The sequence below is a fragment of the Polypterus senegalus genome, chromosome 15 (assembly GCF_016835505.1).
Source record: "Polypterus senegalus isolate Bchr_013 chromosome 15, ASM1683550v1, whole genome shotgun sequence".
Taxonomy (NCBI): Eukaryota; Metazoa; Chordata; class Cladistia; order Polypteriformes; family Polypteridae; genus Polypterus; species Polypterus senegalus.
The window spans coordinates 124,176,215-124,320,393 of record NC_053168.1 but is presented as its reverse complement, the minus strand read 5'-3'; the positions used below and the strand labels follow the sequence as shown (position 1 = coordinate 124,320,393).

At 40.6% G+C, this 144,179-nt stretch overlaps 2 protein-coding genes and 1 non-coding gene across 8 annotated transcripts; 2 read left to right on the top strand and 1 right to left on the bottom strand.

Moving 5' to 3' along the window:
• The first annotated feature begins 4,302 nt into the window (after positions 1-4,302).
• Positions 4,303-4,384, top strand: trnas-aga. Its single transcript has one exon. It is a non-coding gene; the product is annotated as a tRNA-Ser (tRNA).
• Positions 4,385-5,033: 649 nt separating this feature from the next.
• c15h8orf37 (chromosome 15 C8orf37 homolog) lies at positions 5,034-20,879 on the top strand. The gene is made up of 6 exons (XM_039737437.1): positions 5,034-5,278; positions 9,586-9,667; positions 13,785-13,843; positions 19,204-19,269; positions 19,896-19,991; positions 20,340-20,879. The coding sequence occupies exons 1-6, from the start codon at positions 5,127-5,129 to the stop codon at positions 20,497-20,499; spliced, it is 615 nt and encodes a 204-aa protein (XP_039593371.1). The 5' UTR covers positions 5,034-5,126; the 3' UTR covers positions 20,500-20,879.
• A 5,260-nt stretch (positions 20,880-26,139) lies between these two features.
• LOC120515556 (T-cell differentiation antigen CD6-like) lies at positions 26,140-121,273 on the bottom strand. Of its 6 annotated transcripts, XM_039736634.1 has the most exons (14): positions 120,946-121,272; positions 100,312-100,389; positions 55,706-56,002; positions 51,134-51,448; positions 50,023-50,331; positions 45,187-45,246; positions 42,592-42,729; positions 41,211-41,333; positions 38,231-38,347; positions 32,643-32,717; positions 31,675-31,779; positions 28,271-28,411; positions 27,975-28,058; positions 26,140-27,102 (listed from the first exon to the last, which is right to left on the bottom strand). In XM_039736634.1, the coding sequence occupies exons 1-14, from the start codon at positions 120,989-120,991 to the stop codon at positions 27,017-27,019; spliced, it is 1,974 nt and encodes a 657-aa protein (XP_039592568.1). In that variant the 5' UTR covers positions 120,992-121,272; the 3' UTR covers positions 26,140-27,016. The 6 variants fall into 6 exon arrangements, with proteins under 6 accessions (XP_039592568.1, XP_039592571.1, XP_039592572.1 ...); XM_039736637.1 differs by lacking the exon at positions 27,975-28,058 and having other exon boundaries at positions 120,946-121,273; XM_039736638.1 differs by lacking the exon at positions 31,675-31,779 and having other exon boundaries at positions 120,946-121,273.
• Positions 121,274-144,179: the final 22,906 nt, after the last annotated feature.

The following is a 144,179-nucleotide window of genomic DNA, read 5'->3' as shown; positions in this document are numbered from 1 at the left end:
TGTTGCATAACAATACAATGTGAAAACTTCCAAGGGGATGAATACTCTTTTTTGCTTGTTTGTTTGTTTGTTTGTTTGTTTTTAACTGACAGTGTAATACATCGCTCACTCCTCTGAAGCCCTGTTTCTTGATCGGAAGATTCAGTGCCTTGTCTTCCTTGTATTTGTGTGTCTGTTAATGATGGCCCTGGCAGCTTCCAAAGACATGATGTAGCATGAAGAGCAATGCCAGGGAGCGTGTGTATGTGTGTGCCCTGAGACAGACTGGCGTCAGGATGTAGTGTAATGTTGCCTTGTGCCTATTGCCACCAGGGGAAGCTTCATGCTTCCAGAATTCTTTGAGTTGGAAAAACAAATTAAGAAGATAATGAGTGTCTTATTTATTTATTTATTTATTTATTTATTTTTAAAATGATGACACTAACTAAAAACAAAGGCCACTGAGATGTGCCCTCAAGTCCACAGTGACAGACTGTGATAGATGGGAAGCCATATAAGAGTCTACTATAAGACACTGGATATATAACGTAATGAAATGAAATAGGCTTTGCACGGTTTGTTATTTCAGAATAATTGTGTTTAAAATAACAGAAGCTACACACACAGGACAGCTTAGGGGCTGTGATAGAAAACATGTCTGTTTCTTGCTCTCTCATCCTGCTCTCCATTGCCACTCGCACCATACTGAATGAAACTGCGGTAATGTACTTTTTTTTTTAAACTTTGTCTGCTTATGTAGCTCAGGGCAACCTTTTGGAATGCTTATAAAAACCCACTAACCCCAACCATTAAAAAAAAGAAGGAGCTCATGTGGGAGACAGAGATTCCGGGGAAAAATAATGAGAAAAGTTTTAACAACAAATTAACTGTGAATCAAATTTAGTGACAATACTACTTTTCTTTACTTAGTCCATCTGATTCTTATTACTTACTAAAAGAAGCACTTTCATGTTGATGTGTTCCATATTCGAAGTATCCTTTGATATTTCAAGACCTGAGCTCCCTCTGCTGGCCAAAGGTATTAATCAGAACGGCTCCTTGAATTTTTCTTTTTGCAAACAATATCAGATTTGCTTATTATTAAGTTGCTTTTACAAGGACTACTGAGTTCTTCCACAGATGTGCATACACTTGGTGAAATAAATAGCTGCCATTACTACTAATAATAGTAACAATAATAATAATTAAGAAGAAGAAGAAATTACATTTATATAGTGCCTTTCACCTAGACAAGGAGGAACCACTAATATACAGCACCTATCTGGATGATGCGACGGCAGCCATTTTTGTGCCAGTACATTTACCACACATTAGCTGTTAGGTGCTGAAGTGGTCAGCAAGATAAAATGCTTATGAAGGGTTAGGGTATACATCACTCCAAAGCGACTGAATTGAAGTTCATAACATTTTGCATGCATATTATTGTTGTTACAACTTCAAATCTAGACTTTAAGGCCTTTCCAAAGTTCTATCGAGAAATAGCTTCTTTCGAGAATTAGTTCGGAGGGAGCATGTGCTGATTTTACAGCATGTTGCAGCACCCACCACATAATGAAACACCCAGAATGAAACCTGAGTGCAACCGTGCAGCGGGTGACACTTTAGTACCACACCGGAACAGTGCCAGGTTTTTTTTTTTACGGTGGCTGGAGTGCCAGTCCTGGCACCAACTCCCAGGTTTTCCCCTGTAAATTGGAGGACCAACTTGCAGGGTTGGTGCAGATTAACGTCATACGCAGGACGAAGCAATTGCAGGTTAAGGCAGCATTTCTCAGCCTTTAAGTATTTTAGACCCGAGTTTTCATAACAGTTTTAATCGCCCCCCCCCCATAACATTTTTTTGAAATATAGATGTATATTTTATTATACCTACTTAACTTTTATCAACATTTATCTAACTCTATATTTATTTTTTTAGTATCAGAATGTAGTTTAAGTTTGTTTTGTTCATATTTTTGATTCTTGTTTTCTTTTTTTCACATCTTCGCACAACCCCTTTTTGTTACTTTGCGCCCCCATAGGGGCCCGCCCCACAGGTTGAGAACCACTGGGTTAAGGGCCTTGCTCAAGGTCCCAATGGAGTAGAGTCACTTCTGACTTTTACTGGATTCGAACCGGCAACCTTCCGATTGCTGGTACATATCTTCTATCAGGTTATAACTTGGGGAGGGAGTGGGGGGGCAAAACCAAACTTGCATTATCACCCCAAAACAGTTCAGCTGATGGTAATGAATTTGGCATATCATTTAGGTTTGAATTTACTTAGCCTGAAAGCTACACTCCATGACAGTCGTTCAATGGAAACAACAGCGACTTTGGTGTGATGAGGGACCAACACAAAAATGATGCCTCATGTTAAAATGGCTTTGTAAATTGCAGGCCTAATGGGGTTTCAAGATTTTCTTTGAGAATGCATAATCAGAAGGCAAACACCACAAAAAACATGAGTTACTCCAACACAGCAGACTAGAAGTTCACAAAATCATGCATATATATTACATGCAACCTAACCTAACATACAGAGTTGATGGAGTTTCAAAGGTTTCCTCATGAATAGAAGTTTTTCTAAGGGAACAACGCAAAAAAATGGAAGTTTTGCACAGCTTACACGCCACATCGATTCAAGCAGTAATCCGGCAGATTAATTTGGGTTTAAACATCTATTCATGGGACCACAGTGAACCAAGAAATACAAAGAATTAATTGTTACAAGTCAGCAAAGGAGTTACCATAAGTATGGAATCCAATCAGATACTAAAAAAGAGCAAATTCTGGACTCATGACAGGAGGGGAATTAATAGAGAGATAGTGAAGATGATGGATGGGACACCAGCACTTCAGCCAGTAAACATTTATAAAACACAAACTGTAAATATATATATATATATATATATATATATATATATATATATATATATATATATATATATATATATATTTTTTTTACCTTAACCTATTATAGAAATATACTTAGGCAATGACGGGCACTTTGGTTATTCAAACAATAGGAGCTTTTATTGGCTAACTAGAAAGATTACAATATGCAAGCTTTCGAGGCAACTCAGGCCCCTTCTTCAGGCAAGATGTAATCAAAGCTTGCATATTGTAATCTTTTTAGTTAGCCAATAAAAGGTGTCATTTTGCTTGGCTTTTCTCTACATTCATAATGGCTAGCACGGTACAATACCCTAGTACTACAAACAATACGATCAACTGAAGGTAAAATAACTCACTAAATGGGATTTCAGAACAAAAACTTACATGCACAGGCATCCCCAGGTTTAAAGTACTGAAAATGACTGACAGGTGAGCGAACCAATAAATGCTGACTTTATGGCACACAGGTGTTCTTTCGAAACACCGCAGCCTATCGAAATGTGAAGTATACATTTATTGTAAAACAGCCGTCAATAAATACGTTTACCTTAAATAAATAAATAAATAAATAAATAAAAACAGACCCTACTAAAATTATTTTGCCGTTTAAGCCATCAGGAGCAAACGTATCCAATGTCTTTCCCATTTTAGTCCGTTTTTTTTTTTGGTCCAGCATTGTTGTGACTGTAAGCCGAACATGATTGGCATGTGCAACCTTAGAAAACAAAATCGGTTGATGGTAATACCATAAAATGTGTAAATTATTTGCTTGTGTAGCTTACTTCGGCAAGACAACGCAAATCGATAGAACACCAGCCAAGAGCCCAGAGAGCGACACACGTGCAATACATAGAAACACCGACTAAGAAGGATGTGCAAATGTTGACCTGTTCTTGAGAATGTTAATCGGAATAAATATTTTTAAATCACACTGGAATACGTCTACCTCCATTTCATATGTAACCAGCGCCTATGACACTCCAGAGTGAACTTAATAATCGCTACGAGTTCGCTCCTTAATATAGTTGATGGAACATTCACAGACGTGCCAGATGAAACTGTCAGATGATTTTAAAGTACGTTTCATTAGGTGCTTATATCTAAGGTGAACAGAATTTTTTAGGCCTATTCCGGGGGGTGGAGGTTGGGGGTGCTAGAGGAACGTAGAACCTACAGATCACGAGTAGGGACTCAACACTACAGAGAACAGTGAGAAAAAGTGAACCAGCTTAAACCGGGGACAAGACGGGGACATGTTTCTGAGTGGGGACAGTTGTCCGAAAAAGGGGACTGTCCCCGGAAAACGGGGACGAATGGTCACCTTATTATATCAGTGTATTTTAGTCTTCTATTTATTATCATACATAATCTATTACAAAAAAAATTATATACTACACAAATCTACAAGGTACAAAATATACGGAAGTAGTCGTGGCCGAGTGGTTAAGGCGATGGACTAGAAATCCATTGGGGTATCCCCGCGCAGGTTCGAATCCTGCCGACTACGGTAGTTTCTTTTCCATAAAAAGGTACAACAAACTAAAATTTATTTAATCTAATCTGAGATGAACAAAATATGCTTAACCGTGTTTTTTTTTATCTACATTCAGAGCACTGTATATGATCAGAATATTTCGTTTGACGTAACATGTGCAAGCATTTGTCTTTGTCCATTTAAAAGGGCACACTGGAATACGTCTGCCTGTAAATATTCACGGAGTGTTGTTTCATACGTACGGTCAATTGCAGGCTTTCTTCGTTGCGTTTAATACGCTTAAAATCTGCGACCACAGACATAGAATTACTAGACGCCGCATGACCAGCAGCATTGTACGTCAACGCCGCCGCCATATTGCGAGTGGCACTGCTGTGGAGTGAAGTAATGAATAATGTGCTGCTTGGGATTGTACAAGCCTCTGTACGCTCCAAACCAGATCCCGGGGGATTACATTTCATAGGTAAGGCTGAACAATTGTTTTGGTTATATTTGGCCATTAGAAAATCCCGTTTTATAATCTTAGCACTCAAGGTCACCTTACAATAAAACAACATTAGTAAAATTAAAACAAGAGAACGATAAATCTAAAAGCAATAATTAGCAAACAAACAAAGATAACTGGCAGTAACAGTGCAAAATTCACAATTGGTCTGCGACTGTCCGACGCGTACGTATTCCAAGCTTTACGTGCGCGTTCTCGTGGACTCTAGGCAACGGCGACCCGTGGCTCGCCCGCGCACTCAGCGCAGTCATGGCCGACGACTTGGATGATTTGTTGGATGAGGTGGAAAAGAAATTCTGCAAAAATGTTCTGCTGACGTCTCCCTGCGATAGGAAGGACGATGCCAACAACCTGGCAAAGGTGAAAGAGACCAGATGTGAGCGAGGAAAAGAAAAATCCAGGTCTCCCTTTTTTCTGTTTCATTACCTAAACCAAAGTTGTCTACGTTTGCCTGCGTGTCCGCTTTAATACTCAAGAACATTTAGCTTAACGTTGTTGTCATTTGTTATTCCGTGGTTTAGAGCCAATTTTTAATTTGTTTTTATTGGTGCTATTAAGTAATCGCGTGTTTCTAAGAGTTAAAATGTGTTTACGCTCCGTTGGGTTTACGTTTAACACTTGAAAACGCGATTTATATTTTTGCAGCCACTGTGTCCAGCTTTAATTTAGCAGAAATTGCCCGGTCCGACTCGCCTTTGTGCGGTTGGAGTCATTAGCAGGATTAGAAGAATTAGCACAGGGCACCCGACGTCACATAAAAAATAGACTGATTATTTCCATGCATTTTTTTTATTACACTGCTCTTTTTATTTTCTTTAAGAAATCTTTTTATATGAAATCATTGAGCTTAGATTTACTGAGCCGGTCAAAATTAGCATCATTAAAGTTAAGTGAAAAGAGCTTTTCAGTATTGTATTTAACTTTATTATACAGTAATGGCAGAAAAGTAAAACAACAAAAGTAGCATTTTAAAATAGCAGTCATTCGTATAATTTTAGAAAAAGTGTAAAGAATTTTGTAGGTGCATTCACTTGCCTTTGGGGTCATCCAGAAACTGTCACGTTTTTGGTAAAATTATTATCAAGATACCATTTAAATTGATTTAAAATATATAGCCAAGGCTTTATTAGTGTTTGTAATGGCAATTGCTGCTTGAAATGAGTAATTTTAATTTATTATTCACATAATGTATGACTGATGAATAGGGAGGGTTACGTCAGGAAGGCATAATCAGAAGGCAAACGCCACAAAAAACATGAGTTACTCCAACACAGCAGACTAGAAGTTCACAAAATCATGCATATATATTACATGCAACCTAACATACAGAGATGATGGAGTTTCAAAGGTTTCCTCATGAATAGAAGTTTTTCTAAGGGAACAACGCAAAAAAATGGAAGTTTTGCACAACTTGCATGCCACATCGATTCAAGCAGTAATCCGGCAGATTAATGTGGGCTTAAACATCTATTCACGGGACCACAGTAAACCAAGAAATACAAAGAATTAATTGTTACAAGTCAGCAAAGGAGTTACCGTAAGTATGGAATCCAATCAGATACTAAAAAAGAGCAAATTCTGGACTCATGACAGGAGGGGAATTAATAGAGAGATAGTGAAGATGATGGATGGGACACCAGCACTTCAGCCAGTAAACATTTATAAAACACAAACTGTAAATATATATATATATATATATTTTTTACCTTAACCTATTATAGAAATATACTTAGGCAATGACGGGCACTTTGGTTATTCAAACAATAAAAGCTTTTATTGGCTAACTAGAAAGATTACAATATGCAAGCTTTCGAGGCAACTCAGGCCCCTTTTACATCCAGTGTAAAATTTTGCCAGATCAACAAGACGGATTTCCATACCGGAACGGTCGAGCCCTGGGTTAACAACGACCACCACCACCAGTACTGTTAGTCAACAGGGTGGAAATTGGGCTACTGTTGGCCAAAGAAGGAGAAGAAGAGTGGGGAGACATGTCTGGAGGAAAGAGGAGAGGAGGAAGATGAAGAGAGTGGAGCTATGGGTTGGAGACGGTGGCACTGACCAGAAAGCAAAAGACCGAGCTGGAGGTGGCAGAGTTAAAGATGTTAAGATTTGCATTGGGTGTGACGAGGATGGACAGGATTAGAAATGAGGACATTAGAGGGTCACCTCAGGTGGGATGGTTGGGAGACAAAGTCAGAGAGGCGAGATTGTGTTGGTTTGGACATGTGCAGAGGAGAGATGCTGGGTATCTTGGGAGAAGGATGCTAAGGATAGAGCTGCCAGGGAGGAGGAAAAGAGGAGGTTTGTAAATGTGGTGAGAGTGGACATGCAGGTGATGGGGGTGACAGAGCAAGATAATGAGGATAGGAAGATATGGAAGAAGATGATCTGCTGTGGTGACCCCTAACGGGAGCAGCCGAATGAAGAAGATTCACATAAGTATGACTGCAAAGCGCCATTTTCAGTAGCAATTCCTTGAGAGTCCTAATGATTAAACTCCCTTATCATATCTTTAATTGGTCATGCTTACATGCTAATTTGTTGCTAGAGAAACCTTTTGAAATGACATTACCACTGCTGAAACCTCATATTCAATTCATTTGGGTTGTAAGGTACTGGCTTTCCTAAAGTTCTGTTCTTGGTTCAAAAAATGGTTAAACTGAAACCGCTTTCTCAAGAAAACATGCCACTCTGTTGTTGTTTTTTGTTTTTTTGTAGAATGAAGGTTATTCCACGTGACAGATTTCCAAGAAACTGAAGATTTCATATAAAGGTGTCTTCTACTGTCTTTGAGAGATGAGAGCAAACTGGATAAGGCCCAGCTGGGAAACTGCATACAGGGATAAGGACACCAGAGTGAGCAGCTTGAGAAACAGCTGCCTTACTGGTCTTCGGTTATCTCCTTCTCTAAATACACAACAAATCCCAGTGTCATGTGCAACCGAGGGGGAAAAAATTACTCCAGGAGGCGGAGCATATTACACTTTTCCAGTCATCTTCTGCCCAATGTCAGTGTTCTTTTGCCCATTTTAACCCTTTCTTTTAATTTACTAGGTTCACATATAGTTTTTTCTTTGAAACCCATCCTCTTAAGGCCAACATCCCAGTATCGTCTTTTCTCAGTTGTAGATGACACTGGCATTTGGCGTGTATTCACAGAAGAAGTCAACTGAGGACCAGTAAGGCGTTTTGTTTCTCAAACTGCAGATTTTGACGCATTTCTCCTATTATGCAGTTGTGCACCTGGGCCTTCCCCACCTTTATCCCCAATTCCTGTTAGATTGATTTCGCCCTTTTCCTTGAAAACCATTATCAGACAACTTTGTATGAAATCTTCAGTTACATTGGCAATCGGTAACATAGGATAGCCTTCATTCTGCAAAAAACAGACTGACATTTTTCTTGAGAAAGCTCTTTTGTTTTGGCCATTTTTGATCCCAGAACTGAACTTTATGAATGTGAGTTAACCTTGCAACTAAAATGAAGAGGGTAACCGATTTCAATGATCCTAATGCAATTACAAAGGTTTCTCTAATAACCAATTAGTGTGTACACATGACTAATTAAGGATAAGCTAAGGGAGTTGGCTATTAGGGCGCGGAAGGGATTGCTGCTGAAAATGGAGCTTTGCAGCCATATGTGAATAATCTCTCTATTATAAAAAAAAATTCCAGCATGAGCAGGAAGCTAGCAGATGATCCTACCGCATCTTCTTGGCGTGCGTTCAAAACCCCCTCCACCTTTCACAACGCAAGTGGCAGAGACGCGAAGTGGCAAAAGGACAGCTGCTGTACAGGCTTTGAAAAGATCGACGCAAAGCGCGACAAGCAGAAAACGCAGCTCGCCAGAAGCAACAAGTCAGCAGATGATCTGGCAGCATCTCCTTAGTGTGCGTTCAGCCCCATCCCCCTTTACAACGCGAGCGGCTGAGAAACACAGAGTGGCAAATGTACAGCTGCTATACAGGCTTTTAAATGATCGGTGTGCAGCGTGACAAAAAGAACACACAGCTCGTTGGTAGCAGCAGCAGAAAGACAGCAGATGATCCGATGGCATCTCCTTAGTGTGTGTTCAGCCGCCCACGACGTGAGCAGCGTTATACGTCATGCGAGAAAGATTTAACCACGCCCGGGACCGGAAATAAAGGACAAGCATTGTTTTTACTAAAGATTTCAAGTAAAACTGAAAATAATGCACATGTAACAGTTCCCATGAAAATAACAAACTCTTTAAATTGAATATCCGTTAAACCAAACCCGGGTTTGGGCGAGCAAAGCCAGCAGGGGGCGGAGACCACTAGTAAATTAAAGAAAAACATTCATTTCAAGCAGTAATAGCTGTTGTGAAGATTAGCAATACCTTGGCTGTACAGTATTTTAAAATCAATTTGTAAGCAAGGTTTGGTTTATAAGAAGCTTGTTTTCTGCGGCGAGGGTAACTGTGGCCTTTTTTGGAGGCCCACTCATCTTTTTGCCCTTTGTGCTGTCGGAAATTTACAACACTTTTCAGTCGCATCTGCCGTTTGTCCCGATATCTGAATGGGTGTTCTTTCTGCTTCAACCAAAAGCACGAGTGTCAGGTTGACTAGCAATTCTGTGTCAACTCCGTGTGTATGGGTGCAAGATATTTACATGTCTCCCAAATAGTAAATGTGGACAAATGGTTAAGGACTGCAGGATAAGTGTATTCTCCTTTTCTCTTCTAGACTAACTCAAGAAAATGACTACGGTGATATCGATGATTTCATTGAAGAAATATTTGCAGACTGTGATGAGGTTCAGATGTCTGTAAGTATTTTGCTTGTGTTACAGTAGTGTTGAGTGTATTTCTTTTTATTTTCCTTTACAGCTTATTTAATGTACACATTTATAGCATAGTATGATAAATAATAATTTCTAATTTGATGAAGAGTTAGGGCTAAATTCAGCTTTATACAAGAAATTTAGTATATGAGGTGAGACACGAAAATAACCGGATTGGTTAAAAGAAAAAGTATTTATTGATGAATTACACCATTGTAAACATTGTCACCTTCTATTTACTCCCCTTCTCTCCCGATCTCTACACCGCTCCATTCGTATCTTCCATTGATTGAAACAGTGCTGGAAGACTTCTTACTTGAGGCTCTTCAACAGGCTTGCAGTTTCTGTCTTCACTTCATACACTGAAGAAAAATGTGTTCCCTTTAGGTCACTTTTGATTTTTGGGAACAAGTTAAAAAAAAAAAAAATCACAGGGAGCTAAATCAGGCAAATAGGGAGGATGATCGAGGACAGGAATGTTTTTGTCAGTCAAAAACCGCTTTACGGAAAAAGAGAAAATTCGTGAGAAATTTGATGTTGATTTGCTGTTCGATTTCTTTCACCCGACCTTATTACAGCAACTTGTGTAGCGATTGTTGTTCGAATACTGACTGGGCTATTCACAGGATATACCAGAACGGTCAGAGGTTTGAGAGGGCGTGTAGGAGGGGGTATAGTTCTATGATTCACTTCCGGCCGATCTCCAGATGGTTTTTCAGGAAAGCCCCAAGCCCAGTCCGGTAATTTTTGTGTCTCACCTCGTACATTTGTATATTGTAAGGATATCATGTAGCAGTGGTTACTTGTGATGATTATAGTAGGTGGTTTTGCATTGCTGGATTTTTGGATTTTTCCCTATACCGCCTTAGGAATTTGTTTTGTTCAACTCCAGACTTGTCATTCTTGTTTGAAATTCTGGACTAGTTTTAAATGGCACAATTCCATTGAAATATTTTAATCAGAGTTTGCCACTTAACAAAATGTGGGTGATTTTTGTTTTGCATCAATAAATTAGTAGTTTAATTTGGCTCGGTTTCACAATTGCGAAAATGTAAAGTCATTGCTTAAACTGAAATGAGCGATTTTAAAAATTTAAAATGAGTGGGATGTCCTTTGCAGGTTTCTTTAGGCAAATCAGCAGATCTGGAGGATCCTAAAAAGTAATGTTTAGAAAATTAGTACTTACAGCCATTATAAGCTGATCCTCTTCATGACTGGTTTCACAATTTTGTCAAAAATTCCCTGGAATTTCTATTTTGGCAGTTCTTCATTTCCCGAAAAATTCACCACAGTGTTGAATTCCTTGTTTAATGTATCATTTGTGGATTTCTCCGAGTTTATTTGTATAAGTGAATATTGGCACTTCAGTGTTCTTAAACAGTCATGACCCCTGAATAGATTTTATTTTATGTCCAATTTATTGTCTTCAGACTATGTTTGGAATTTCTCCATTATTCCTCTCACACTTTGAGAATTTTGTATTCATTTTATTGTTATATCTAAGATGATTTTTCTGGAGTTGCCTCCTTGAGTGAAGTGTCCAGCATGACATTTTTAATTGCAGTCGATGCCCATGAAGTCGCGGTTCAGAGTTCGTGGCCTTAATTGTTTACGGATTTTTCCTTAGAACCTAACTAATAATTGTTCACGGAAACCACAAATATCCTCCACAATTTTTTTATAGCATTGTTTTGCGGCAATATGTAATTTTTCATGCGTTTTAATGCTAAATTATTAAGAATAATATAATTTACTAATACATGTCAAAGTCAAAGCGAGCTTTATTGTCATCTCAACCATATACAAGTATACAGATAGACGAAATTGCAAAGCTCAGGGTCCACAGTGTAACAACATGAAGTGCAAATAAAAAAAATAAAAATTTAAATTAAGATTATAATTAAAATTTAAATAAAAAATTAAAATTAAAACAAGCAGGACAAGACATTGTGCAAAGACAAGACAAATAAGTAGTAGCAATATTGACATGTAGTAAACAATATGAACATTGATGCAGTGTATGGTATTATGCAATCTACTGTAGATACATAATATAGTCAATAAATATGTCATATAATAAATAAATAATAGATATAGATAATACAACACAGTGTGAGGTAGTACAGAAATAGCAGCATGACTCAGTGTATGATAATAGTAGTTTAAGACGTGTAAACAACGACAGGTCAGAATGTTTCACAGCAGAAGGACATCAAAGAATGTCAAAAGTGCATTCATCTAAATTTCTGCATAAATATTTTTGTTCTGTAGAGAGAACACAAAGCAACCGTAGAGGAAAACACAGCTGGGGATGGTGAAATACCCCTGTACTCAGAGGCGGGAAGTTTGAAAGTAGCCAATCCGAGAGCGTTATTCATTTCTTTTGCTGCTGATTGGCTGCTGCCCTTTGATGCATCTCCGGCCGATGCAGCCCAGCATTCCCCGCATCATAACAGTTTGTTGCGTGTAGCTATCTTGAGTGTTTCGCTGAGCATTCTCGTGTTTTTCGTTTTGTTCTTCTTAAATCCCTAAGATGCTGATCAAACGGCCTGCAAATTTTTTAGACTTTTGGCAATGAACCTAAGCGCCAGAAGAAGTTTAAGATCATCCAGGAGAAGGTTGAACTACTGGATTTTCTCCGGAAACTAAAAAGTTACAGCGCAGTAGCGTGCCACTATGGCATCAACAAAAGCAGCATATGTATGGCGTTATTTCAGTGCCACTATTCTGAGCGCACGTAAAAAAATATTGCAAGTGCAAGTGTTGCATTTTGAGGAGAAATTTATTTTGAGCGTACAAAAGCTGAATTTGAGTGAACAAAAATTCTGATTGGCTCTTACGGTCTCCAATCAGCTCGCTAGCTGCTGCATTCCGGAAACAGTCCGAAATGTAGCTAAATCCAGCTAAACTCAATTAAACCCCAATTTGCAGATAATATCTTTAATTATTTTATTTTAAAATATATTATTTGTTAAGACTATCGTTGGTGTAGTATAATGTAGTTGCATTATACAACCATGCCAACTGACTGTTTCCGGAATGCAGCAGCTAGCGAGCTGATTGGAGACCGTAAGAGCCAATCAGAATTTTTGAAACCAAGTCTGTGATTGGTTGGTTTTGTGGCACACTTATAACGGTGTACAGAGAGTTGAGCGCTTGCAGCAGAGAATGTTGTGAGCGCAAGCAACACATTGCGAGCAAGCGCAAATGAAAAAACTGAGCGAGAGGGGGTGCTATTGTGTGTGTGTATATGGATAAGCGCAAACACTGAAATACATTTTTGCACGCAGCAATGAATTTTGTTCACTCAAATTCAGCTTTTGTACGCTCAAAATAAATTTCTCTTCAAAATGCAACACTTGCACTTGCAATCTTTTTACGTGCGCTCAATATTTTTTTACGTGTGCTCAGAATAGTGGCACTGAAATAACGCCATACATATGCTACATAAAGAAGAACAAGGCAGCGATCAAGAGTACCGTATCAGTAAGTTTCTGTGATAATGCCAAAAAGGTAACGACCGTAAAAAATAAGAATATTGTCCAGATATATATATATTTTTAGGGTAATGTATTAAGCTGAGTTTGAAATGAAATCAAAGTGTTGATTGGGGGCATATTTAGGGTTTAAACTATAAAACATTTTTTTGACCACATCCAAAATTTGCGTTTTTTCACAATTTGCAGGTGGTCTAGGAACGTAACCCCTGTGAATTTCGGGGGTCGACTATAATGTGCAATTGGCATTCATCAAGCAAGTTTACATTTTTTTTGCTGTGCCTTGGTCATTGCTCAGTTTTGTAGCTGGCCTGAAGGCTAAACTACAGTAGTACATGCAGCAAGCATACACTGGTGTAAGCGCATTTGACTCCAGTCATGTATGATATAAAAAATACTTTCTCCAGAAACCGCCTGGGACATCAGATGGATTCTGTCAAGTTTAAATTATTTTTTTTTCTTCTTCTGCCCAGGATAACTAAAACAATGATAACAGTAATTCTTTGTATTGAAAATGGGAAACCAATATTAAAAAATGATTATGTGAATTAGTTGTGTTTAAGACAATAAGCTAAAAATTAAAGTAATATGTTCTTCTTTTTCAGAAAGTCAAAACAACAAGCAGTTCAAATACCAAGGTACCTTGTCCTGCAGTTGGCAGAAAGTAAGTTAAGCAAACAGTTAACCACTTAGTAAATGAACCACCATCAGTGAATGTAAGAACACCTTAGTCTATGTTTATATCCTAGATTTTGAAATATTATGAACTTTACTCTTTAGTATATTGTTGGTTTTCCAGACTGTAGCCTTATTCTTAAATCACAGGGTGGTGCAAATGACAGTAGAATTCATCTTTGTTTACACTCGGACCTCAAGTGTAAATCGTGAAAGAATTTGTTCTTCAGAGTCAGATGCAGTGTACTTCTTGATTTTGAATCCAGCACTCAGTGTGGCTGTTAACAGACCTGGACACACAGACCTGTACCAACAACAGAAAGAGAGGGTAAAAAAAGAAAATGTCAAGATATTTGGATGACACTTTCATCAGAAATGCGTTCAGAAATCCCTGTATTGGGGTTATTTGTGGCAGAGAAGTATTTCTGAAAGCAAACTAATATTTAATTATAACATACAGGCTACATACCGTTTTACATTAAACCTTTGTAGAAAATGTGATTCAGTGACTAATACTCAAAGTTGGAAGATTTATTGTAAATGCTTAATTCACTGTGTATTTAATCTGCAGATACAGAAACAATTATATTTTGAATATGTAACACTTGCCTAAGAGCCTTGCAACACATCAACAGTTCTTTATATATTTTACATCTGGAATTTCCCAACTGTCCTGTATAAGAACTTGGGAATTTTAAAAGGATGTTAAAATTGTTGATTGTTTATTTTGTGCTTTTAAGATTCTTTAAATTATTCATTTTAATAATAAGGCTAACAGTCCTTTTGTATTACTTAAATGAGAAATGATGAATGGGTCCAAGTTTTAAATGTGACTATTGTCTATTTTGTGTTTAATGATCAAAGTCAAGTCAGAGGACATTCACTGCATGGAAACAAACATTGAAACTGGGCTAGGGTTGTATTAAAAATAATGGATTTTAATGGGGGAAAGAATTGGTAGGGACCCACAATATTGTATGCAGTATCATCATCTGATCCTTGGTCCACAATATGAAAATATGGCAATTTTTTTTTGCTGATTTTATTACGTAATGGATTTCACTAGATAGAGAGAGATAGATAGATAGATACTTTATTAATCCCAAGGGGAATTCACATAATCCAGCAGCAGTATACTGATACAAAGAAACAATATTAAATTAAGTAGTAATAAAAATGAAAAAATGAAAAAATAAAAATAAAAAAAAGCAGACAATAACTGAGTAATGTTAGCATTTACTCCCCCGGGTGGAATTGAAGAGTCGCATAGTGTGGGGGAGGAACGATCTCCTCAGTCTGTCAGTGGAGCAGGACGGTGACAAAAGTCTGTCACTGAAGCTACTCCTGTGCCTGGAGATGACACTGTTCAGTGGATGCAGTGGATTCTCCATGATTGACAGGAGTTTGCTTAATGCCCGTCGCTCTGCCACAGATGTTAAACTGTCCAACTTTACTCCTACAATAGAGCCTGCCTTCTTAACAAGTTTGTCCAGGCGTGAGGCGTCTTTCATCTTTATGCTGCCACCCCAGCACACCACGCGTAGAAGAGGGCACTCGCCACAACCGTCTGGTAGAACATCTGCAGCATCTTACTGCAGATGTTGAAGGATGCCAACCTTCTCAGAAAGTATAGTCTGCTCTGACCTTTCTTACATAGAGCATCAGTATTGGCAGTCCAGTCCAATTTGTCATCCAGCTGCACTCCCAGATATTTATAGGTCTGCACCCTCTGCACACAGTCACCTCTGATGATCACAGGGTCCATGAGGGGCCTGGGCCTCCTAAAATCCACCACCAGCTCCTTGGTCTTGCTGGTGTTAAGGTGTAAGTGGTTTGAGTCGCACCATTTAACAAAGTCTTTGATTAACTTTCTGTACTCCTCCTCCTGCCCACTCCTGATGCAGCCCACAATAGCAGTGTCATCAGCGAACTTTTGCACGTGGCAGGAGTCATATTGGAAGTCTGATGTATATAGATTGAACAGGACCGGAGAAAGTACAGTCCCCTGCGGCGCCCCTGTATTGCTGAACACAATGTCAGACCTGCAGTTCCCAAGGCGCACATATTGAGGTCTGTCTGTAAGATAGTCCACAATCCATGCCACCAGGTGTGAGTCTACTCCCATCTCAGTCAGCTTGTCTCTAAGGAGCAGAGGTTGGATGGTGTTGAAGGCTAGAGAAGTCCAAAACATAATTCTTACAGCACCACTGCCTCTGTCCAGGTGGGAGAGGGATCGGTGTAGCATATAGATGATGGCATCCTCTGCTCCCACCTTCTCCTGGTATGTGAACTGCAGAGGGTCGAGGGCGTGGCGGACCTGTGGCCTCAGGTGGTGAAGCAGCAGCCGCTCCATGGTCTTCATCAGATGTGACGTCAGAGCAACAGGCCGGAAGTCATTCAGCTCACTAGGACGTGATACCTTTGGGACAGGGTGATACAAGATGTTTTCCAAAGCCTTGGGACTCTCCCTGTTCCAGGCTCAGGTTGAAGATGCGCTGTAGAGGACTCCCCAGTTCCAACGCACAGGCCTTCAGCAATGTGGCGATACACCATCTGGACCCGCTGCTTTGCTGGCACAAAGTCTTTTCAGCTCTCTGCTCACCTGGGCTGCTGTAATTGTGGGTGGGGATGTCTCACCTATGCTGGTATCAGCAGAAGGATGGTTGGAGGATGCAGTACTCCAAGGTGAGAGTGGGTTACTGTGATCAAACCTATTAAAGAAGTTGTTCATTTGGTTTGCTTTCTCCACGTCTGTCTCGATGGCGGCACCCGCTTGAGCTGCAGCCAGTGATAATCTTCATCCCATCCCACACTTCCTTCATGCTGTTGTTCTGCAACTTCTGCTCCAGCTTTCTCCTGTACTGCTCTTTCGCCGCCCTGAGCTGGACTCAGAGTTCCTTCTGCACACGCTTGAGCTCATGCTGATCACCACCTTTAAAAGCCCTTTTCTTCTGGTTCAAAAGGCCCTTGATGTCACTTGTAATCCATGGCTTGTTGTTAGCATAGCAGCGTACTGTTCTTACTGGAACTACAATGTCCATACAGAAGTTGATGTAATCAGTTGTGCATTCAACAGCCTCTTCAATGTTCTCACTATGTGACCCAGCAATATATCCCAGTCTGTAGTTCCAAAGCAGTCTCTCAGAGCCTGCTCTGCCTCAGGGACCACTTCCTGAATGAGCGTGTGGTTGTAGGTAGCGCCCTCACTCTTGGTTTGTATTGAGGCTGAAGCAGAACCAGGTTATGATCTGCTTTCCCAAGCGCAGGCAGCGGGATGGCGCTGTATGCGTCTTTAACGTTTGCATACAGTTGGTCGATAGTCCTGTTTCCCGGGTGTTACAATCCACATACTGGGAGAAGGCAGGTAATGTTTTGTCCAGCGTTACATGGTTAAAGTCTTCAGCGATTAGCACAAGTGCCTCAGGGTGCTGTTTTTTTTTTTTTAACTTAGCAACTGCGAAATGGATGATGTCACTCGCCATCTCGCGTTAAGCTTGAGGGGATGTAAACAATAACAGCAATCACGTGTCCAAACTCTCTGGGCAAGTAATAGGGACGCAGACTTACGGCCAACAGTTCGATGTCCCTGCAGCAATTGGAGATTTTAACGTTTACATGTCCTGAGTTGCACCACTTTGTATTGACATAGAGAGCGAGTCCTCCTCCTTTCTTCTTCCACAGGTACTTGCGTCTCTGTCCGCTCTAACTGTGCTAAACCCGGGTAGCTCCACGTTAGCATCTGGGATGGTAGTTGTTAGCCACGTTTCACTAAAACACAGCAAGCTGCATTCTCTGTAGGTTCTGACATTTCTCACCAGCACAGCCAGTTCGTCGATCTTATTTGGTAGTGAGTTCACATTTCCCAGGATCACAGAAGGCACCGACGGTTTATAACGCCATTTTCTCTCAAGTTGTCTCGATTTAATCTTATCTTTTATCTTTGCGTAGGCTCGGCTGCCCCGATATCGTCTTCTTACCTCGTCAGGTAAATAAGGAGCCACACAAGCATAAGCATTTCTTCTCAGTGCTTTAAGCTGATTAGTTGAATAGGCGATTCTCGGAGTGTAAAAATCCATGTGAAGTAGTAAAATAGTAAAAAGTGTCCAGGGAGCAATTCCACATAAAAGAAAGTGGTAGAAGTGATCAGTGAAATACAGAAAAATAGAGATAAAAAGGTAAAAAGATAAAGTCATATACAGAGCTGCTGGAAAGGCTACCACTCGGATGTGGCGCCGGAAATGAAATTTAGCTAGTACTACTACTGTTATTCAGTAAATTGCAACTCTTTCTTTTTATATGTCTGAAGTTAAAACTGAAGTCTTATTCCTGCAAGCAATAGTTACTGTAAGTTTAAACTTACTTTGTGCTTTCCCAGTTGGCATTTTCTGTATTTGTGAAAAATTGGTTGAAAATATAAATATTTAGAAAAACAGTCAAATATATGAAAAATGTTTTGTCATGAGTCCAATTTATTTTTTTTTTTTTGCTGATTCGAATATTTTTGTTCCAATGGAGCTTAATTTTTCCAAGTAACCTTCTGTAAGTAAGCCTTGAGCACACGTTTCCCTTCCAGATGCCCTTTTTTTCCTCACAACACCAAGACTAAGTTAATTTTATAGTTGTGTATTCCTGTAACACAGAAGACCATGTTTGCTTGCTGCTTGTATTGAAGGCCTATAACCACATGCGTTTTAGATATTGTTACTCTCCTTTTAATGCACATTTACCAAAATTATCAACTTACAGTATAGCAGAAGAAACAAAAGGCATACATGTTAATTTGATGCATGCCAAGATTATGTTGCTTTTCTGTTACTTCTCAAATTACAATTTAAATAAAAGTTTATTAGAACGTATAATGATCATTGAGCAAACGTTAATGTCGGTTTTATATTTGTAAAAATCTCCCTGACCTACAAAAAGAGGAAAAGTTATCAATATTTTAAACAAAGCTCCTTGTAAGCCACTGTTGCGTTAATGTCTCTTTAAAGCTGGTAGCATGGCATCTCATTAGCCTTATTTTGTAAATGTTTACTTGGAAATGCTCAAAAACTCTTAAAATGCCAATTGTTGGTGCATGAGCAAAAGTGAAGATCTGGCACATTTTGACAAAATGATCTGCAACTCCACTCACTTTCATAACACGTAGGGTTGCAGGCCCAAGTCAGATTTAAAAGTACTTTATATTCTGGAATGGAGTACTTCTGGGAAAGGGAAATATTTAGTTGCCTCATCTTTTCAGAAGTATGTTTCCTGTATAGCATCTTTATTTAATAAAACATTTTCTAAACACTTTTTTAGATTTTTAAATGCATATATATTTTAATATACTGTATCTTTCATTTATAGGTGTTCTCCAGTGTTCTTGGGTGGGAGTGCTATGCCATGTGGAATAGCAACAAGCATTTCCCAAAGGTGAGACTTAAGTTTCATTATGTATCTTTACTTGCGCTTTATGGTCATTAGGTTATACACACAAATGTATCCAATTTTCATTTTGATATAAGAAAACTTGGTTTATTCATTTTTGTTAGTTAATGTATAAATAATCATACACACATTGGTGGCTGAAGGTATGTAAATCCCTGTATAATTTGTTTCTTGTTGCTTGTTTCTATATTTAGAATTGAATATTTTTTTTCTTAACTGATTTTTGTGGATTTGTGTGTGTAAATGTTTTAATCTGATTTTTCAAGAATAAATGTATTTAGTTTTCAGATCTCTTGCATCTGACAATATCAATATCTGTGTGAAAATGACAACAGTTCTTTGTCTTTCTTTGTAATGTAAAACCTTTGAGTATCCTGCTGTGTATAAAATGTTGATTTGTTTACTTGTCAAGTACTGCACAACAAAGGAGACAAAAGCTAATTTTACCTAATTAAATGAAAAATAGGTCTGTCTTGATCTTAGAAAGGAACATTTTAATCCTGTTAAATTACGTAATAGTTGAAAATAATTTAACTCTTGTGTTATATTGATCATCATTTTCAAGTTGTGCAGTCTGATTTTTTTTTTACAAAGATTTTATTCCTCTTCAGGTCTTGCAATCGCTTACGATGCACTGCCTGTGATTTCCGTGTAACGTCGTTTGATGATTTTGAATGGCACCCATCCTGTGACTCCTTATTTTTCAGGTAAGAGTAAGCACTTTAAATATAAATCCTATTACATGTAACCAATAAAACAGAACTAAATGGACAGATAAAGGAAATAAAAAATATTTAATGTATTTACATAGACAAGTTTAAAATCCATTGCTCAAAACTGCAGAGTGAATACACAAAATAGCTACTGCTTGTAATGTTATACTTTCATGTACCTTCTTCTGTACAAAATCTAGTGAGGGGCAGGTTTATATTTCAGACATTTTTGTTTGAAAATATTATGTTGGCAATACTTTGAGAAATCTTTAAAGTAGGAACATTTTGCCTGTCGATAATTTCATGTAACGTTTTTGATATTGTTGTCTCATTTCTCTTTAGGAACAACATGCCAGATCCTAATAAGCTAAAAGCTAAACTAGTGAAAAAAAGAGGTGCACGAGCCTACTCTTGTCAGTGTAGTTGGCGAACAATAGTGAATATGACAGACCTGAGAACAGAACAGGAGCTTAGGTGGGTTTGTGGTAAACATGAAACATAGTTGTTTTTTCCCCAAATAATTACTGTCTGTTACTCTGTTTTTATATAGACCTGTGTTAAGAGTATCACTTTATATTTTTAAATGACTACCCCAAGTGCATACTGTATATGTGTATATAGAGTCTACAATACCTAGTAATGATTCTTCCAGTGATTTGAATGAAGTAATCAGCAAAATGTAATAAATGGCAAAACACATTGTATGTGCATATTTTGTAAATATTTGTATAATTATATTTAAAGTTTATATTTAATGATTTATTACATACGTTTTTTTGAGATATGAAATCAGTTATTGAAAATTAGTTCTGTTGGGATTTTTCTGTAAAATTATGTATTTGGAAAGGTATCACTGTAAATAAACGCATTTTTAAATCTGCATTTTTTTTTAACCTTTCTTAGCATTTGGGTGCATGGTAAAGGAGAGTTCAATTTAAATTTTTAGATGACAGTGCTCTCTGAAATGAAAAGAAGATTGAAGTCCCTAATCCTAATGCTGTAGAGTATAACTTAATGAAAATTTCATATTTCTGAGTGTCATTGTTGTTCCCCAAGAGCTACCATAAATGTGTAATCCTTCTATATAAAAGCGGTCGGGATTGTCCTTCCGTCCCGTGAGTGCTACGCAGGCGCGGAGTTTCACACACGCCCCGTCCATTTTGCAATGCACGATGGGATTTATAGTTTCGTTTTTCCAGGTAAAAGATAATTTTCTACTCCAGACTGTGCGATACCTTCTTCTTCTTTCTTACTATATAAAAGCGGTCGGGATTGTCCTTCCGTCCCGTGAGTGGAAAGCATAGCGGTATTCCGCTTATCACAGACTTACTACTTGCAGTTTGCGGTACGAAGCAACATGATGTGAGCAGAGTTCTGGTGCTCCCATCGTTCCCTTGCTTTTGTGTGTGATGCGCTGGAAAAATAGACAAAGTTATGTCTCTGGAAATAATTAATGTTGATGGAGTACAAATGCCTCACCGCATAGTAAATATCAGGGGGGTTCAAAAGGGCGACCTCAATATAGAAAAAAAGTTTCAATTTCATCACAAAAATAACAAACTACGAGTATTAAAGTAATACCGCTCAAATGCAATATAACCAAATTAATGAGTTTGTATAAAATATCAAATTGATCTACATATTGAATTGCCTTAAGAAGTGGTCAACTTAAAAGTCAGTTGCCTTAAAACTGCGGGTCAGCCTAGTATGTTACTAAAGTGTGAGTCTTTGAAACCGGCTATTAAGAAACCAAATGCTTTTACACTGGCATTGCACAACATGAGAAGGTAGCGAGTAAGATGGTACGTATGAAAATATATATTTTTTTCACCTTAAGACTTTATTATTACTGCGGTGGGCTGGCACCCTGCCCAGGGATTTTTCCCTGCCTTTCACCCTGTGTTGGCTGGGATTGGCTCCAGCAGACCCCCATAACCATGTAGTTAGGATATAACGAGTTGGAAAATGACTGACTGACTGTATTATTATTTTTTAATCCACAAACAAAATGTTTTTGTGAAATTATGTAGTAATTGGTCTAGGGCAAGGGGTTCCAAATTCAGCCCTGAGGTACCCCAGAGGCTGTCTGTTTTCAAGTTCAAAGTGTATATTGTCATGTGCACAGTAAGGAAACATGTTTCCCTGTACAGTGAAATTTTCTTTGCTGTCCACACCAAATGTCAATGGCTAACAAACCAACGTATAAAGGTAAACATAAATAATAAGTAGCAAAGGCAGCATAAAGTATACAAGCAAAAGTATAAAGTGTAATGTGCAGGTAGGTGTGTGATGGACAAGTCAAATACAGTTGTGTGAGGTAGATCAAATGAGGTGGACCATGGTAATAAACTCCAGTCAGTTATTTAGGAGTCTAAAGTGTTCTTTAGTCTGGAAGTCCTGCATTTCATACTTCTGTACCTCCTGCCTGAGGGTTCGAAGTATGAACAGTTTGTGTTGGGGGTGGGTGAGGATCGAGGCAGTTCTCCTTCAGACTCTGCAGTTGTAGATGCTCTGCAGAGAGGGCAGTGGGGTCCTGGTGATCTCAGCAGTCTTGACCACTCTCTGCAGGCGTTTGCGGTCAATAGCAGCAGTATTGCCGTACCACACGGTGATGCAGCTGGTCAAGATGTTCTCAACCATGCAACTGTAAAAGTTGCCGAGGATCTCGGTTGACTTACCAAACTTCCTCAGCCTCCTCATAAAGTACAGCCGCTGTTGAGCCCTCTTGACCAGCTTTGTGGTGTTAAGTGTCCACGTAAGGCGAGATTGCGTTCGTTTGGACATGTGCAGAGGAGAGATGATTGGTATATGAGGGAGAAGGGTTCTAAGGATAGAGCTGCATGGAAAAAAGAAAAGAGGAAGGCCTAAGAGAAGGTTTATGGATGTGGTGAGAGAGGAGATGCAGGTGATGGGTGTTACAGAGCAAGATGAAGAGGACAGGAAGAGATGGAACAAGATGATCCACTGTGGCGACCCCTAACGGGAGCAGCCAAAAGAGGAAGAAGATATTTTAAATGCCATTTATTTTCTATCTCATTTTCTCCCCATTATCAAGTATTACAGTAATTCTTCTTGCCTGTATATACATGTATATTTATCAATTAAAAATTCATCTTTGTTTCTGTGACCAGTAGGGCTGAGTATTTTGAGGTGGATTCTTAAAAACAGATAGTACTGTATGTACTGTAAAGAGAAAACTTAAGAACTGTTAACCTTTTCCAAATTTAAAAATCACTTCCATGACTTACTATAAGTTTTCAAAATCTTTATTATATTTTAGATAAAGCAAAGGCTTTTTTTTACATACTTAAATAACCAGTCTGTCTTGAATAATGTAAATGGATTCAGCATCTTGAAAACCTCAACCAGCCATACACAGGTTAATAATACATCTTTAATGAATGCTTCCACGTATTCAAGATCAGCTATTGATAAACTCCAGTTCAGTTATGAACTTTGTCACTGATATCTTAACCATTATTTTAATATACAGCCACTAAAAAAAAAATATTTACAAGTATCTCATGAAAAAGTTAAGATGAAAAGTATTATATTTGCACCCTCAAGCTCTCACTTGACAATAATGACATCAAAATGTGTACATTACGTTTTTTCATTGTGAAGTAAATTATGGTTGAGCTAGTCGTTGTGTTTTCTCATTTAAAAAATGCTTAGAATAGGTACATACATTCTGAAGCTGACTTTAATTCAGGGTTACTAGGTGTTGGCGCTGATTCCAGTTGTATAAGGTGCAAGTTCAGGAATTGGCCCTGCACAGAACAGCAGATCTTGCATGGCGCCATCCTGCACACACTTAGTTTGATTCAGAATTGCCAGTAAACCTCACCTTTGTGTATTTCGGGGATGTTGGAGGAAAATATCCGACAAAAATGTATGCAGACAGGGAGAGAGAATGTGAAAACGGCACACAGACAACCACCAAATGCGAGATTTACACAATGAAGCCGAAGTACCCTACTACTTGCTGTACTGCGATGCTTCTACACTGCAGAATTCTAGAAATCATAATACTCCTTTTAACTTGGACATTTTTCAGGTGTGAAAAGAAACAAAAATGTACCAAAAGAAAACCCCTTCAGATGTGGAGAAAACCGAGGAACTCCACACAGGCAGTGAGTGCTAGGGTCAGAATCAAGGACTCTTACATTAAATAATTATGGAGATGCATATTTTATAATATGATTGAAATGACTATTGAGTTGAGTGGATAATTCTGAAAACTGTCTTTTTGAAAAGTTTGTTAAATCCTCAATGTGAGCAACATACAGTAGTTTCAGTTCCTTTATGTGTAAAGGAGAGGATTTTCTGTACTTTAATGGCAATGCTGTCCAGTTATTTTATTAAAGTTGTTGTCATTTCACTAATTCCCAACAGTGTGCAGTATGTATTACTTTTCTCAGGAAATACCGCAGTAAAAGTGTGGTTTGTATGTTTGAATATGTCAGTTTCCTGTTTTACCTGTTTATAAATTTGTAGATTTTTAACAGCTGTAATATTAAATATGAATAATAGCAGGCTATTACAGTGGGTACCCCAGTGTAGGATATATTACTGGAAACCATTCAATCAAACAATAATTGTATACGTCATAATCTTAAGTCTGGGGTCCTCGGTCACAGTCCTGGAGGGCTGCAGTGGCTGCAGGTTTTTGCTTCAACCCATTTGCTTAATAAGAAGCACTTATTGCCCAAATATCACTTCTGCTTCACTTTTGTTGTCTCGCTCGTTAAGATTTTGAATGCTTATTGCTTATTTCAGTCTTAAACAGCTGTAGTCTTGGTTTTTAATTAGCAATAACATGCAAATGACAAAAGAGACCAGCATTTCTCCATTTAGCTTGCTACCATTTACACCTCTGTGTGTATTTATTGTGTACTATTGGGTTTAATTAAATACTTGGAAGTAAAGTGAAGAGAAAAAAGGTGAAGGACTGAGAACTACTCCTCCATTTTAGCCATCAAATCAAAGGGGAAGAAAATCTAGCATATGAGTATGACTTGACATAGCAGAGTTAAAGCACTAACAAGCCGTGAAATTAAATAATTGGCAAGAAGTGCTTTTTAATTAAGCATCCAGGTTAGAACAAAAACCTGCAGCCACTGCGGCCCTCCAGGACTGTGATTGCGGACTCCTGGTCTAAGTTATTACAAGAAAAACAATAATACATTTCATTAAATGCACACGTCAGTAGTTACAAATAAGCTGAATTTGACCTCTGTGAGTGTATTAGAGCAGGAGGCACGGTTTAAATACACAAAAGCTAGTTGTGAAAATTTAACAAGAGAAAATGTTAAGTTTTCAGTTGCGTCTCAATTCAGTTAAATCTTCAATTTGACTTTAAACATAAGATCCAAAGCATCTTCAGTCGAAGAGAGACGACCACCTGTACTAAAAGAGCATTAGCCAGAAGATGTCGTTTTGGGCTATGGAGTAACAAGTCGGCCAGTGTTGCGTCATTGCTGGTGTCTTACATGTCGATGTGGACTGCACAGCACACATTGGTATTCAAAGGGTTTATGTTTAGAATTTTGACAGGGAGAACTAAAGTCATCATCACAGTGCCCAACACTTGCATGTTTTTCTGACAGTCATTTCAGCATTTCTATGGTAAAGGGACAGATACTGCTGACTTGTTTCTCTTCATAGCACAGGTCTTGAAGCAAAATGTTCAACATTTGGTACTTTGCTGCAACTGTAATTTTTAACAAGTCTTTAAAATAATTTCAAGTAGCATATTTTTAATGAACAAGTTAATAGTACTAGGGTGTTGTACCGTGTTAGCCATTATGGATGTGGTGAGAAGTCCTGCAAAACGACCCCTTTTATTGGCTAACTAGAACGATTACAATATGCAGGCTTTCGAGGCAACTCAGGCCCCTTCTTCAAGTTAGTTTGTAATCTTTATCTTGCCTGAAGAAGGGGCCCGAGTTGCCTCGAAAGCTAGTTGGCCAATTAAAGGTGTCATTTTGTGTAACTTTTAATGAACAAGTAAAAAAAAAAAAGTGATTGATAAGTAAATGCAGCAAAAGCTTTAACAAAAGTAAACTGATTCCACCTAATCCAATTATATGGTGACAGAGAGCTGAAGTCTATCCTGGCAGTATTGGTGGTAGGCAGCAGATTAAACAGAGCCATCTTTTATTCTTTCTGAAAGTACATGCAGGTTATCAGCATTTAATTGTTGTAACTGTCCTCCATTTAAGATAGTGAAAAACCCTATAAAAGCATGCTTTACATTATAGATAAACGTAATCATCAGTATATACTGTACATGATAACCAACAAACGTTCTTTTGGCATTGCAGAGTAGTGTGCATTCTTCTTTCTCTACTTGATGTAGTGTTCCCGAGTTGATTTTCATTTGGCGTCTGGACTGTTGCAAACGTGATTCAGTGTGTCATTAATCTTTCACCAAGTGAAAAGTCATATCCTCTTTTGTTTGGCATGCATTGTATACTGTAGTAGTTATGGCAGATGGTCAGGACCAAGATCCTTTGTTTACAGGCCGTTAATAAGCAGCATGTTTATCAAGAGAGCTCTACAGACTGCACCTGTAGCCCAGGACCATATTGTCAGGGTTGACTGGAAACACCTGAATCCCCACAACAGACCACAGTCCTACTATCCATTAGAGCACAGACAAGGAAGGAGCAGAAATAGGGATGGATGGGAATTTTTTAATGTTCATGTGCCCATCTACAGAAATTCTTCCACTTAAAACGAATTCCATTTAATGAACTCTATTGTCTTCTTGGTTCATCTTTCTTTACCTTGTAAATATTTGTCTCAAATGTGACAATTCATATGTCAATATACACAAAACCTTCATTTATAATGGATCAGATGGCTTTTGAATCGGTTCTTAAATTATGTGTGCTCATTTTCTTTGGTCAGTTAGTGATTTCTTGGGGGAAGAGGCAGAAAGGTAAAGAGGATGTTTAACTTTTATTCCTGGAATGCACAGCCACATGGTGGAAGAAACACTGATGGTGTCCTATTCAGTGAACGTAGTTTGCAATGTCGTCATAATCATCCTCTGATGACGAATCTTCACAAATATTATTTGGTTGGCCTGTAGAGAAACCTTTTTAAAAAGAAGAAAAGAGTTTTTAAAAATTTTATTAAACGTCAGTGTCTAATTAGGATTAAGTTAATTAGATTAAATGTCGCCTATAGCACCACATATACAATTGACAATAAAATGGATGTATGTCTTTGTTGTAATAGTAGTCAGAAATAATTTGTTCTTATTTTTGACTCTTCCATAATCCCAGGACTATTGTGTGATTTTTTTTTTTTATTATTATTTATTTATTTTTATTTATTTATGACATCACTTCCGGTCCCTGCCTCTGATTATGTCACTTCGACTTCCTGCCCCGATAACATCAGTTTCTACACTGGCCCTAAAAGCTGTGATTTTGTCTATAGTTCTGTTTTGGACTCTGTCTTCTAAACAACTCACAATCTCTAACTACCTTTTTTGCAGCCAAGGCATATTATATGGATGGCTGCCCCAAACCTTTATGATATTCTTGTGATAATATATAATTAATATTGTTTTTATCAGTATGTGAATTTCCCCTTGGGGATTAATAAAGTATCTATCCATCCATCCATCCATCCATTTTTTACAATTTAAACAAATGAGAGTAAAGGGGCATTGCTGGTAATTGTAGCTTACGTTTCAGTATTGTAGCCACAATTCCTAAATGGGCTCATTGAGAAACCTTTTCACTTTACTATTTGCATATATTTGTTTAGTCATAGTTTTATTTAAGAATACAATATATACCTCGGAACAAAAGTTTAAACAAAACTCTTAGCATTCAATAGTTTGTCCACCAGGTGGCAACACTACACTTCAGTCTGTAGGATTTCACTGCTCTAAGAACTGCATACTTGAGCGAGCCAGCAAACAAACAAAAACTGCAACTGATGCAAAAAAAATCAGACCTCGTATTTCTTTCTTAAAATTGCTATTTCCAATGTTTTCATAATTTTCCCCTGATGAGGTGCTAGATGAATCTGAACAATGCTCTGTGAAGGACATAAACATGCAAACGTTAGTACAAGTAGAAGCTGACAAAGCCTGTGCCATTGACCGTGCATATTTAGCTAATTTAGTTTCAGATTTTCTTTTCCTGTGAATGTTAGTATAAAGAGAGACAGTTATTAATATACTGGAGTAGTAAGAAATTTAGACATTTATGAAAGAAATTGAAAATTAAAATAACATCAAATTATATTACCAGGTATAGAATTGTAGGATGGGTTCTTATTGTTTGTAATGCACTGATTCCAGGCTGGCTGGGGTGCAGTTTGGGGCACAGCTTTGACCACAGGTAACTGCACTAAAGGGATGTTCTCTTCTGTAACCCATGATTTAGGAGCTGCAGAAAAAGAAAATGATCTGTTACATTATTTTTTTTTTTTTTCCAGATTTTAAAATGCACTGTAATGATTTTGTCTAGATAGTTTGTTTGCCACTATTACACTATTACAGCAAAAAGCAGTGATCTGTCAGTTTATCTCTTTTATAGATAGCTGGAGGAAATATGTGGTTTTCAGAGGAGAGTAAACAGTACACTAAGATGTGGGTTCTGCTTTTGATATAAACATTTAACTTTTTAGAGACCTCATAATTGCGGATTAGTTTTTTTTTTTTTTTTTTACATCTTTAAGGAAAATCTGAACTGGTCAAAAATTGACAAAAATAGGATTGCTATTCTGTTTAAAAAAAATAATAAATAGTGACCTGTAAGGTACATCTCACACACCTGAACCCTAGACACGACTACACCAAACACTCCTGGTTTATTTAAAGAGGTGCCTTTTTCACTCAACTTCTCAGAAAAGAAGTGGAAGGTAGCAATGCAGAGAATCCACTCGAGCTCCATATGCGCAGAACATACAATTATTCAACTCAAAGTTATCTATCGAGGGCATCTCTCTTGCTTAAACTTGTCCAAAATGTTTCCAGGGCGGGATCCAACCTGCGAACATTGCAATCGAGTTCCAGCCTCACTGGGTCACATGTTTTGGGTGCCATGCACCAAATTAATATCATTTTGGACCAAAATCTTTAAATGCCTTTCAGACAGCCTTGGTGTCTCAATCCCTCCTAATCCATTAACAGCTATGTTTGATGGGCTCCCAGAGGGGACAAACAAACTGTAATGGCCTTTACTACACTACTGGCACACAGACTTGTTTTGCTCAACTGGAAGAATCCTTACTCTCCTCTGTTAAGTCATCAGGTAACTGATGTCATATACTATATTTGAAATTGGAGAAAATCTAATTCTCACTTAGAGGATCTGTGCAGAACTTTTTCAAAACCTGGCAGGATCTGATAAATAACATTTTAGAATAAGCTTTTAAATTGAGGAAGCATGCCTCGCAGTTAGGAGACCCGGGTTCGCTTCCTGGGTCCTCCCTGCGTGGAGTTTGCATGTTCTCCCCGTGTCTACGTGGGTTTCCTCCAGGCGCTCCGGTTTCCTCCCACAATCCAAAGACATGCAGGTTAGGTGCATTGGCGATTCTACATTGGCCCTAGTCTGTGCTTGGTGTGTTTGTGTGTCCTGCAGTGGCTGGGATTGGCTCCAGCAGACCCCCGTGACCCTGTATTCGGATTCAGCGGGTTAGAAAATGGATGGATGGATGGATGGATTGAGGAAGCAGATTCTCTCCCCTTTTTTTAACTCTATTTTTATTGATTTATTAATTCATCTATTTACTTATTTTTACTAGCTTAAAGTTTTACTCTGCTGGCCTAGCTCTCTTTCTCATGGGTGGGGGTTGATTTGTTTTAAACTTAGTTTTGTAAAACTTGAGTTATTTGTATGGAACGTTATTTGATTTCAATAAAATCCAAAAAAAATTGCCTTTTTATAGTTTTTTTTTTCCCTTTAAATCAGCACAATTATTTTTTCCTCTAATCCATTTCTCCCAGCTGAGATTTGCTGTACTCCACTCGCAACTCTGAGCCACCTGTTTGAGGCCAACGGTTCCTTTTTCACCTTTTGACTTTTATGATCCTTCTAAGACATAATAAAATTTCTTCTGTCATAAAATACAATTATTATAAAAAGTTAATATATAAATATTTCATGAATCAAAAAGTTATCTAATTTCTGATATATTTATTGAGGTGTCATGAAATTATAGTAGAGTCGTTACAGACAGCAGCTCGGTGGTCACCGTGCCATGTGCAGAAGTGTTGTTTGGAACCGATTCCTGTCTTGTATCCAGAGTTGTTGAGAAGGCATCGGTCCCAAGTGACTGTAAATTTGGATTAGGAGGTTAAAAAAAAGAGAGGGTGGTCAGATTCTTCCATGTGCCAAAGAGCTTCTCAGAGAAATCGAATACAATTAAATTAAAAGAACTCCGATCAAATATAGAAATACATCTTAAATATAGGCAGGAGTGGCAAGACAGGATTCCACTGTGGTGTGCTGGCTCTGTGGCGAAGGTTCTGCGTTGGTGTCTGGCAGTTTGCTGGTTCAAATCCTGTTACTGCCAGAAAGGATCCTACTCCATTGGGCAATTGTGCAAGGCCCATAACCTGAAAATTGCACCAGGGGTGCTGTACAGTGGCTGCCCCTGCACCCGGGCCCTCCAACATCATATGAAAAGACAATCTCCTCTCAGGGATTAACAGAACAATATCAAAAAAAATTGGCAGTGGTCTCCCCTGGACTTTCTCGTATACTCAAATATGAGTTAGATATTTGATTTTGTAAACCGCAAGCCAATGATTATATTTTTATATTATTTACATTAAAGAACCATCAACAACAAAACAAATCAAATTAATATACTGAACAAAAAGTAAAGTTGAATAAATCGGACCCTGCAGCTGCAAGAATAAAAAAGTACCACTTCCGGTTAGCAGAAATAGCTTGAAAGGTGATAGAAATCTATGTTTTCTACCTAATACTTGTATGCAAAATTTGATTGACCTAAGTGGACGCGTACTCAAGTTATTGTGTTTACATACATATACACACACACAAACATATTTCCAAAAATAATATTTTTGGACACTGGGTGGACTAAAATGTCGAGATTAATAAAAAATCTTGAGGTTGAATTTTTGGACGATTGCAATACTTCGTATACGAGAAAGTAAAAAAACTTTAGTCCTCAACTGCAGGTCGATGAAGGCACCATGCTGCACCCTGCATTTGTGGATTGAATGGCGGGTGACCCAAGTGTTCACATGACCATCATCGTCGTATTTTTCCACGTAAACCATGAGGACTGATTTAGACCCTCTGTGTTAAGTAGAAGGCCCAGTGGGAGCTGGGCAGTCTTTTGACCGTGGAGCCCCAGCAGATTTTGGTTTTATTTCTCCAGCCTAACTTTTTTTTTGTTTTGTTTTTGCTATCCTCCTGGCCATCCATCCTTACCTTTTTTCTTTGTTACATACTGTATAATCTTCTTGCCTAATCTTTTTTATGTTTTATATATGAATTACTTTTCATTTAATCTTGTAATCTTGTTTGTATGAAAATGTGCCGTATAAACAAATGTTGTTGTACGTAAGAATAGCAAAGAGTCATATTCTAATTTCACAGATCAAAGATACTTTGTATGTAATCATAAAAATATTGAACATAATGTGCCCCCATATTGGACTGTGTTTTATTACTTGATGTAACTTCATTCTGGTAGTCTTCCCCTGAAGATGTACTAGAAGTTTCATCATCTGCCTGAGATGCAGTTTGCTGATTCCTACTAGGTGGAAATGCGGCACCTGCAAAAAGATGAAATGTGTAGGCTGTCAAAGAAAACAGAATTTTATTTAAATTCTACCCTTGAAGTTTTACAGTCTGTAGCTGAGTAATTTAGGAACTCTTAATATTTTTTTTTACCATGGAAATTCTCAGTGATTGAAAACAGAAGACTCTTGAAGTCTGAGCCTGTGGCCTACAATCCTGATTCAGAGATGCGTGGCTAGATTGATACTAAGTACTTTATTCGTTGCCAAGGGGAAATCCACTTGCTTCAGCAGCAATGCCATTTTGTATAAAACTCTTTTGTAATTTGCCCTTTTTTTTCTATTATATAAATTCAAGACCCAGTAGCCAGCATAGAGCAAGCCAGCGTTATATATCACGCTTTATGGAGTAATAATTACATATAGGTGCTTAGATATGCAGCTACTTAGTGTACTTAGCACCAGCACCTTTGTTAGATTTTAGTCTTGCACTTGATTATAAATTAATTACTATAGAGTTGCCCTGTAATTAAAGATGATGGATTTTTGCAAAAATTGTGCATTTGCATATTTAGTTTTGAGCGTTACAAAGTTCACAATCTGAGTGTGCTTTAAGATTGCAAATAGATGCTATAGATTTGCAGGAAATAACAACGTAGCTAAATCGAGTTCACAGTATAAAAAGTGAAAAGGTAGAATGGCATGTTTTCTTCAATCCGCAAATGCTTCTCTATAAAAATAACTGCTGATTTGTTTCCCCCCCATGTTCATACAATAATGTCGCTAATTAAAGTGAATCCTGTCTGTGCAGTTTGCGAAGCTGTCAGACAATATTATTATCCCACATTTTGATTATTCGACAGATCGCTTGCCTCTGTCTCTCCCTCTTACTCTCTCACCTTCCTCCATCACCGTCTCAAGTAGCAGTGTGTTAGGCACCGGATTTCTAGTCTCTGTTCTGTTTTTAAGAGAATCTGCAACACAGGAAATGTACAACACAAAATGAGCCAAGATGACAATGTGATTGGTAGCTCTTTAAGTTTGTTTAAAACAAACCCTAAGGTCTGTGTGTCCAGCCCTTCTAAGCATTGTGATTGGTCAGTTTGGCTTTGGTGACACAGGGTTAGAGGAATTGCCAGTGTGAGACGCGTGAGAAGGAGTAAATGCATATGAAGCATGCGGAGAGTGTCACCTTCGAGAAAATGGAGTCTGAGAAGCAGGCTTTACAGGAACATGTGGGGAGCGTGGGAGCGCCGGTGAAGAGACCTTCACACACATGCAAATACGGAGGAAAGGCGCTGAGGGTAAACGTAGGGCAAGAGGTAGCAAATATTTTTTTTTTTATTCTATTATCTGTCTTTGACAGGTGCCGTGGCTAGTGTGTGTGTATAAATAAAATATAAATAAATGCATGTTTAAATGCTAGTATGTTAGAATAATGGCAATTCAGAGTGTAAGTAATTGAAAAGTTTTGTGAAAAATGTGTAACACTTTAGTGCAGGGGTCCCAAACTCCAGTCCAGAAGGGCAACAGTGGCTGCAGGTTTTCATCCTAACCCTTTTCTTAATTAGTGACCTGTTTTTGCTGCTTATTAACTTCATTTGAATTCATTTTATTTGACTTGCTGTTGAAGACTAAGACCCCTCAATTCTTTCTTTCTCTCTAATTAGCAGCCAAACAATAATGAGATCTGCGGTGTGTTGGCACCCTGCCCAGGATTGGTTCCTGCCTTGTGCCCTGTGTTGGCTAGGATTGGCTCCAGCAGACCCCCGTACACTGTATTCGGATTCAGCGGGTTAGAAAATGGATGGATGGACAATAATGAGATACAAATTGAGCCAAACCATGACCAGCAAACTGTGACCATCATACAGTATCTTTACATATAATTTGATACTATCCGTATGTGTGGTGTTCGCGTCAATACCTCGACTCAATACAAGTTAGAACTATGCAATTTGGCATCCGTCCTTCTGACATCTATTGGCAGACTGAGTAATGACGGCTGTGTATTAACAACAGTCGTCGTTTAAATTTTAACCGATCTCAGATCTAAAATGAGTGACGATCTCAACGCAGCCAGAAGACCAGCGGCCGCTGCAAGGCTTCATAGGAAACGAAGTCACATGACTGACGAGGAACGTAGACTTGCTAATGCGACCAGACGAACACAACATGCACAACAAACGGATGAGCACCGTGCGGCTACAAATGCTACTAACACTGAAACAAATCGTGCAAATCGGACACAATGGACAGATGAAGAATGTACGCTACAGAATGCTACTAATACTGAAAGAAATCGTACCAGCCGTGCACAAGCAACTGAAGAAGCTCAAGCAGCCGCAAATGCAGCACGGGTTGAAAGCAATCGAGCAGCCTGTGCCTTGGGGTGTGAAAATGCTCAGCGGCACGGCATTGCCATGTGCAATCACACAGATATTATTGAGGACGAATTGTGGTTGACGTTAATCAACCATGCACCAGTCCGGGACTGGCAGGACATGATCCGCCACACCAACATAACTATTACTCCGACTCGTAAAATGCGGTTTGTTTTGAAAATTTGGTTGGCCGAAAAAAAACAAATGAGGTGCGCCAAAGACATGAGTTCAAGTCTCGCAGCCCCATTTAAACAGGAAGCTCTTCATTACATCGGTCAAAAAGGTCAATTTTAAGCACAAATCAGTGCCATGATAACAAAATAATTTCAAGGACTTAAATAATTTGCAGAGAAAATATTGATTTCACAAACGTAGAATTTGTAGCGCGATTCGATCGGCCTCCCAGTCGCTAGTCTGAAAATAAAGAAAGGTGATCAGGAATGCTGATCTGCTCTTAGAAAAGAGAAAATCGACAAATTCAGAAATGTCTGCTATTGCACCATGTGAACAGCAACAAGCCATGGAATTAAAGAACGAGTTTAATTAACGACAAGACTCGGCACCTCATTAAGCAACTGGTTGGAGTTTGAGGCCCTGACTTAGTTGGTCTTCTGTTGGCTCACTCACTTTTCACATTTCACTTGCCATTTAAGGAAAGAAACGAAGCAATTCAGAGGAATAATGAAGAAATTCGAGGAAACATTTCTTAAATCCAAGTCAATTAAAATTAATTCAAAAGAATTTAATTAGCAGCAAAAACACATCACTCATTAAGAAAAGGGTTAGATTGAAAACCTGCAGCCACTGCGGCCCTCCAGGATTGGAGTTGGGCACCCCTGCTTTAGTGGCTGCAATAATAGGCATTTATTAATACACTTATGCTTATTTATAGTTTACTGTCAGGCATTGTATATTAGCATTCTAGTGTGTGTGTTATTGAGTAAACATGCCATAAACCAGAGGTCTCAAACTCCAGTCCTGGAGGGCCGCAGTGGCTGCAGGTTTTCATTTTAACCCTTTTCTTAATTGGTGACCAATTTGTGCTGCTAATTAATTCCTTTTTCTTTCATTTGAATTGACTTGTTTTTTTTTTAGGATTTGTTTCTCTGAATTTCTTCATTGTTTCTCTGCATTGCTTCATTTCTTTCCTTAAATGGCACCCAAACAGAAATGAAACCAACAGCAAGCCGGATCACCCTCTGAGAAATGCGCCACATGGCCCAGGTGCCGTAACTCATGTGCCCTCACAATGTATGCACATTCGGGACTTTATGAGCAACCGCCCATTCAACATAAACTCAAGCAAGTGGTACCCAAGGATTCTCAGAAGAGACACGGTACCAAAGAAGTCCTTTCCAGGAGGGCAGATGACTTTTAGCATTGAGTGAGCCAGCTAAAGACCAACTAAGTCAGGGCCTCAAACTCCAACCAATTTCACTCCAAGCAGTTGCTTACTTAGGTGCAGATTCTTGTTGTTCATTAAACCCATTCTTTAATTCTATGGCTTGTTGCTGCTCTCACTGTGCAGTAGTATACATTTCCAAAATTGTTGATTTTCTCTTTTCTAAGAGCACTGGTGAAATGTTTTGTGGACCTGAGCAGATCAGCTTGTGACCTTCATCTTTCTTTATTTTCAGATATTGTATGATGGACACAGTTTGCTGGTCTTGTTTTGGTTAATTTTATATCTTAGTATTGTCAGTCAGTCATTATCCAACCCGCTATATCCTAACACAGAGTCACGGGGGGTCTGCTGGAGCCTATCCCAGCCAACACGGTGCAAGGCAGGAACAAATCCCTGGGCAGGGCACCAACCTAACCACAGTATCTTATTATTTGGCTGCTAATTATAGAAAAGGAAACTTTCATGTTTCTTTATTTTTAGATATTGTATGATGGACACCAGTTGTTTTGGCTCATTTTGTATCTCATTATTGTTTGGCTGCTAATTAAGGAAAAAGAAACAATTAAGTGGCCTGAGTCTTCAAGAGCAAGTCAATTAAAAATTAATTCAAAAAAGTTAATTAGCAGCAAAAACAGGTCACTAATTAAGAAAAGGGTTAGAATGAAAACCTGCAGCCACTGAGGCCCTCCAGGACCGGAGTTTGAGTCCACTGCCATACACATTTTTCCAACATGCTGTCTTAAAATATAATAAAATGAAATGTAAATATTATATTAAGTTTGAATGGATGTGTTGCATGGACTGTTTAGTTAATTTGAGATATCAATACATTTTATTGTAATACTAATTCACACAGTACAGGTTGACATTCAAAAATCCAGCCATTGATAATCCGGTTTGTTCAGATTTCCGGCACGGACTTCGGAGTGCATTTTCAAATTTACCACATTGGCGCGCCACTGTTTTCTGGAGGCACCGTTTATGTTTTGATGACGCTGTATTCGATAATCTTGTAGTTGTTGGGTCTTGCTTGCACCAATGCATTCCTGCTCATCCCTTCCCATTTTATCATTTATTTGCTGCTGTATAGCCCCGTTATGGATTCAGCAAAGAAAAATGGTGGCGTAAAACGTAAACATCGTGCGTTGTCGATTGCAGAGAAAGTGGAAAAAAAAAAACTTGATAGCGGCGTATCTGTGCGAACCATTTGTGAAACATCTGAATTTGCTTTTCATGTATCCATCCATCCATCCATCCATTAGCCAAGTCGCTGTATCCTAACTACAGGGTCACGGGGGTCTGGTGGAGCCCATCCCAGCCAACACAGGGAGCAAGGCAGGAAACAAATCCTGGGCAGGGCGCCAGGCATACACTAGGGACAATTTAGAATTGCCCAGCCACCGCAGGGCACACACACACACACACACACACACCAAGCACACACTTGGGAGAATTTAGGATCGCCAATGCACCTAACCTGCATGTCTCTGGACTGTGGGAGGAAACCAGAGTACCTGGAGGAAACCCACGCAGACACAGGGATAACATACAAACTCCATGCAGGGAGGACCCGGGAAGCGAAGCTTTTCATTTAGTGTTTAATTTTCTTTCTTTAAAGGACTGTACAGGTAGTCATTTTCTGTTAAATATATACAGCATACATAACCATCCATAATCCGGTACTCCTCAGGTCCGGAGGTTGCTGGATTTTTGAATGTCAACCTGTATATTCATTCAATCAACCTTTGCTCTATCTTTTTAGTTCAATTCTGGGTAGTGGGATTTTGTAAAATAATCACCCATCTGTCCACTGTTTGAATTTGTCTAATATGGCAGCATTGGGTGCAAGTCATGAAGGAATTTTAAGGTGCCAAATGTATTATTTTTCAGTGTCTGGAGCTGGTTCTTGCCTTCTTGAAATGCTGCCAGGTTAGGCTCCGGCTTCCATGCAATGTTGCAATTGAATTAATCCAAGTAAGTAAATGGGTGGATGAATACTTAAAAATGACATAAAAAGACAGATCTTGGTGGTAATTCAGTGCGTAATGATTTTTATGAAGATTTCTTATGAATACGTCAAGAAATAATGGAAAACAGTAAAGAGTACAGTACCTGTTCTGGCTAATAGGTGCATCTGTATTAGTCAGTTAATACTGTGTAACAAGAGACATTTAGTCCAGAGCTGTAGTCTTATTAAGATCAAACAATGGTAACACTTCAGAATGGAGGCTAACTACAGCGCATCTGTTAGTCAGTTACTGCTGTGCGGCGAGACTTTGTGTTATGTAATAAAAAAGTGACTAATAGATTACACAACAGCAAGCCCTTAAAACCTCCATTCTATATTGATGTGGCAATGATGTGTTTGCCACTCTGAAGTATTATGCAAAATTGTCCTCCATCATGCAGTACATCCTTTAGAAAGAGATTGCTATCATTTAGTGCAAAAAGATTTTTTTTTTTGCATTAAAGGTCAAGTTCATAATAAAATAATTACTCCACAATGGAAAATTCATTCTGTCAAGTACTACATATAAATGACTTAAGTACAATAAAAAGGTAAAACCCATATTTTTATAAAATATAGAAAGGAAAGGATGCTCCTTCATTTTTATCTAGTTAACTCCTGGTAGTTTTGCTGAAGGCACAATGCAAAGTACAGCAGTTAGTTATGTCAGTTTTGTGCAGCGTAACTCACTTTGGAAAGTGGACATGGAGACGGCAGGTTCTGCACTGAAGTCATACTCATCATAATCCGACTCGAACGAGGAATCGGTGGCATTCAGAGGTTGAGTAATTTCAGGTGCAGTGGCAGCTAAAATAAATTGAGAGAAATGGAAATTTCAATTCTTTATTGTCATGTGCACAAGTACCACGTACAATGAAATGCTTGCTTGCATGTCCCCCTGCAGACCAAAAAAAACCCCACACACAATAAATAAATGAATATAAATAAGTAAATAAATAAAACCAGAATCCTAGGAATAAATAGAGACAGTGGCAGAGGTATATGTGCGGGTAGCAGTGGAGGTGACACAAGGTTACTGATTGTTCGTGAGTCTGACTGCAGTTGGGTAGAAACTTTTCCTGATCCTGGAGGTGTGCGTCCGAATGGACCTTAGTCGCTTCCCAGATGGGAGGAGGGTGAAAAGTGACAGGGCAGGGTGGTTGATGTCCCACCTGATACAGTTTACTTTCCTGAGACAGCGTGTAGTGTGGATGTCATGGATCGCAGGGAGCTGTGTGCCCGTGATCTGCTGTGCTGTGTTCACCACATATTAACACAAATTAACCACACATCTAGTTTACACTTCAAATAAAATTGTCTCATAAATACAAAACAAATATGATTTGAACTTGCAGTTTCTGGCTCTGACATGTACCTTTGGAGAAGTGTTGTGTGAATGGATCTTCTAAAAGGTTCTGCTTGGGCAGGTAACTGAGCATCCAATAGGACATCTTCCATTACTCCAATGCTTATTAGGAACTCATTTGTCCTTTGGGAGCTAAGGGCTCTTACGCTGGTTTCATTGCAAGCGTTTATACAACCTGTCCATATAAGCTGCCCTCAAGCTGCTTTGCAGTCATTGGTTTTGAGCTGGCAAATTGTAATCAGCAATGAGTTGGGCAGTCTTTGGAAACCAGTAAACCCCCAATTCTGTAAAGATCGTTCTGATGCACGTCATCCAACCCCAGGAGCGCTTCCGGGTAGGCTGTAAAGGGAGCCAGCAGCCGCCACTCCGTGAGCCAGAGTCGGGAGGAAGGAGACAACGCTTGCCGAGAAGAGTGCATTTGTGCTTTGTGTTTGAGTTTTGTGCTTAGTTTGGGACTGTGTCGTGCCTGAGGAAGACATGGCCCCCAGGTGAAGAAAAATAAAAGTTTATTTATTTTACGTATGCCTTCCGGTGTCAGTCTGTGTTCATATAGCGCCTTGTCACTAATATATATGTTTGCAGCTGGAGATCCACAAAGGGAGAAAATGAATCACGTATCATAAAGTAGTTTTTATACCCGAGTTTTCAGCCCCTGCTAGGGACCTTCATCAGAGGTTTAGTGCTTAGACTTACAAGAATCAAAGGCAATATATAGCAAAAATTACTTTGTGGGGGGGGACATGGCTAAGTCAGTGAGATGGGTATTGGTTGTAAAGTTTTAAAAACTACTTTATGATACGTGATTCATTTTCTCCCTTTGTGAATCTCCAGCTGCAAATATGCAAACCGTATCACAGACCTTTATATATATTTATATATATAAATATATAATATATATATATATATATATATATATACAGTATATACACAGTATATATATTCAGTGTGTATACAGACAGTATATATATTCTTAATTGAGACCTTCCTTATCTTTTACTGAAGTTTTTTCTTATACTAAATTTGAGTGAGTACCCAAGTTAGTTCCCAAGTGTTTAGTAATGAACTAGCGACCCATCAAAGGGCTGCTTCTCATTTTGCACTTGAATTCATGGCTATATGAAAATCAGAGTCCCTTGTACTTTCTACACATTTCTTGGGGCTCTAAATGTTTCTCTACACCCAGTATCAGCTCCTAGTGGTGAAATGGAAAAAGTGGTGACCAAAGATAAGTGGAGATTCATTATGAATGTGTGTGATTCATGTATACAGAGTTTACGTTCTAAATAACACACGAGTACAGTTCGCTATTTAGTAAAATGTAATTGTATCACAAATGTACTTTTTGTGTCAGTTCTCTGTCCTTTAAACATCCTTCAGCCCCTCTGGAAATTTGAGAAATGATCCATCCATCCATCCAGTTTCTAACCCGCTGAATCCGAAGACAGGGTCACGGGGGTCTGCTGGAGCCAATCCCAGCCAACACAGGGCACAAGGCAGGAACCAATCCTGGGCAGGGTGCCAACCCACCGCAGGACACACACAAACACACCCACACACCAAGCACACACTAGGGCCAATTTAGAATCGCCAATCCACCTAACCTGCATGTCTTTGGATTATGGGAGGAAACCGGAGCGCCCGGAGGAAACCCACGCAGACACGGGGAGAACATGCAAACTCCACGCAGGGAGGACCCGAGAAGCAAACCCGGGCCTCCTAACTGCGAGGCAGAAGCGCCACCCACTGCGCCACCGTGCCGCCGAGAAATGATCTTAAAATCAAAATGTTTTGATGTCAAACATTTAATCTCTTTATTAGGTAATGGAATTTAGTTTTTTCTTTTTTTCCAGTCTTCTAATTGTGTGCTGTGGTCGCGACCGATCAGAATTGAGGTTCTTTTCTTTGTGAGGGAAGTTGAGAGTGGGTTGAGACCCCTTAATAAGCAGATGAGAGCAAGCTTAAAAGGACCAGACCCTGTAAATACATTTGATTGATCAACAACAGGAATGTCCATCAGTAAATTTTCATTGTAGATATTATGGATAATGTCCAATAATGATTTGTGTTCCAAAATCATTACAAATGGAAGGATAGACAAAACGTTCAGCACACTTTTTTCAAATGCCCAGTTCATATGAATAACCCAATAGACCACCAGCTCCCTTTTTTTGCCCTTTTCTCTTTCCTGTGTTCTCCGGCCTATTTGGTCTTCAAAATGTTGTCATGGCAGTTGATGGTACATTGGAGTGCCATGGACAGACCTGTAATCCCATACACCATGTCAAGGGAAATAGATTGACTGACCTGTGTTATTGTTTGCTGGCTCTGTGGTCGTCTTCATGCAGTCTGCTATGTATCTGTAGTCATTTTTTTCATTTGTGACAGAGACTCCCTGTAGACTGGAACCAATCTGCTGTACAGTCAACTCTGAAAACACAATAGACAAAAACTCCTTCCTGACCATACTCCCTTCCAGAATTTGTCAGCCATGTTTCATCCTTTCAAAGTTCAAAAACTGTTAATTGAAACCTGTCCAGATTTATTGGAAAATGTATGATAAGGAATACTGTGTATGTATTGGTTGTGAAGAATCTTCTGTTTATTCTGATAGCTCGGTAATGCTGTGACTCCACATAGTAAAAAAGAGGATATAGTTTACTGTACCTTAGTATCAGGGTACAAGGTTAAACATTGTGCTTACAAATTTTAAGTTTGGACAGCACAGTGGTTAACATGGCTGCCTTAACTCCGGCATTTGAGTTTCTAATTTCTGTGTATGTCAAGCTGGCATTTTCTCCCTCTCACTGCTTGACCTTTCCTCTTGTACTCCAGGTTTCCTCCCACATCTCAAAAACGTGCATTTGTTTGATTGATTGATACAAAAACATGGTAGTGTGGAAGGAGCCTGATTAGGGTAAGGAGTTGCAATTAAAGTAACAAATTTAAGAATACAAACTCAAGCAACGTCGGCAGCAAGAATCCTCAAGGTGTTACGCACAACACATGTTGGTGACTGTTTGAGGTCAGCGGGCAGCAGAATGTCCATGTTGTGCTGTCCTGACATTTAGGACAAGTCAGACGCATTGTGATGAAGAAACACCTTTGGGGCAGCGATCCGCATCAGTGCCAGAGCCTATGATTGTCACTATCTCGATCATCGTTATTATCAGCAAAATATCGATCTTGCAACAAATCTAGTTGTTCCAAAACATCAGCCGTTTTATACCTTTTCATTAATACATTTTGTAAAAATGTCTACAGTCCCGCTTTCTCAGTCCTGTGGTATTGAGTGTTGCTGATGGTGCCATCCATTCTCTAATCCAAGCACTTCAGCAACAATTACATTTTCATCCTTAAAACACCCTGCATTGTTCATTGTGAGTCAAACTTCTTCTGCTGTTTTGAAGGGATATCTGTAATTGCTCACAATTCTAAATACATTTTACTTCTAATTGCGGTATTACTTAAACACTCCACCCATCCAAAATCCTTTCAATTTTCTTGTGTCATATAAATAAGCCCAAATGTCTGGTTTTGTTGTTGTATCAACTCTAACCCAAAAACGTACAGTAGCTAGCATAGCACAGCCATGTCAGAGAGAAGAATTAAAGGACTAAAGTGTAAAGGCTGTTAAATGACTTGGTGATGCGTCTCAGTCACGTGCACCATTATTATTGTCACTTACTGTTTCTTTTCTTGACACAGCAGCACAACACAGTAAAGAGCACAATCATTAGAAATAGCAAGAATGAAAGCACAAAGCATCCAATCACTGGAGGAGTGAGGAAATCGTCCAGAGTTTTAACGACTTCAGTTGTTGGCACTGAAAGAAAAACAAATGAAGACTTTAATTGTGGTTATTATATAATAAATTACCTGTAGTATATATGTTACGGCCAAAATACAAAGTTCTGCCAGTTCCCAAATTGGCCGGCCATTTTGCATTTTGGCTGAGAGGTGTGGCCAGAGTCCGATTACTAGAAATGACCAGTGTATATTCTACTTTGGCTGGCCATTTTGCGAAGTGGCAGGAAATCCCTGGCCAAAATGCGATGTGCTGATGTAGGACTGTCCGGTAGGCGGCACATCTTTCACTTCCGGTGTATATACCAGATGTTGACAGAGGTCGCGGTGATCCAAGAAGCTTTCTTGCAATGGTCATGAACATCGAGGGTGCTTTCTACAAGCTGGGAACAGAACATGGTGTTCTCAAACAACTGTATTCCAGATGTGAGTTTTCCATTCTGCACGAGAAACTGCTCACACTGGAATCCGTAGACACAAAAGAAAAATCACTACGAACCGTCGCGTCTTCCCAATCACTGACCGGCGGCCAAGGCTACACTCGATGCAGATGCACTACTAAGTTTGTAACAAATGGCTGCAAATGTAGAAATAAGAAACTGTTGTGTAATTCGAAATGTCATAAAAGTTTATCTTGTTGTAAGAAGTGATGATGGATATTTATAAAGTAAAGAGATTGTATAAAGTATGAAATTATACAAACCCACCAAAATCTGCTCATGCCTTTTTTCTTCCAACTTTAGCCGATCGCTCCATGCTGTTTCGCAAACTGGCTGGCCAAATCCCGAAATCAAGGAAAGATTGGACATTGGCTGGTCAATTTACAGCGACATTGGCCATTTCCCGATTTGGCCGGACACTTCCCACTTTGGCCGATTTCGGGCATTGGCCGTAACATATACACCAATCAGGCACAACATTGAAGCCACTGACAGGTGACGTGAATCACACTGATTATCTCATTACAGTGTCACTTGTCAAGGGGTGGAATACTTTAGGCAGCAAGTGAACAGTCAGTTCTTGAAGGTGATGTGTTGGAAGCAGGAAAAATGGACTTTTGGCAAGGGCCAAATTGTTATGGCTAGACAGCTGGTTCGGAACCTCTCCAAAATGGCAGGTCTTGTGGGGTGTTCCCAGGATGCAGTGGTTAGTACCTACCAAAACTTGTCAATGGATGGAGAACTGGTGAATAGGTGATAGGGCCATAGGTGTTCACGGTTCATTGATGTGAAATGGGAGCAAACGCTAACCCATTTGATTTGGTCCCAAAGAAGAGCGACTGCTAAAAAACTAAATGCTGGCCATGAGAGAAAGGTGTCAGAGCACACAGTGCATTGCAGCCTGCTGTGTATGGATATGTGTAGCCACAGACCAGTGAGAGTGCCCATGCTGACTCCTGTCCACCAACAAATGTACCTGCAATGGGCTCATGAGTTTGTCAGAACTGAAGAAGGGTGACCTGGTCTGATGAATGACATTTTCTTTTAGATCATATTGACGGCAAGTTGTTTGTGCGTCAGTTACCTGGGAAATAAATGGCGGCAGGTTGCACTATGGGAAAAAAAGAAAGCCATTAGAGGTATTGTGGTGCTGAGGGCAATGTTCTGCTGGGAATCCATGGGTCCTGGCATTCATGTAGATGATAATTTGATACATACCACCTACCTAAAGATGGCAACGATATACCCTAATGGTTGTGGCCTCTTGCAGCAGCATAATGTGCCCTGCCACAGTCTACAGATTGTTCAGGAGTGGTGTGAGGGACATGACAAAGAGTTTGAGTTGTTGATTAGGCTTCATTCAGATCAAGCATCTGTGGGATGTGCTGGAAAAACAATTGTGACCCATGGAGACCCCACTTTAAAACTTGCAGGACTTAAAGGATCGTCTGCTAATGTCTTAGTGCCAGTTACCACAGGGCACCTTCAGAGGTCTTGAGGAGTCCATGCCTCGACAAGTCAGAGCTGTTTTGGTGGCACCTACACAATATGTCCACCATGGATAGACATTGTACATATTTCACCATTTTATTTTGTCTCACTTTCTGTTTCTGTATAATGCTCAAGCATTCCAATTCATTGTTTAGGCCATGTAAAAGTGCAGCCTGTAAAGGTCACATGCTGTATGTAATAAGTAAAAGTAAAGCACAGCTGATTGTATGTTGCATACGATCTAAACCCTCCAAACTTTATAACGGTACAGGATTACAGGTCAAAGCGTTACATTCAGATCTGATTGAAGCTAGCGTTTTTAGAGGATGTCTTACTCTATGTAGTACAGTTTTTTTTAATTCACATCATTTAATACATAGGAGTTCATCTTTGTCCCCCTAGAAATTTAGTACAATAGAATACCCCTTTTCAAAAATTTTTGGTCACTTCTTGTAAGGGGAAAGCAGCCATGCCTTAAAGATAAAAGCAGCTAACAACGGCATTAAATTAAAACAAACATTCAAAACGTCAGCTTAAATCCATACCCACTGTCCATTGCTCAGTCACAGAAGTCTTAGGCATAGTCATGTTGAAGCCAAGTGAGCCTGCAAAAATATCAGATTGCAACATGATTATTCAGTCACAAAAGACTTACACCATCTCACACTCCCAAAATAAGATGATACAATTGAAAGAAACAAAACACAATGTAATGCATATTGTATTACCGACAATGAGCACTGCATTAGAGGAAGGTTCCACCACCTTGAAGGTTCACTGTTGATATCAAGATTGTTGGTCTCTTGGGTGGATTCAGATAGTATTCAGACCTTACCACATGCACTTCAGAAGAGGTCATCCACCTGAAGTTAAGCATGGTCAGGCCAGGCCACTACATGGATGGGAGACCAACCAAGAAAAGCTTGTGTTGCTGCTGGAAGCGGTGATGGTGAGGCCAGCAGGGGGCACTTACCCTGTGGTCTGAATGTGGATTCCAGTGCAGTGATGGGGACAGTGTACTTGTAAAAATGGCACCATCCTTCGAATGAGATGTAAAATAAAGGTCCTGACTCTCTGTGGTCAAAAACATCCCTGGGCATTCTTTGTAAAGAATAGGGTGTATCCCGATGTCCTGGCTAAATTGCCCACCACAGCCTGGTCATTTGGTCACCTAATCATCCCGTCTCTGACTGGCTAACTGTCTCTTACCCCTTCATCATCTAAAAGCTCATGTATGGTGAGCAGAGTGGCACAAAATGGCTGTTGTTGCATCACCCAGGTAGATGTTGCACATTAGTGGTGGATGAAGTTTCTCACCACTCACTGTGTAAAGCACTATATAAATATAAAAAATTATTATTACCTGTGTATGTTAAGGTCCCACAATTCATACTGCATGTCAGGACAAAAACCAAATCATGAAGTGTAACAAAACTCCCTGTAGATCTCCACAATTACACTGTGACTAAATCAGGACAAGGGGATAAAACCACTGCTAAAGCCTTGAGTGTTCATAGGAGCACAAGTAATTGTGGACTAGAAGACATTTGGAACTGCAAGGACTGAGTAACTAAGCAAGTTCGGCCTTGGTCAAGGACAGGGGTGGCGAACACCAGGCCTCGAGTGCCGCAATGGCTGCAGGTTTTCATTCTTACCATCTTCTTAATTAGTGACCAGTTTTTGTTGCTGATTACTTCTTTTAATTAACTTGACTTGGGTCCCATAGTTGTTTCTTTTTCTTTAATTAGCAGCCAAACAATAATGAGACACAAATCAAGCCACCACATGACCAGCTCCCCTGTGCCCATTACACAATATCTGAAATTAAAGAGAGGTGATGGTCTTGGTAAGGCTGATCTCTCAGGTCACCAAAACATTTTGACGGTGCTCTTAGAAAGAACAGAAAAACAACAGTTTTCGAAATGTGTGCTGTGGCAGAATGAGAGCAGCAACAAGCCATGGAATTAAATGACGGGTTTAATTTAATGGGGTGGAGCGGTGGCTCTGAGGCTAGGGATCTGCACTGGCAATTGGAAAGTTGCCGGTTTGAATCCCATAAAATGCCAAAAGGGTCTCTGCTCTGTTGGGCCCTAAACCTGCAATTGCTCCATCCTGGGTATGACATTAATCTGCATCCATCCCTGCAGGTATGCCCTCCAACCTGCTGGGAAAAACTTGGGTGCTGGTGGCAGAACTGGCACTTCAGCTACCATAAAAAAACCTCACACTGTTCTACTCCATCTGAACTAGTATGGTGCTGAGGTATCACCCGTTGTATGGCTGCACTCGGGTCCTAATCTGGATCCTGAGTTGGTTTGTTGTGTGGTGGGTGCGGCAATGCGCTGTATCAGTGTGTGCTAACCTCTCTCTCTTTAATTAACAGCAAGAATCGGCTTCTCATTAGGAAAGTGATTGGAGTGAAATTAGTTGGAGTTTGAAGCCCCAGTTTAGCTGGTCATCTGTTAGCTCGTTTCATATTTCATTTCTGCTTGGCTGTCATTTAATGAAGAAAAGAATTAATTCAGAGGGCTGAACTCTTCTAACAAGGCTATTAAAGTGATGGGGAAAAGTTAACTAGCAGTGAAAACTGGTCACCGATTAGGTAAAGGGTTAGAATGAAAACCTGTAGCCACTGCGGCACTCCAGTCCTGGAGTTCACCACCCCTGGTCAAGGAGGTGGCCAATAACCCAATGGTCACTCTTAACAGAGCTTCAGAGGTCCCTTGCAGAGATGGGAGAAGCTGTAAGAAGGATAAGCACTTCAGGGGCACTGCATCAATCTGGCATTTATGATGGAGTATCTAGATAGAAGCTACTTGAGTATAAGACATATGACAACCAATTTGGAGTTTGCCAAATGGCATTTCAAGGACTGTGAGAGTATGAGGAAAAAGATCCATCCATCCATTATCCAACACGTTATATCCTAACTACAGGGTCACGGGGGTCTGCTGGAGCCAATCCCAACCAACATAGGGCGCAAGGCAGGAAACAAACCCCGGGCAGGGCGCCAACCCACTGCAGGAGGAAAAAGATTCTCGGCTCTAATGAGACATAAATCAAACTCTTTGGGTAGAACTACAAGCTCTACGTCCAAGAAAGACCAAGAAGTTCTCGTCACCTGCCTAATACCATCTCTAAGTTGAGGCATGGTGGTGGCAGCAGCATGCTGTGGGTGTCTCTCACAATTAATTTAAATCTACAACACAAGAGTGTAGAAAGTGAAGGGGCTGAATACTTTCTGAATCCACTCTATTGCTGAATTTTAGTTATAATGTGATTTCATAACCTCCTTGCAGCTCAGAATCAGAGTACTTGTGTACAGGAGAGCCATAAAGCTTATTTTACTTAAGCTTGAAAAATACTACAGAAATGAACATGTATAAACATTTTGAATAGAAAATGGAAAGAATTTTCTAATATACTGTAGACAATCTATGTACATATTAATACATTATATATATATATATATATATATATATATATATATATATATATATATATATATATATATATATACATGTATATACTCAGCAAAAAAAGAAACGTCCCTTTTTCAGGACTGTGTATTTCAACAATATTGTTTTAAAAATCCAAATAACTTGACAGATCTTCATTGTAAAGGGTTTAAACAATGTTTTCCATGCATGTTCAATTAACCATAATCAATGAATTAACATGCACCTGTGGAATGGTCGTTAAGACCTTAACAGCTTACAGAAAGTAGGCATTTAAGGTCACAGTTCTAAAAACGCAGGACACTAAAGAGACTTGTCTACCGACTGTGAAAGATGCCCAGGGTCCCTGCTCATCTGCGTGAACGTGCATTAGGCATGCTGCAGGGAGCCATGAGGACTGCTGATGTGGCTAGGGCAATAAATTGCCATGTCCGCACTGTGAGATGCCTAAGACAGCGCTACAGGGAGACAGGAAGGACAGCTGATCATCCTCGCAGTGGAAGACCACGTGTAACAACACCTGCACAGGATCGGTACATCCGAATATCACACCTGCGTGAAAGGTACAGGATGGCCACAACAACTGCCCGAGTCACACCAGGAACACACAATCCCTCCATCAGTGCTCAGACTGTCCGCAATAGGCTGAGAGAGGCTGGACTGAGGGCTTGTAGGCCTGTTGTAAGGCAGGTCCTTACCAGACATCACCAGCAACAACGCCGCCTATGGGCACAAACCACCTTCGCTGGACCAGACAGGAGTGGCAAAAAGTGCTCTTCACTGATGAGTCACGGTTTTGTCTCACCAGGGGTGATGGACGGATTCGTGTTTATCGTCGAAGGAATTGAGCACGTCTGGGACCTGTTGGATCACAGGGTGAGGGCTAGGGCCATTCCCCCCAGAAATGTCCAGGAACTTGCAGGTGCCTTGGTGGAAGAGTGGGGTAACATCTCACAGCAAGAACTGACAAATCTGGTCCAGTCCATGAGGAGGAGATGCACTGCAGTACTTCAAGCAGCTGGTGGCCACACCACATACTGACTGGTACTTTTGATTTTGAGCCTCCCTTCATTCAGGGACACATTGTGAAACATTTTTAGTTTATGTCTTATGGTGTTGACTCTTTTAGTGTTCATACAAATATTTACACATTAAGTTTCCTGAAAGTAAAAACAGTTGAAAGTCAGAGGACATTTCTTTTTTTGCTGAGTATGTATGTATGTATATATATATATATATATATATATATATATATATATATACAGTATAGTGAAGGAGACTAGGACTGAACAGGAATCCTGGAATGGAAGTGGAAGTCAGCTTATTCATGCTGGTTCCTTCCCCAAAACACTGGATGGCAACCAACCCAGGCTGGGATCCCCACGTGGATACCAACAGGGCATGCTGGGTAGTATAGTACCAGGGGACAGCCCTGTTGGGTTCCATAGATAGATAGATACTTTATTAATCCCAATGGGAAATTCACATAATCCAGCAGCAGTATACTGATACAAAATAAATAAATTTGATAATTTTTTTTAAAAAAATAAGTTGCACCATGGGAAGCTGTGGGGACTGGACATCCCTACTCCGTGGGGCTTCAGTCTCACCCGGTAGTGCTTCAGAGCCACAGCTTCATACCACCAGAAGCACTAAGAGCCAGAGTTGGGAGGAGGAGCAGAGGAGATTTAGAGAAAGAAGAAAGAGGGTGCTGATTGTGGGAAATGCTTACCTTTATAAAGTATTCTGATCGAGGCGTGAGAAAGATTTGCCAGCAGTAAGTGTTTCACGCAGTAAAATCGGTTTGCTTACTGTACTTGTGTCCAAGCCTTTTGTTGTGGGAGTTTAGGGAGCTGCAGCGCCCCCAAGGGGACGTTATACATATATATTTTATTTTTTTCAAAAAGAGTTTACAGTACTTACTATTACATTCAGCTGCAGCAGGCTTCGAGTCAAAGCATAGAAACGTATTGTTGAAATATTCCCTGCAGTCCCAAAGACTTGAATGTTTGTCTACACAACTGTAGTACCAGAGGTGAGTTGGATGGTGTGTAACGGAGTGGTTAATTTTCCACGTTCTTGAACTACCACATCCCAGTTGTTGACACACAATGTTTCCTTCATCATTCCCCCAGCCGTTGTTGCACACTGTTCCCCACGTGCCGTTTCTGTGGATCTCGATTATACCAGAACATCTGTCCAGACCACCAGTCAAACGTAATGCCTTATGCTCTGTAAAGTAATCAACTTTGAAATCAAATGGCATTATAACATACAGCTTACAGTTCACTTCATTTTTATAAAGTACACTTCCACATATGACCCTAACATGCTGTACACCATTACAAGTTCTTTCATTTACGTTTCAAGTTCAAAGTTAGAGTATCCACTGAACAAGTAAATGTAGTGATCATCGCACTGTTGCAGTGGGGTGTCTTGATAATTTTGACCCTAAAAACTTCTGTGTAAAAGTACATGTATGCAAATCACCTTAAATGAAAGTCTGTAATGTGCACTTTAATCATGTCCGAAGTGTTTTCATTTATAATTTTAAATTGTGAAGCAGAGGGGTTAAATCAAGGAGAAGTATGTCTTTATCCCGAGCATTATGGTGGGCTCTGCAGCATTAGTTGGCGTGTGGCTACTTTACAATGTAGACGACCAGAGAGCATACAGTGTGCGGCCTGGAATGGGCTTTTTGAACTTAACTGACTGTGTTGTTATATTAAGTAAGACAAAAAGGTGAAAACTAGAGGGACTACAAGGAGCCCGAGGTGGATTCTAACTCTCATGATGACTGCAGTCTCTTTCCTTTTACCAATGTCCAATTTGAGGGGACTGCAGGTTGGGTGATTAACATTCATCTGGCACATCGGTTTGAGTTTTGGATTCCAGATGCCTACACAATGTGAAATCTTTCAGAAAAAACTTGGCATTCAATTCAATCTGACTAAATCTGCTCTGTTGTTCTGCATTTAATACAGACGCACATAAACACACTGAAGATTTTATCTTTAACAATAAGCTACTCAACCTGAGCAGATGACTCCAACATCCTCTTTGTGTCCGCAGTCTCCACTGTGCTTCAGTGCTGGGCAGTCCCAGAGGAACTTCTCGGTTCCCGTGCAGTTTACGTCATCGAGTAGCACGTGGCCACTTCCATACCCAAACTGCTTGGCACCATCCATTACCACCTGAGTGGCATATCCACAGTTCAGCTGAGCGCATACCACATTGGCGTCCATCAGGTCCCACCAGTCATCGCACACTGTTCCCCACGCTCCATCTTCCCAGACCTCGACTCTCCCAGCACAGGAGTCCCCCCCTCCTGCCAGTCTGAGAGCCGGACCTGCAAATAAAAGAAAGTGTGCCAAGTTCTTTTTCTGGAAAATGTTTTTATTCATAATTGGTGTGATTATAAGCAAAAATAGCTTTTAGCAGTGAGTCGAATGAAAAGTCAAGCAAAATGACCCCTTTTATTGGCAAACTAAATAGATTACAATATGCAAGCTTTCGAGGCAACTCAGGCCCCTTCTTCAGGCACTTTGTAATCAGTAAAAGGTGTCATTTTGCTTGACCTCTCATTGCTTCCACAATGGCTAACACAGCACAACACCCTACCGCTGCAGCGAGTCAAAGTAAACGTTACTAACACTGTGAGCTCTGTAAGAGGATTCAGTCGGTAACAACTGGGCATGGAGTGTGAGAGACAGAAGGGGAAGCAGCACATCATGTGAATCGTAGTGGTGCTGCTAGGGACATCATATCATCTTCTATGACATCAAGCTTGTGCTGTTTATCACTTCTTTTCTTGAATTCTTTTGGTATGTTTTTCCCCAGGTGAGTGACCTTATTCTTAATAAGGGTTGTGCTTGTTTGGGCGATCAGATTAATCTCAAAATCTGCTTAGATTGTCATGCAGCTAACAACTAAATAAAAATATGTAATCCATCAGTAAAATGTTGGAGATTATGAGGGGCACAGTGCTCCAGCTGCAGTCCACTCTTTGTGACTCTCCCCCACAGTTTTGTTTCACAATCCTCTCCATGGTGCAGTTATCCCTATTGCTTGTACACTTTTTTCTAGCACATCTTGTCTTTCCCTTTGCCTCTCTATTAATGTGCTTGGACACAGAGCTCTGTGAACAGCCAGCCTCTTTAGCAATGACCTTTTGTGTCTTGCCCTCCTTATGCGAGGTGTCAATGGTCGTCTTTTGGTCAACTGTCAAGTCAGCAGTCTTCCCCGTGATTGTGTAGCCTACAGAACTCGACTGAGAGACCATTTAAAGGCTTTTGCAGGTGTTTTGAGTTAATTAGCTGATTAGAGTGTGGCACCAGGTGTCTTCAATATTCAACCTTTTCACAATATTCTAATTTTCCAAGATACTGAATTTGGGACTTTCATTGGTTGTCAGTTATAATCATCAAAATTAAAAGAAATAAACATTTGAAATACATCAGTCTGTGTGTAATGAATGAATCTAATATACAAGTTTCACTTTTTGAATGGAATTACTGAAATTAATCAACTTTGTCATGATATTCTAATTTTATGACCAGCACCTGTACATTAGATAGATAGATAGATCGATAGATATGCAAGGCACTATATAATAGATAGATAGATAGATAGATAGATAGATAGATAGATAGATAGATAGATAGATAGATAGATATTAATTTTAGTATAGATAGATAGATGGATATGTATTACACTATATGATAGATAGATAGATAGATAGATAGATAGATAGATAGATAGATAGATATTAATTTTAGTATAGATAGATAGATGGATATGTAGGACACTGTATGATAGATAGATAGATAGATAGATAGATAGATAGATAGATAGATAGATAGATAGATAGATATTAATTTTAGTATAGATAGATGGATATGTATTACACTATATGATAGATAGATAGATAGATATTAATTTGAATATAGATAGATGAATATGTAAGGCACTATATAATAGATAGATAGATCGATAGATAGATATTAATTTTTGTATAGATAGATGAATATGTAAGGCACTATATGATAGATAGATAGATAGATAGATAGATAGATAGATAGATAGATAGATAGATAGATAGATAGATAATTATTTCAACAAATCCCACTGTTAGTTGCCTCAATTTGTGTGAGAAAGAAGAGGACCACCACCTTTAAACCAGTCTGTGAGGGTCATCTGGCTCAGTAGCAATGAAGAAGCCATGGCCAGTTTTCTTGAAAGTCTTCACTATTCTCTGAATTACTTCTAAAAATCAGCACTAGCAACATACAGTAAGTAATCTTAACAGCCTTTTTTTAAAACCAAGTCAATAAGTCATCAAAGTTGTACTGTATATCTAAAAAATACAAACTGCATAAGGAAGACGTCTAAGTGTGAATGCAGAAAATTAATCTTTAGGTACATGTTGCCCTTCTCAGCACACCCTTGAACGTCTTCCAAGTGATTTCCTTCAGCCTCATTACCAGATGTTCAGACTGATTGACTGTATCACGTTGGAGATCGGAGGAAACTTCCAGAAGGACAACCATCACAGCAATACTCCACCAATCTGGGCTTTATGACACAGTTGACAGACAGAAGCCTCCTCTCAGGAAAAGACACATGAAAGGCCACTTGGAGTTTTAAAAATGGCACCTAAAGGACTCTCAGACTGTGAGAAACAAAATTCTCTGGTCTGATTAAACCAAAATGAGCATCACGTTTGGAAGAAACCATGCACAGTTCATCACTTGTACCATTCCATTCCAACGGTGAAGCATGGTGGTGGTGGTGTCATATTGTGGAACTGTTTTTTAGCATTGGAGACTTGGGGACAGGACAGGGTGGAGGGAAAGCTGAACAGAGCGAGTGACAGAGATGTGCTTAATTGAAACCTGCTCAGAGTACTCTGGAGTTAAGACGGGCCGAAGGTTCACAGTCTAACAGGACAAAGCAAAGGCAAGACAGGAAGGAGTGTCTTAGGGACAACTCTGGGAATGTTCTTGAGTGGCTCAAGCCAGATTCTCAAACTGAACCCAATCGAACATCTCCTGAGCACGGCTGTCTGCCAATGATCTCCATCCAACCTGACTGAGCTTGAGAGGATCTGCAGAGAGGAGTGTCAGAAAGTGCTAAATTCAGGCATACAGATCCTGTCATGTCAGATTTAGGAAGACTCCATGCTGCCATGCTGAAATACTAATTATAGCAGGGATCTCAAACTCCAGTGTTGGAGGGCTGCAGGTTTTCATTTTGACCCTTTTCTTAATTAGTGACCTGTTTTTGCTGCTAATGAACTTCTTTTGAATTAGTTTTAATTGACTTGTTTTTTAAGATTTGTCCCCTTAAATTTCTTCACTGTTCCTCTGAATTACTACATTTCTTTCCTTAAACAGAAATGAAAGGTGAAGTAAATGAGCCAAGAGAAGACCACCTAAGTCAGGCCCCCAAACTCAAACCAATTTCATTCCAACCAGTGTCTCATTTAGGCGCAGAGTCTTGTTAATTAAACCCGTTCTTTAATTCCGTGGCTTGTTGCTGCTCTCATTGTGCAATAGCAGACATTTCTGAAATTGTTGATTTCCTCTTTTCTAAGAGTGCTGCTCAAATGTTTTGATGACCTGAGCAGATCAACATTCCTGAGACCTTCATGTTTCTTTATTTTCAGATATTGTATGATGGGCACCAGTTGTTTTGGCTCATTTTGTATCTCATTGTTTGGCTGCTAATTAAGGAAAACGAAACAATTAAGGGGTCTGCGTCTTCAAGAGCAAGTCACTGGAAATGAATGCAAAAGAAGTTAATTAACAGCAAAAACAGGTCACTAATTAAAAAAGGGTTAGAATGAATAAACGTGCAGCCACTGCGGCCCTCCAGGACCGGAGTTTGAGATCTCTGGATTAAAGGATCTGAATGACTGAACATCTCAGTAGAATCTGTGTGGCCATATGATAGTTCAGTTTTTTTTTTTTAATAAATTTGCAAAAATGTCTACAGTCCAGTTTTTTCCTTTGTCGTTCTGTGATATTGAGGGAAAAAATAATTTAAATATTTTTAATACAAGGCTGTAACATCATAAAATGTATGTAAAACAGTGAAGTGGTCTGAATACTTCCGAAGCTCACTGTACGTTTGATAATTTTGTAAGAAGAAGTAAAGACTGTTTTACATCATTCGGTAAAGAAATGGTGGATCAGTTGTTCACATGACGTGCACGCAGTCCCAGGAGTCCAAGTTCAAATCCTGGCCTTGTAGATGTCTGGTGGTGTGTGGTTTGCACATTCTATCGGTATCTCTATGTGCGCCAGTGTTTGTCCCTCATGCATATGAGGTTAGTGGAGTTCATGAGGAGCTAATGTCTGAATTAGCTCGCTGTAGACCCGGGCCTGAGCTTGTCCAGTAATAAACTGGTGCCCAGTCCAGGAATGGATTCTTCTGCCTGATTCTTCCTAAATGCATCCCACTCCTCAAAACCCAGAGTTTTTAAGCAGGTAAGAGAATGGACAGATTAGGTGGATACAATAGGAGAATGGAATGAAATAAAATCAGATCTTTTACGACAATACAATATTGTATATTAAAAAGAATCTTTAGTTGGGCACCCTACCTTTGCAGGTTACGTTAATTTTCTTTTTTGACGTGATGTTGGGCACAGTGCAGTTCCATTCTCCTGCTTCGTTCAAATTACATTCCAGCACACCGGAGGGATTCCCAGCTTCCACCTGAGTGGGAGGCTGAGAGAGTGAAGTCCCTCCGCAGGAAAGTTCTCGACAAACTAAATCCGTGTAGGTGGTGCTGTCATTTGTTGAAAGCGATAGAGGCATCCATGTCCCATTGTAAAAGCCATGAAGCAGACCAGAACAATTGTTGTCACCACCCAGTAACACTAGTCTTAAGCTTTCAGCTGTGAGGAGAAACAAAAATTACAAGTTAGTTTGCAGACTAATTTTAAGACCACCAGAGACCCTCACTTGATCATTGGGGTAACTGTCAGTAGACTGTTTGCCTTCTGTGAGACAAATGGGTGGCAAAATGAAAGATGCAGAGTATAAACCTTGAAGGGGGCATGGAAACATATCTACATGAATATCCATCCATCCATCTATCCATCCATTATCCAACCTGCTATATCCTAACTACAGGGTCATGGGTGTCTGCTGTCAACACAGGGCATAAGGCAGGAAACAAACCCCAGGCAGGGCACCAGCCCACCACAGGGCGCACGCACACACACAAACACACACACCAAGCACACACTAGGGACAATTTACAATCACCAATGCACCTAACCTGCATGTCTTTGGACTGTGGGAGGAAACCCGCACAGACAGAGGGAGAACATGCAAACTCCACGCATGGAGGACCTGGGAAGTGAGCCTGATTCTCCTAACTGCGAGGCATCACTGCGCCACTGTGCCGCCCTCTACATGAATATTTACTGCATATTTGTATATATTGTGACGGGCGGCCCCAGCCATTACCCGGCCGGGACGCCAGCTGGATGGAAGGACCCAAGGAGAGAGCATCTAAAAGCACTATCTCCTCCAGGACGCTAGAGGGCAGCTCTCCTGGGCAGCTGTGGCACCATGAATTCCCACAGGGCATGCTGGGAGTTGGAGTTTGGCACAGCCTTGTTGGGTTCTGTGGGGGCCGCCAGGGGGAGCTGCAGAGTCCTACTTTGTGCTTTCACCACACCTGGGAGTGATTGATTAACGAGCCACCTGGAGCACTCCCAATGTAAATGGAGCCGCCTCACTCCATTCAGGGAGCCAGAGTCGGGAGGAAGAGGGATGAAGCTTGATTGTGGAGGAGTGATGACGAAAAGGAGAGAAGAAGAAGAAGAAGGGACTATATATTGGGTGCTCTGTGTACTGTGCTGCTGTGGGGAGCAAAGGAGACGCGCTTCCCCTTTTGTAAATAAACGTGTGCTGTGCTGGAACTCGTGTCTTAGTCTGTCTATTTCGGGGTTGGGGCAGTTGGAGCGCTTCTGGTTTCCAAAACTTGTTACAGGCCAAAGACAATTTTAGGACAAGCCAGTTTAGACTAGGCCAAGCCAGTTTGTCCCGAAGTGCGATAGGTTAAATCGGTTTGGCCTAGGAAAGTGCAATTGCAGGCCAAACTAGTTTAGACTTGGAGAAATCCGTTTGTCCTGGAAGCTCTACATTGATTTCAGGATAATCTGCTTTGGACTAAGCTCATCCTGTCCACTCCGGCAAACTGCTTAAGTGCTGATTAAGCACTTATTTTAGTTAAGCACTTGTCTTACTAGGGCAGCACGGTGGCGCTGCTGCCTCGTAGTAAGGAGACCTGGGTTCACTTCCCGTGTCCTCCCTGCGGGGAGTTTGCATGTTCTCCCTGTGTCTGTGTGGGTTTCCTCCAGGTGCTCCAGTTTCTTCCCACAGTCCAAAGACATGCAGGTTAGGTGCATTGGTGATCCTAAATTGTCCCTAGTATGTATGTGTGTGTGCCCTGTGGTGGGCTGGCACCCTGCCCATGGTTTGTTCCTGCCTTGTGCCCTGGGATTGGCTCCGGTGGACCCCCCCGACTGATATAGTGGGTTGGACAATGACTGAGTGACTGACTTGTTTTACTGTGTGATTCTGCGCCTCTTAAGACGTTATTATTTTTAATGTATATTGTAATCTCACCCCCGATATGGTTTAAGCTCTGTTAAACACTGAATTGCGCTGAGCCTTAGATAGTTAGCCTTACATGTAACCCCTCCACTAATGTAAAATGACGCCCTGCGAGCCAATGCCAAAGACTGGGTGGAGGGTTAGCAATAAGGAGACTTGGCTGAAAAGCATACCGGGGTATGCAAAGCTGGCAAAAGCCAAACAAGGGTCGGCTATTAGCATAATGAATAATGAACGTGAATGGGCATAAACTAACAAAGTGGGCACGAGTGAAGGGAAATCATACAAAAGCAGCAAAATGTCATTTGGTGTTTCCATTGGCACAGCAGGCACGCCGTTATCATATCTGTGCTCAGCTACATATAAAAAGGTCCGTGTGCTCAGGAACAGGGGCTTTCTCCGCAGACGGAGTGCGGCTGTTTATTACCTTTAAAAACCGTCTAAACTGAAACCAGGAGGCTTTGGACTCGGCATGATTCTCTGGCTTTCGATATTATTGGTTTGGGATTTCATTCTATAACAGGGCTCGTTTATTAAAAATTTTAATAAAACTTTAAGAAAATAAAACACAGGACCAATCAAACCGCACCATATCATAATAGTAACATTTTAAACATTTCTTAATTTAATGTTTCGTATTTTCCAAGGCGCGGTTATTTCTTCATGATCATGGCACATATGAATTTGTCACCTGAAATGACATACTGAAGTGAAGCATTTGTTATAAGCTTCCCAAAGCAAGAAGTCTCCGGTCAAATCGGGAAATGGCCAATGGCGCTGTAAATTGACCGGCCAATGTCCGACCTTTTCCTCTATTTCGGGATTTGGCCAGCCAGTTTGCGAAATGGCATGGGACGTTGGGCCAAAGTCGTAAGAAAAAAGGCATGAGCAGCGATTTGTTGCGCACTTAGTAGTGCAATTGCATCGAGTGTAGCCTTGGCAGCTCTTGTTCAGAAAGCGGACGCCACTTGGTTGTTTCACAATAATTAAGATTAGGTATATAAGTAGGTTTCACATTTCTGTTATCATTTTAGCCCTAAAATAGTGACTTAACATCAGGGACCTATTTTATTGACCTTAAGGTTAGTGTTTGGGCGAGGGGAAGGCCGTCTCAAGTGGCATCCACTTTCTGGAGAAGACTCGCCTTGAGCAGTTTATTGTGCAGAATGGAAAACTCACTTCTGAATCTGCATCTGAATTTTTTTAAGCATCTTTGCACCTTGAGCGGACAGTCTTACATCAGCGCATCGAATTTTAGCCAGGGAGTTTGCGCCACTTCGCGAAATGACCAGCCAAAGTAGCATATCCATCCATCCATTATCCAATCTGCTATATCCTAACTACAGGGTCATGGGGGGTCTGCTGGAGCCAATCCCAACCAACACAGGGCGCTAGGCAGGAAACAAACCCCGGGCAGGGCGCCAGCCCACTGCAGGGCAAAAGTAGCATATGCACTGGTCATTTCTAGTAATTCGGACTTTGGCCACACTTCTTGGCCAAAATGCGAAATGGCTGGCCAATTCGGGTTTTTAAATGGAGTCCAAAATTGAAAAAGGAATTAAAACTGACAGTATGAAATTCAGACAGAATTTATGGATAGAAATGAAGAAAAAATAGCCATAGAATTAAAAAAAAAAAGCTTTAATAATTCCATATTTTTTTTACATTTTACCTGCGTGAGTTAGAAGAGAAAGGCTGCAGACAATTAAGAAATAATGAGAGTGTGTCTCTCTAGTATTCTACCTTATAATAAAAAAGATAATATAAACTGTCATATATGAGCCACCATAAGCCTCCAGAACATGTCCCTTGTGCAAAAGGCATAATTAGATTAGATTGGAGTAGATACATTTTACTAATCCCACCTGGAAATTCAAATGCACACAGCAGCAGAGACATAAAAAACAAGAACACAAACTCACAGGACAAATAATACAATCAACTGAAAAATAAATACGAGGGACGTTCAAAATGTTTCTGCACTTTTATATTTTCGTTGTAAATGGTGAAGGCGGGAGGAGTAGTGATTGGTCGTGTCTGAGAGTGTCATGTGACTAGTTCTGTCTGGCAAGCTGCCTGCCCTTGCAGTTTAGTATGAGAATTGTCACCCTGTGGTGAAGATGGCAGCCAAACTTATAAATTGCATCAAGAGGAACAGTGTTTGTGGGCAGAAGGTGTGCCAGGAGCACAAATTCATCTCCGCCTGTGTGCTCATTAGGGAGATAAAGTTCTCTCTCATAGAGTTGTCTATGAGAGGATTGAAATGTTCGAAAATGCCTGTACTAGTGTGACGGATGCAGAGCACTCTGGGCATCCAGCTACAGCCATGTGATGATGATGTGAAAGCAGCAGCGCATCAATGGCTATGTGCTCAACCAAAAATATTTTTTTTGCTGATGGCATTACAAAGATGGAACCATGCTGGAAAAATTGCATCGCAAAGGAAGGTGACTATTGTAGAAAAGTGATGTAATTTGTTTATTAAATTTTTAATAAACAGAGTTAAAAAAAGGTATGGAAACTTTTTGAACATCCCTTGTACATACATCCATACACCAAAATAAACTTAATGAGTATGCTGGGTGGAAGAATTGAATTGGGTGATAGCAGTGGGCAGAAAAGACCCCCAGAGGCTTCACCATTAATGCACGTGTCTGGAACTGCACTCGATGGGAATGGCACCATTCCTGTACAAGAAGTTCCATTATTTGGTGTTTTTATGATCCTAGTAGAAAATGTGCTGTCTATATACTACTGAGTTTAAAGAAGACAATATACAATCTAATGCATTTCTGGATAAATTACAGATACCACAAATTGACGCTATTAGTGTGGAGGAGCTCGATAAACCTCTGTCATTATCAGAATTACTGGATGCTATAAAGTCACTCCAAGGTGGAAAAGCAGCAGGCCCTGATGGCTACCCTGCAGAGTTTTACAAGAAATTCTCCGCTCAGCTAGCTCCCCTCCTATTAGCAACATTTACAGAAGCCAGAGATAACCAATCTCTTCCACAAACCTTTCGCCAAGCACTAATCACTGTCTTTCCAAAACAAAATAAGGACTTATTACAATGTGCATCATACAGACCAATTTCACTTCTGAATAACGACGTTAAAATACTCTCTAAAATCATAGCTAGAAGGATGGAGAAAGTGCTCCCTCAATAATATCACAAGACCAAACTGGATTTATTAGGGGCCGACACTTATCTTCAAATCTTCGACGCCTGTTTAATGTAATATACTCACCAACTAAATCAAACACCCCAAAAATATTATTATCATTGGATGCAGAAAAAGCATTCGACATGATTGAATGGAAATACCTTTTACTATTTTGGAGAAGTTTGGGTTTGGCCCAACATTTGTGCATGGATTAAATTACTGTATACTAACCCAGAAGCTTCAGTTTGCATCAATAACATTTGCTCAGACTACTTTAAACTAGAACGTGGCACAAGACAAGGATGCCCTTTGTCACCACTGTTGTTTGCAATTGCCATTGAACCACTGGCAATACATTGTCGAAATACTGATCAGATAAAGGGGATTAGCAGAGAAGGACTGGAACAGAAAATCTCATTATATGCAGATGACATGGTACTGTATATATCGGATCCAGAAAATTCTGTGCCTGCAGTCTTAGCAGCACTCACAGAATTTCAAAAGCTCTCTGGTCTCAGAATTAATCTGAATAAAAGTGTACTCTTTCCGTGAATTCGCAAGCATATAATATTAGATTAGACACCCTTCCTTTTATCATTGCAGAACAGTTTAAATACCTCGTAAACATCACAAGTAAACATAAAGCTCTTTATCAACAAAATTTCGCCTGTATGGAAAAAATTAAACAAGACTTGCATAGATGGTCAACCCTTCATCTCACACTAGCTGGAAGAATTAACACTGTTAAGATGAATATTCTTCCTAAGCTCCTTTTTATTTCAAAACATACCAATATACATTAATAAATCGTTCTTAAGCAATTAGATTCAACAATAACCTCATTTATTTGGAATTCTAAACATCCACGCATCAAAAGAGCGACCCTACAAAGACAAAAGGCAGAAGGCGGCATGGCTCTACCTAACTTCCAGTTTTATTACTGGGCGCAAATATACAGTCGATAAGAACCTGGACACAAATAGAAGAACATACACAGGCATGGACCGCAATAGAAGTAAAATCCTGCAGTACTTCTTTGTATTCCTTGCTTTGTGCTCCAATAAACACACGCTATCGGCAATACACTAATAACCCAATTGTGCTCCACTCACTTAGAATCTGGAACCAATGTAGAAAGCATTTTAAGACGGAGAAGCTTCTTTCTGTGGCACCCTGCAAAAGAACCACCTCTTTCAACCCTCACAAACATATGCAGTTTTTAATATCTGGAAAAATTTGGAATTAACTTGCTTAGAGATCTTTATATAGACAACGCCTTTGCATCCTATGAACAATTACATTCCAAATTTAACATTCCAGCTACAAATTTCTTTCACTATCTTCAAATCAGGAACTTTGTTAAACAGAACCTTCCAGATTTTCCTCATCTTGCACCCTCATCCACGCTGGAAAAATTATTGCTCAATTTCAAGGAGTTAGACTCCATCTCTACAATATATAAAATCCTTTTACAATCCCTTCCTTTCAAAGATCCAAGAGGACACTGGGAAAATGACCTCTCAATTAATATATCAGAAAAGGAGTGGAAAGTAGCAATGCAGAGAATTCACTCAAGCTCCATATGCAAAGCATACAATTATACAACTCAAAATTATATATCGAGCACATCTGTCTCGACTAAAACTCTCCAAAATGTTTCCAGGGCATGATCCAACCTGCAACGCTGCAACCAAGCCCCAGCCTCACTAGGTCACATGTTCTGGGCCTGCTCCAAATTAACATTATTCTGGACAAAAATTTTTAATTACCTCTCAGACAGTCTTGGACTCACAATCCCTCCTAACCCATTAACAGCTGTGTTTGGGGTTCTTCCAGAGGGTCTTAAAGTGGAGAAAGACAAACAAATTGTGATTGCATTCACTACACTGTTGGCACGCAGACTTATTCTGATAAACTGGAAGAACCCAAACTCTCCTCTTTTAAGTCAGTGGGAAACTGATGTGTTATATTATTTAAAATTGGAAAAATCAAATACTCAGTTAGAGGATCTGTGCAGACTTTTTTCAAAACATGGCAGGATCTAATCAGTAATATTTTGAAATGATTTTATAAAGCACAGAGAATTTGTTGATTTAGGTATTTTTAAAAGCCTTAAATTTTACACGCTTTGGCTTGCTCTCTCTCAAGGGTGGGGATCGATCTGTTCTTAGCATAATTTTTTTTTGTAAAAACTTGATTGCTATGTATTGATTGTAATAAAATTAATAAATAAATAAATAAAAAAAAAAAAAAAGAAAATGTGCTGTCTCAACATCAATATAGAATCTCTCCTGAGTGTGCAATCAGATCGAGATCTGGGGCCTCATGTATAACACTGTGCGTAGAACTCACACTATAACATGGCGTACAGACAAAAGCGGAAATGTGTTTATGCACAAAAAATTCCAGATGCATAAATCTGTGCGTACGCAAACTTCCACGTTCTTCCACTACATAAATCTTGTTCAGCTTGAAAAGTAACGCACGTGCACACGCCTGCTCTCCCGCCCCAACTCCTCCCAGAATTACGCCTCTTTGAATATGCAAATCAATATAAATAGCCCTTAAGCTCAGCCTTCTGTGAAAAGACAATGGGAAAAGCACGGGGGAAAAATAGAAGAATTTCAGCGAATACCAAGTGGAGGCAAAGAAAAACTTACCATTTGTTGGTTTAAACAGTGGTATAATCAACAAAAGGAAGTTGATCGAGTGACATAGTGTCGGAGAAACTCGAAAGCTCAAGTTCACAAAGTCACACGGTGCCCGTTGTTACATATCAAAGTCACTGTGAAAAGGCGAGTTGTAGCCCACCGTCTGAGTGTCATATGAAAGCTTATTAGGGTACAGAGAAAAAAAAAATAGTCACACAGTGGTAAAAAAGCACGAAATGTCAACTTTATTAAACGCACAGAGTTTAATCTCGAGATTTCCACTTTAATCACGTAGTTTATTTTGTCATTAAAGTAGAACATCATAAACTTCATGTTAAAATCGTTTAATTTCCTAGTTTCTCAAATCCCAATGCTTTGTTTTGTATTTGATCTTTTGTGTGCTCTATGTGTGTAAATCACTACGTGCTTCCGGGCTTTCTCTTCCTCCGACAGGACACAGAATCCATTACATTAGTGATATTACAGCTCTATGAATAATTAAAATACTGAGATGTATACTTGATATCATTTTCAAGATGATAGGAGTTAAAGCATGTTATTAAACATGGGAACACGGTGGTGCAGTGATTGTTCATGCCTCATGCAAGATGCTTGATGCGCTGTGCACGACCTTTGATGAAATCATTTATTGTAGCAGTACTGTCTCTTTCAAACGTACTAACCTCCAATTCCTGTCCTTACTTTTCTTTCTCCAAATTCCCAATCGCCACACAATCAGCTCTGTAATAGACGTTAAGCCATTTGTAAGCGATTCATCAAAACTTTTAAGGAACATTTAAATATCTTCGTAGTACGTGTTTAATTATTCTATCCATCTATCCTTCCAGTGTCGCGCCAGGACAAGCAAGAATACAGCGTGAGGCAGGAACAATACGTGAACGGAGCGCCAGATCCTCGCTAGCGCTGCGGCACCGTGTCCTCACATGGTTAAAACAATATAGATTATTAAATGATGTTACTATTTTAACTCTATAATATAATAAACATATTTTGCCGCATTTCATCTTAAAAATGATATCATCATCATATGTAAATACGCGTTTTATAAAGTGGCTCAAGTTGTGCAATATTATAACTGTAGTGCAAGTTTACAGTGAGGTAATTGTATTTATAAGCACAAACAGTTCTACAAGGAGCACTTGATGGACTGATGAGTGCGTTTATAATTTTTGGGATGAAACTGTTTCTGAACCGCAAGGTTCATACAGGAAAGGCTTTGAAACGTTTGCCGTGTGAAAGCAGTTCAATAGACAGCATGGCTGAGGCAGCGTGTGCTTGATGCTGTATACTGATAATTCTCTTTCCGATCAGCTGCTGCTGTGATTCACACTCAGATACAGTGATAGAAATACTCTGAGTGGTGCAGTGAGAGTAATAGGGAATACGATGATCCGCTGTGGCAACTCCTAACGGGAGCAGCTGAAAGAAGAAGAAGAAGGTGCAGTGAGAGTAACAACGCTAAAGCAGCTATTGTATTTAGAATAGTTTGACCATTCTGTGGACCATTATATTGTTACAGGTTAATTACAATCAGATGCATTACACTAATAAACAATATGCGGTTAATTTCAGTGTATTTTTAAATCCACGTCAGTAATGTGGATCTGAAAAAGAAAGATAAACCACACAGGAATAGTAGCACTGCTTTGACGCAGGGTGCCGCCAGTCTGCAAAACCGAGCGCAGAACTTGCTTACGCCAGGGTATGAGGTACTATGGAAATGCGCGTGGCTTTACGCCAAGTTTAGGTTTTATACATCGCGATCTGAGCGAGAAAATGTTCTTACACATTTTTGTGCGTACGCACCGTTTACTCATGAGGCCCCTGGTGACTGGAATACAGTGGTGGTGTGCAAAAGTATTCAGGCCCCTTGAAAGTCCTCCTAATTTCCTGCATAGCAAAATGTTTGTACACGTATTTATCCATTCAGTGTTTTTAAGGTGAACAGTACATTTCCAAAGTCAAAACAAATCATCTTCTATATTTAACTGAATAAGAAAAACTGAAAAGTTAGTGCTTGGGGCACATGCTCTTCACACATCTCATTGATCACTTCTGGCATGCTGTCATCTTCCTTTTAGGGTGTATTTGGGCACTCAGAATTGCTTTTGCATGCATTGGCATCTACCTCTGAGGGGATCTTAAACCCTGCCAGCCAACAATTACCAGAACACCCAGAAGGTTTCACTGTGAGAGATAAACATTCAGGCGTATAGATTCCATTCTGTGTTTGCCACACATGCTTATCTTATTTGCATACTGAGAACAAGGTGCGGATGAATCATCCGATCAGGTGACTTTTTTCCTACCATACAATAAGCCACTTCCTGTGTTCCTAGCGACTGTATTTCAAAACAGGTCATCCATCTGAAGCTAAGCACATTCAGGGCCCGGCCAGTACTGTACTTGGATGGGAGAACATCTAGGAAAAGCTGGGGTTGCTGCTGGCTGGAATAGGTGTTGTTGAGGCCAGCAAGGATGCTGTGCTGTAACTATGCCGTTGTCCTTCAGATGAGACATAAAACCGAGGTGCTAACACTTTATGATCATTAAAGATCCCTGGGCAACTTTCAAAAAGAGTAGGGCGTATCCTGAGGCCCTGGCTTAAATTGCCCATTATGGCCTTGTTCATCCTGTCCCCCTAATTATCCCTTGCCTCCAATTGGCTATGTCTATTTCACCCCTTTTCCACCTAAGGTGTCGTTACCATACTGGCAAAATAATGGCTGCCATCGCATCATCCAGGTGGATTCCCCTTGGTCTACAGTTATTTATATATATAATTTACTAAGGCAAGACGACCATGGAAAGCACGCCGGAATGGGCGTGGATTCACTAAGCCACCAACAAGTGAGACACCTATGGCGCACGCAGGAAGGAGCCACGCCCACCAACTCCAAGACCATTGGATACGACGACAACTCGCAGGGCCACGCCCACCAACTTGGACGCGATGACACAGAAAAAATGGCGTCATTTATGTTTGTCTGTCGTAGAGGCCACATGCAGTGCTGATCAGGTTAATGTCATGTACCTCCGAGCTACGTTGATTGTTCATAGAGGCATGTTTCTCGCGGAGGTGAATCGCCATATGCAGCGTGTGAAACGGTTTGCGAGGGGTATCCCATGGGATCCTTAAAACAATCCTTTAAAACGAAGGTTAAAGCACAATGAAGGAATCAGTCTTTAAAAACCAATAAGCCCTGTGCCTCTGTTTCATTACCGTCTCACCTACTTCTCCAATGAAGGCCCTGCAACAGTCGAGACGCTCTGTCAGCAGCTAACCTTCTCTGTGCCTGACCGGTTCATTCAGAGGCAGCGCAAGAGAAAGCCGCGCCAGAGACAGACAGAGGCACACACACAGGCAGCTTTTGGGCGGCTCTCCGTGAGTTTCTCTTGCGAGCGGGCACATGACCAGGTGGTGTGTATGCTTCGAGTGCGAGGGTGGACGCGACAGGACCATCTAGGAAAAATCATGTCGCGGATGTGATTCGCTGTATGCAGTGTGTAAAACAGTTTGTTTGTTGCAGGATCGCTGTATGCGGCGTGTACAACAGTTTGCGAGGGGTGTCCCTGTGTCTTTCCAGAAGTGTTCAACCATCAATAAATAATTATGTGGCGTTTGTTATGCTGCGGGTTCACTATTGTCCTGTATTTTGCTCTCTCCGGAGTTCCATCTTTTCATTCACTTACTGTTGTATTCTCACACCAACCCGTTTTAGACAACCGTGTCTTTCCAGAAGTGTTTACCATTCAATAAATAATTATGCATGAGATCGAGCATGGGTAAGCCGTTGAGTCCCATTCGGGCTGCAAACCGCGGAATTCCCACTAAGTGTGACTCATACGCTCCCACTGTTTTCGTCCCTACCCTTTGTACACACCCCCCTCCCACACTTTGACTGTTGATAGAGGCATGTTTCTCACGAAGGTGAATCGCCATATGCAGCGTGTAAAACTGTTTGCGAGGGGTATCCCATGGGATCCTTAAAACATTCCTTTACAACTCATGTTAAAACACAATGAAGTGACCAGTCTTTAAAAAACGAGTTTTCGGTTACGACACACGACCGCGTGCAGCATAGAAAAGTGTTTTACACGCTACATACAGGAATTCGCATCCGCGACAAACATGCGTCTTCTTAGATGCTCCTGCACTTTGTACACACCCACCTCGCTACCTGTGCCTCTGTTTCATTACCGTCTCACCTGCTTCACCAATGCAGGCCCTGCAACAGTCGAGACGCTCTCTCAGCAGCTGAACTTCTCTGTGCCTGACCGGTTCACACAGAGGCACCACACGACGCGGCAGGACTATCTAAGAAGAGGCATGTTTGTCGCGGAGATGAATCGTTGTATGCAGCGTGTGAAACAGTTTCCGAGGGGTTTCTCATGGTCTTAGACCCATCAAAGAAAAATCATGTCGCAGCTGTGAATCACTGAATGCAGTGTGTAAAACACTTTGTTTGTCGCAGATGTGAATCGCTAGGCGCGCGTGTAGAGCAGTTTGCGAGGGGTATTCCATTGTCTTACAGTTGGTGGGCAAGTCTCTGTTAGTTGCTCTTGCGAGCGGGCACATGACCACGCAGTGTGTGTGCTTCCAAAGCGTGGGTGGACGCGCCAGCACCATCTAAGAAGATTCACATTTGTCGCGGATGTGAATCGCTGTGTGCCGCGTGTACAACGCTGTATTGTATGTTACCCTCTCCAGAGTTATATCTTTTCATTCACCTACAGTCGTATACACAATGAAGTAAGCAGTCCTTAAAAAACGAGTTTCCGGTTACGACGCACGAGCGCGTGACCACAGCAAACTGTTTTGCACGCTACATACAGCAATTCGCATCCACGACAAACATGCGTCTTCTTAGATGCTCCTGCACTTTGTACACACCCCCCTCACACCTTGCTACTACCATGGTCGGGTGTCTTTGTGGATTATATATAGAAGGGCAGCCAAAACCGCACAGAGCAATGAAAAGTCTACGTGAGTCACAGGTGCATCTGGACTGTACAAAGACAATGAGCGGGCAGTGCATACTGGACGAGAAATCAGCAGACTAGCATGATGGAGGGAGCGGGGTGGATGTCCTTCTCCTCTCTTCCCGTTCCACCCTCCGCGCCTCAGCGCCGCATGGACGATTGTGTGTTGGTTTGTTCCGTGCATTGTTACAATGTTGCTTTTCTTGCTGATTTATTACATTACCAATTTTTCAAATGTTAATTTTCTCCCTGTACTTAAAAATCATTAAAAACACGGCCTGATTATGCGGCGTATGGTACACCGGGGGTTGGCTAGTGTAAATTGATTTGAGTAGCAAAAAAAGTGCCATATAAATGTTGTGGTCCCCGGCTGGGGCTGGAGCCCGGCCGGGACGCCCAGGAGGACGAGAGGAGGGCTTGTGCCTCCTCCAGACCGCGAGGGGCGTCCGTCCTGGTTCTGTTGGGGACCACGGGTTTAAACCGGCGGCGCCCCAATGCCGGTTTATCCCGTGTGGTCCTTGGCTGGGGCTGGAGCCCGGCCGGGACACCTTGGAGGACCAGAGGAGGGCATGGGCCTCCTCCAGACTGAGAGGGGACGTACGTCCTGGTTATGCAGGAGGCCTTGGGTAGGGGGCTTTGAAGCCCAGCCCTGTAGGGACCCGTGGCCACCGCCAGGCGGCGCCCCAGTGCCTAATTGTCCTGGAGTCCAGCACTTCCGCCACACCAGGAAGTGCTGGGGGGAAGACTTTATGTGGCGCCCGGAGAGCTGCCAGGAGGACAGCCGACACTTCTGCCACGCTGGGGCGTGGCTAAGGAGGGGATACCGGGAACACCTGGGGCTCATCCGGGAGCATTACATAAGGGGCCGCCTCCCTCCAGTCAGGAGCAGAAGTCGGGTGGAAGAGGACGGAGCGAGAGGAAGGACTGGAGGCGGCCAGGAGAAAAGAGGCACAGGACTGTGTGGCCTGGACTTGGGGGAATCGGTGCTGAAGGCACTGGGGTTCGTGAGTGCACAGAACATTGTATATAGTGTAAATAAACGGTGTGATGGGTGAAAACATGTTGTCCGTCTGTCTGTGCCGGGGCCAGCGTTCACAATGTAAAGAATTATTCATTTTATTATTACAATGCACATTTCAGTGGTAATACGAGGTTTATGGCCTGCAAGTGACCCATAATATCTCTTATTGACATGTTTTATGCTCCTATTATATAACTCTGGGACAGTACGAAAAATACAAATAAAATTAGAAAGCAGTCATTACTAAATGATAGTACATGATCTCTAAAGCCCATTATTTGATGTTACAACTAATGATTTTTTTTTTGCGTTTGTCACGCATGCCTATCAGTGGATCACTCTCTGGGGCTCATCTGAGGTATGTACTACCACCCCGAGTTGAGAGGGGGCGCTGGCACTAACTAAGCCCTCTTCGGTTCCCTCCATAGTACAGAGAAGATGCCCTGTGAGGGCGCTTGACCCCACCCCTTCCGGTCCCCCACCTATAAATCCCGAAGCCGTCAGAATAAGGCACCCCTGTGTGAAAAGAGCACACCACAGGATGGAGGTCCTACCAGGTGACTGACTAAAAACTCTTAACCCTTTTTGATTTCCGAGTTCTTTTGTTTCTATTTGTGCCATTTGTGATTAAATGAGGACGATACCCCAACACTTCTTCTTTATACTTGCTCATTCAATCACAACACTTATTTTGATTTTGATACTTGCAACATATTCCATAAAAAGTCTGGACAGTAAAGAATTTACCACTTAGCAACGCTGCCCTTCCTTCTCACTTAATAATTAATGAACGTTTAGGCATTGAAGACACCAATTTATGGAGTGTAATTTTGTCTGATTACTTCTGGCAAACCTTGTCGCATTTAAAATGTGTCACACGTTCTCAGCTGGGGACAGGTCAGTTGTGCAGACAGGACAGTCGAGCACCCGCACCCACTTCCATGATCACAGAATGTGGACTTGCATTGACTTACTGTAATATGCATGGACGTCCATGGAAAAGATGACGTCTCGAAGACAGAATATGTTACTCCAGAATCGTTATGTATGTTTCTGCATTAAATGGGTCTTCACAGAAGTGCCAGTTACCCTTGCTGAGGGCACTGACACAGCCCCGTGCCATGACAGCTTATGGACTTGTAGTTGGCAACAGACTGAATGGTCCTTTTCTTCTTTGGTCCGGAGGACACATTGTGCATTTCTTACAAACAGGACCTGAACTATTGAGTCGCCCAAAATGTGTGTTACCAGTGTGTGACGGTTCACCCAGATGCCCCCGAGCCCAGAGATCTGGACACAAGTTGAACAGAGTGAAGCTAGCGTTAGTCTGCAATCAGTCTTCTCTCAAGGCCACTGAGGTGTCTAGTATGAGCTATGGTGGGCAAGGAATTTGGTCCATGTGGTATTTTTATGTACATGACGTGAATCACGGTGGATTGTGAGTTGCTTAAGTGTGTCACGGCCCACGCCTACTGTGAGCAGAAGACCTCGCTTTCAGAACAAGGTGTCTACAGTTCGTTTCCTGACATGTCTGTTCTGTCAGTTAGTCATGCCTTACTTGCGCAGCATCATCTTGTTGCACTTATGAAGCCTGTTTATATTAAAACCACTGCTTACTTTCTTCACTCCGTCTATTACTATTTTCAGAATCACCAATTGAAATGATTTCTTGCTGCACCCTTTTCCTTCACTGCAGCTTCACCACGTTCAGAATTACATCTGCACAAACCTTTCAGTTGTCTGAGGCCTCGGCTTCCTGTTGCTCATTTCCTTTAAGAAAACAACTAAAAAAAAATAAAAAAGGTCAGAGGCCTTTAACTTGATTTTTTTTTTTTTTGCAAAACTGTATAGAACCCATTTAGCAACGCTGTGCCATTTTTAGAAAAATCTGTGGCTTTCTGGGTTCTTGAGGATGCCAAACTGCTTCTTTTGTTTGGCTGCAAATTGCAATAACGGTGCCAGGCTTTTTTTTTAAATATTGCAGACATCCATCCAACCTGCTATATCCTAACTACAGGGTGGATTCAGCAAAGAAAAGAGGTGGCGTAAAACGTAAACCTCGTGCGTTGTCGATTGCAGATTAAGTGGAAGTGCTAAAAAAAAACTTGATAGCGGCGTGTCTGTGCGAACCATTTGTGAAACATACGAATTTGCTTTTCATGTATCCATCCATCCATCCATTAGCCAACCCGCTATATCCTAACTACAGGGTCACGGGGGTCTGGTGGAGCCAATCCCAGCCAACACAGGGCGCAAGGCAGGAAACAAACCTCGGGGAGGGTGACAGCCCACCGCAGGGCGCACACACACATCCACCAAGCACACACTAGGGACAATTTAGAATCGCCGGTGCACCTAACCTGCATGTCTTTGGACTGTGGGAGGAAACCCACGCAGACACGGGGAGAACATGCAAACTCCACGCAAGGATGACCCAGGCCTCCTAACTGTGAGGCAGCAGCGCTACCCACTGCGCCACCGTGCCACCCTATTGCAGACATGCTTTTAGTAAAAAGGTTCAAACAGTTTGGGTTGTTCTGAGGGTCAGTTTATTGTTGCCAGTCTTCCTGTGAGTGAGTAATTTATACATATTGTGACCGCCAGTTTGCAGCCCATAATGGCGGCGACCATCGCTCATGTGCAGTTCAATATTTCCCCAAGCTTTACAATATAAATCAATTTTCTGTTTCGAATGTTCTATGCAGGGCAGTGAGTGTCTTTATTCTGATCTTAGCCATTTAAACTAGGGGTCCTCAAATCCAGTCCTGGAGGACCACCGTGACTGCAGGTTTTCATTCTAACCCTTGTCTTAATGAGTGACCTTTTTTTGCTGCTAATTAACTTCTTTTAAATTCATTTTAATTGACTTGTTTTTTTTTTAAGATTTGTTCCCCTGAATTGCTTCATTTCTTTTCTTTAAAGGCACCCAACAGAAATAAATGTGAAGTGAGTGAGCCAAAAGAAGACCCCCTAAGTCAGGGCCTCAAACTCCAACCAGTTGCTCAATTGGGTGCTGATTCTTGTTGTTCATTAAACCCGTTCTTTAATTCCATGGCTTGTCACTGCTCTCATTGTGCAATAGTACACATTTTCCTAAACTCTTTTCCCAAATGGTCACCAGTTTTTTTGCTAATTAACTCCTTTTCCTTTCATTTTAGTTGACTTGTTTTTTAAGATTTGTTCCCTTAAATGGCACCCAAACAGAATTGAAATGTGAAGTGAGGGAGCCAACAGAAGACCAGCTAAGTCAGGGCCTCAAAGTCCAACCAATTTCACTCCAACCAGTTGCTCAATTAGACGCCGATTTTTGTTGTTCATTAATCTGGTTCTTTAATTCCATGGCTTGTTGCTGCCCTCATTGTTCAATAGCAGACATTTCTGAAATTGATGATTTTCTCTTTTCTAAGAGCACTGGTGAAATGTTTTGGGGATCTGCGCAGATCAGCATTCCTGAGACCTTCACCTTTCTTTACTTTCAGGTATTGTATGATGGTCACAGTTTTCTGGTCATGTTTTGGTTCATTTTATATCTCATTATTGTCTGGCTGCTAATTAAGGAAAAAGAAACAATTAAGGGGTCTGAGTCTTCACGAGCAAGTCAATGGAAATGAATTCAAAAGAAGTTAATTAGCAGCATAAACAGGTCACGAATTAAGGAAAGGGTCAGAATGAAAACCTGCAGCCACTGCGGCCCTCCAGGACCAGAGTTTGGGACCCCTGATTCAAACTACAGGTGAGTTTTTGGCCTTTTGTTATATCTGACGGTAAATTGCTGACTTTTAATAGGTGCAAACCCGTTGCTGTTTTTCCATGCAGCAGATAATCTGAAACTGACTTTATAACTAACAATTCAAAAAAACAGCCTTAAACTTTGAAGAGAAGGTATAACAATGACATTAAAGAGGTTGTGAAACATACTGCATCTGCAGTAATATGTCCTCAAAAACAAAAAAACAAAACAAAAATATAAATAGTGCCGGGAAGTGAAGAAATAGATAAAGAGCATGGCCGATTTACTTAAGAATTTATGAGTTTGTCTGTCGATCAGTCACTGATTATGACTTACCAGCCTACTCTTAGTCTTTAGGGCAGCCATAGTGACCAATATTTATTTTATACAGCCATTCAGTCCGTCATTCTCCAACCCGCTATATCCTAACACAGGGTCATGGGGGTCTGCTGGAGCCAATCCCAGCCAATACAGGACGCCAGCCCACCGCTTATTCTACACAGTGAAATTTAAAAAATAAATCAGTTAACAAGCTCACAGAAGATGAAGACAACGTGGAGTTACTGCTGAAACACAAGGCTATAAAACCCTTTCTTCTGACTTGGTGTGTTACCTTGACGTAGTAGGGTGTTGTACCATCTTAGCCATTGGATGTAATGAGAAGTCAAGCAGAATGACCCCTTTTATTGGCTAACTAAAAAGATTACAATATGCAAGCTTTCAAGGCAACTCATTGTCATTTTGCTTGACTTCTCATTACATCCGTAATGACTAACAAGGTACAACACGCTAGTAAATTATCTATCTATCGATCTATCTATCTATCTATCTATCTATCTATCTATCTATCTATCTATCTATCTATCTATCTATCTATCTATCTATCTATCTATCTATCATATAGTGCCTTTATATCTATCTATCTATCTATCTATCTATCTATCTATCTATCTATCTATCTATCTATCTATCTATCTATCTATCTATCATGGCTGCCACGTGTTCTCAGCAGTCATTTGATGCGTCCTCTGAACAGGTCCTCAGAAATTAACGTTACACGTTACACGTTACACAAAAGTCGGGGGGGGCGCAGTGTGCTAAAAGTTGGAATGTGACGTCAGAGTCTCTGGTTACTAGACAGATAGATAGATAGATAGATAGATAGATAGATAGATAGATATGTGAAAGGCACTATATAATAGATAGATAGATAGATAGATAGATATGTGAAAGGCACTATATAATAGATAGATAGATAGATAGATAGATAGATAGATAGATAGATAGATAGATAGATAGATACTTTATTAATCCCAAGGGGAAATTCACATAATCCAGCAGTAGTATACTGATACAAAGAAACAATATTAAATTAAATAGTAATAAAAATGAAAAAGCAGACAATAACTTTGAGTAATGTTAGCATTTACTCCCCCAGGTGGAATTGAAGAGTCGCATAGTGTGTGGGAGGAACGATCTCCTCAGTCTGTCAGTGGAGCAGGACGGTGACAAAAGTCTGTCACTGAAGCTACTCCTCTGCCTGGAGATGACACTGTTCAGTGGATGCAGTGGCAGGGCTCTAGAGTGCGACCTAATTTCTCAATGGTGCGACTAAAAAAAATCAAAGGTTGCACCAGTGCACCAGCCGCTCGAGGGGAAAAACGAAACTCCGTGACTCTTAAAGTCTCCCTGTTGTTCAACAACAGACACACATTAGGCCCATATCGTGGTCTAAACCAATCAGAGATAGTGAAGGCGGATCCCGCCTCTGATTGGCCGTGGTCCAGATATTCCTGTACGTGTGTGTACGTTTGAAAATGCATGTGATGCAGTCAGACAGAGAGAGGTGAGTAGCCCATCAGGTAAACAGTGGATGTAGCCGTGGATTATGAGAGAAGATGAAAAGAACGATTGACAGCTTTTTCGTTAAGAATGTTAAGTTAGGGCCTGATCCGTCCGATAATCATAACCAATGCTCTGACACGGAGCCATCAACCTCCCAAGTTATAGCAAGCCCTGGTCCGGAGACGGCATTAGATAATGAGCCACATACAATACAATACAATACAATACAATACAATACAATACAATACAGTTTATTTTTGTATAGCCCAAAATCACACAGGAAGTGCCGCAATGGGCTTTAACAGGCCCTGCCTTTGACAGCCCCCAGCCTTGACTCTCTGAGAAGACAAGGAAAACTCCCAAAAAAACCTTTAGGGAAAATGGAAGAAACCTCGGGAAAGGCAGTTCAAAGAGAGACCCCTTTCCAGGTAGGTTGGGCGTGCAGTGGGTGTCAAAAGTAGGGGGTCAATACAATACACAGAACAGAACAATTCCTTAATACAGCATAATAATAAAAATTTTAGAAGTACTGTTTAACAGTAGATGATATGACATAATTAGGTTTGGATATTTTTAGAGTCCTGGAGACCTCATCCATCTAGCTGCCTCCCCATTTGGCCATGCCAGGGCTGAAACGTTGCTCCAATGAAAGGACCCCTCTTTCCCATGATTCCTGTGATCCTCCATCAGGGATGACATCAGGGATGACATCAGGGATCACATACGATCGAGTCCGAGCTCACTGAAATTAAAAGGGGTAAAGTGTATACATTTCGAAAAGAGTGGCTTGACCAGTTTCCCTGGCTAACCGATAATATAATGCACTGTATTTACTGTAAAGAGTGTGGAAAGACCATGGCCGGCAGTAGTGCATTTGTGACTGGTTCTAATACATTTAGAATTGAAACGCTGAAAAAGCACAATGCATCTATAAAACACATTACATGCCGCGATAAATGCACTGCTCAAGTGTCCTCTCCCCGCTGCCTTTCAGCGGCAGGCAGCAGCAAACAGATCATCAGACGAGGCCGAGATGATAATTAAGTTTAACATTGCCTACAATATTGCAAAAGAAGAACTTCCCTTCACTAAATTCAAGTCCAAAATAATTCTTATGAAGAAAAATGGCTTGAACGTAAACCCGACGTACAGCAATGATGTCGTGTGCACCCAATTTATAGGAGTCATCGCAGATACATTGAAAAAAAAGACGTCTGTGCAAATTGCAAACAGTGCGTACATGGCATTCCTGATCGACGGAGACACAGATATCGCCACAAAGGAATGCGCCATTGTGTACGGTCGTATCTTGCGGAGAGGAAGACCGGTGAATATACCTATTGGACACATTGAGGTCGAGCATGCTCATGCCCAAGTCTGGAGGATTTTGATGCTAGAGAGAGTGTGGCCAGCTGGTTTAGTCAAGGCCAAAGATCAAGAAGGCCAAACTACAGGAGTTGGCCATCCGAGGGGCATGTGACTGCAGTGGAGGATAGTCCATAAGACATTGAGCCATGAGATGTTCAGTTTGAAGCCCTTAAAACACTTAATTTAGATTTTCTTTTTAGTTAATTTATCTTGAGATTTTTAAGTTTAAATTTCAGCTCAGTAAAGCACTTTAAGCACCAACACTTTTTTCAGTAAGTTACCTTTCTTGTAGAATTGTGCTTGCCTTCAAATAAAGAACTTTATATTGACCAGATTGTTAGTTAATCATTTACAAGTCAATATTGCCTATATGGACAGCGATTAAAAAAAAAAATAAATAAATAAATAAAGTGAACTTGTAAAACTGTGGTGTTAAATGTGATGTGGTTGAAAATTTGGGTGCACCTAATTTTTGTGCTGGTGCATCTAAGAAAAAAAGTTAGGCGCACCAGTGCAACCAGTACAAAAAGTTAGTCTAGAGCCCTGAGCGGATTATTCATGATTGACAGGAGTTTGCTTAATGCCCGTCGCTCTGCCACAGATGTTAAACTGTCCAACTTTACTCCTACAATAGAGCCTGCCTTCTTAACAAGTTTGTCCAGGCGTGAGGCGTCTTTCATCTTTATGCTGCTACCCCAGCACACCATCGTAAAAGACGGCGCCACAACCGTCTGGTAGAACATCTGCAGCATCTTACTGCAGATGTTGAAGGATGCCAACCTTCTCAGAAAGTATAGTCTGCTCTGACCTTTCTTACATAGAGCATCAGTATTGGCAGTCCAGTCCAATTTGTCATCCAGCTGCACTCCCAGATATTTATAGGTCTGCACCCTCTGCACAGTCACCTCTGATGATCACAGGGTCCATGAGAGGCCTGGGCCTCCTATATTCCACCACCAGCTCCTTGGTTTTGCTGGTGTTAAGGTGTAAGTGGTTTGAGTCGCACCATTTAACAAAGTCTTTGATTAGCTTCCTGTACTCCTCCTCCTGCCCACTCCTGATGCAGCAATACTATCTACATGTGACAGAAAGCTTTGCGGATCCTACGAGATCGGTGTGCGCACTTCGATGTTTGATGAATGGTTCGATGTGGTGAAGCAAAATGCCGACATACAGGTGCATTCGTGGTGCTTTTATATTCAAGCGTCGCATATTCCCGATCGTAATGACACGATACATTTTAAAAGTCTCACATACCGTCGTCAGTGGCGTCTTTTTTTTGCAACTTCACAACAGCAACATAATGTACAGCGCTGTATTTGAGCCACTGAGAAAAAAATAAAGGACACGGTGAAAACATGTATTTTGTGATTAAAGTGGGAATTTCGGCTTTAATCTCGAAATGTCCACTTTAACCTCGTAATTTACTTTATCATTAAAGCAGATCGCTGTAACCGTCATCCCAGTTTTTAATCGCTACGGCAAGCAGCAATAGATCACCACACAGAACACATTAAATGTCTAATATTCCAACTCTCTGCACATTTAGAATCTTTAGATTTATACTTGATATCACTTTCATGATGAAATGCATTAAAGTGTGTATGTTACATTTTACAGATAAACCGTTAATTTCGTTTAAATAATGAATACTGTTAATAATGGGGGTGACACGGTGGCGGAGCGGTAGCACTGGTGTCTCGTAGGGAGTTATGTTGCTGGGATTCCACACTGTGCTCCAGTTTCCTTCCAAAGATATGCAGATTTGGGCATTTGGTGCCGGTAAAATGACGCCACTGTATGTGAGTGTTTGTATTCACCTTGCGATGAGCTGAGGCCTCGTCCAGAGATTGTTTCTCACTCGTGCCCAATGCTTGCTGGAATGGACACATCCATGGATTGATGGATTTAATTAATAAACATCATTTTCAAATCATCATTTTTTGTGGTAAGGTGTCATCGGAATTTAGTGAGTGTTCTAGGCAATTCACGACACCTGTTCTCACCGTGATGATATCTTGCACTGCCACCTGGTGGATTTCTCCAGATTTACATAAAGTACACGTGCAAGTATAAACACTACAACGCTTGCGTAGCAAGAGATTCTGCTGTAGCATGCGTCATGTCGTGTGAAGTATAACCCCGGCCTCAGATGTCTCACTTAAAGGTTTTCCAATGCAGTACCTGTACTGGTGTCTATATAAACACAGGGAACTCCAGTTTCTGTATTACATCTCGCCTGAAGAAGGGGCCTCAGTTGCCTCGAAAGCTTGCATATTGTAATCTTTTCAGTTAGCCAATTAAAGACGTCATTCTATGTTACCCTGAGTAATTCACTCAGCCTGCCTGTGCTCCAAGAGTAGATGATGTGAACTTGGCCCGGACACAGACAGGCGGACATCTTGTTAAAACACCACCACACGTTTATTATACAAAATATTTACAATAATAGGTCACTAAGACCCCAGCCAATGGTCACTCAGACCTCAGTCACGTGCACAAACCCCAAAACAGTCACAGTCCTGGCCACAATGCCTTGTCTTCGGGCCGCCTCCACAGCTCCTCTTGCCTCGTCCTCCTTCCACCCGACTCTAGCCTCGAATGAATGGAGACGGCCCCTTTTATAGAGGACCCGGATGAGCCCCAGGTGTTCCCGGCAATCTTCTTCTGGCCACGCCCCAGTGTGGCGGAAGTGCCGGCTGTCCTCCCGCTGCTCTCCGGCCCATAATTTCCCCCAGCACTTCCTGGTGTGGCGGAAGTGCTGGGGTAACAGATCCCCAAGGCACTGGGGTGCCTCCTGGCGGTGACCATGGGCCCATACAGGGAAAGACTTCCATACCCTTGACCCGTGGCCCCCAAAGCAACCCGGAAGGCAAACCCCACGTGATCCAGGCAGGGCTCTGACCCTCTTCCGGTCCCTCCTGGCGTCCCGGCCGGGTCATGGCCCCTGGCATCCCTGACAATGAATAAACAAATAGAGTTTGTTCCAATGTTGTAGTTCGCCTTGTGTTCAATGAAATTACTAAATATATGACAATAATAAATTATGCCACACTAGGGTGGTCCAAAAAAATAAAATCTAACCGATTCAAGTTCTCCACAAGGCTACTCTTATTCTTTATCATTGTGATGGTTCGGGTTGGCTCCAAGGAACCTCTTGGAACCCGTAAGCATCGATAGTCACAGACCAAGCTGAGCCGGGCAAATGAGGACACACACATTCAGCAAGGGGTTGGTGCAGAAGTGTCAGGGCTTTAATTAAAACAAGAAAAATAAAGAGAAAATAGTGCAGAGCAAAAAAAGATCTTGCATAAATAGTCAATAACTAATCCATGAAATCAGGCGGATGCGGAGGTTAGAATATTCCAAATAAATAATCCAATAAAACCAAGGTCAGAAAAGTCAACAGCAAATATATTCTCTTTTAAAACACACGCCTTGGTGCTTCTAAAATCTGACGTCTCTTTGGCTTACCCTTAGCAGATCCCTCAGCACGAGGAGACATCCACTAGCAGGCGCAGACAACCCTGTAATCCAACTCGGGCCCCTGTTGCCACTCTGTTTACAGGGCACCAGGCCAAGCTTTACGCTTTGCTCCCTTTCTTGCCACAGTCCGTTGGGCTTCCATGGGAAACTTCCAGAGCATTTGGTCACTCCAGCTCCAAAGAGTGCTCAGCAGGAGCAGCCCATCTGCTCCCTTCTTGAGGGTCTGGCCCTCATCCGGGGCTCATTTCCCTGCTTCCCCATTCAAATCGCACCTGACCTTTTCTTTCATCCTTCTTTCCTTTCCATTAACCTCCATCTCTTTTCATTCTCCTTCCTTTCCTTTCTTGTTCCTGATTTTTTTTTTTCTGTTTGTGTTTCCCCCTTTTCTGCCATGCCTCTTGTATCCTGGCTGATGGGGTTTGTGTGTAATAGTCTGTTTCCTCCAAGGAATGAATGAGGCACTTGAATGATCAGCTCGCATTTGCACGTGAGTGCACGATCTGCCAAGCACCCCAATCAACCACAGAGCGACGCACAGTCACACACACCCACACTCGATCGGGGGTCTGCATGCTCATGGACGTGATTATTTATTGAAAAACTGCACTCCACCACGGACCTCTTATCCCAATCATATTTATAACAAACTCACATTTTAATGAAAATAAACAACATTTAGAGGTCACATCATTTGGAAGTTTTTACGTCATGTATCCACACTATCCACACTTGCAAGACTACCACATTAGCTCTGTCTTTGATGAAGTCGAAGAGCAAACCATTTGTGTTCCTCGCCCTTTGTCAGTAAGTCATTGTAGTTTACGATGAGACTAATTCTTCTTTCACCTGCATCATTCACTACCATTATGGGTACCAGCAGTCACAAAATTTGTTGAAGATGGGATCATCTGTCTACTGTTCTTATGGTTTCCTTTCTTTGCCTTCGTCCATAAGGACATCAAAGATGGATGTTGGTGTGTTCTATTACCAGATTCTCCAACTTCAGCTGTTCAGATTCATTTCAATCAATCAATCAATCAATCAATCAACATTTATTTATATAGCACATATTCATACAAAAAATGTAGCTCAAAGTGCTTTACAAAATGAAGAATAGAAAAATAGAAGACACAATAAAAGATAAACATAAGTCAACATTAATTTGTCACTTTAAGGTGTCTATTAAGGCCTGGTAACGGTGGCCTCTGCAGGCTTTATACCATCTTTTCCTTTGTTTCTGCTGAGACTCTGTCATCAAAAAGGGCTTAAACAGAGACTCCTACTTACTGCTAGAATGTTCTTGAAAGTCCTTATTAATACTGGAATGTTCTGGAAACCTCCACTTACTACCAGAATATTCTTGAAACTCCTGCTTACAACTATGTGCTGGACACTTCCACTTACTACTAGAACGTTGTGGGAATTCCACCATAGTACCAAAATGTTCTGTTTCGTTTTACTTTATTCTGTTGTTTACTAATCACTTAGACAGTTGAGAGCCTCACGCAAGATTACGTGAGTAACAACAAAAATAAAATGTTCAGAAATTTAGCAATCAACATTTCACAGGTAAGCAAGCTATCCATAATGGACAAATATCAGCCTTGTGGAGAAATGATGCTACAAACATCTACTCTTTACATTGGTTTGTGGACCACCCTAAGGCCACATGGGAAACAGCGAATGACAGAAGACAAAATGAACAGGGTGACGCAAGGGTGGATGCTACTTGCTCACAGCTCCAGATTCCTGGTCCAGATCTTGGCCTTGTCATTAATTTTGAATTTCCCCTCAGGGGTTAATAAAATTGATCTAATTGAATCGAATCTAATTAACTATGTGGAGTTTACGTGTTCTCAGCATATCTAAAGACATTTTCTCCATTGTAATTCTTCCCAGAGTCCAGATATCAGATGATTACCTTAATCCAATGGAGGTTAGTTTATTAACGGGCAGATGCTGCTGGGCTCCATTTATGTAAATCTGTTTCAAACTACTTTGCATTTTTCTGTACTCGTTGCATAATTAATCTTCTTCATCTTCCTTTTGCTGTTTTCCCACTTCCATGTGGCGTTGATGTGCCTGATCAACCTTCTCCATTCAGCTCGCTCCTCCACCTCAAGCCCTTTCCCATCAGATCTTCCTTTACTTTGTCCATTCACCTCCACTTTTGGCTTCCCTCACTTTCTCTTCCCCTGGACTTGCATTCCCATCTTTCTTTTGCCCACATCTTCATTGTCTCTCCTCATCACATGTCTACACCACTTCGGCCTCCTTTCCTGTACTTTCTTAGCTATCTCTCCCACTCTTGTTGCACCTCTGATTGTCTCATTTCTTATTCTTTGTAACTCCAACCTTTTCATTTCTACCACATCTAACTTCTCCTTCTTTCCCTTTACTGCTCATGTCTCAGCTCCATACATCATTGCTGGTCTCAAACACCTCACCTTTAACTTTTGTCTTAATTCTTTGATTCTCTTTTCTTAGACCACTGTTAAATGTTTTGTGGACCTGAGCAGATCAGCATTCCTGAGACCTTCATCTTTCTTTATTTTCAAATACTGTATGATGGACATCAGTTGTTTTGGCTCATTTTGTATCTCATTGTTGTTTGGCTGCTAATTAAGGCAAAAGAAACAATTGGGTCTGAGTCTTCAAGAGCAAGTCAATTAAAATGAATTCAAAAGAAGTTAATTAGCAGCAAAAACAGGTCAGTGATTAAGAAAATGGTTAGAATGAAAACCTGCAGCAACAGCGGCCCTCCAGGACCAGAGTTGGGGACCCCTGGTCTAATATTCCGTTCAGCTGGGTTATGACGGCAGAGAGGGGTAGCGGCCTTTTGGGAATTTGACCCTACGGCAGTGGACTGCATGATTTAGAGAGCTGAGTAGCATAACACATATGAGTAGTCTGATATCCAGGCCTGTCAGTGATGGATTAACCATTAAGCAAAATAACCACAGGCTTAGGGCATCAAGAGGGGTGTGGGAGAAGACCACAGAAATTTTCTGTTGCCGGATTTACCACAAACTGTATGGTGCAAAACTGCAAATGATGCAGCTGAACCAGGTTCTACAAAAAGGGGCTTGCCCATTAAATTAAAAAGATGTATAAATACAATGGTTAAAATAATATTAAAATAGCAATTACTGTATAGAGGCAGGCTGGATGTCTTATCTTTACTAAGATGTGCAAGCAGATGTGTTGCGTAAGATTAGTTTTGAGGATCTAATCAAAGGCCTTGCAATTAAAAGTAAGAGAAAACTTTTCAAAAATGAATAAAGTGGACCACACTGTGAGAAACCACCGCTATAAAACATTACCAATGAAAGCATTCATAATTGTAGAAAATTATTGTGAGAAAAAAATTGTCCTGTTTCATTCAAGTAATGATGTAACTCATTTACTTTTAGGGTGAAAGATTTAAAAAAAATAACCTAGATGTGCGCCCTGTCTAAGATGTGTTGAGATCAAAGTACTCAACGTAGACATCTGCGTTAACGTTTGCAGTGCACCATTTATTGGAATGTATTTTGTAATGCATTTAGTAATAAAATGAATTGCATTTTTCATTCCAACAGATGGTGCATCACAAACATTTCTAGTGATAAAATGTATTTCATCTCTCATTGCAACAAATTGGCGTAAACAGTAGTAATGATATAATGCATAGCTTTTCCCACTCCAACAAATTGTGCATATCAAGACATTTGTAGTAATAAACTGCATTGCATTTATCATTACGAAAGATGGCCCATCACAGAGATTTATAGTGATAAAATTCATTGCATTTTTCATTCCAACAGATGGCGCATCACAAACATCCATCCATCCATCCATTATCTAACTTGCTATATCCTAACTGCAAGGTCACGGGGGTCTGCTGGAGCCAATCCCAGCCAACACAGGGCACAGGGCAGGAAACAAACCCCGGGCAGGGCGCCAACCCACCGCAGATCACAAATATTTCTAGTGATAAAATGCATTGCATTTGTCATTCCAACAAACTGTACATGCCAAACATTTGTAGTAATAAATTGCATTGCATTTGTCCTTCCAAAAGATGGCCCATCAGAAAGATTTGTAGTGCTAAAATGCATTGTATTTGTCATTCCAACAGATGGCGCATCATAAAGGTATGTAGGTTGTGTTGGAATGACAGAAACAAAGCAACCGGATAGACAGACAGGCAGACACACAGACAGTTGTCCTTTTATTAGGCTGAATGTTAATAAATTTAAAAAAAAAATTATATAAACTGATAACAGAACGGTGCCAAAGACTAATCAGTAAACATTTCCTTTGTGGTGATAATCTTGACGGCAAAAGGACTTGTTTTACAGAACTTTCCTTTTTAGAGATGTTCCCTGTGATTGGCACTTTAAGTTATTTATTTACTTCAGTATGTTGCCTTCATTTCTGCAAAGCAAAGCAGACCACCACAGTGTCTGTGAGGTTCCTCTGTGGTGTTCAATAAAGTTCGCCATTGCTCAGCGCTCCACTTCTCGCTTAGCCACAGCTGAAACTTTTCTGCCAGCTGTATGGCTTAAAAAGCAGATGAACAGCAAACCTCAAGACTGCTGGTTTGAACCCCACCGCTGACTCACTTTGAGGCTGTCATTAATTAACCTTTTTTTTTTGGCTCTGTTGCCTTTCATGTGTGTTAAAATGTATGTGTAAAGCACTTCATCTCATAAACAGATAACACTTGATACACCAGACAGTCTTTATCGGGCAGCCATACCACATGCACTTCAGAACAGGTCATCCTCCTGAAGCTAGCGTATGTTCAGGCCGAGCCTGTACCTGGACGAGGGGCCATGTAGGAAAAGGCTTGGGCAGCTGCTGGAAGAAGTGTTGGCGAGGCCACCAGGGGGCACTTACCCTGTGCTCTGTGTGTGGATCCCATTGCCCCAGTGCAGTGACAGGGACACAGTGCTGTCAAAATGGTGCCATCCACTGAATGAGACATAAAACCAAGGCCCTAACTCTCTGTGGTCATTAAATATCCCTTGGTATGATTTGTAAAGAGCAGGGGGGCCAGGCTAAATTATCATCCTGACCCCCTGATCATCGCCCAGCCCTAACAGACGATCTACATTATCTCTCTCACCCCATGTGTGGTGAGCACATTGGCTAGGGTTGCCAGACGTCCCTTATATATGGGACATGTCCTATATTTGATCATTGTGTTCTCTGTCCCGTACTGACCTTTCAGGGATACCCAAATATTCCATATTTAGTTCATAATTTCATAATAAAACTATATTTTTACTACTGTATATACTCGCATATAAGCCGACCCGAATATAAGCCGAGGTACCTAATTTTACCTACAAAAACTGGAAAAATTTATTAACTCGAGTATAAGCCTAGAGTGGGAAATGCAGCAGCTACTGGTAAGTTTCAATAATCAAAATAAATATCAATAATATTACCGTACATTAATTGAAGCATCAGCTCATTAATTGAGCACACAGCCTGGAATGAGTCTCACAGAGGCTGCACAGAACCACACAGCCTGCAGCAGTTCTTCTGCCGCCCGCAGACCAAACCAGGTACAGTGGAACCTTGGGTCACGACCGTAATTCATTCCAAAACTCTGGTCGTAATCCGATTTGGTCGTGACCCGAAGTAATTTCCCCCATAGAATTGTAGGTAAATACAATTAATCTGTTCCAGACCGTACAAATTGTATGTAAATATATTTTTTTAAAGATTTTTATAATCTTGGTATGGTTAATAATACCATAGAATGCACAGCGTAATAGTAAACTAAATGTAAAAACATTGAATAACACAAGAAAACCTTGAACAACAGAGAAAATGAACACAGCAAGAGTTTGCGCTATAGTGCTACGAACCACTCGCTAAAAACACTTTTTTTAATGAGGTTTAAGCACAGGGAAAAAAATTAACATTTGAAAAAATCCATAATTTAATAAATCACCACGAAAAGTAACATTGCAACAATGCACGCTACAAACCGATCGCTGTAAACAGAAGTGAAGTGGAGGTTAAAATCCAATGGAAAAAAGTCTTCATTAAATACAATGAGGTTAAAACAATGCTCGGATCTGTCTCTTTAAAAACAAGCCTGGTGCATTCTTTAACTGCCTTCTTGGCCTTATGCGTCCAGCCCTCTCTCTCTCGCTCTATCTTGATCTCTCTCTTTCTCTGTGTGTGTGTGAGTGTGTGTGTCTCTCTCGTGTGTGTCTGTGTGTGTGTGTCTCTCTCTCTCGTATGTGTCTGTCTCGCACGCACGCACGTGCGCGTGTGTGTGTCTCTGTGTGTCTCTCGCGGGTGTGTGTGTGTCTCTCTCTCTCTCGTGTGTGTCTGTCTCTGTGTGTCTCTCGCGGGTGTGTGTGTGTCTCTCTCGCGCATGCATGTGTGTGTGTGTGTGTGTCTCTGTGTGTCTCTCGCGGGTGTGTGTGTCTCTCTCTCGCGTGTGTCTGTGTGTGTCACCCTCTCTCTCTCTCTCTCTCTCTCTCTCTCTCTCTCTCTCTCTCTTTCTCTCTCGCTGCACAGGGAATGCACAGGGAGAGACTGAACATGTGCGGGTTGGCGGTGGCAGTGGGACCTGACTCGAATATAAGCCAAGGGTGACATTTTTCAGCACGTTTTGGGTGCTGAAAAACTTGGCTTATATTCGAGTATATACGGTACCTTCTTACGGTACTTAGTTGTAACTTTATAAGTAATTATACTTTCTGTTCTCAGATTCTCTTGATGAAAATAACCCAAATGTAACGAGGAAACTCGTGTTTGCTGCCTGTTTGTAACTTGTTCACTTGCTCTGGTTGGCTGAGGACGGCGACACTCTTATCGTGTTGCTCTCCAGCCGCGCTGCTGTGCAGTTCTGGGTCAGCAGTACCACATACAGTGACTGTCGACAAGCGGTGTTGTTACTACTCGCCACGGCCCACTTTTTTTCTAATTGCCTGTATTAAATAATAACAATATTCCTCTGTTGTCTGTATTAAAGAAATATTTTCAAATGATTTCACTTTTACAGAATTTTTTTTAGCTTGTATTAAATAATTTTCAAATGATTTTACTTTTGTTTTCCTCATAACCCATTAAAAGCCTTGCTTTATGTTTTTAACTTGTGTCTCTACTTTTATATAATATATTGGTCTGGGTGTTTAGGGGGCATCTATAAATGTATATATATAGTAATGTAGAGAGAGATTTTAAGAGTGCCTGTATTTCTAATTTTCTAATCTGGCAACCCTAACATTGGCACAAAAAATGGATGCCATCACATCCTTCATGTGTAAAAGTGGCCCCCCATTGCCTATGTAATGTGCTTTTCAGTAGTGAGAAAAGCACCATAGAAATGTCATGTCTTCGTCTTTATTTGATGTGACACCTTTCTATAGTAAACATCCTTTCAGGTCACTTTACAAGTACAGCAACATCACGCAGCTTTTTCCTTTTATGTGGCTTGCTCATCACACAGTGGGGCAGAGGCAGGAATTAAACCAACAACCTTGTGGTTTGGCGACCAGTTTCATAGCTGCTACACAATAGTATTTTTTTTTATTGTTGTCACACAAAAGCTCTGCTTGTATTTTCCAACAGCTGTAGGAAAGATCCTTGGGTACCGTTGGTTTGACTTTGTGTTACTCATGTAGTCCCGAATGAGGCACATTACCTGCATCGTGAGGGAGCGTCAGTTACGGCACTACGGCCATGTGGCGTGTTTCCCTGAGGGTGATCCAGCTCATAAGATCCTCATTGTTGGGGACCCGAGTGACTGGACCAGACCAAGGGGTCACCTACGTAACATCTGGCTATGACAGAGTGTCATTTCTGGAGGGTGGCAGTGGACCACATGTCTGCCTACGGGGTTGCCAGCCGGTATCCCGAGTTGTTTTGCCATGTAGTGGGTGCAGCAACACACTGTACCAGTGCATGCTCCCCAACTTGACTTGCAGGAAATAAATGAGCCCATAATGTGCAAATGAATTTCTTAACAGGACCACTTACTGCATGAGTTCAGTGGGCTTAGGATAAACTAGTGCAAGTACCTGGCACTGCCCGGGAATAAATGGATTAAGCCAAGAAAAAAATATTGATGTGTTTTTTTAAATGTTGACCCATTTGTCATTTTATATCATCACAGCTTCTCTCTAGTGAACCTAGAAATGATAGGCAGTTGTTAGCATTGGCTTCCTTAAAAATGTTAAGGTTTCACTTTAATAAAAATGTTGTGTTATTGTCACATGTGCGCAGTACAATGACAGCATGACCACCATTGTCCCTGTCCGGTGGTCTGAATCTCACTCCATCCATCCATATATCATTTTTACTCACTTATCCAGATCAGGGTCATGGGGAAGCGGGAGGCAATCCCAGCAAGCCCTGGGCTCCGTGCAGGAACAACACCTGAAGAGGGCGCCAGTGCACTATTAAAATTGTTGGCTCTTTAATGGCATTTTATCATTTTTTACTGGGTTGTGTCGTTCCTCATAGAGCCAATGCTTAACCAAGCACCATTTCATTCTGGGAAGGGTCCTTTGCATATGAAGTTGGTTCTTTGTGCTTTGGAAAACGTCCTAATATGCAGAAATACAAGAAAACTTTAATCTTTAATGGATGGTAGACTGCAAGACAATAATAGTCAGTCATTTTCTAACCCATTTGGTCCTGAACAGGGTCGCAGGGGGTCTGCTGGAGCCAGACCAGCTAGCGAAGAGTGCAAGGCAGGAATAGACCCTGGACAGGGCACCAGTCCATCGCAGGACATTAACAGATTAAGAAAGCCCGGATTTAGCCTGTGTTACTGGATGCATGGAGCAAGACTACTTTCAAAATCATGGCCCCTCAGTATTTCACAAATCTGTTACCTTCTATTCATGGCTATTTATGGAGCCTGCTACACATCTAAGTAAATCAAAGTTCTTTCTGGAACCTTTATGTGGAATGGTAATCTGGCAACCACAAATGGTTCCCCTATGGCATCGCTCTGAAGAACCACTCTGGCACTTTTATTTTTAAGAGTATACAACCAATTTCCATCCATCCATCCATTTTTAGAATTTGAACAGGATTGCAGGCAAACTGCAGCCTATCCCAGAAAGCAGGGGGCACAAGGCAAGAACAGTCCATAGAGAGGGTGCCAGTTCATCACAGGGTGAACACACACACACACACACACCCTAGGGCCAGTTTAACAACACCAATCCAAGTAGCCCAGAGGTCTTTAATTTAACATCACAAAATAACAGGTTTTAGTGATCAGGGGTGCAACAAGCCCTTTTGAACTGGCTGTGCGAGGTTTGGTTTTTGCCCCTTTAGCGATGTACAGTACAGTACCTCACTCAGACATGGCACTGCACTTTAGTTCACCGGGGAACAGCTGCGGCCATTATACAGGGGTGGGCAAAAGTAGGTTTACAGTTGTGAGTACACCAAACACAGAGTCTATTCTTGTATTATTATTTATTTATTTATTTACTGTATTTATTATTGGTGGCACGGTGGCGCAATGGGTAGCACTGCTGCCTCGCAGTTAGGAGACCCGGGCTCGCTGGGCCCGTGCTGGGTTTCCTCAGGGTGCTCCGGTTTCTTCCCAGGTTAGGTGCATTGGCGATCCTAAATTGTCCCTAGTATGTGGATGTGTGTGCCCTGTGGTGGGCTGGCACCCTACCCAGGTTTTGTTTTCTGCCTTGCGCCCTGTGTTGGCTGGGATTGGCTCTGGCAGACCCCCGTGACCCTGTAGTTAGGATATAACGGGTTGGATAATGGATGGATTTATTATTGTATTATTTACCAGTATTATTTGTCTTCTTCTTCTTCTTCTTATTATTATTATTAAAGCATGCTTGGAGTGCAGAAATCATAACTTGCATCTTTTTCCATACAATCAACTGCTAAGCTCCTTTTGCCCACCCCTGTATAATGAGTGAGGCACCTTTCACTATGGGCCCCCAGGCAACACAACCTTTGCACTCCCAATACACAAAACAGCTGAGTTTCCTTTCACATTCTATTTTTCAAAAACTGGCTAAACTTCTGTCATCTTCTTTATTTACAGTGGTGTGAAAAACTATTTGCCCCCTTCCTGATTTCTTATTCTTTTGCATGTTTGTCACACAAAATGTTTCTCATCATCAAACACATTTAACCATTAGTCAAATATAACACAAGTAAACACAAAATGCAGTTTTTAAATGATGGTTTTTATTATTTAGGGAGAAAAAAAAATCCAAACCTACATGGCCCTGTGTGAAAGTAATTGCCCCCTGAACCTAATAACTGGTTGGGCCACCCTTAGCAGCAATAACTGCAATTAAGCATTTGAGATAACTTGCACTGAGTCTTTTACAGCGCTCTGGAGGAATTTTGGCCCACTCATCTTTGCAGAATTGTTGTAATTCAGCTTTATTTGAGGGTTTTCTAGCATGAACCGCCTTTTTAAGGTCATGCCATAGCATCTCAATTGGATTCAGGTCAGGACTTTGACTAGGCCACTCCAAAGTCTTCATTTTGTTTTTCTTCAGCCATTCAGAGGTGGATTTGCTGGTGTGTTTTGGGTCATTGTCCTGTTGCAGCACCCAAGATCGCTTCAGCTTGAGTTGACGAACAGATGGCCGGACATTCTCCTTCAGGTTTTTTTCGTAGACAGTAGAATTCATGGTTTCATCTATCACAGCAAGCCTTCCAGGTCCTGAAGCAGCAAAACAACCCCAGACCATCACACTACCACCACCATATTTTACTGTTGGTATGATGTTCTTTTCTGAAATGCTGTGTTCCTTTTACGCCAGATGTAACGGGACATTTGCCTTCCAAAAGTTCAACTTTTGTCTCATCGGTCCACAAGGTATTTTCCCAAAAGTCTTGGCAATCATTGAGATGTTTCTTAGCAAAATTGAGACGAGCCCTAATGTTCGTTTTGCTTAACAGTGGTGTGCATCTTGGAAATCTGCCATGCAGGCCGTTTTTGCAGGCCAGTCTCTTTCTTATGGTGGAGTCGTGAACACTGACCTTAATTGAGGCAAGTGAGGCCTGCAGTTCTTTAGACGTTGTCCTGGGGTCTTTTGTGACCTCTCGGATGAGTCGCCTCTACGCTCTTGGGGTAATTTTGGTCGGGGCCACTCCTGGGAAGGTTCACCACTGTTCCATGTTTTTGCCATTTGTGGATAATGGCTCTCACTGTGGTTCGCTGGAGTCCCAAAGCTTTAGAAATGGCTTTATAACCTTTACCAGACTGATAGATCTCAATTACTTCTGTTCTCATTTGTTCCTGAATTTCTTTGGATCTTGGCATGATGTCTAGCTTTTGAGGTGCTTTTGGTCTACTTCTCTGTGTCAGGCAGCTCCTATTTAAGTGATTTCTTGATTGAAACAGGTGTGGCAGTAATCAGGCCTGGGGGTGGCTACGGAAATTGAACTCAGGTGTGATACACCACCGTTAGGTTATTTTTAACAAGGGGCAATTACTTTTCACACAGGGCCATGTAGGTTTGGATTTTTTCTCCCTAAATAATAAAAACCATCATTTAAAAACTGCATTTTGTGTTTACTTGTGTTATATTTGACTAATGGTTAAATGTGTTTGATGATCAGAAACATTTTGTGTGACAAACATGCAAAAGAATAAGAAATCAGGAAGGGGGCAAATAGTTTTTCACACCACTGTATATGGTAGAAACAGAAGAGATTAATGACTTTGGAAGACACCCTGAGATGATACTGGCACAGAAATGTACCTAATAAAAAAAATCAGGAGTGTCAAAGATTGTCAATCTGTCATCATACTAGCAAAAGAGAGTAAAGAAATAATTTCCACAAAAAATCGGGAGTGCTCCCACCTCGTCGTTTTTCGTATACTCAGATGTGGTTATGGATATTTGAGGAGTAAACCGCAAGACTGTAGCAGGGCTACTATGAATTAAAACTGCGTTTCCCAGCAGTCCCTGCAGGGGCTGTTGGGGTCAAAGGTGGTCAGAGGGGTTTAAAAGGAGGGCAGGTGGCCAAAGGAGGAAAAAGTGTTTTTTGTTGTATTTTGTGTGTCGTTTACCTGTCAGACTGCCTTCTGTTAATTAAGTCATATTTAATTGCTGTGTCCTGGATTGTATTCGTTGTTGAGGGTCTGGATCATCTGTCTACCAGTGTGCTGAGGACTGATTTTGGATTTATTGGCTTCCCCGCAAGAAAAGGAGCGCTCCTGAACCATCCATCCATCTTCACCCTTGCAGTGTCTACCGGTAGGTCTGGTTTTTTCCTTCCCTTTCAACATACAGATCTCTGGACTTACTCTTGTCATCTCACATTACATCCAGTTTGGTATTCCATGGACTTTGCTGTGTGGTGTTTGTGTTGATATGTTTAATGTAATATCACCGCAGGGGTACAGGGGTGGTATTATTGTTTTCATTTATATTATTTAATTTCATTATATTCTTAATTGTCCTTATTTCCCAGCGTGCTTTATTTTGTCTCCGTTTGTGAGTGTGTGCGGGCGGGCCAAGGCTGGGGGCGTCCCTGGGATCCTCAATAATAAATCACCGTCAGCTTGACGGCGTGAATCTTAGCGGCACCGGACCGCTACAAGACAATGATTATATTTTTATGTTATGTACATTAAAGAACCATCAAAAACAAATCAAATCAAATTAATAATATATTGAATAATTATTATAAATCAGACTCTGCAGCTGCATGAATAAAACGTAAAGTACCGCTTCGAGTTAATGGAAATAACGCAAAGGTGGATAGAAATCTACATTTTGTACCTAACACTTGTATGCACAATTTAGTTTACCTAAGTGAAAGCGTACTCGAGTTATCGTGTTTACATACACACAGACACACAGACAGACAGACACACAGACATAATTCCAAAAATGGTATTTTTCGGACTGAGGGAGGTCTAGAACATTAAGATTCAACAAAATCTCGAAATGGAATTTTTGGACAATTACAATACTCTTCCCTATACTTCATATATGAGAAAGTCAGGGAGGTCTAAAATGTTGAGATTCATCAAAATCTCGACATTGATTATTTGGACGATTACAATACTTTCCCTATACCTCGTATACAAGAAACTAAAAATAATAATAACTGACCAATGCAGAGATACAGCAAGTGGAAATAAGCCAAAATATAATATGCCTCCACAATATATTTACTTTTGTGCAAATTTTATTTAAAAGCAGGCAAAGTGGGCGACTTTGCGGGTTGGCTCCACACTCCCGAGCTGCTTCCGGAAGCCACTTGGACCTGAAAGCCTTGATAACATACACGAATGAGGACACACAGTCGGCAAGGTGTTGGTGGAAAGTGTTTAAGTGCTTTTATTTACAGAAAAACTAAGTGTCCAAAAGTGCCGTGCTCCAGCCATAAATAATCCACTATAAATCCTGGTGCAAATTAAAATGCCCCAGACACGACAGTAAAAAATCTATTAAAAAGAGGTTAACATCCCAGGCAGAATCTGTTCCTTAAAAACAATCCCACAGTGCCTCCTTTCGAAAAAAACTGACATCTCCTCTGCTTACCCGAGACGGGATCTCTGCAGCCAGATGTCCACCAACAGGCGCGCTCAACCATAACACGGCTCTGGTCCCCATTGCCAGTCCCTTTGGCATTCAGTTGGGTGCCAAACCAAGCCGTGCTCCATCTCCTGTCCACCGCCCCCACTGCAGGAGACCACACAGAGCGCTGGGTCACCCCTACTCCTAGATTGTTCAGCAGGCGTGCCCCCTACACCTCAAGTGCCAGCTGTGTGCTACTGTCAGGCCCGTCTTCCTGACCAGCTGCTTCCATTCCACTCACACAGACTCCTCCTCAATCCTGCCTCTTTCTCTTTCTTTAACCTCCATTTCTTCTTGTTCTTGTTCCTTTTCTCCTTCTTCCTTTACAGCCTTGGATGGGTGCAGGTGTTGTCCTCCTACCTGCCCAGAGGTGTGAATGAAGCCCCTGACTGACCTGCTCACATTTGCACATGAATGTGCGATCAGCCAAACACCCCGGTCAACCTCGAAGTGGCGCCTGCACCCGCTTGGAGTCTGCACACTCCGGAGCTCTTGATTATTTATTAAAATCACAAGGTGGATGTGTGTAGTAAAGAAGAAAGTATTTATGTTTTGTTTTTTTTTTTTAATGTGAAACCTTTTGTCATTGCTGGTAGAAGCGTAACCGCCCCACCTGTCAACTCCACTACTTCTCGATCCATTTTTCTGCTCTCCTTAGTTGAGAATTTATTCTTTTTGCATACGTTTGGATTCTATAATTTGCTGTAACTCTTTGCTGGGTTAGAACCACGAATGCTACTTCTTTGTGTTTTCAGATCTACTGTGGTTGCACAAATAGATGTTTAATCACACATTAATAATACTTGTCTAATAATTGAATCATTGATAACAGTTGCATGTAAGAAGTTAAAACTTCCATTTTTTTGTTTTGTCCCTCTATTCAGTTTCTATTCATGATGAACATTTTGAAACTCCATAAACTGGTTGAACTAATATACACTCACCTAAAGGATTATTAGGACCACCATACTAATACGGTGTTTGACCCCCTTTCGCCTTCAGAACTGCCTTAATTCTACGTGGCATTGATTCAACAAGGTGCTGAAAGCATTCTTTAGAAATGTTGGCCCATATTGATAGGATAGCATCTTGCAGTTGATGGAGATTTGTGGGATGCACATCCAGGGCACGAAGCTCCCGTTCCACCACATCCCAAAGATGCTCTATTGGGTTGAGATCTGGTGACTGTGGGGGCCATTTTAGTACAGTGAACTCATTGTCATGTTCAAGAAACCAATTTGAAATGATTCAAGCTTTGTGACATGGTGCATTATCCTGCTGGAAGTAGCCATCAGAGGATGGGTACATGGTGGTCATGAAGGGATGGACATGGTCAGAAACAATGCTCAGGTAGCCCGTGGCATTTCAACGATGCCCAATTGGCACTAAGGGGCCTAAAGTGTGCTAAGAAAACATCCCCCACACCATTACACCACCACCAGCCTGCACAGTGGTAACAAGGCATGATGGATCCATGTTCTCATTCTGTTTACGCCAAATTCTGACTCTACCATTTGAATGTCTCAACAGAAATCGAGACTCATCAGACCAGGCAACATTTTTCCAGTCTTCATCTGTCCAATTTTGGTGAGCTCGTGCAAATTGTAGCCTCTTTTTCCTATTTGTAGTGGAGATGAGTGGTACCCGGTGGGGTCTTCTGATGTTGTAGCCCATCCGCCTCAAGGTTGTGCGTGTTGTGGCTTCACAAATGCTTTGCTGCATACCTCGGATGTAACGAGTGGTTATTTCAGTCAAAGTTGCTCTTCTATCAGCTTGAATCAGTCGGCCCATTCTCCTCTGACCTCTAGCATCAACAAGGCATTTTCGTCCACAGGACTGCCGCATACTGGATGTTTTTCCCTTTTCACACCATTCTTTGTAAACCCTAGAAATGGTTGTGCGTGAAAATCCCAGTAACTGAGCAGATTGTGAAATACTCAGACCGGCCCGTCTGGCACCAACAACCATGCCACGCTCAGAATTGCTTAAATCACCTTTCTTTGCCATTCTGACATTCAGTTTGGAGTTCAGGAGATTGTCTTGACCAGGACCACACCCCTAAATGCATTGAAGCAACTGCCATGTGATTGGTTGATTAGATAATTGCATTAATGAGAAATTGAACAGGTGTTCCTAATAATCCTTTAGGTGAGTGTATATACCTGCAAAATGTTATGAAGATCCTCTCAGCTGTTTTGGAGTAATGCGTGTTTTTTGTAAGACAGGATACTAAAATCTATGTCATTCAGCGTTCTACTTTACGCAGTAGAGACATCGTCCCTCAAACAACGAGACAGAGACCGGCTACTGTCTTTTGAAATAAAGAAGAGCACTGAACATTGGACAGCAGCAAAGGGTCACAAATGAGTCAGTGCAACGACAAGTGGGTGCCAAAAAGAAGATCATCAAACCAAAAAAGCACCAATATGTTTTTAAAGGATCTTAGTTTCAGTTCAGTAATATAGAATAATGGAAATATTTTATATGTGCTGCTTTGTACAGACCTGAAGATGTAATCGGTGGAGTAATTGTCATTCTTGAGTACCAGAAAGCCGGGGCTAACCCTGGCAGCATTGGACTCAAGACTGCAGCCACACTGTGACCAGAATCTAATCCACGCTATTTATTGTTCATTTAATGTTGCAACTTTTCTAGTGAGCTTAATAAATGATTTATCAGTCAGTTTACACTTTACACAGAGCGTTTGTCCTGGTTAACAACATCACAGAGTGACTTATCAACTAATTAACTTCTAAAAGCAGTGGTTCTCAACCTGTGGGGTGGGCCCCCCTTGGGGGGTGCGAAGTAACAAAAAGGGGGGCGTGAAGATGTGGAAAAAAGAAAACGAGAATCAAAAATATGAAAAAAAAACATCTGTTGAAACCAAAATGAATTAACTTAAACTACATTCTGATACTAGAACAATAAATATAGAGTTAGATAAATGTCGATAAAAATGAAGTAGGTATAATAAAATATGCATCTACATTTCAAAAGAATGTTAGGGGGGGGCGTGATTAAAACTGTTATGAAAACAGGTTTTAGGTTGAGAAACGCTTTCTAAAAGCATAGCTAGCAAATACATGCGTTACATACTTACACACAAGAGAAGTTAATGGGATGACTAAGCGTACTCCATATTGGTCTGGTGATGTCCTTCAGTTTGCTGTGATAAAGCATCCCGCCACTTTAAACTTTGTAGCCCTGAGCAAGTCACCTCACCTGTCTGATATCCAATTGGAAAAAGAAAAGAAACACGGCTACTTCACGCAACAGAGACATCGACCCTCAAACAACGAGATAGAGACCGGCTACTGGCTTTTGTTGCAGAAGAGCACTGAAAACTTGACGGCAGCGAAGAGTCAGTGCAATGACAAGTGAGTGCCAAAAAGAATATAGTACAAAAGATCGTCAAACGTAAGACGAATCTATTCTGACACAGGCTCGTTAAAATAGTTATGTTTGGACGCATGGCTGGCATAAATAGAAAGGGAAGGCCACGACGAGAGTGGGCAGATGATCTGGAAGATTGAATCGGCAAGGATATTGCTAGACTGACAACAATAGCAAGAGATGGAGCCAAGTGACAGGAACTGATGCAGCAGACAGTCGACCCCTACAGGCATTGAGCCTATGGAATAAGAAGAAGAAGAAGAAGAAGAAAGCGTGTTTTTTGTGGTGTTGAACCTCCCATTACGATTCCCCAATGAACTTCTTGGAACTCCCTAAAGCTGATTTTTTAAGTTGCGTGAACAATAATGTAAACTACAATGTTTGATGAAAGTACACACAGCTGTTTCTGAGTGAGGTGTGATTTTTGTGTTGATCCCCCCCATCACACCCCCACCGCCTTTGTTTCCATTAGCTGACGTGGGATGCGGCCTTCAGTGAAAGTACAGCCAAACCTTAAACAACGTGCCAAGGTGGTTACCATTGGCTGAAACGTTTCATCCTGATAATGCGGTTTTGGTTTATGCGCCAACCCCCAATAACACACACTTTCTCAGTGGAACTTTCGATAAGCCTTAAAGTGTACATTTTAAAATGTAGAAAGACTAATATGCTGCAAGACTTTCACAAACTGCAATCTAGGCATTACAACCGCTGCTTGAATGTTTGAAACGTCATGTTAAGTTAGGTCAGCTTTTTTATAAATACAAAATTCTCAGACATTTTGGAGCACCGGTATGCAGCTTTTGGCTGACATTTCCAACCCCCCTGACATTTTTGAAACACTTTTCACACGTGTGCATCAGAGGATTACCCTCCACGTTCTTCCCAGGTATGTTATACCACCCTGGACTGAGAGGGGGCGCTGCTGCTAACTCTCTTGTCTTTTTCTTCCTCCACAGTACAGAGAAACCGCCCAGTGAGGGTAACTGACTCCGCCCCTTCTGGCCAATGGGCTATAAAAACACAACTGCACGGCAGGAGGCGTAACTTCTACCCAGAATGACCAGAGCTAAGGAGCTCCGAGACTTTCCAAAGGCAGACCTAAAAGACTAATTAATTACAGCGGCGGTTCTTAACCTGTGGGGGAAGTAACAAAAAAGGGGGGCGCGAAAATGTGAAAAAAAGAAATCTATTGAAACCAAAACAAATTAACTTAAACTACATTCTGATACTAGAAAAATATAACTGCTCAAAAGAATCAAAGGAACACTTTTTAATGAGAGTATAGCATAAAGTCAATGAAACTTCTGGGATATTAATCTGGTCAGTTAAGTAGCAGAGGGGGTTGTTAATCAGTTTCAGCTGCTGTGGTGTTAATGAAATTAACAACAGATGCACTAGAGGGGCAACAATGAGATGACCCCCAAGACAGGAATGGTTTAACAGGTGGAGGCCACTGACATTTTTCCCTCCTCATCTGTTTCTTCACTAGTTTTGCATTTGGCTACAGTCAGTGTCACTACTGGTAGCATGAGGTGATACCTGGACCCTACAGAGGTTGCACAGGTAGTCCAACTTCTCCAGGATGGCACATCAATACGTGTCATTGCCAGAATGTTTGCTGTGTCTCCCTGCACAGTCTCAAGGGCATGGAGGAGATTCTAGGAGACAAGCAGTTACTCTAGGAGAGCTGGAGAGGGCCATAGAAGGTCCATAACCCATCAGCAGGACCAGTATCTGCTCCTTTGGGCAAGGAGGAACAGGATGAGCACTGCCAGAGCCCTACAAAATGACCTCCAGCAGGCCACAGGTGTGAATGTCTCTGACCAAACAACCAGAAAGACTTCATGAGGGTGACCCAAGGTCCCCATGTCCTCTAATGGGCCCTGAGCTCACTGCCCAGCAGCATGCAGCTCGATTGGCATTCACCATAGAATACCAGAATTGGCAGATGCACCACTGGTGCCCTGTGCTTTTTACAGATGAGAGCAGGTTCACCCTGAGCACGTGACAGAAGTGAAAGGGTCTGGAGAAGCCATGGAGAACATTATGCTGCCTGTAACATCATTCAGCATGAGCAGTTTGGTGGTGGGTTAATGATTGTCTGGGGAGGCATATCCATGGAGGGTCACACAGACCGCTACAGGCTTGACAAAGGCACCTTGGCTGCCATTAGGTATCAGGATGAAATCCTTGGACCCATTGTCAGACCCTATGCTGGTACAGTGGCTCCTGGTGCACGACAATTCCTGGCCTCATGTGGTGAGAGTATGCAGGCAGTTCCTGGAGGATGAAGGAATTGATACCATTGACTGGCCACCACACTTTCCTGACCTAAATCCAATAGAACACCTCTGGGACATTATGTTTTGGTCCATCCAATGCCACCAGGTTGCACCTCAGACTGTCCAGGAGCTCAGTGATGCCCTGGTCCAGATCTGGGAGGAGATCCCCCACAACACCATCTGTCATCTCATTAGAAGCATGCACCGATGTTGTCAGGTATGTATACAAGAACACAGGGGCCATACAAAGTGCTGCGTACAATTTGGAGTTGCTGCAATTAAATTTGGGCAAAATGGACTAGCCTGCCACATAATTTTTTCACTCTGATTTTTGGGGCGTCTTTGAATTCAGGGCTCTGTAGGTTGATCATTTTCATTTCCATCAAACGATGTGGCATCCTTTCGTTCCTAACACATTACCCAGTCTATATCAGTATAGATATCCAGGAGGATTTCTTTTTCCCATTGAGATCTGATGTGTTTTCAAAGTGTTCCTTTAATTTTTTTGAGCAGTTTATATAGAGTTAGATAAATGTTGATAAAAGTTAAGTAGGTATAATAAAACTTGTAGCGGTGTGTCGGCAGCAAAAAATATAGGAATACATTTTATTAGGGTTTCAAAATTAGGGGGGGCGATTAAAACTGTTATGAAAACTCGGGTCGCAAATACTTAAAGGTTGAGAAACGTTGAATTACAGCCACCTTATCTTGGTGCCGATTGTTTTTGCTTTCTTTAACACCATCATGCGTTTGTTATTGTTTGCACTAAGAAGTATATGGGGACAGACAAGTTGGCACCCCAAAAAAAAATTCTTTCTCTTTCAAGCTTGTTATTCTCTCGCACAGCCACACACCATATATATCTTATATTTTAAGTTGTTTAAGTTCTGTGAAAATCACTTCAGTCGTTTTTGTGTGATTGACAGACAAACCAAGAGGCAAAATGTGATCTGAGGGTTCAAATGCGATCCTGAGTGTGCAGAACGGGAAAAATAACATCAAGGGAAGATGAAAAATTCAAAAGACAGACAGAGGGGTAGTACGATTTTAATCATATACTGTTGATAATTGACTTACTTTTGTTTGTAGAAGTTCTGTTTGTGACTGCGGACTGCGTCCTGTTAACCGCATGGTCTAACTCATTTCCTTGAAATCCTGAGAGAGAGAACAAAAACACTTCATTTTAGCAATATTAGGAATAAAGAAGATAAAGAATCTTGATTTAAATTTAGGGAGCTGTGTCCGCGAGCTAACGGTGCTAATGTGTTAGCCTACATGGCACCCTAAAGCGCACCGTTGTGTGACCGGCACCGGATCGTTACTCCAATGTCATGTGCATCGGTGACGTTTGTCTTTTTTTAAATTGGTTGGCAGCCTTTTTTTCTTGTAAGTACTTGACAATTTAATCATCTGAAGTGAATTGTGAAACTGCTCAGATCAGGAAATGCAATTTCAGTAACGAAACAGGTAACATTTGTGCATTTTTTGTTTTGTAACTGCAGATCAAATCTTTATACTGCAGCAGCCAACGGAAAAACTCAGCCTGTGGTAACAACTTAATAATGTTGATGCCAGATATGGTGGTAAAGTGACACTTCACAGGCTGGATTTCTTCTTTAATTTGGTGAGCCTTTCATCATTTAATAATGTGCTTTCATCACAGCTTTTTTCTTTTTCATAATGAAGGGTGGTTTATATAAAAAATATATAGATTGTTATGGGCGGCACAGTGGCGCAGGGGCAGCACCTGAATCACAGCATGGAGTTTGCATGTTCTCCCCGTGTCTGCCTGGATTTCCTCCGGGTGCTCCGGTTTCCTCCCGCAGTCCAAAAACATGCAGGTTAGGTGCATTGGCAACCTGCAATTGTCCCTAATGTGTGGGTGTGTGTGTGTGTGCCCTGCGGTGGGCTGGCACCCTACCCGGGATTTGTTCCTGCCTTGCACCCTGTGTTGGCTGGGATTTGCTCTAGCAGACCCCCATAACCCTGTAATTAGGATATAGGGGGTTGGATAATGGATGGCTGGCTGGATAGATTGTTATTTAAAACATAAGACAAACTCCGGGCCTCTAACATTGGCTGTTTCGTGTATTGCAAGCCTACCTTGGTGACACTTTTTAAGCTACGTCTGTCAGGCACATAAGAGAATTTTGCATGCACACTTAATCAGTGTACCGTGCAAAGCCACATTCTCTAACCATATTTGGTGCAATTTTTGGTATTTGGTTGTACTTTTTCAAAAGCACCAGCAGATATGCAAAGGTCTCAGCTTCATTTTATTTATTTTGCAGCCATCCTTAAAAATCCCAAGAGCAGCATCAGCCACCCGAGTCCTGACTAACTGAGCCATGCTGACAATTTTCTTGATCTCAATCAGGATAAAATAGAAGTGCTGATTGCTGGTCCTGCAGCCAAAGCTCAACTTGGTTTTGAACTTCTTCGCTCTTTTGTGGACTTTTGAAACCTCAAGTGTGGAGTCTTGGGGTTATTTTTGACAGGAACCTCTCTTTTGAGAAACATGTGGTCAAGAGTTGCTTTTTCTAGCTTCGTCTTTTAGCCAAGGTTAAGCCTTTTTTTTATCTCCTAGGGGTGCTTTACTCCTACTTTTATCTTTTCTCGGCTTGATTACTGCAACTCGATGTATTCTGGGATCAGCAAATCCCTGATACACAGGTTGTAGCTGGTAAAAGAAAGCTGCTGCTCATTTTATAGTGGGGGCAAAAAAGTTTGATTCGGTTCTCCAATATTAGCCTCTTTACATTGGCTGTCAGTTAGCTTTAGAAGTGATTATAAAATGCTGGTGCTGATTTTTAAATCATTACATGGGTATCCTCCCGCTTATGTATCTAATTTGTAGGTTACACACCAGCCATCCAGAGAACTTAGATCTACCGGTCAGTTGTTTCTTGTGGTCCCTCGTACTAAGTGCAAAACTAAGGGGGCCAGGGTTTTTGCAGCTGCTGCACCTCAGCCGTGGAATTCTTTACCTTACGACATTAAGGAGTCACCCTCAATTGAACGAGACTGAAAAATGTAAAACGAGATCGAAGACGCAGTTCTGTTCTCTTGCTTTCTGTGATCTTCAGTGACATGGATGGTCCTCCCCTCTTAGTTCATTTGATTGATTCAGTTTATTGCTGGTCGTATTATTGTATTTTATTGTATTTATTTTTTATTTTATGCATATTGTATGCTCTGTGCAAAGCACTTTAGTCCTAGCATTGCTGATGTTTTAAATGTGCTCTATAAATAAATTGATATTGATATTGACATGCATTCTAATGTTGGATCAGCATAAATGGTTAGTTTTCATTCAAGTTCAAAATGTATAAAGATTATGAGACACATCATCTGGAAATATCAAATGAGAGGATAAAGCCATCTTAGCCAATATAGTAACCTCTGCTGAATGGGGTTGAAAGTTTTATGAGCAAAAATATATTAGTTAAAAGTGGGTGAGGTTGAATCGAATTTAGTTTTGTTAGGCGTGACTTGATTGTATGGAATGTTACTTGCGTTTAATAAAATCAATAAAAAAAAAAAGAAAAAAATCGTGAGTGCTCTCCCCTCGACTTCCTCGTATACTCCGATATGGGAACGGATATTTGAAGAGTAAAGAACAAGAAAATGATTTTATTTTTATATTATATACATTAAAGAACCATTAACAACAAATCCATCCATCCATTTTCCAACCCGCTGAATCCAAACACAGGGTCACGGGGGTCTGCTGGAGCCAATCCCAGCCAACACAGGGCACAAGGCAGGAACCAATCCTGGGCAGGGTGCCAACCCACCGCAGGACACACACAAACACACCCACGGGCCAATTTAGAATCGCCAATCCACCTAACCGGCATGTCTTTGGACTGTGGGAGGAAACCCACGCAGACACGGGGAGAACATGCAAACTCCACGCAAGGAGGACCCAGGAAGCAAACCCATGTCTCCTAACTGCGAGGCAGCAGCGCTACCACTTTGCCACCGTGCCGCCCACAACAAATCAAATCCAATTAATAATATATTGAACAGTTATTATAAATCGGACTCTGCAGCTGCATGAATAAAAGGTAAAGTACCATTTTTGGTTAGCAGAAATAGCCCAAAACTTAATGGAAAATATACGTTTTGTACATAATACTTGTATGCAAAATTTGGTTGACCTAAGTGAATGCATACTCAAGTTATCGTGTTTACACACACACACACACAGACATCATTCCAAAAATGGTATTTTCAGACTAAAATGTTGAGATTCATCAAAATCTTGAAATGGAATTTTTGGAGGATTACAATACTTTCACCATACTTCGTATACGAGAGAGTCAGAGAGGTCTAAAACATCGAGATTCATGAAAATCCCGACATCAAATTTTTGGACAATTATAATACTTTCCCTATACTTTGTATACGAGAAAGTAAAAAAACAAAGATGGAATATAGCAGTATTAGAGATGGCACAGACCAAAAAAGCAATTACCAGGGGCATTTCCAAAAAACGTGTGCCAAGGACAGATTTGACAGTGCAAGTCTTTGGACAAATCCATAATGTACCATTTATAGGGGATAATAATATAAGTACAATGTACAACATTAAATTGAACGTGACGGTAATTTGAAAGTTTGGATGAGAAAACTATGTTCTTAAAAACATAATTCTAGAAAGTACGGGGAGCAGGTGGGAGATTATGTTGCCAAATCAAATAAATTGGTAATGGTTTGTTGGACACTCTGCATGTCTACCTATCCAACACACCAGTCATTGCCAACTCCGTCTAATAATGAGCTGGAAAATCAATAAAGTGAATAAGAGGAAAGTGGAGATGATAGAGAGGGATTATTGTTGTTAATCTAAGATGAAGGTGGAAGAAAAAAGACAAAGAAGGAATATCAGAGCAGGAACTCATCAACTGGAACATACAGAGCAAGTCCTCATTGAAAATGTCCTCCAAAGTTGTTCTGTCCAAACTTATCCAAGAAGGCAAAGATATGTTGTGGTCACCGATCGGGGTTGGTGAGTACCACCAGGGACCAGAGCTAAAGTGGTTCTCAACCTAATTTAGGGCCTAATGTAGAGGCACACGTTTTAAGTTAATACTCAGGGAGAGTTGGCAGATGTTTAAATGTAACTATGCCAGGTCCTCTGGAAAGCCAGGCAGCTGGGAATTCAGTCGCAACGTTTTAGTGATTCGGTCCCCTTCAGAATCTACAAACACTTTATGTGCTGCATGTTAACTATCCTGGATTTTTCATTTCAGGTGCTACAAAGTTAAGAACAAACTACCTGCATTTAATTATTTAATTTGGGACAAAAAAAATAAAAACATAAAATCCATCCATCCATACATCCATATCTAAGCCTAATTTTAAATTTATATATATATATATATATATATATATATATATATATATATATATATATATATATATATATATATATATACACAGTATATTAGAATATAGCGGGTTGGGTAATGGATGGATGGATATATATATATATATATATATATATATATATATATATATATATATATAGTAAAAGGCGCTATATAGCGCCCGACCCGGCACAGACTCACGCAGAGGCACGTGTAAAACAAATAGGGTTTTTATTTTTCTCTTCAGCCGTGGGGCACGTCTTCCCCGTGTCCCACAGGCCCAACACAGTCCCAAAAGCACAAAACACAAACTCCAAACAACCCTTTCTGCCACCACCACTCCTCCCAGGCAACCTCGTCCTCTTCCTCCCGATTCTGGCTAAGAATGAAGGGATTTTGGCCCGCTTTATAGCCCACCTGGAAGTGCTCAAGGTGCCTGACCAGCTGGTCTTAATTCGTCCCTTGTGGCGGCTGGCTCTCCGCAGCACCCCCTAGCGGACACCCCATCTCCCAGCCGGACTGTGGTGGACTCCATGTCCCATGGAACCACGGGGGAGACTGAGAAAGGACCCACGGCCAGGGAGACTGCCCCCAGGCACCCCGGGAAAGGTATTGCATGGTGGCTCCCCCGGGACATATGCAGCAGAGGCGTCCCGGCCGGGCATGGGACCCGGCTGTCCATCACAAAATATATATATATATACACAGGGTGGTCCAGATCTAATTATGCAGATCCAGATCGTCTGGATGACTTTGATTTATGCGGGGACGATTCCAGTTCAGCGCAAAGACGATTCTTCATGTCGTCAGTTCGCACACTTCTTGATGGTCTGGGATTTTTCGGGTGATTTTCTATGTAATAAACTTAATAAGTTATAGCATAATGAAAATTGCATAATTAGATCTGGACCACCCTATATATGTGTTGCCCTCCACTATTATTGGCACCCCTTGTAAAAATTAGTAAATAAGGGTTAGAAAAAAATCAGTTGTTTGCTGAAGAACTGTTATCTTGCACTGAAAAAATGAGAAACGTTTGACTTATAACTGAAACAAGTTCATTCAAAGAAAAACAAACCCTCATCAAGAAATAAGTATTTTTAACAAAAACACGTGTCACAATTGTTGGCACCCTTGGAAATTAATGTGAAACAATGTAACTGAAGCATGTTTCCCATTTAAATTATACATTGTGAATGTGATTGGAGTTTTGTAGGAAGTTTCCAGCTGAAATCAATGACTTGCTGATAAACCGGGATACAAATGTGGGGAGACACAGAACCAGATTTCTTTAGCCAACCATCATCATGACAAAGAAAAGGAAATACTCAATCCAAATGAAGGAGAAGTGTGTTGCCCTTCATAACTCAGGGAATGGTTATAAAAAAATAGCTACTCGCCTCAAAATGTCCATTTCTACAGTTAGGGCAATAATAAAAAAAGTGGTCATCAACTGGAACTGGAAGAGAACCCAACTTTATTTTACTCCCACATACAGTGAGAGGGATGGTAAGAGAGGCAATAATAACTCCAAGGATCATTGTTGGGGAATTGCAAGAAAAAATAAAATCCTGGGGTTATCAAGTCTCCAGAACCACCGTCAGATGGCATCTCCATGCCAACAGCTTATTTGGAAGGTATGTCAGAAAGAAGCCTAATTCACGAACGTAAGTGCCTAGGAGTTTGTAAAACGTTACTACAACTTTGACTGGAAACATGTTCTGTGGTCTGATGAAACAAAAATTGAACTTTTTGGCAATAAACACACAAAGTGGGTTTGCTGTAAAAAGAAGGATCTCTATAAATAAAAGAACCCTGTCCCAACTGTGAAATATGGTGGTGGTTCTATGATGTTATGGGGCTGTTTTTCCTCCAAAGGCCCTGAAAACATTGTTAGGGTACATGGCATCATGGATTCCATGAAATATCAGGAGATTTTAAATCAAAACCTGGCTGCCTCCACCAGGAAACTAAAACTGGGTCATCACTAAATCTTCCAGCAGGATAATGATCCAAAACACATGTCTGAATCAACCCTAAAATGGTTAACTGATGACAAAATCAAAGCTCTGCCCTGGCTGTCTCAGTCCCCTGACCTGAACCCTATTTTCGATTAATACGTTTCCTGATGCACCGGTGAAGCAGCTTTACAACAATCTGAAATGGCTGCGGCTACTGAAAGGAAGTAAATTGTTGTGATTTCAATAGTTGACCTCATTGTTAATTTAAAATATTAATGTGTTAAACTAAATGGTACTTAAATGTTATTATAATTCAGCCAAATTTTCCCCATTTTCATCTGAGAAATAACATTTTAATTCCATGTGCCAGCGTACAACATTTGTCATTGTGATTTCATTCTCATTACTCATTCAACAAACTCTCATCATCATTTTTTATAAATATAGATAGATAGATAGATAGATACTGAAAGGCACTATATGATAGATAGATAGATAGATAGATATGCAAGGCACTGTAGATAGATAGATAGATAATGAAAGGACTCTATAATAGATAGATAGATAGATAGATAGATATGAAAGGCACTCTATAATAGATAGATAGATATGAAAGTTTTGAGGTGGATGAACTGGCATCTCAATGGGGATCAACATTAATTCCCTACCCGAACCAGGAAGCTGTAACAGAAGGATGTGGATAAACAGGCATCCCAGCCAGGGTTTGCTGCTGACACCTTTCCCAGCTGGGAGGCTATAATGGAAGGACAGATGGTGACACAGGGTGGCAGCATCATTCTAGTGAACTCCCATTTATAACCCAGGCTGGGAGCATGCTGGGAGCTGTAGTCCTGAGAGGCAAGCCTTTTTGGGTTACATGGGTGCTGTCAGGGGGAGCTGCAGATGTCCCTACTTTGGCAGACTGGCCCAGAATTGTTTCTGACGTGCAATGCTGCAGCCCCCAAGGTACTTCCAGGTCTGGCATAAAAGACACCACCTCATCAGCACCTCAGTGTGGTGGAAGGAGGTGGAAGGCAACCAGTTGTGCATGGTATTATTGTGCTGGACTGATTAAACTCTGTCATGGTATTATTGTTTGCTAAACATCCTTTTATTTTGCCTTAAGTTGTGTTTGGCTGAGTTGTGTCTGGCGCTCGAGGCACTGCGGTGCCGGTTAGTAACGGTTTCACTGTAAATTCAGGTTCACTTAAACAACTGCCATTGATGTTATTTTGCTTATTTTCGACATGTTTTTGATATCTGTTACATTTATGCCCCACTTTTCTTTTTCGTACCTCAGATTTTTACTTTTACTGGTTGCACTCTAGTTAGTGAGGTCTTACGGCTCTACAATGACATGGGTTCAAATGCGGTCTTGTCAGCCTTTGCTGCTCTCCCTGTGTATTGTTTTCTCCAAGGAGCCCCAGTTCTTCTCACGTCCCAATGAGGTTACCTGGCCCAGTGTATTTGAGGGCGTCCTATGGTGGACTGGAGCATCGTTCAAGTGCCTTGAGGCTTTGTCCTCTGTGACTTTGAAAAGAACAGCTAAGTCAGCAATTAGAAGGATTTTAGTTGGTTATTCTGTGATGTTCAGTTTTTTCCTATCTATTTTTTTTAAGACCACTTCATGGTCACATTTTTATTTATTTATTTTTTCAGACACATGTTTTTTAAAACTTGATTAACCGACTTTTATAAAAAAAAAAATATAACCAATTGTACTCTGCATAGAAGCTCACGTGACAGTATCACTTGGACAATTAAATACTGTATATCTCAAATGCTGAGCTGTCAACTGTAAGGATAAGTTACCTGAAATGTCAGCCTGTGGAAACACCAGCTGTGAGAAGAGCGCTGTATAAATGTAAAGAATTATTATTATTATTATTATTATTATTATTATTATTATGAAAAGTAGGACAACTCCACAACAGGATATAGAAAACATTAAATTAATAATAAAAAAAGAATAATAAATTCTTATTAAATAAGTGATAAATACAGGAGAATAAGAATCCGACCTTCTAGTAGACCATTCATATAGACCAACATTTTACAAATCCCGTGCACCAATTCAGTAGTGCTAGATCTTAGGAGTAGGATAGGAATAGGAGTTATTATTATTATTATTTTAATAGCCTTATTTATGACTTATTTAAAAAGGAGTTATTATTATTATTATTATTTTAATAGCCTCATTTATGACTTATTTAATAAGGAGTTATTATTGTTATTATTTTAATAGCCTTATTTATGACTTATTTAATAAGGAGTTATTATTATTATTATTGTTTAAATTTTTCTATTTTATTGATTTATTGTTTTCTCTATCCTGTCATGGACTTGTCCTACTTTCGTGGTGTCTCCATAGTTTGACACTTCAGGTACCAACCGTTGTTTGTTCGACACAAGATACATTTAATTGTCCAAATTTTATTGTGATGTGAGTTAATTGTTCTTTAAGAAATCCATCCATCCAACCCGCTATATCCTAACTACAGGGTCACAGGGGGTCCGCTGGAGCCAATCCCAGCCAACACAGGGCGCAATGCAGGAAACAAACCCCGGGCAGGGTGTCAGCCCACCGCAGAAGAAACATATTTATGCTTTAGTATTTTTTAATTATGTTTTGTGATAATTCGCTTTGCCAGTGTGCTCCGTACTCCATACAGTGTGTATGTGTATATTAGTTCTCATGTCCTCCCAGCGTCCATGTGGGTTTGTCCAGCTTATCCCCAAAGATATTTTAGTTTGAGTGACGATTCTAAATTGGGCCCATTATGAAGGGGTGCTTGGGCATCAGTGAGTGGACTTGTGAGTCATAGCCTTCAGGTCACTGTTACATCGATTTGCTTCAGTAATGTCCTTGAATTGGATTAAGCAAGTCTGAGAATGTTTGTTTTATTATGTTGTGATGAGTATGTACATGTTAGAAACTTTGATAAATGAAACACCATTACTAATCTTCCATCAGTATGTATGGTTGAAACCAAAATATCGAGTAACAATTAAGACACAGACAGCATCTCCAGACACTAGCAATGTATTTCAATAAGTGCACCCTGTAGATCTGCGTTCCTCAACTTTTTAGGTGTTGTGACCCACTTGTTCCCATATATGTGTTTTCGTGATGCCCCTTTAGTGAATCAAGCGTGATTATCAGGCCATTCCTCTTGGTGATCGACCACCATCCTCGGGAATAGGGGTTCGGGGGTTCTGAGCATGCCCACTGTGACCCTCTTCCAATAGGAACAATGCTGAGATATAAACAGCCCACTGACTGCTTGAGAAACACAGATCCAAGGTAACTTTGGAAGCGGGACGTTGAAATTAGCCTGTCATGCGATGACTGGAAGTCAACCATAATTGAGAGAAAGATTCAATTTAGTAAAAAAAATGACATGCACACCTACCTCGACTAAGAATATCCAAAATATTATAATAATAAGACCTGAATTGTCAAAGATAACCTGCTTGGTCATGTGTTTAAGGGGCGTTCAGCACTTGGATCATATCGGTGGCAAACTAATCTTAGCTTATGTGTCATACATTTTGATTCATTTTTATGTGAAATCCTCCAAGAGCGTTAGTCTGAGCAACACCAAATGGTCACAAAAAAATGTTTAACTTTCCACCCGAAAGCTCAATAGGAAAATGATGTGTTAGTTTGCTTTAGGCCTTGTTCACACGGGCGTTAAAATCGAGCGTTTTTGCGTTCGTAGCGTCCGGTGAGCACGGATCAAGCGCCGAGTGTTTTCTACACGTAGGAGTCAATGAGAGTGTTCACACGGGCTTTGGTGACGTGCGTTTGTCCGGCTGCACGTTTATATGGCATCAAAAAAACGTTGCATGCAGCTTTTTCTTGGCGTTCAAAACCCAACGAACGCAAGGAAACCGTTTCTATTTCGTTTTCTGCACGTTTTTTTTTACGCCTCGGAGGAGCGGGTGGAAGGGGCATTTCAGTGCATAACACCGGTGTAAGCGCACACTGGACTACTGTTTCCTTACCTCAAAGTGACAAGTAGTCTCTCTTCGGGGCTAACACCAAGTCGCATATTGGTTGATCGGCGTGCAATGTGGCATTGCACCAGCTGCAGCAGACAATCAAAAGTGGAAACCGACATCCGACAGTAATTAAAAACTTGCGGAAATTTTCGATTTCTTCATAAAGCACAAAAACTTCCTTTAACCCGACGTTGTGCAGTCAGAGGATGAACCCAGTAGCGGCGGCGATTTTTCTCTCCCTACGCCGCCAGATACGAGTATTTTTAAAACAAGAAGATTAATATCTAACATAGCAAAATGGTCCATATTGAAAGGAGGCACCTCAAATAAAACGACAAGGGCTTTCATATCCAGTTCCCGACACTGCCTCCACAGGTTAACACACAAACTACAATTTGGGCTGCAGGCTGGCGTTAAACAGAGACAAACGAACGCCGGTGTAGAAGTCAATCGATCGCCACCACAAAATGCAACATAAACGTCTAGGACGTTCAGAGCAAGTTCTTAATCCAAAAACTTAACGCCTGTGTGAACAAGGCCTAAATCTAGAAAATCATTTTATTTATTATTAGGGTTAGGGTTAGGGTTTTTTTTTTTTTGGAAATTGGCAAATTTATTAATGCTACTCTAAGACAAACACGCCAGACGGGCCAGTGTTAAGACTTTTTTTTGATGTACATGAGGGGCTGATCACACAGCTCCCTAAACTGGGGAGGGAGGGTGATTTAGAAAATATATATTAAAATATAAATAATCAGCTTATCTTATAATTCTAAGAATAGCCTGAGTGCTTCAAGAGGGCGAGCCTTTGGTATGATATGTCTTAATGACGATTAGGGGCATCAGTTTCAATATTTACTTCAATTGCACAGGTTTGCTGTTTAATCATTTTTGTAAAACACTTTCAGCTGACTTCTTCATATGAGAAATTTTCTAAATAAATAAAGTTATTCTTACAATGTTTTTGGACATAGTGGTCTGCTAACTGTTAGTATTAACAGAGTTCAGTTCTTAACCTGGTCACTGCATACCCCGTGGCCTCATACACTTTCTCGGGGGTCCTCCCATTTTCTTGTCACACCCCAGACATTGCAGGTGCGGTTAAACTGGCCAATCTAAACAGGACTGGTGTGGGTGAGTGTGTCCTGCTGGTGTGCACTGGGATCCTGTGCTGGTTTGGTTCCCATCTTGTACCCTAATTCTTGAATATACTTTCGTCCTTGTGACCAGAACTAACATGGTGGCTTAGGAAATGTTCAGAAAATATAAAGTCATAAAGCTGATACGTATTTAGTATGACTTTATATATTCATCGTATGTCAAGATTAACTCCACATATTCTAAAATCCAATCTTTTCATATGTGAGGCATCCTAATAAAATTTGATGAAATGCTTCAGATTAGAGATACAGATTTCTTATTATCTGCATATTGTATTTGTACTCTAAATTAGACAAGTGAGAAGTTTAGATGGAAAGAGTAGATCGTGACACAAAATAAAATAATTTATCAAAGAAGTCAAGGACTTCCACGGATCTGACATCAGATCTCTTTTTATCCACACAGATACTGAATCTCATGCCATCAAGTCAGTTTTGATAATATTATTTTTCAACCATTTTTTTTCCAACCCACTGAATCTGAACACAGGGTCACGGGGGTCTGCTGGAGCCAATCCCAGCCAACACAGGGCAGGGTGCCAATGCACCGCAGGACACACACAAACACCAAGCACACATTAGGGCCAACTTAGAATCGCCAATCCACCTAACCTGCATGTCTTTGGACTGTGGGAGGAAACCCACGCAGACACGGGAAGAACATGCAGACTCCACACAGGGAGGACCCGGGAAGCAAACCCAGGTCTCCTTACTGCGAGGCAGCAGCGCTACCACTGCGCCACCGTGCCGCCCTTTATTTTTCAGCTGATCGGAAATATTTTACAGATTGCTTAAATCTGCAAATGTAAGAATTATTGATTTAGTTTACTTACAATTTCTACATAAAATATCAAACAAAGTGAGTTTTGGATCTTCTGGCACTTATGGTATGTTTGATATGGTGAAAGAATATGAACCCTTGTGTGTGGCCTGTCTTGGTGGACCACCATACAGGTATTAGGTAGTCGGGAGTGAGGGTGGGTGAAGTGTTAACAACCAAAGTAAAAAGAGTCTTAGAAAATTGGTGTTTGAAGCAAAGAACACAAACTAACAGAATAATAATAGCTAGTCATGTACTACAAACTAGGCAGGCATGGTCACTGCTGTATATCATTACTGACGAGCCGCAGCTAAGGTCGAGTTTCGCAGCACAAGATATGGCGCACTTATTTGTGAGGATGAGTTCATGAAGAGGATTCCAATGTTTAAATGCCATTCTTAGCCCAACACACACTAACTTGTGCCCTCTAAAACTGAAGACACAACACTTTAGACTTGCTGCTAAGATGATAAATGATGGATAAACACACAATGCAGAAGACAGTAACAGCAGGAGACATCAGCAAGTTTAACATTTTCAGCAGAAAATATTAAATTGACATTAATAGCTTGCCACGACAATGTTTTCAGAATGATTTTATATATGCAAATGTGGATTTAGGAAATGGTGATCATTTTTGTAGTGTGCCTTTATAATATAAAATCATATAGTATTATAATATTATGGAAAAAGATGAAGAGGAAGAAGAATAATATAATATAATATAATATAATATAATATAATATAATATAATATAATGGGAAAAGATGAAGACGAAGAAGATAATATTTTAATTTTCCCATGGGTTTAGTAAACTTTACCTAATCTAAGCGAATAACAATATAATATAATATAATATAATATAATATTTTTGTATCAGTATACTGCTGCTGGATTATGTGAATTTCCCCTTGGGATTAATAAAGTATCTATCTATCTATATAATATAATATAATATAATATAATATAATATAATATAATGGGAAAAGATGAAGATGAAGAAGATATTTTTTAATTTTCCCATGGGTTTAGTAAACTTTACCTAATCTAATCTAATCTAATCTAATATAATATAATATAATATAATATAATATTTTTGTATCAGTATACTGCTGCTGGATTATGTGAATTTCCCTTGGGATTAATAAAGTATCCATCTATCTATCTATCTATCTATCTATCTATCTATCTATCTATATAATATAATATAATATAATATAATATAATATAATATAATATAATATAATGGGAAAAGATGAAGACGAAGAAGATATTTTTTAATTTTCCCATGGGTTTAGTAAACTTTACCTAATCTAATCAAATAAGAATATAATATAATATAATATAATATAATATAATATAATATAATATTTTTGTATCAGTATACTGCTGCTGGATTATGTGAATTTCCCCTTGGGATTAATAAAGTTTCTATCTATCTAATATAATATAATATAATATAATATAATATAATATAATATAATATAATATAATATAATATAATATAATATAATATAAAGGGTTGTTCCTGTCTTGCACCTAATGCTAGCTGGTACCTTGCTGGGATAAAGCCAGTTTGGAAAATGGATGGATGGGTTATATAATATAATATAATATAATATAATATAATATAATATAATATAATATAATATAATATAATATAATATAATATAATATACAGTAGATCATTATGTCATATAAACTCTGCATTTTACCACTTCTGTAACTTTTGTTTTTCTTTTACTACTCATAAAGCACATTGAGCTACACTTCCAATACGAAATGCGTGTCGTTGATGTTGCTTTCGCGTCCAGACAGAATGGCAGAATGAAGGTTAGCCCTGCTGCTTCGTGGACCCTGAGATCGAATCCCTTCCAGTTATTGTGTTTGTTTTTCTGAGGAGACCCCCATTCTTTTTCCAGGCCCCAGTGTGTGCCTGCGTAGGACCTCCAATGGGCTTTCTAGAGAAGCTTCTGGTCCACCCTAACCCTAAATTGAGTTCATTTAAGATTGTTATGTTGCAGTATATGATTATGAAAGCCTTTTGAAATCTCCCGTGACTCTCTGGATTGACCAAAGCATTACTGTTTATTTCTGTTGGTCGCACTGCTACAGAAGTGTGTGTTCTTATTACAGTATTTTCGATTATTTTCTTCTTTAGTCATGGAGTGGTGAGCTGGTTAACACTGATGCAGTGCCCAGTTTGAATTCTGCTCCATCAGTCTTTATGGCGTTTCTTTCAGGTAGTTCAGTTCAGTTTGAGTTTTCAAGAATATGTGTGTCATTAAGTATGACTGTGATAAATTGGCAGCATGTCCTAAATAGTTTTTTTCCCTTGCCCTCAATGATGCCATGATAGCCCAAGGCCTGCACTGACATTTCGTTAGATAAAGTGGGTATACCGTTGCATGAATGGATTCATCTATACTAGGGTTGTCCAATGCCAGTCCTGGAGCCCTACTCTGGCTGCAGGTTTTCATTCTAATCTTTTTCTTAATTAGTGACCAGTTTTTGCTGCTAATTAACTTCTTTCCGATTCATTTTAATCAATTTGCTATTTAAGACTGTGATACAAAACAAACCAACTCATGGCCAGCTCACTTGTGTCCGTCATGCAATATCTGGAAATAAAGAAACGTGAAGATCTCAGCAATGCTGATCTTCTCAGGTCCACAAAACATTTTGACGGTGCTCTTAGGAAAAAGGAAATCGACGGTTTTGGAAATGTCTGCTGTGGCAGAATGAGAGCAGCAACAGACCACGGGATTAAATAACGAGCTTAATTAACAACAAGAGTCGGCTTCTAATTAAGAAACTGGTTGGACTGAAATAGGTTGGAGTTTGAGGCCTCAACTTAGCTGGTCATATGATGCTATTTAAGAGAAAAAATAAAGAAATTCAGAGGACTGAGTCTTAAAAAAACAAGGCAATTAAAAGGAAGGGAAAAGGAGTTAATTAGCAGTAAAAACGAGTCAATGATGAAAAAAAATGACAGGAAGGAAAACCTGCAGCCACTGCGGATCTGCAAGATTGGAGTTGGACGCCACTGATTCTACACCACGTAGGTCGCTAATCCTGTTCAGTGATTTATTTATTTATTACTTTTTATTTATTGATTTATTGATGTATGCATTTATTATTATTTCTATATTGTTGAGTGATTGATTCTGCCTTTAGCCAGTGGTATCAAATCACAAAAGAAGAGAAGTGGCGTTATGTTCTGATCAAGGAATTGCATTTCATGCCATTCTTGGAATGTGCTGAGGAATATTTTTCTCTATGATTTGTCATTTTAGAATATATTTTTCTCTTTAAAGTTGCTGCCGAGCACAGTACGTATCCAGCACATCTCCTGCGATTGGCCTAGTTAATTAACGCTTAGTACGTTCAGGCTGAATATCTTCCATCTGTCCTTTTAGGTTTGTTTCTCCTGCTTTCCAAAAATGCAAAATCTTGGATTATATGTTGACTCTAAATTTTTCTTATATGAGTGCGCCTGAGTATGTCCTGGGATGGACTTATACCCCATCTAGAGTAGTTACCACCTCAAACCAAGTACTGTTAGATTAGGCGCCAGCTCCTCAACTCAACACCTTTAACTGCACAAACAGATTGAAAAGTGGAGGATGAGCAGTGAAATGTTCCAGAAAATAACCACATGCCTTCTTAGGGATTCTAGCTGTTTATTGAATTCTTTGGATCTCCTAAAAATTCCTTAAAAATATCTTATTTTTTAAATTTAGGAGAAACTTTTACCCAAAAGGGTACATTACAGTGGCTTATGACTATAGAAGAGTCAGGGATTAAAGTGACTTTGGGGGGTCACACTATGGGTCAGTAGTGGGGCTGAATCGGCGTCGTCCTAATTTAATGTCCAGCACTTGAGGCACTCGGCCACACGCAAACAGCTGAGCAGTTTTTGGATGCAAACAAACAAAGCCTTAAAGTGACTGGCATTCCAGCTTCCTTCCTTTCTTAATCGTGAATGGCGTCTGCTGCTTGAAGATAAAGCTGCAGGGGGCTGCTAGAGGGAAGTGGCACCCTATCTCAAACAGCACAGTTAACCAATAGCTGTTCTTTGGTACACTTTCAATTAATTTAATAAAAATGCATTTTCTCCCACAGCCCAAAGACATGCAAGTTCTGTGAATTGGCACATAGAGAGTGTGTGTGTGTGTGTGTGTGTTCTTCCTGTCAGGGGTTGTTCCTACTTTGTGCCCACTGCTTACTGGGATAGGCTCCATCTTCCTGAATGCCCTACTCTGGATAAGCAGGTTTGAAAGTGGATGGATGGATGGATTATTTTCTAGAACCTGATTCATGTGCGTGTAGATCTGTGTTTGTAAAGTGCAACACAAAAATAAAAAGTTTACATCAGCAGCCCAAATGTGTGCACTTCATTCGACTGCAAGAGAAGCCCACCCTTTGGTTTCTGCCTCCACTAACCCCATGTGTTCAGAATAATATATGCTATAAATGTACATATGCATACACATAAACGCATACATAATCTTATATATAAGATTGTGTATATAAATATATATAGGGTTAGGGTTAGGGTACACACACATACAAGGGACGTTTAAAAAGTTTCTGCACTTTCATATTTTCATTGGAAACAGTGAAGGTAGGAGGAGTTGTATTTGGGCATTAAATAGTTGGTACAATGCTGGGAAAATGTCATTTGTTTTTGAATTTCTTAATAAATACAGTTAAAAAAATTGGTGGAAACAGATCTGAATGGCCCTATATATATATATATATATATATATATATATATATATATATATGTGTGTATATATATTGTGTGTATATATATATATATATATATATATATATATATATATATATATATATATATATATATATATATATATATGGCATTCCTATTCTGAATCACAATCTGATGGTATAGGTGGTTAACGCTTGTGAAGTTCGAGGTTCGATTCCCGAGAGGGGTTGCAGTGAGTGTGTATGCCTGAAGTGCCCAGAATGAGGACGAAACACATGTCACGTACTCTTTGCATTATTTGACAGTAAAACTTTGATATATATATATATGTGTATGTATGTGTGTATGTGTGTGTGTATGTATGTATGTGTGTATGTATGTATGTATGTATGTGTATATATATGTATGTATGTATATATATATATATATATATATATATATATATATATATATATATATATATATATATATATATATATATATATACACACATGTATTCCCACATGGCTGTTCAACTATGGCAAGTTTATGTGAGCCCAGATTAATGTTGATGAAGTCTTGCATTCTATTGTTTTAAAATTTGATTCCATGAGTGATCCAAATAATTCCAATTGATGAGACGCAGGGAAATGTTCATAGATGACATGGTGTAGTGCCATTTAATCCAAATGTCTGGTTTACTTCAGGGTCTGTTTGCTCTTGTGCTCTCGCTCAGAATCGTAGTTGGCACTTGATTTTGAAAAAAATAAAAATTTGAAAATAAAAAACTTTTTGAGGACTGTTGGCTTTAATAGCCAATGTGCTCTGCTATTTTTCAGGTAAGGTTGATGTACTGGCTAATCATGGAGCTGGCGACATGTTGCCTGTTGATTAGCACGGTCAGGGTAGGACTTCACAATGCACTGTACAGGTGACAATAATGACCCTGTCAACCTATGAGTACGTACACAACACATCTATGCAGGGGGCACAGAACTCAATTCCCATGCCCAGTCACTCTCTTTATGGGGTTTGCATGTTCTTCTTTTGTGGTTCCTTCAAACCTGTCCTGAATTGGATTAAGCAGGCTTCTGAATTGTTAGGTTATACATTTTATCATTTTCTTAAGCAGGTTTAGAAGAATGAGGATTTTACATACAAGTGTTCATCAGCAGACCAGCACTCTGTCCTGTGCGGGTGCCTTCTGCCAGATTCCCAGCTAATTTAGGATCACTAATAGTCTTGAGACCCAAAGGTTCTGTACCGGGATAAACAAATTAATAAGTGAATGGATGGGTGTATGGCAGTATATGTGTATTTTTAAGTATATGCATATTTACATTTGTGGTGTACATACACACATTCATATATACCTACATATGCTGTATATGTGCCCATACATTCATCTCCCAAAGTTCCAGGCAGACTGTCCTCCCCTAACAGTACACAATTACCCTTAATGCATGTTGTACAGAGAAAGATTGCATTTTATTATCCGTTTGTTTTCTAAACTTGCTAAATCCTGAGCAGAGTCACTGGGAAGCTGGAGTCAATCCCAGTAGGCATCAGGCACAACAACAACATTTATTTCTATAGCACATTTTCATACAACAATATAGCTCAAAGTGCTTTACAAGATGACAAAAGACAGTGACAAGAAGAGAAAACAATTAAGAATAGGCAATATACTGTATATTAAAGAATAAATAACAGCAAAAGAAGATAAGGTCAGATTGGTCGGGAGGTCAGAAAAATTAAAAGTGCAGTTAGGCTGAAAACAGGACACCAGTCCATCACAGGGTGAACACACACACACACACACACACACACAGATCAATCGGGCACCCACCTGACCTGCAAGTCTTTGGACTGAGGTATGGAAAACAGAGCAGATGGACTATTTATACAGTAAAGAGTGAGATATAAGGAGCAAATTCTACATCTATAAAGTCATAAAGCTGATGCATATCTAATATGACTTCATATACTCATCATATATCAAGTTTAACTCCATAAATTCCAAAATACAATCTTTTTGTCTATTTGATACCCCTGGTGATTGCATAATTGGATTAAATGTTTCAGATTATATATATATATATATATATATATATATATATATATATATATATATATATATATATATATATATATATATACTGCAGTATTGCGGTGGGCTGGCGCCCTGCCCGGAGTTTGTTCCTGCCTTGTGCCCTGTGTTGGCTGGGATTGGCTCCAGCAGACCCCCATGAGTTAGGATATAGCGGGTTGGATAATGGATGGAGATATATGACTTATTTAGCTTTATGACTTTATAGATGTAGAATTTGCTCCTTATATCTCACTCTTTACTGTATAAATAATTAAATGTATACATATGTATATATATATATATATATATATATATATATATATGTATATATATGTATATATGTATATATATGTATATATGTATATATATGTATATATATATATGTATGTATGTATGTGTGTGTGTGTGTGTGTGTGTGTGTGTGTGTGTGTGTATATATATATATATATATATATATATATATATATATATATATATATATATATATATATATATATATATATATATATATATATATATGTGTATGTAAGCATAAGTATAGATTTCTCTATTTATCATCTAAATTAGAAAAATGAGAAGGCTGGATGGAAAAGAGTAAATTACTACAGAAAATCAAACAGTTTATCAAAGATGTCAATGACTTCCATGCATCTCCTATTATCTACAACGATATTGAATCTCATGCCATCAAGTCATTCTTGATAATATTCATTTTCAGTCTGCAGTTATTTATAATTATGGATCAGCCGCTATTCTAAAGTTCGCTTCTTTCTGTCAATGAACAAAGTATGAATTCAGTTATTTCCAATTTATTTATAAAATATAAAACATGGAGATTTTTGGATCAGCTGCTTTTTATGGTATGTGTGATTGCTCAGAAGTCTGGTTAAACAAGGTCTGCGTTTGGCCTACCTTGGTGGACCGCCATACAGGTAGCTGGTAGCCAGGAGAGATTTTGGGTGAAGTGTTAACCACCTAAATAAAGAAAGTCTTTGAAGATGATGAAAATTTCAATTTGAAGAACATGTGTGCCAAGCTTTTTATTTCTATACTACAAACAAAGCCGTTTTGGTCGCACTATTATTACTGATGAGTTATTAGAACAGCCGGGATGAGAAGTGGCCATTCAACCCAGGAAAGCTTGCCAGTCCTATCCACTTAATTCTTCCAAAATAGCATCACGTAGCTTTGTGACGGTATGATATGACACACATATTGGTGAGGGTGAATTTATTAAGATGATTCCAACATTTGAATGCCATTCTTGGTCTTTGAAATGAGACAACTGACATGCTTTACCACCAAGTCCTCTGAAAACAGAAGACGAAATTGGAGATCTGCTGCTAAGATGATAAATGCATAAATACACACAACACACAATAATAAATACATAAATAATTCAATAGCATTAATCAATAAATACACACGACAGTAACAGTTGGAGACATCGGCAAGTTTAACAATCGGTGGCGGGTTTAACAAAATATTTAAGTAGTTTACTGTGACAATTTCTTTGAATGACTTTACATATGTTCAGTTTAAAGTTAATAAAATGCTAAATGGCTTACGGAATTAGAAATATCTTACCTTCAGAAACAGAAGCCAAAAAGACAATGAGTAAGAACGGAATCATTTTTTGAATTTGTTTTTTTTTGTTTCAAGTCCAAAATGTCAACAGGCTTCCTCACTGCTTTCTTTGTTGCTGATGCTTTGATAATAAAATATATTTGTTATAACTTTTATCCCGCGACAAAAAAAAAATCGACTTCTTGCACCTGTTATCTTGCTCTGCATGTGCGTGTTTGCAAACTGTGGTTTCCTTCAATTGTCATTTCTGCAGAATTGCCTTTTTACTGTTGGTGGGAGGTTGTATGGAGTGCGACCATATCTGATAGGTGATGGTGTGCGCAGTGACAGCTGACTTCCCTTAATTATCAAACCCCACGACGTGCTAGGGCGGTAAGTCATCAGCAGAGAAAGTCGCCGGGGTGGCAGAGAAGTCCACTGTGGGCTGTCAAGGGGGGCTTACATGTTTAAGTGGAAACCACAAAAAATGTTTGGCAGAAGGGGAAGTGAAAGAACAGCATAAAGGAGCCAGCGTAAGAAATCCCAAATCTTCAGCCAGCACCACCACCACTTGTGGAGATCACATTTGGGGTCCGTGTTTTACAAGTCCACCCATGCCACTCCTGGATTCATCCATCCATTATCCTAACTACAGGGTCACGGGGGTCTGCTGGAGCCAATCCCAGCCAACACAGGGCGCAAGGCAGGAAACAAACCCCGGGCAGGGCACCAGCCCACCACAGGGCACACACCCACACACCAAGCACACACACTAGGGACAATTTAGAATCACCAATGCTCCTCACCTGCATGTCTTTGGACTGTGGGAGGAAACCCACGCAGACACGGGACTCCTGCATTCATATATACTTTAATCTGCACAACAGACATAAATTAAAAATGTGCAACAATGTCTGTAAATTCTAAGTTAAATCACTCTTTTAACGTTGAGGTGTCGGTGCAGGGACTGCCCTGACGTCCCACTTTCAATTCCCAATTGCGTTGGTTTTCTTCAGGCCGTCCGGTTTTTACCCACATCCTCAATGTGTGCATGTTTGGTTAACTGGTGATCACAGTTTGGTCAGGTGAGGCTGTTTGGGTAATTTCAAGTTCAATTTTTGCTTATTTTTGTGTTTCGTTCTTCACTAGGTACAGGCTGACGATTTATTGCATTTACAAATTTTACAAAGTACTGAATGCGCTTAAAGATACAGGAGGATAAAGAACTGGGCCTTCCCGGTAATTACACACCAATAAGTCTTACATCTGAGCCATACAAAAGTATGGAAACTATAAAAAGAATTAAATTAGAAATATACCTATGTGACTGTAATAAATAGCAACTAGCATGGGTATATGAGAGGAACATCTTGCTAAATCAACCTTTAAGATGTTTTTGAAGAGTGTCACGCATGCACGCTTGGGGATCTCCTAGATGGCCAAGTTAAGCTGAGCAATAGCACCACCAGGCAGGAGGGGGCACTCTCACTGAACAGGCCTCTTGTTTCCTAGTTTCCTTCACAGTTTTTTCTCCAGCCATCTGGAGTTTTTTTTTTTCTGTCCTCCTTGGCTATCGGACCTTACTTTTATTCTATGTTAATTAGTGTTCCCGAATTCTATTTTCTTATTTAGTTTGTCTTTTTTCTCTTTCTTCATTATGTAAAGCACTTTGAGCTCCATCATTTGTATAAAAATGTGCAATAGAAATAAATGTTGTTGTTGTTGTCGCCAGGAAATATCACCAAGCCCCGCCCTGCCAGGTGTCAGTAATCCCGCCCCTTTGTGAAGCAGGCCAAGAAAGGGAGGTCATCTTTTGACCCGAGCAACACAGTGAGATGGAGCTCTCAGTACTGTCCACCTACAAGACGTGCAAGGAGCACACAATTATTTGATTTGTTTTGATAGATAGATTCTGTAGATCCTAATTTTAGTATAGTAGGTAGGATAGATAGATAGATAGATAGATAGATAGATAGATAGGGGGCCCTATCGCTCCCTTGAACCCTCAGATCAGACGCCAGACACCACATAAAAGTCCAAGAATCGACTTTATTATTGTAATAATGTGCACCAAGCAATCCTCCTACTCCCAGACGTGTTGCCACCCTACCTCCCGACTCAGCTAAATGTCTGGGGATTTCCCACAATCCTTTATAGTCCCTGACCCGGAAGTGTTCCCCATCCTTCAGTCCATGTGACCTCCTATCACTTCAGATAAAAAGTCCTTTTCTTCATCCTGGAAGTACGTTGTTCCTCTTGTCCATGTGACTCAGACGTACTTTAGGGGCGTAGGATAAATAGTCGCTGCTCCTCCCTGCAGCGCCTTCTAACGGCCCCTGTGATATCCACCAGGGCTGTGGATGAAAACTCCATGGCCCATAACTCCCTGCTGGCATTCGGGGCACCTCCATGCTGCACGGAGGGTTCTGTCTGGCGGCCTGGGGGTATTAGCCGGGATGACTGACCGGCCATATTCCACAATAGATAGATAGATAGATAGTGAGTGAAAGGACTATACAATAAATAGATAGATAGATTCTGTAGATCCTATTTTTAGTATAGTAGGTAGGATGGATGGATGGATGGATGGATAGATAGATAGATAGATAGATAGATAGATAGATAGATAGATAGATACTTTATTAATCCCAAGGGGAAATTCACATACTCCAGCAGCAGCATACTGATACAAAACAATATTAAATTAAAGAGTGATAAAAATGCAGGTAAATCAGACAATAACTTTGTATAAAGTTAACGTTCCACCATCTGTTGGAATGGCAGAGACATAGCAACCGGGCAGACACACAGATATACAGACACAAAGATAACATCCTTTTTGCAAGGTGGATTTACAACAATGTAAAAAGGACTTTTGGTGTTTTCTCAGTTTTCTCCACCAGAGGTTTCCAGATGAATATTTTTCATCTTTTTATTTCTTTCTTTGTATTATTGATTGTTAAAGTCATTGGGAAATGCTTTTCTGTCTGAATTTCTTTTTTATCATTAACAACTTGACATTTGATTGCAGCATTACAGCAAAAAAGTTTAACAGAGATCATTCTATCATTCATACTCCTTTGGACTGGTGTCATACTTCGCTCGACCTCAAATTATTATTTTTTTTTAATTATAAGTCTAGCATTTTTATAGATTTACATTAATTTATTTGGTTTAAATCTAAATCCAATGTGGCTTACGTCATTTGAGATACAACTGGTTTCAGTTCCTTTGCTTGTTACCAATTGGAGCCCAGGCAGTTGAAGTGGCTTGCTCAGGGTCACACAGTGTCAGTTGTAGGATTTGAACCCACAAAGTCTTAACCACTTTGCCACACTGACTGCAAGTGGGGGCAACTCAACTGTTTGGAGAATTAAAGTATCATTCAACTTAATTTAGAACTTTCCTATCAATAAATATGGTAGCACTCCCCATGTCCACAGATTTGTTTTGCACTGTTTCACTTTTCCGTGATTTGACATATAGATAGATAGATAGATAGATAGATCCTAATTTTAGTATAGTAGGTTGGATAGATAGATTGATATTAATTTTAGTGTAGTTGGTAGGATAGATAGATAGACAGATAGATAGATCCTAATTTTAGTATAGTAGGTAAGATAGATAGATAGATAGATAGATAGATAGATAGATACTTTATTAATCCCAAGGGGAAATTCACATACTCCAGCAGCAGCATACTGATAAAAAACAATATTAAATTATAGAGTGATAACAATGCAGGTAAAACAGACAATAACTTTGTGTTGCATGAGACCATTTTTTGTTTACCGGACTGTTAATTATTAAATGGCATTGTGATTGGGTTGTCACCCCAAATATTTCGCCGCATGTAGGAATATTTTCACTTGACAGCAGGTACAGCTAGAATAGTTGACAAAAGGAAAGCTTGCAACATTTTTAACATGCCGAAGATTTAATCTGAAACTAGAAGCTGTAGGCATCAGAATGAATGTAATATTTTCCCATGTCAACTTTATTGTTATTTTAATAAATACGCGCTCATTTCATTTGTTCCAAGAAAGTTAAAATACTGGCATGTTTACACCACCTTTCCTTTTGATAGCACCAAACTGAAGACACCAACTTCAACTTTTCCTAGTTAGGAAATCAGAATTTTTTCCATTCTCCTCTGATGCAGGTCTTCAGCTACTCAATCGTCTGAGGTCTTCTTTCTTGTAAATTGTTCTTAATGACGCGCCAGACCTTTTCAATGGCGGTCACGTTTCCACAGCAGGTAGGCCAATCAAGCACCAACACTCTCTAATTACAACGCCATGCTGTTGTACCATGGACAAAATGTGACTTGAAACAATGTCCTCAAAAAAAGACACCGTCTAGAAGTCACTGAATCCTTTGATCAAATCTCAAATAGTAAAGTTATTATTGTGGAAGAGAGGTGAAAAGGAGAGTGCAGGCAGGGTGGAGTGGGTGGAGAAGAGTGTCAGGAGTGATATGTGACAGATGGGTATCAGCAAGAGTGAAAGGGAAGGTCTACAGGACGGTAGTGAGACCAGTTATGTTATATGTGTTTGAGACGGTGGCACTGACCAGAAAGCAGGAGACCGAGCTGGAGGTAGCAGAGTTAAAGATGCTAAGATTTGCATTGGGTGTGGCGAGGATGAACAGGATGAGAAATGAGGACATTAGAGGGTCAGCTCAACTTGGACGGCTGGGAGACAAAGTCAGAGAGGTGAGATTGTGTTGGTTTGGACATGTGCAGAGGAGAGATGATGGGTATATTGGGAGAAGGATGCTAAGGATAGAGCTGTCATGAAAGAGGAGAAGAGGAAGGCCTAAGAGGATGTTTATGGATGTGGTGAGAGAGGACATGCAGGTGATGGGGGTAACAGAGCGAGATGACGAGGACAAGAAGATATGGAAGAAGATGATCCACTGTGGCAACTCCTAATGGGAGCAGCCAAAAGAAGAAGAAAAAGATTACTCGTACTGCACAACAGAGTCGCCAGTCGTCTATGTGCTCAAACAGTACAAAAACGTTTGGTCCGACTGACATGTTACAACATGGGTGGTCCGACTGTATGTGTACACAGACCCTGACAGACAGTTTTATCCATTCAAAATAACATGATGGCCACAAACCTCTTAAATTTTCAACAAAGAGCTCCAATCCTGAATCTTGACGTTCTGTGCTCTGAAAATCCAACTAAAGAAGGTGTGACCGAACAAGAGGATAGTTGAGGTGCAGACAACATGGTCTGTTTGTTTTATAGAGAGAATTAGAGGCATGAAGTCTGTAATTTACCATTGGGTGTGTTTATTTTGAGTTCTTTCAGTAGAGATTTCCCAAGATGCTGTTGTCATTGGCCATTTAGTTACATGTGTATTGCTATTGATATTTAAAATGTGAAAATGAGCATGACAACGGCATACCAAATACACAATACACTACAATCGATCCACAATGAAATTTTATAGCCAAGTCAAGTTGGGGAGCATGCACTGGTACAGGGCGTTGCCGCACCCACTACACAACGAAACAACTCGGGATCCTGGTTTGCAACTCCCCAGGCAGACACGTGGTCCAGTCCCACCCTCCGGAAGTGACCCTCTATCTGCCACAGCCAGGTGTTACGTGGGTGACCCCTTGGTCTGGCCTCCAACAATGAGGATCTTACGAGCCGGATCACCCTCAGGGAATCGCGCCACATGGCTGTAGTGCCGTAACTGACGCTCCCTCACAATGCAGGTAATGCGCCTCATTCGGGACTCCATGAGCAACACAAAGTCAAACCAACGGTACCCAAGGATTTTCCGGAGAGACACAGTACCAAATTTTATAGCAACGTCAAGAAGTTGTCTTGTAAGGACATTTCTGACTTGACAGAACTTCTTCCAATTGTGTAACAGGCAGCCCAACTGTAAGATGAAATTGGGTATCACAGCCCCCTCTTATACTTCATCGAAAATGACAGCCGATGAGCTTGAAATTCAGGCCAACTCAAGAAATCATTCACATATTGGGCTGAAAATCATTCCTAAATTGTATAGTGTATGTCTGGCATAAGAGCAAATGCCACAAAAACATTAAAATATGGTTCTTAATTTTAAGAGTGGACAGGACTGAAGTGTTTAAAATTTTGAAGTAAATTAGTACAGGGGACATGGTTAGAAACTTCCCAACGGCAGATTTTGCTGAAATGTTTGAAAATTACCAGACGACACATGGAATGAATGACCAAGTAGTGTGGTCGATAGTAGGACTTTAGAGTTCTTTCAAAACCAGACTACAACTCTTTTTAGAGAAAAACAGGACTGGTGACCATGTTCGGCTGAATGGCTGGTTCTCATCAAAATTGTTCAAATGTTTTCTTGGACATTTTAGCTCCTGCTTATATTTTTAATGATGCTGGGCTCTTGACATTCCAGTGCCTGAGTTCTAATTTTCAGAATTCCCAATTCTCTTCTTTTATCTTTTATTTACAGTTATGGTTTGTTCTCAAAACTTGAAATGTTGCCTTATACTCCGCTTTTCCCTCCCATCCACTTCACAATTTCGCAACTGTCTCGCAACCTTGAAATCTGTGGCATCTCTGTATGCTCGTCTGTGGAAGGCCTCATATCGACCTTTACTAATTCTCTGTGATTGGCAGTGGGACTCTCCGTTAACTACTCCACTTTCTTGGAAATCTATTTTTTTAGCTGTACAGTGGAACCTCGGTTCACGAACGTCTTGGAACACGTACAAATTGGGTTACGACCAAAACGTTCGTCAAACTTTTGCATCTTTTCACGACCACACACTCGGTTGATGAACAAGTCAGTTTCCCTTCCAGTTTGTACGTGCTGATTTCCGCACGTGTTTAGTCTCTCCCTGTACTGTACATTGTTCTCGGTGCATCACGCAGAGGGACACTCCCTCAAAACTGTAACCTCCTCTCAATCCAGCTTCCTCCTGTGGTATAGCGGGTCCACAGCTCCAGTCAAAAAGGCCAGTTTTAATAAATAATCACCGCACTCGCAGCTTCGCAAGGGGGCGTGGTGGTGTGTGGCCGAAGCGGTTCCTGAGGAGTTCATGATGTGAGCGTTTCTCACCTAAGTGCACAGGTGAGAAGCGGCCCGCATCCGTAATTGTTCCCATGGAGCTGCTGATAGCCACAACTACCACGTCCTCTTCATAAACAGAAGCGTGAGTCGGCTAAAGGGAAAAAGAAGAGAACAGGAAAGAACGGGAGGTTGCAGGAGAAGACAGGAAGCAGGAGAAGAAAGCCAGTGCAGGAGAGAGAGAGTGAGAGAGAGAGCGAGAGAGTGAGTGAGAGAGAGAGCGAACGAGAGAGAGAGCAAGAGAGAGCTGCTGAGCAGGGAGCCTGGGTGTTTGTCTCAGTGTTTTTCAATGTTTTTACATTTAGTTTATTATTACATTGTGCATTCTATGGTATAATTAACTATTTTTGTGCTTAAAAAATCTTTAAAGAAAATATATTTACATACAGTTCATATGGTCTGGACCTGATTAATTATATTTACATCCAATCCTATGGGGGAAATTACTTCGGGTCACGACCAAATCGGGTTACGACCAGAGTTTTGTAATGAATTATGGTCGTGACCCGAGGTTCCACTGTATTTTATTTCCGTCTAAGAACCCCAATCTTCAAAATATTCAGTTTATGATTGTTCAACACACTTATTGTATTCCCGTTTTGTCACATGGTTTGAAAGTGCCCCCAATCCCCAGTCTCACCTTTATGGTTGTCTATCACTAAACTTCTCATCTGTTTTTCACATTAATATCCTAATCCCTTACTGAAACTTTTCTCTTACTGGACCTTTTGTCTTTCTCTTTCACTTCCATCCACTTCTATCCGCACGTTTTTAGTTTCTTGATGGAAATCTGATGTTTCTATCTTTTCCTTGGTAGGCCTCGTTTTTCAGTCTCAGCGGTGGTGATCAGTGGTTCATCTGCTTCATATGTTGAAGCGGTTGGCTGACAATGGATTAATTCTACACCCCAAAGCCTGATTGAGCACCGCTATGAAAGACACCGCTGTACAAGCTGTATGCTAGAAATGTATTTTAATTGGAATCCCTGCAAGTGGCTGCCATTGCCGTATCTCTGAGTTTTTTTGATAAGGCTTAAGCCATGTTTGTGAGCAATTACTTAATAATATTTTGTTTCCAGAGTGTGTATTTTCGAGATTATGAGTAGTGAGTAATCGAAAAACATTGCTAATGAAATGAGAGTAAAATCCACCTTTAAAAAGAGTCAAGAAGTGTGTGAAGAGAAGAGTGCATGAAGCACAGCGGGTGCATGCATGTGCATGATTGGGTGTGACAGGCTGAGCAGGAGAATGGAAAATAGTCGTCACCCGGGGTTGTGCTCACGTTCAATGAGCAGATGCATTACAAGATGGTACAGATTTACTCGTGGGAGGCATTCACTTTACTGTTCACAGATAATCTCGTTTTATTTGATCTTTTTGGAATTGTTTTTAGTTCATGTTTATTTCAAGTATGATTCAAGTATAGCAGTAAGATGTGCTTTTCCACACAAGCACTTGTTTTCATTTTGAAAGAAATGCAAGAGAAAATTGTAAACATGAACAAACAGTACCGCCCTCTCGTCTGGTCCCAAGGGTGATACAACATACCTCTGATGTGGATACGTGACACGATACTGTATATGTCATCCGAGGTTCGATTCCCGTAAGAGGATGCAAAAGTGCGTACACTCGATGATCCCCAATAAGGCCGAAACATGTGTCGTGTACTCTCTGTATTATTCGGCAGGTAGCATATCAACTATCTATGATCTGCTTCTCGCAACTGAGAGGACGTGGCAGATGTTTGCTAACTGGCCGACCAAGCACAAGTCTTACCTGATAGGTAACCACCTAATAATCAGATTGTGAATCAGACTTAAAAAGAATACATACATATATATATATATATATATATATATATATATATATATATATATATTGTGGACTGTGCCCGGCAGTTTATCCCGGCCAAGTCCCCCAAGCCGCCAGATGGAGCCCTCCCTGCAGTATGGAGGTGCCCCTAAGACCAGCAGGGAGTCATGGACTATGTAGTTTTATCCTCAGCCCTGCTGGATACCACAGGGGCCGCAAGAGGGAGCTGCAGGGAGGACCAAAGACTTATTTGTACACGATGACCCGGAAGTTCGGCATAGGAAGAGCGACGGACTTCTGGGATGAAGAAAAGTACTTTTTACCTGACCCGGAAGTGATACAAGATCACATGGACTGGGGACAGGGAACACTTCGGGTCAGGGAATATAAAAGGACTGAGGGAATTCCCAGACGGCGAGCTGAGCTGGGTGGTAGGAGGGCAACGCGTCTGGGAGTGGAGGATTGTGATTATTGATTTGGTATTGTGTGTTGGTTTATGAATAGTGTAGAGTGGAGGGTGCTTAGTGTACGTAATTATTATAATAAAAAGAATTATTGTGGCACTTTTACCAGGTGTTTGGCGTGGTACCTGAGGGTTCAAGGGAGCACTACTGCCCCCTACTGCAACTATATATATATATATATATATATATATATATATATATATATATATATATATATATATATATATATATATATATATATATATATATATCGGGGTCCCCAACTCCAGTCCTGGAGGGGTGCAGTGGCTGCAGGTTTTCATTCTAACCTTTTTCTTAATTAGTGACCTGTTTTTGCTGCTAATTCACTTCTTTTGAATTCATTTTATTTGACTTGCTCTTGAAGACTCAGACGCCTTAATTGTTTTTTTTCCTTAGTTAGCAGCCAAACAATAATGAGATACAAAATGAACCAAAACAGGACCAGTAAACTGATATCCATCTTACAATATCTAAAAATAAAGAAAGATGACTGTCTCAGGAATGCTGATCTGCTCAGGTCCACAAAACATTTCATCAGTGCTCTTAGAAAAGAGAAATTCAGCAATTTTGGAAATGTCTTCTATTGTGCAATGAGAGCAGCAACAAGCCATGGAATTAAAGAACGAGGGGTTTAATGAACAACAGGAATCGGTGCCTAAGTGAAATTGGTTGGAGTTTGAGGCCCTGACTTAGCTGGTCTTCTATTGGTTCACTCACTTCACATTTCATTTCTGTTTGGGTGCCAATTAAGGAAAGAAATGAAGGAATTCAGGGGAACAAATCTTAAAAAACAAGTCAATTCAAATGAAAGGAAAAGAAGTTAATTAGCAACAAAACAGAGCAGTAATTAAGAAAAGTGTTAGAATAAAATCCTGCAGCCACTGGGGCCCTCCAGGACCAGAGTTGGGGACCCCTGCGGTGGGCTGACGCCCTGCCCGGGATTTGTTTCTGCCTTGCGCCCTGTGCTGGCTGGGATTGGATCCAGCAGACCCTCGTGACCCTGTAGTTAGGATGTAGTGGGTTGGATAATGGATGGATGGATATATATATATATATATATATATACATACAGTGGACCCTTGACTTATGAACTCAATTCGCTTGCGAGGGCTGGTTGTAACTCAAGTTGGTTGTAAGTCAAGACTATTTTTCCCATAAGAAATAATGGAAATACCCATAATGCGCTCCGAACCTCCCACTGCAACACTTACTTAACCTTTTCATAATAAAAAAGGGTTGTATAATGTGCATAATTTACCAAAACACCAATAATTTTTCTAATGTACTAACCGAAAAGTTATAAAAAGTGCCTAGCCTACCAGACACAATAATTTCATACTTTACTCTCCATTTAATTTGACATCTTTGGGCTGCAGGAAGGGAGGAGGAGGAGAATGAAACGGAAGGTGGTTATTGTTTAGAAGGAGCCTCCTTACGCAAATCTTTTCTTTGTAAAATTGTCGAGATGGTGGATTTCGACATGCTGTACATATTAGCGAGATCGGTCACGAACACCACTCTCATATTTCCGCACAATTTCCTTCTTCGTTTCGATTGTGATCGTGTTTCTCAAGTTAATAATGACAGTAGTCGAGCACTCAGTTCAAAGCTGGCCGTGTTGTTAACTGTTGTAATAATACACTCCAAAACAAGCCGGTGCTAACTCTGCCTGATGACATCATCATGTGCTGCGCCGGCCCGCTAGCTAACATCCCTTAACAATCGCTTTCTTTACCTTCGTTACCTTCTCTTCCTTCCTTAGCAATTATACGTCTTGCTTGCCATGGTCTTAGTGAATTATACTGTATATATAGATAAAGCACTGCACTGACCGAAATTACGTCCACAAACACATGTATCTGGGCTCCGACTGACGCTTACGAACGCTCTCGGCTGTTTGTTTACAGTCGCACAAGCGGATACACGTGACCGCATTCGGGTCGTAACGCAAGATGTTGGTCGTAAATCAAAACAAAAATTTTGGTCGTAAATCAAGTTGTTCGTATGTCAGGCCGGTCGTATGTCAAGAGTCAACTGTATATATATATACAGGGTAGGATTCAAAAGTAATGAGCATTTGTTCAAAAAGACAAATTTATTGAGCAGATCGGTACAACTAATTATTAGTCTTCAAAATAGGCACCTCCTGCATCAATACACTTTTGTAGGCGACTTTTCCATGACTCAAAGGCGTCCACGTAGGCCTGTTCCGGGATGGTTGCAAGGGCTGCCTTGACATTTGCTTGGATGTCCTCGATCGAGTCGAAGCGTTTTCCTTTCAGCGCTGATTTTAAGCGCGGAAACAAGAAGAAGTCAGAAGGCGACACGTCCGGACTGTAGGGAGGCTGGGGGACCACCGGAATGTTCACCCGGGCCAGATAGGCGCTCACGATGAAGGCAGTGTGGCTGGGCGCCTTATCGTGGTGAAGCTTCCAGCTGTCCTTGATGTCCCTTCGCTTGCGTGCGATGCTTCTTTTCAGCCTTTTCAGGACTTCCAAGTAGTAAGCAGCATTCACGGTCTGTCCTTGCGGGACAAACTCGTAGTGGATGATCCCCTTCAGTCCGAAGAACTTGATCGCGTACCGTTGCTCTAACGAACTTTCCATTCCGCCGTGTAACGCACTACCGCACAGGGGTTCCCATCAAGGCCGAGCTTTCAGAGCGGTAGGAGCTCCGCTATGCTAGAAGCCAACACCCACCGCGCCGCCGCTGGCAAGTGGGCGCGCAGGCACGTGTTCACGTCAGAACAAAATGAGGCTCATTACTTTTGAATCCTACCCTGTATATATATATATATATATCTATATACATGCTCCGGTTTTCTCCCACAGAGAGTGTGTGTGTGTGTGTTCACCCTGTGATGCACTGGCACCCTGCCCAGGGATTGTTCCTGCCTTGAACTCTGTTTGCTAGCATGCGCTCCGGCTTCCCTACAAACAGGAGGTGTATAAAATGATATGGTACAGGGTATAATACAGTATTAGTTTAGCCACCGTTTCCTTCATCAAGATGGATCCACATCTCTGGTTGCCAGTGATGAGGATGGCAACGTAAAAACATTTCAAATGCAGTCAGGTGTTGGCCTTCACAAAGTGACAGTGCCATGCCGGAGAAAAGGCTGACCCACATGTGACCGGCTGTCACATTTCCCCTTCCCTGTTGTGTTGTGGCTTGAGTGGCTTTAGCTTTGAGGTCAGACGTCTCCATATTCTGTTGCCCTCCGCAGGAAGGGCACACAGTGCTGTGTCTCTGATAAAAACTTTTAGGTGACTTGTTACTTTTGAAGCATTTTCCTTTGTAATAACGCTTAGAAATTTGGAATTTTACCCTTACCAATGTTAAAAATAATAACACATTATGTGTCAAAGCGTTCATATTGGTCATAAATCTAGGTATAACAGTCACAGTGTAATTAGGGTTTTTTATTATTTAAAAATATGTGGCAAGATAAATAATTATCTCAGATTACATGTTTTAAATTAAAATTATAACGTACACATGTAAATAATAATAAATGTATTTTAAATAAATCATACAGAGGCATTATTGGGTTGCATTGCACTCTTGTTGAACTCCATTTCCCTTCACAGTTATCAACCAGCAGCACCCTCTAGTGGCCAGCACTGGCAGAGCTTTGCCTCTCTCAAGTCTTCGGGAAGTCACATTCTTTTTTTTTTATCATTTTTATTAATTTTATTACAGTCCGTACAAAGCAATCAAGTTTTTACAAAAAGAAAAATTGAGTTAAGAACAGATCAATCCCCACCCCTGAGAGAGAGAGCAAGCCGAGCGGCGTTAAATTTTAAGGCTTGTAAACATACCTAAATTAATAAATTCTCTGTGCTTTATAAACTTATTTTAAAATATTACTGATTAGATCCTGCTATGTTTTGAAAAAAGTCTGTACGGATCCTTAACTGAGTATTTGATTTTTTCCAACTTCAAATTATATAACACATCGGTTTCCCACTGACTTAAAAAAGGAGAGTTTGGGTTCTTCCAGTTTATCAGAATAAGTCTGCGTACCAACAGTGTAGTGAATGCGATTACAGTTTGTTTGTCTTTCTCCACCTTAAGCCCCTCTGGAAGAACCCCAAACACAGCTGTTAATGGGTTAGGAGGGATTGTGAGTCCAAGGCTGTCTGAAAGGTAATTAAAAATGTTTGTCCAGAATGATGTTAATTTGGTGCAGGCCCAGAACATGTGACCTAGTGAGGCTGGGACTTGATTGCAACGTTCGCAGGTTGGATCATGCCCTGGAATCATTTTGGAGAGTTTTAGTCGAGATAGATGTGCTCTATATATAATTTTAAGTTGTATAATTGTATGCTTTGCGCATATGGAGCTCGAGTGAATTCTAAGGGAAGTCACATTCTAATCCGGGATAATCACAGTGGCTGCAGGTTTTCATCTTAGCTGCTTTTCTTAATTAATTACTAATTACTACATTTTGATTCAACAGACATATTTTGCTTAAATCTTAAATGAGTTGATTGTAAAGAATTAGAATTGCTTCTTTTTTTGCTGAACCTTCCACCAAACAGATAACTAGCTAACTCGGAGGTCTCAGACTCTGTTCTCACTCCAACCAGCCTCTTAGTTAGGAGCCAACTCTTATTGTTGATGAAGTCCCATTCTTTATTTTTATGGCCCCTTAGTATATTCATTCTGCAACACTAGAAATTTCCAGAAAGTCAAAATAAACGCAATAGGAAAGACATGTCTGGTGCCCACTGCTGTACTCATGCAGATTTAATACGCGTCCTTTGTGTGACATGTTTTGGGACTGTCTGCTTTTCCATGCATTTTTATTACTATTTAATTCCATCCATCCATCCATTTCCTAACCCGCCGAATCCGAATAGGGTCACGGGGGGTCTGCTGGAGCCAATCCCAGCCAACACAGGGCACAAGGCAGGAACCAATCCTGGGCAGGGTGCCAACCCACCGCAGGACACACACAAACACACACTAGGGCCAATTTAGAATAGCCAATCCACCTAACCTGCATGTCTTTGGATTGTGGGAGGAAACCGGAGCGCCCGGAGGAAACCCACGCAGACACGGGCAGAACATGCAAACTCCACGCAGGGAGGACACGGGAAGCGAACCCGGGTCTCCTAACTGCGAGGCAGCAGCGCTACCACAGCGCCACCGTGCCGCCCCTACTATTTAATTTAATATTGTTTTTTTTTTTGTGTATCAGTATATTGCTGCTGGATTATGTGAATTTCCCCTTGGGATTAATAAAGTATCTATCTATCTATCTATCTATCTATCTATCTATCTATCTATCTATCTATCTATCTATCTATCTATACTAAAATTAATATCTATCTATCTATGTATCTATCTATCTATACTAAAATTAATATCTATCTATCTATCTATCTATACTAAAATTAATATCTATCTATCTATGTATCTATCTATCTATACTAAAATTAATATCTATCTATCTATCTATCTATCTATCTATCTATACTAAAATTAATATCTATCTATCTATCTATCTATCTATCTATCTATCTATCTATCTATCTATCTATCTATCTATCTATCTATCTAATGATGTTGCAATCAGAACAGTAGATGCCTGTTTCTCTGCACACTTTTCTTATGTTTTTCCTGATGTTTGCACATGAGAGGGCAGATTGTCAGGGTTTGTCCCGCATGATCGATGCCACCCAGGACTGGTACCACCATTAAGGTGAATTAGGCATTCACCTAATGCGCAGATCATAGGGGGGTATTTACCCAGTCACACGGGTTAGCTACCTAACAGTCGGTTTGTGCACTATTAAGCTTGGCCTAGGGTTTAAAATAACCTAGCACTGGCACTGATGCCACTCATTATAATGCTGTGGGCTACCATGGGGGCAAGGCTTACTGACTTCTCTCATTCTGACATGAACATTGACAGTTGCTGCATTATGATCAATACTTGGGAGACTAACATCTGTCTTATCCTTGCACTTAATCTTAAATATTTTACTATTTTGTCACACATCTACTGTCACACCACGGGGAAGCTTCATGCAACCGAATTCACCGTTCAGATCACGGCAGTTTGGTCATACAGTGCCCTATGGTTCAGTTTCACTATCCATGTCAACATCTGATGGCCAATTCAAACCATCATCATTCTCTCTCATTTCAAGTAATGGCTCTGTTTCAGTTTGTACTAGAAGTGACTTTTCATTTCGTTAAGGCTCCGCCCCATTCATGAATATTGATGAATTTCCTTAACACCCTAGTACTTAGAGTTACTATGAAGTGCCAGAACGCATAGAAATATTCATTTTTTTAGCAGCATAATGTTATTTGTTTCCACTAGATGGCAGCAGAGTACTATCCCAAGAGTTATTTGGCGCTTAACACCATAAAGGATATCATTACGCGTCACCCACTCAGAGTGTGATTCGGATTTAAATGGAAGTGCATAGAATTCCAAGTCACTGTCACTCTTTCAGTTAATACCAAAGATGTTAAAAACATGTTGCACTCACGCCCTCTCGGAGATTTTACTTTCCCTCTTCTGGGTGTTCAATTTCTCTTCGGACTCTTCAGGAAAGGTGAGGTCAATGTTAATTTGTTACTTTGCCTGTATAAAAAGCTATTAAAGATAAACTGTATATTTTTCATGAAAATACAGAGCAAACTAAAAGTATTAAATGTGAATCACTTTCCTCCAAAAGCAGCTTAACCACATAATTGCATTTCTGTCAGACCTGGTTATGCTGTTTTATTTTACACATTTGACTGAAAGGTGAACGTTCAGCATTACATCAGACAGTTTGAGTAACTTTTATTTCCTCTGAACTGTCTGACTCTTAGCTCCGAGTTCATTGGGCGCTGACGACTTTGAAACTCCTGTTTGCCATCGGTCTGATAACATGTGTGACCGAGTGAAGAGGAAAAAAATGCTGGGACACCAGCTGGGCTACCCCAGCAAACAGAAAAAGCAACAAAAACTGTTAATAATACCTTGGTACAAATGAGCACCATCTCCAGGGGGCTGCTTGTTTTAATGGTGTCCAAAGATGAAGGGGCGGGGGCCAGCCCTTGGGTGCTGTGGGCAGAGACAGGTGTCATCTTTGGACATCTTCTTGAAGATGTAGTGGAAAGAGAAGAGGTCAAAAATAGCACCAGTGCCCCTCGTGTTTTGGAGTCGCATTGCTTACCTTATCTGAGCAGGGGAAGGTGGTCTTCAGGAAAACATGCATGGCACACGTGAACAAAGTAGCATTTCTTACAAAGTAGAGAGTAGACAAGCGAATGTGGCATCGATAGATAGATGGATAATGAACGGCACTATATGATAGATAGATAGATAGATAGATAGATAGATGTGAAAGGCACTATATGATAGATAGATAGATAGATAGATAGATAGATAGAGTGCATCTGGAAAGTATTCACAGCACATCACGTTTTCCACATTTTGTTATGTTACAGCCTTATTCCAAAATGTATTAAATTCATTTTTTTCCTCAGAATTCTACACACAACATCCCATAATAACAACGTGAAAAAACGTTACTTGAGATTTTTGCAAATTTATTAAAAATAAAAAAATTGAGAAAGCATGTGTACATAAGTATTCACAGCCTTTGCCATGAAGCTCCAAATTGAGCTCAGGTGCATCCTGTTTCCCCTGATCATCCTTGAGATGTTTCTGCAGCTTCATTGGAGTCCACCTGTGGTAAATTCAGTTGATGTGACCTGATTTGGAAAGGCACACACCTGTCTATAGAAGGTCCCACAGTTGACAGTTCATGTCAGAGCACAAACCAAGCATGAAGTCAAAGGAATTGTCTGTAGACCTCCGAGACAGGATTGTCTCAAGGCACAAATCTGGGGAAGGTTACAGAAAAATGTCTGCTGCTTTGAAGATCCCAATGAGCACAGTGGCCTCCATCGCCCGTAAGTGGAAGAAGTTCGAAACCACCAGGACTCTTCCTAGAGCTGGCCGGCCATCTAAACTGAGCGATCAGGGGAGAAGGGCCTTAGTCAGGGAGGTGACCAAGAACCCGATGGTCACTCTGTCAGAGCTCCAGAGGTCCTCTGTAGAGAAAGGAGAACCTTCCAGAAGGACAACCATCTCTGCAGCAATCCACCAATCAGGCCTGTATGGTAGAGTGGCCAGACGGAAGCCACTCCTTAGTAAAAGGCACATGGCAGCCCACCTGGAGTTTGCCAAAAGGCACCTGAAGGACTCTCAGACCATGAGAAACAAAATTCTCTGGTCTGATGAGACAAAGATTGAACTCTTTGGTGCGAATGCCAGGCGTCACATTTGGAGGAAACCAGGCACCACCCATCACGAGGCCAATACCATCCCTACAGTGAAGCATGGTGGTGGCAGCATCATGCTGTGGGGGGCAGGAACTGGGAGACTAGTCAGAATAAAGGGAAAGGTGACTGCAGCAACGTACAGAGACATCCTGGATGAAAACCTGCTCCAGAGCGCTCTTGACCTCACACTGGGGCGACGGTTCATCTTTCAGCAGGACAACGACCCTAAGCACACAGCCAAGGTATCAAAAGAGTGGCTTCAGGACAACTCTGTGAATGTCCTTGAGTGGCCCAGCCAGAGCCCAGACTTGAATCCGATTGAACATCTCTGGAGAGATCTTAAAATGGCTGTGCACCGATGCTTCCCATCCAACCTGATGGAGCTTGAGAGGTGCTGCAAAGAGGAATGGGCGAAACTGGCCAAGGATAGGTGTGCCAAGCTTGTGGCATCATATTCAAAAAGACTTGAGGCTGTAATTGCTGCCAAAGGTGCATCGACAAAGTATTGAGCAAAGGCTGTGAATACTTATGGACATGTGATTTCTCAGTTTTTTTATCTATACTAATAAAAGGCAAAGCCCTCACTCACTCACTCACTCACTGACTCACTCACTCATCACTAATTCTCCAACTTCCCGTGCAGGTAGAAGGCTGAAATTTGGCAGGCTCATTCCTTACAGCTTCCTTACAAAAGTTGGGCAGGTTTCATTTTGAAATTCTACGCATAATGCTCATAACTGGAAGGTATTTTTCTCCATTATCTGTAATGGAGTTCAGCTAGAAAGCCGTGGGGGCGGAGTTTCGTGTGACATCATCACGCCTCCCACGTAATCACGTGAACTGACTGTCAACGCAGTACGTAGAAAACCAGGAAGAGCTCCAAAACGCGCTGAAGAAAACATGCATTATATAATTGAGAAGGCAGCGAAACAATAAGAAGAGAGCGAGTGACATATACTACCATATTAATGAGTGCTGCTACCTCGGAAAGAAAGCAAGGTGTAAACCTAAACTTTAAATTAAGTTCATAGACAGGCTACCGCTGGCGTTTCACATACACACAGGTAATGCAGGATACAAGTTTAATGAGAGGACGCAGGATATAAACGAGAGTTTTGATCACTTTGTAACTAAGTTAAAATTGTAGGTGAAGGGGTGTGCTTATGCAAATTTCGAGAGACTGTGTTTGTGGGGGATTGACAGTTAAGGCGGGTGGGGGAGTCACGTCATCATATCCCCTCCCATTTACCTCATTTCGCTTTGAGCTGAGCTCCGCGGTTAACGGCATCTTCCGAAGCAACTTCGTCACACTCCCACCAAATACTCACAGAAAAATCCACAAGTTAATACACACGCTGTCTCTAGAGTTTCTACACACTCAATGTATTCCTCGCGTCCCCTTTATACCCTCTAATCTCCCATTTCAATTCAGATACCTCCAATTTCCAGTAAGGCTCAGCTGCGCGATGATAAGTAATAAGTCTCAAGGACAGACCCTACAAAACGATGCCATTGATTTCAGGCAAGATTGCTTTTCTCCTGGACAACTATACTTTCATTCTCAAAAGTGAGCTCGCGCAGCTTCGTCATATTACAACCGGAGTGCAGCCAGAAACTTTTAAGTACCGGGTCTTAGATAACATTAAATTAAGCCGTAGACATCGCAACATCACACAAGATAGCAGCTCACGAGAACTTACTGAACGCAGTACGAGTGATCACTTCCATGCATCAAACCTGTTCAAAAAACGCATTACACAATTTACAAGGTGATGTCTTTCTATGGCGTTCATTTATAAAGCAGCGGAGAGGCTGTGTGAAGGCAGCTACACAGAAAAAGCAGAGCGCCACACTCTGAATGTATTGCTGGCATCACCGTTATACCCTCTGATCTCCCATTTGAATTGAAATGCCTCAAATTTCCAGTAAGGCTCTGCTTCGCGATGACAATTAATAAGTCTCAGGGACACACCCTACAAAAGGTTGCCATTGATTTGAGGCAACATTGCTTTCCTCCTGGACAAAACTATACATTGCATTCTCAAAAGTTATATTATTAGAAGCATGCACCGATGTTGTCAGGCATGTATACAAGAACACAGGGGCCATACAAAGTGCTGCGTACAATTTTGAGTTGCTGCAATTAAATTTGGGCAAAATGGACTAGCCTGCCACATCATTTTTTCACTCTGATTTTTGGGGCGTCTTTGAATTCAGGGCTCTGTAGGTCGATCATTTTCATTTCCATCAAACGATGTGGCATCCTTTCGTTCCTAACACATTACCCAGTCTATATCAGTATAGATATCCAGGAGGATTTCTTTTTCCCATTGAGATCTGATGTGTTTTCAAAGTGTTCCTTTAATTTTTTTGAGCAGTTTATAAATATATATATATACCTTTATTGATAAATAATTGAGGCTTGACGCAAAAAACGTTTTGGGCAGCCTCCCAAATCGAAAATCGAAAAGGTTGCAAGAAAATGGTCCTTACAGACAAGAGTCCAAAACATAACTGAGGTTCGGTGCAGACATGGTGGGTTTTATAGATGGAGGGAGGAAGTCACGTTCAAGGGCCCAGACAGAATTTTCCACACTTGGTCTGCTGGGAAAAAAACAATAAGGTTAGTCCACTCTGCCACCCCCTGGTCCAACTGGGAATTACCTTCTTTCAAGCCCTTTAGCTGCCTCCCATGCACATGTGTGTGAAATTGTATATATGAATGTTTGTATTTATACTGCATATATAAAATATCCAACCATCCATCCAATTTCTAACCCGCTGAATCCAAATAGGGTCACGGGGGTCTGCTGGAGCCAATCCCAGCCAACACAGGGCACAAGGCAGGAACCAATCCTGGGCAGGGCGCCAACCCACCGCAGGACACACACAAACACACTCACACACCAAGCACACACTAGGGCCAATTTAGAATCGCCAATCTATATAAAATATGCATATATTTAAAATACACACATACAATGCAATTCTATTGAAATGATGTTGCCAGCCCAGCACACCACCCTGACCATCACAGAGTTGTAGAATATCACTGCCCACATTAAAGGAGCGCAGTCTCCTAAATAAGAAGAGCCTGCTCTGCCCTTTCTCCTACAGTTCCTATGTTTTCCAAGACCAGTCCAACCTGTCATTAATGTAGACCCCCAGGCACTTGTACGAGGGCACCCCCTCTACATTTACTCCCTGAACAGTGACCGACCGACCGGACGGTGAGGCTCTTTGACGTGGCAAACATCATCAAGCAGTTCCCTGGTTTTTCTAATGTTAAGTTGCAGACCATCCTCACAAAGTTCTCCACCTGACTCCTGCACTCCACCCCCCCTTACTGATGCAGCCCACCTGAGAGTTTCTACGGGTGACCTGACCTGCTGCTGTATTTGTAGTCGGAGGTGCACAGAGTGAAGTGAAAAGCAGACAGAACTGTTCCCAGTGGTGCTCTCAGCCGTATCCGTGTCGTTACTTCTCTCTACTATTCAGTGTTGTCAGCATTTGAATACAATGGAGGGCGCAGATGCTCTTGAAAAGAAGAAATTAGAAAGAAATTGTCAAAGGGAACTTAAGTATTTCAGGTTTGGGCAGAATACAAGAGGAGGGGGCTGGAAACTTTGCCTGTACAGTTGTTTGAAAAAGTAGCTGCGAATATGCACCTGACTTTATACTCGTAAAACAAGGGTCAAATACTCAGTTCAGAATATTAGTTCGAGGTGCTTTAGGCATTCCATGTCAAAGTACCTAAACTAATAGAGCCGTTGCAGCTTACCGTATATCAAACTGGCTCATTCACCTTGTGATCGTCTTCTCCGATACACCATATATAGATCTGTCGTACTTTTAAACCGCATAACAGAAGGTGTTCTATTGACTCAGCTGGAATGTCAAAAGATGGACGTCCTGAGCAGGGTACTGCATCACCTGAACTGGAGTGTAGTAGAGTCTGTTCCACCTGTTCTTCGATAATTTCAAAAATAGTTTCATCTACATCGGAGTCTAAAAGGACCGCCAACATTGTAATTTCTTCCGATAAATTTTCAATCCTCTCTCTACGTAATGCGTAATATCTTCGGCAGAATCCATTTCATCGGCAGTAGTAAGCATTTTTCTAATTAATTCTTGTGCTATCAATTCACCAATCAGTAACTAGAAGGCGTGTTAGAGCCCACCCTCTCAACTTTGACGAGTGAAAGTGACAGTTTTATTTCATGACGATTTGCAGGAATGTTATGGACAAAATGAAATAAATAAATAAGCAACAAAAAACATATTTTGTGACACATTTATTTATTTGTGCTCTCATTTCATGATATATTTATTTCTTTATGCTCACATTTCACGGTACTTTTATTTATTTACGCATTTATTTATTTAATTTTGTCCGAAATATTCCTCCATAGAAGTGAGCACGGATACAGCGCATTGCTGCACCCACCACACGATGAACTACGTCACGATCCCAAATTAGGACCCGAGCGCAGCCGTGCAATGGCCGTGGGCATCAGAGTGGGTGATGATTACCCAGAGCCCACTGGGCGAAGGAGGCCCTCAAAGCCTGGAATGTGAAGTTTGTTTTCGAGAGGAAGAGGCCCACAGAGACTGCTTATGTATAGGGCCCATAGTTCTGTGGTAGACCCCCTGCAACAGGTGACACCTCAGTAGCACATTAGTTTGAATAGCATGGAACAGTGTGAAGTTTTTCACAGATATTTTATAATTTTTTGGATTAACAGAATAGAAAGGAGAGCTCACTAAACAGTGAGATCAATTAAAAGTAAGGACGCTGCACCGAGGCTGAAACTGTTTAGAATAAAAACTCGTAGCTAAAGGGCTCTGTTAGGATGGGAGGTGACAATCACTGAAACTGAGTGAAACGTCCCAAACTGAAAATCTTGCACATTACAGTTTTATTATTGTATAAACTGTGTACATTAATATTGATGAGAGTATAGAGATGAAAAATAATAAACATTTGCAAATGCATTTGACCTAATTCTCTGTATGGTGTTGTCCGTGCAGCAATGCGCCACATTTGTGCCCGTGAGGTCCTAAAAGTGTCCCGTCGCCCTACAGTGGATGTCAAGAACACTCTTAGGGGGTCCGTCTGATTAAACCTTTCTTCTGAGTGTGTGAATCCATTGCTTAGACGAGCAAAAGCGTTAGCTGTAGAAACACGACCCAACAGTCCCCACGTACTGTATTTGTTCGGAGAGACGCTGCGAGACGGAATAATCCTTTTGAAATGAAGGACTACATTAGCAAACTCTTTGAAGCATACGTGAGAGTGATTTATTACGGAGCTTTTTATCTCTCATGGTGACAGATGGGGACTGACACCTCTGACTTTGTGGTTATCTTACAGCGAGGGCTGTGAGAGTCAATTAGGTTTTCAAATTTCACGGTCACGTCTAATTGTGCTCTGCCAACGTTTACTTTGATTTCCCAGCCTCTGGCAAGCGCAGAAAAAAAGCTTGACGCCTGTGACAGGCAGGGCAACTGCAGCCAAATGACTTATTTTACATCAAAACACAACAAGTGGAATGAAAAGTTCAGGTTAGAACAA

Coding starts and splice junctions, on each gene's coding strand:
- c15h8orf37 (XM_039737437.1), top strand. CDS start 5,127: ATGGCCGACGACTTGGATGATTTGTTGGATGAGGTGGAAAAGAAATTC. Junction 5,279..9,585: donor CGAGGAAAAGAAAAATCCAG/GTCTCCCTTTTT, acceptor TTTCTCTTCTAG/ACTAACTCAAGAAAATGACT. Junction 19,992..20,339: donor TGTGACTCCTTATTTTTCAG/GTAAGAGTAAGC, acceptor ATTTCTCTTTAG/GAACAACATGCCAGATCCTA.
- LOC120515556 (XM_039736634.1), bottom strand. CDS start 120,991: ATGATTCCGTTCTTACTCATTGTCTTTTTGGCTTCTGTTTCTGAAG. Junction 56,003..100,311: donor CAGAACTTCTACAAACAAAA/GTAAGTCAATTA, acceptor TTCTCCTCACAG/CTGAAAGCTTAAGACTAGTG. Junction 45,247..50,022: donor TGCTGCAGCTGAATGTAATA/GTAAGTACTGTA, acceptor ATATTTTTGCAG/GCTCACTTGGCTTCAACATG.